The following is a 144,179-nucleotide window of genomic DNA, read 5'->3' as shown; positions in this document are numbered from 1 at the left end:
GATGACTCACAGTCAACCAAACAACCGAGACTGACTTAGAGTTGCCCCTCACGACACTCATCCCTTAATGGGAACCGGTTCTAACCAGGAACCCTCATCCGATCAAGGAAATACATTAATGTTAATGATGACAGGGCATGGGATAACATATGTAGTTATCTATTATTGATTTAAAAAATCAATCAATCTAATTTCATGTCTTGTGTACTTTGCTATCTTTTCTAAACATTACAATTATTTTAAATCTATTTTAGACATGCCAGGTTTATATGAAGATTGCCGGCATACAAAGTCAATAAGCTGTCATGAAGGCTTCAGTAATTTTACCAGTTATTCCATGCTAAACAAGAAGGTGACTTTGTAATTAAAAATATAGTAAGCTTACCCTTAACATTATTTGTGCTAATTTTATCCTTGAAAATTGAGAAAAACGAGGATGGTGATGATTCAGAGGTACTTTAAAAACATGCTTCTGTCCTCTCGGGTCATGTGTTTCTTGTATTTTTCTTGTAGTTAGCCTCCTGAGATGAGGAACAAATTCTCCCACATATTTCATTCTAAATTAAGAGGGAGATTACTGTTACACATACTCCACCTTATGCCATTTCGAATGATTCAGATTATATATTTGTTGCTTCTCCCATAACAGGGCATGATCTTCAATCGCTAGCAGTGGTTTATTCGCAGTGGTTTATTTTTTTCATCCAATCTGATTAGCTGGCTGAGAGTGGAGAGTTGTGTCATCGCGTTTTGATTGGCTGGCTAAAAATAATTGACGGCACTATTTTCGGGTCGGGGATACCCGAGGTCGTCTAGTACAGGAAATCCCCAGCTGTCAAAATATTACCGTAGTGACGATGTTTCTATCTCCGAAAGTTGGTGACTGACAGAAAATTTGTGGGGGAAGAAGGGATGTGATATGTGGAGATATATCAGAGAATTTCGGGTTCCCAATGTACCAGATTCAGTTGCAGAATGAGAAGACGGTAACCGAAGCGAGATACCGCATCGAAATTACGGGACCAGGTGAGCAACTCCGGTACATTCTTTACTGGGCGTTTTCAAGGCTGATAACAAAGCTAATGAAACAGTTAATTAATTCATGTAAAAATACCGATGAAATAGTAAAACAAAACCATATTGTTTGGTATTTTAAAAAACAACAACTATCAACCACATAAGAAATGTCACGTTATAACGAAGTGTTGATCTAGAGCCGATCGATCAAAAACATATTTTAAAGTTATATTAAAATAATCGAGACTTAAATTTCATATTTTAAGAAAATAAACACTCAGATAATTTGGATCTAAAGCAATACTCAATTTTAATGCAGGAAACGATCAATCTTTGCCGGACGGACCGTACATCTCACGACCAAGATGTTTTGCTACCACAGCTGTTGTTTCCCCTTTCAACGGGTGGAGTTTGTCCAGATCAATATATAATGTATTTTGGCCTATAATTATATGGTGTTTTTTAAACATGAAGACTATCAAGACTGAACAAACTATCTCAGGACAATTAAGAAACTCATTATTAAAAAACAACACTATACCGTTTAAACTTGAATGTATTAAGTCATACCTAAATCTATATAAACTCAAGAAAGTAATATATGTATTTATATTTTTTATTAACTATTTTGATTTCTTATAGGGAGCAGACAAAATGATGAAGATAAACATGTTGGGCACCAATCAACCTTATTAGGTATGTTTTTAAAAACAATAAAAAAAAATTCCAACAATGATGTACGTTTATGCATCTAAAAATATATTTTATCGGATTTATTGTATTGTATTTATTGTATTTTAGATAGGATGAAATAATCTCAAAATTAATTTCATATTATTAGTTTTAGGTAGAAACTCAATATGACAGTTAATTATTTTGTAGAATCATGTTTGTCTCAAGTATATTCTTTAAACTAAAGATTTATTATTTACCATGTTTACTGAAAAAAACCACTTCTTTAATAATGCAATTGTTATATTACCATAGCAGATAAAGAGCCCCAATATGCATAGCTAGCTTAGTTTTAATGATAATTATTTAGCATTTCTTGGGATGATAAACTGGACATATGACAAAATAAGAAATGTATTATTATTTATTATTCTCCCATTACAAGGTTTACAGTGGTTTATGTTTCTGACATAATCTAATTGGCTTGCCTGGGAGTATAAAGCTGTGTCGCTATTTTAATCAGAGACCTTAAATTATTCTGATGTGTAAATTTTCAGAACATGGTAAGTAAAGAAAAACTGAAATTTATGGGTGATGAAGAAATGACCAACTAGAGGTCCTCTTATAACATTTTACCATAAACCTCATTTCTTTACATTAGCAATGTCTAATTTTAATTTTAATACTTTTTACCAAAAAAAATCACATATGAACAGGTCACCAAAATACATATTTATTATTATGTCTTGTTTTCATGAAGATAAAAAGGAGCAAATATTAATTTTAAATTACCTATTATCAGTAAGTCTTAACTTCTAATCTGACAAAATAATAAAAGAATAAAGTTTGGAGGTAACTGTTGCAGTAAAATAACAATGTAAAATTACAAGGGTATTAAAATGCAAATATTTGTAGAACTACTGAAATAATAATTAATTGTTTACATATATCCTATGTATTTATGTTTCACACACAATAAATTATTGTGCTTGTCAAATTCACATTGTTTCTTGTCATTCACAAATATGGGAAAATTAGATGACTCATTTAGTAACATTTTTGGTGTCATGATGTTAAATATAATGTTCAAAAGAAAAATTGTCCATTGAATAAGTTTAAAAAAATATTTTTAATAAAAACACATGTGCTCACCATGTTCAGGAACAAAACAATATATAAAAAAATAACATGAAATAATCATCATTTTACATATTAAATTATTCACTGTAAAATTAGTTTAAAAGTGTAAAATTCGTCCAAAAATATTACAATCCACTGATGGATTTGAGAAGATTTAATCAGCTGATCAGTTGCCTGAGTGGGTATTTATAGAATCTTGCCTGATCAGCCCTGCTGACAGTTCCTTGGGCCCTTGTTTTTCGTTAACAATATTTCACAATATTTAAGACAATATTTAATTTCCTCTTAATTGGGTTAATAAAATTTGTTTCAAGCGAACAAATAAACGAATAACGTATTAACCCCCTAAAAGGGTGGGCCTATTTGGTGTTGCGCATTTCAAATTTCTCACTTCCCGGGTTGACATCGTACATTCAAAATGCATTGATAGGCCAAATCAACCCGGCTTAGGGTGTAATACGGGTCTGGTTATAACACCCCCTGTCATATGACCGTCTCGATCACTGCAAACACGAAAACGTCGTTTTTTTTCCATATATGGTCATTGGACGGAAAAACGACTCAAAATTCATTAAAATTGATTAATTGGTTAGCGTCTAGAAAGTGTCCGGAAAATCGTCGAGTTTTTCAAGCGTAAAATGGACGGAAAAACGATGCTTTTTGCTCCCCCTTGTACAACTGTTAACGGCCAACCAGATGGCGCTGGTCCCCCGACGCACGTGATGCCCAAGGGTTCCTTTCGGAAGCATTAGGTTTCGTATTTCTGGCATGCCTTGCTCTAGTATCTGTCGCGCGCAGTTCAGCGAGATTTGCTGATTAGTCAGTTTTAGGATGTGTAACATGTTAATGGAATTCAGACACGCGGCTAGAAGTCAAACCAAACCATGTTACCAAGTTTATTGAGATAACATATCTCTCCGCTACGCACATTTACCTCTATCGGATAATGGGTTGTTTCATTTGGTTATAACAGTAACTAATTTTGCAATGTGAAGTTTACACGTTATACGGCTTTTCCATAGGACGAGAGGTCGGTCACAGGACGTGTTTCACGTGACTGTATTCTTGAAATGACGTAAACACTGACTACTTCCACATTCCTGGGGAAAGCCCTGGGAATTCCATAGTACGAATTCATACAGAAGCGTTGTGTCTCATCATTTAGAGCCTTTAATTTTGAACGTAGCGTCATAGCATACTCTGGGAGTCATAGTTTGGTTGCATGCCCGTTCAAGGATACCCTCGCAACAACCCATCCTAGAGAAAAGAAAAACCCCAAAATCCAAACTATCGTAGTGACAATCTACAGCAATCTATGAATTTACCTTAGTATCTAGTTGACACTTTACTATCACCTGTCAATGATCGGCCAATTGATCAGTGATGAAAAAGGCTTGAAATCGTCACAGGTTAATTAACAACTTCGAAAATATCTCCCGTCATGTCTATCGTGTTGGCCATTTTGACGTCTTGTACTTGATGTTAATGTATAACGACGATCTGTCATTGTGATTGACTTACTTAGGTAGTTCTTAACAGACTTTCTCATCTTAGGAGGTTATTTTTTGGAAAACATTTCTTGTAAACAAACTAAAACAGATGTTCCTCGCTTTTGGAGGAACTATTTTATTCCGAAATGGCCTATTAAAGCTAATAATAAGTCAAGGCACCATGCGTTTATATGATCTGTTATTATATGTGTTTAACAAATACGGTTTTTGGCGTTAATAAAATACACTGACGCAAGTATATTCTAATCAAATCAATTGGATAATTGAATATGCTATATTTTACATTTTACATAACATCACTACCCAAAATTTGGACAGTTGCAGTAACACACTACAGGATCGCATTAAACACCACTTTGAACAGTATTTCAGTTGTATGACGGTGTATCAGACTGATGTGGGATAAAAACCCGAAGTGGTTCAGGCCATCCAACCGGTGTTCGCGAAAAGGTGAGCGTATCCTTCCACACAGGTGGCACCCGTCACAAACACATGCAAGGACAAGTCAACTGTTCACCTGAACAAAGCACGGAAACACACAATGATGCCCGTCCTCACTATTACCGAGCATGTAAATTATATTGTCCGTCAAAAACATGGACGAGTATAAACACTATGTTCCTACAGGGAATACATGTCATACATTTGACAGCGTATAGACTCGGTATGCAGATGATCAACCATCCCATTATTGATAATCCTTCTTGAAGAGCTATGAAATCAGAAGCTGCTATAGCGCATTTTAACACTTTATCTTTTAATTTGCATGTTAGACTTCTATTTCATAACTCAGTTTTATTTGCACGGATCACTATGGAATCTTGGAAGGGACATTGTCGCGTTGACGTATTGTCGCATTGACGCCCTTACAAAAACAAGCAAAACGTGTCAAAATTAACCAAAGCGCGACAATTCGACAACGCGACATTTTGGCCATTTGTCGCATTGTCGCGTTGTCGCTCTTTGACTAATCTTTTTCTATATTTTACAAAAGGCCGACAATGCCGTAACGCGACATTTTCAATGTCAAAGTATGTCTCGTTGTCGCATTGTCGCCCAACAAATGCACATTGCCTAAAAGTCGGGCCGGGCCGGGCCAAGACGGGCCAAAGTGTTACTGGCTAATTACTTCATTATCGGCGATCATACCTACATATAATTGATGCAACATACACACATGACATTAATGAACAATCACCAAACAAAAAAGTGCACCATAAATAATTAATTCGGAGTAAATCGCTCGACAACCAGAAAGTGGAGCAGTATGTAAGCGTCGCTGATCTTGGTAACATGTAAAAGAGCAATCGTTAAACGAAGTAAGATTTGAAACGTATCAAATACTTCTAGCTATCGTGATACAAATTTCCATCTGTGAGCATAGTGTTTATATTTATAGGAACGTTCAATATATAAGTAAATACCATTTTATAATGTCACTGATCGTCGTATTTAAAGCAGACACGTTGGTTAAAGTAGACCTCTTCTCCCTATACCCTCAACAGTCACACAGGTGTTCGGTCCGACTTGGCCCGGGCTGTCAAAATCAACTTTAAACTCACATATGTATCATCAAATGGATTCACATCTATAAACTAGTATATTATCTACCTAAATACCACTTTATAGTGTCTCAGATCACTGTACTTAAAGAAAACAAGGTGCTCAAAGTGAAGCCCTTTTCCCCCTACATTCTCAACATAGTCTCTTTCAGAAGTGTTTTGCTTGTGTTGGGTCCGACTTGGCCCGGGCGGTCAAAATCAACTTTAAACATACAGATATATCTTCAATGTGTTTACATCTATAAACTAGTATAATATCTACCTATATACCACTTTATAGTGTCTCAGATCACTGTACTTAAAGAAAACAAGGTATTCAAAGTGAAGCATTTTTACTGTATTTTCTTAAGAAAATCTCTGTCAGAAGTGTTGGGTCCGACTTGGCCCGGGCGGTCAAAATCAACTTAAACCTCACAGATGTATCATCAAATGGATTCACAACTTCAGATTAGTATTATATCTACCTATATACCACTTTATAGTGTCTCAGATCGCTGTACTTAAAGAAAACAAGGGGCTCAAAGTTAAGCTTTTCCTTTAATATTCTCAACATAGTCTCTATCAGAAGTGTTTTGCTTGTGTTGGGTCCGACTTGGCCCGGGGGGTCAAAATCAACTTTAAACACACAGATGTATCTTCAAATGAGTTTACATCTATAGATTAGTGTTATATCTACCTATATACCACTTTATAATGTCACGGTACATCGTATTTAAAGAAAACAAGGTGCTCAAAGTGAAGCATTTTTACTGTATTTTCTTAAGAAATTCTATGTCAGAAGTGTTCGGTCCGACTTGGCCCGGGCTGTCAAAATCAACTTAAACCTCACAGATGTATCATCAAATGGTTTCACATCTTTAGATTTGTATTATATCTACCTAACTACCACTTTATTATGTCACGGTACATCGTATTTAAAGAAAACAAGGTGCTCAAAGTGAAGCATTTTTACTGTATTTTCTTAAGAAAATCTATGTCGGAAGTGTTCGGTCCGACTTGGCCCGGGCTGTCAAGATCAACTTAAACTCCACAGATGTATCATCAAATGAAGTCACATCTTTAGATTAGTATTATATCTACCTAAATACCACTTTATAGTGTCTCAGATCGCTGTACTTAAAGAAAACAAGGGGCTCAAAGTGAAGCCCTTTTCCCTCTACATTCTCAACATAGTCTCTATCAGAAGTGTTTGTCTTGTGTTGGGTCCGACTTGGCCCGGGCTGTCAAAATCAACTTAAACCTCACAGATGTATCATCAAATAGATTCATATGTTTAGATTAGTATTATATCTACCTGAATACCGCTTTATTATGTCACGGTACATCGTATTTTAAGAAAACAAGGTGCTCAAAGTGAAGCATTTTTACTGTATTTTCTTAAGAAATTCTATGTCAGAAGTGTTCTCGTATTTTTGTGCTTTAGTCACTTGGACATTGTTTAGCTTCATGAACTCTTCATAAGAAACATGTCAGACAGCTTTGACATCATTGATGACTTAGTCTTATGAGATGTGTAAACCTTAGGGGAAATGAGCTCAAGTAAATACAGAAACAGGGGGTCTAAAATTGCCACAGTGTTAGGCCCGAAAGTCTATTTAGGATTTAAATTGTGATTAAGGAAGTAGAGGGTAGAGAGAGAACAAGATAACAAATCTTAACAAAACCTACCTGCCAAACAAGTGCTAGTTCGTTCGTATCCGCAATCCGTCACAAACTGTGATGAACGCATAGTGTGTTCGATGAAGGAAATGCAGCCCTTCAGATCTTTGTTTACTGAATACACCTTGACCTATGTTCAGTGATATAATTTATAAGATGTTGAAGCTACATGGCCGCCCTTAGTTTCTTGGAAATGTCCTGGCTACACTTCAAGGTTTCGTGCTCAACAAATATATATGAATGTATATGATGTCTCATCTTGATGTACTTTAATAATGCAATTCGACAAAGAAGATGTACAGATGCCTCGACAACATTTTTCACACATGAATGACTTCAACCTTGGCTCTCAACTAGTACAGGTAAACATGGCTATTAATGCTCATGTGTGTCAGGTTGCCCCAACCTCGCCGTCGTATCTGTACACAAAACAAGTGCATAGTCTAAACTAGGCTACATATGCATTTCTTCAGCCGTTTCAATAATGCAGTGCGCTGTCACAGCATGCTGCGTAGGACTGTACAGCACAATGTATTTTATTAGTAATTGGTCGATCCTTCATAAATCATATTTTTGCCATTCATTTCACATATGCCTCGGTAGAATTGAGGTAGGGGAAGGACTTCTGGTCAGATAACAAGGTATTCAGATATCCAGAAACTCGTTTATCCGGACAACATTTTAGAAAAAGCAATTGTCCGGATAAGCGAGGTTCGACTGTATAGCGCGTGATACATGACAAAACAGATGTGTTAGGACCAGATTCGCACTTGCTGAAGGGATACCAATGGACCCTGATCATAATACATTGGTTGCTTATTATTATTATTATTATTAAACATATTGTATTGTCCAAAAAGACAAAGGGATTGTGCACAAGTGCAGCACTTATTACCACCGTCTCCATATATACAGTTATACATAATATTGCATAATGAAAATTAACAATTTACAGTTGAAGCATCACATTGTGGAAACATAGTGCGCAATATAAATTTATATACAGTGCTCATATGAAGGATATGTACAATGTGCTGGAAAGTGAAGACCGTGTGCATCTCATACATATGCTCATATTATACATGTTAGTGTTGTATATAGATTTAACAATATTAATGATTAACAGTTTGGAAACAATAATATGCTAGCTACTGAATCTGTTAGTCGTTTCTATAAATTTGTGTACAGACAAGAATATTTTTGTATTCAGGAAAACATCTAAGTTTGGATCACAAAAAAAAATACTATTTAGAGTTTTTTGTTTTTAAGCAAGTCTATGCTTATCATTCCCTCTACTCCTACCAAAGGCTCTAATTGTGGCTAATTGTTACATATTCTTCACGAATACTGTAAATCATGAAACGTGTAACCAAATTAATGCGAGTTTAGACCGCTGGCTAGACTAACATCTAGTTTCTGAAATGAACATATTTTACAAAAATAAAAACAATTGTTTGATTATATTGATAAAATATATAACTGCAGTAATCTAGTCTTGCCAAATATGATTGACTTGCATCGGCTGTATTGGATATATTTGTTTCAGGAACTGTATGACAGGCCTAAAATGCGTCACGAAAGTAATGCGATTAACTTTGCTTTTGACCTGTAAAAGCTAACCAGCGAACGAAAACACGGCGTTGTTTACAATGAACGCATGTCTAAACAAACATCCTTTTTTATATACTTAAGTAGAAGTATCACGATGGACAGTGCATAAAACTGTTTGGCAAACAATATCAAGCAATATTTTAGATTCAGAATAAACATACCATGACATAACAGAAACATACATATTAAATTGTATCTATTCATATTTGCCGCTATTCACGATAAATTTATTTTACCGTCACTGTTTAAAACTACTCTGAACTACTTGTATGTATAGATCATCTTATTTGTAAACAGTAGGCGGACGTATTATATATCTAACAGTTACAAATCTTCTATTACTTTATTATGTAAAATGCTGTCAACATGAATAATGCCAATTATTTCATAACACTCCAAATATAGTTGTCATAATGAACATAGTTTTAAAGTATATTTGTCACATGCAATAATACTGTCCGGTATTATTAGTAATATTTTCAATATCAACCACATATTGTGAGAATCCAGTAAAAAGGAACTGAGTAAAGCAGTGGTAAAATCTATCCATATATACAAAATTTTATATTTTTGGATATACCATATATACAAATTGTATATTTTGTATATATTGGAATTTTCCCTTGTGATACTTTCACTGGCCACTGACAAAGATTAGCAGTATTAGAATAAGAAACTAAATTAAATCCAGTATGACGTGATGATGTGTAAGCATACAGAAAACTAAGAGAGCCCAACTTACTTCAGTTTCTGTACCGTACTTGCGCTTACCTCCTTTTGCATCCTGCGTATCATTCACCCTGTCGGATCGACTTGTCCCGGGTGGTTAATAATCTTAAACATCACGACTGTAAAACAAAGTTACTTACTTACTTACTTACTTACTTACTTACTTTGGACATTTAACGTGCGCTTTCCGACTGATGCGTATTTCGCACACGGGCCCGGCCAGGCCATTTAATGTGTTTCCGAAAGGTGCGAAAGTGGTGTGTGCAACCCAAGAGGCAGCTTTAGTGGTTGCTTATATAAAAAAGGTTGCTAGATATATAGAGAACTTTAATTTATGGCGTCTTTTAACCATCACGACGATAATACTGAGTGGTCCAAGTCAGGTTCAGGCGAAGTGTGTTTTCACAGAACGAGCTGCTCGGAGATGCAGCACGTATTCTCGCCGTATGGCAGATTATGTCTCAGATAATCCTGTTTTCCTAAACACACTCATAGATAATAGAAGCATTAAGCAGGGTTGAGGGGGAGGTTTATCCTGAAATGCAAAGTGTCTCACCTTACCTTCTCCAAGTGTTACCCTGTGAGTATGATCATTGAAAAAACCCACGACGGATTAGGTAAAAGCAAAGGATTTTCCGACCAGACACATACCATGAAAAAAAGGCTTCACTTTAAAGAGTATACTTCACTCCAACACATTTGGTGAATTCTTTTTGAGAAGATACAGGGAAAGTGCTCGACTTTAACAGACCAGTTTTCTTTGAGTTATCGTGCAACATTATTAAGTGTTATATAGGTAGATATAATACTAGTCATGTTGAGAATGTAGAGGAAAAAGGGCTTCACTTTGAACTCATGGTTTTCTTTAAATGCGATGAACTGTGACATTATAAAGTGCTACATAGGTAGATATAACACTAATTTATGGATGTAAACACATTTGAAGATAGATATGTGTGTTTAAAGTTGATTTTGACAGCCCGGGCCAAGTCGGACCCAAGACTTCTGACAAAGATTTTCTTAAGAAAATACAGTAAAAATGCTTCACTTTGAGCCCCTTGTTTTCTTTAAATACGATGTACCGTGACATTATAAAGTGGTATATAGGTAGATATAACACTAATACAAAGATGTAAACACATTTGAAGATACATCTGGTGTGTTTAAAGTTGATTTTGACCGCCCGGGCCAAGTCGGACCCAACACAAGACAAACACTTCTGATAGAGACTATGTTGAGAATGTAGAGGGAAAAGGGCTTCACTTTGAGCACCTTGTTTTCTTTGATTACAGCGATCTGAGACACTATAAAGTGGTATATAGGTGGATATAATACTAATCTATAGATGTGAATCCATTAATGATACATCTGTGAGGTTTAAGTTGATTTTGACCGCCCGGGCCAAGTCGGACCCAACACTTCTGACATAGATTTTCTTAAGAAAATACAGTAAAAATGCTTCACTTTGAGCCCCTTGTTTTCTTTAAATACGATGTACCGTAACATTATAAAGTGGTATATAGGTAGATATGACACTAATCTATAGATGTAAACACATTTGAAGATACATCTGTGTGTTTAAACACATTTGAAGATACGTATGTGTGTTTAAGTTGATTTTGACCTCCCGGGCCAAGTCGGACCGAACACTAGCCAAACACTTCTGATAGAGACTATGTTGAGAATGTAAAGGGAAAAGGGCTTCACTTTGAGCCCCTTGTTTTCTTTAAATACGATGTACCGTGACATTATAAAGTGGTATATAGGTAGATATAACACTAATCTATAGATGTAAACACATTTGAAGATACATCTGTGTGTTTAAAGTTGATTTTGACCGCCCGGGCCAAGTCGGACCCAACACAAGCCAAACACTTCTGATAGAGAGAATGTAAAGGGAAAAGGGCTTCACTTTTGAGCACCGTGTTTGCTACTGCAATATGAGACACTAAAGTGTTATATAGGTAGATATGATATTATAATTAGTCTATAGATGTAAAGTATGTGTTGTAATTTTAGAAGCGCTTTGACAGTTATTAACACGTGTCGTGTCAGTCCTATGACATTCGCGAATATCCACTTGCAGAAAACATCTTGTGTTGGTTTAACATGAATTGTAAAGGTAAATTAGGTATGCCAAACACGTTAATTAATGAAAGAAGAGTAGTCAAAACACTGTCATTTCGAATTCCTGCCCAGGACATCACACCCCTGTACGCTAAGGTCGGTGAGAAACCTTCTCATCAAAGTAAAGACACAGTCAAGACACTGACTTTTCGGTATGTAGCTATAATTATCAGTTTATTACATTGCTGAAGATACATTTTGATTCAAACTCAATTAAATGAGCAAAACTATCCGTTTCTGGACATTTGAGATCTGCCTAGATATGCACGTTTCGTTTTATTATTATACAATCCATTTTTAGTATTACCCGCTGGCCCGGCCCGGCCCGACTTTTCTTGGCCCGACTTTTAGGCAACCCCCCACAAATGTGTATAAAAGGCGTAAAGTTCAGTTAATGTTACAGTTAGGGAGCGGTAAACAAGTTATATCTGTCGTAGAAGTTCAACCTTATATATGTACGTCTGGAATTGAAAAAAACAAGTCCGTTCGCGAGTCCATAACGTTTTATTGTGAGCTCTTCTCTAAAAGTGCTTAGTGTTCAACTCCCAGTTCCAAACACGCTGTAAACATCAACAATCCATATTCTTCCAGTGCAGTGATCGTCCGGAAGATCTTACTCTTACCGTATAAGACAACTGACGAGTGCACGCCTGACCTGCGACCTCGTTACACACCCCCCCCCCCCCCCCCCCCCCCCCCCCCTCCATGAGGTGTTTGCCGAAGGGAGAGGGGTAGGAAATGTGTGCTCCAGCCCAGCAGGGAGCTCTCGACACACTGTATACTGCATGTTGTATACAGTATAATGCAGTTGATATACTGTATACTGCATGTCATACTGATTTGAGGAAAAGTAACAACTTTCAAGATTCAAGATTCAATTTGCATTTATTTCATATACAACAGACCGACGTCATATATCACTGAAATACTGCTGAGAGCGGCGTTAAAACAATTTGTTTTCATAATGGAGCGCTGCAGTCATTTAAAATAGAACCGTATACATGTGTAGTACCAACCTAATCACTCTGTTTCGAATATTCAGCAGCAAAAATATATATTAACCAGCTGTGAGGAGAGATAAAAGATTTTTATAAGCAGTCAAATAGGGATGATAAAGGACCCCTCATTGATTATGTTCCTGTTTACTTAAGAGCAAAGTTGGCCATATTAGATGATATAACCAAAATCCAGGAGCTCCGGCGGGGGGCAAACTGGTCTTGTTATTGTGTGGTATGAGCTGTGGCGTGAGAATAAAGTGAAACAGGAGACCAACGCAAGGCTACAATGATTGGGAAAGTCTAGATTTCCACAGCTCTAGCCTGAAATTTAGAATTGTTCTGTCCTCCTTTTTAATTTTATTATTTTGATTTTGTAGACATGGATAAACCAACCAGGAAAGAAATTGATGGAATATTAATATCACATGTCACCAATGATCCAGTTAAATTCATCACACAATAACATATTAGTATTTGATATTACCAGAGACCATATAATAGATCTGTTATATGGTCTCTGATATTACGAAGGGCATGATCAGGTACATGATCACTGTAGTAATGTACATACTAGTCAACCTGATTATAAGTTTTATTATAGTGTAGCACGGCATCAACGATTATTATATGATATCCTCACTTGTCATCGATGTATTGACATCGAACAATGGACGATAATTCGAAATTCTTATTCGAGCTATAAATAGCTTCAACGGGGACAGTACCAGTGTCAGTAAAATTTTCGTAGTTAAAAATATGTATCTACAAAATATAATCTAAAGGAGCCAAGAATAATATTGTTTTATTAATGTTTACTTCCATGGATAGAATTGAGGCGATCTGGGCTTGCCAAATCGTTCTATACTTGAGCTGGATTCCTTTTAAATGTATTCTCTATGGTCTGGGAGACGTACAAGGGTGTCAGTATCGCATGGAGAACTGACGTTTGAGAGAATCCTGCTGGGGCCAGTGTGGGTCAGTGTAATCGGATATATTGTGGAGTTTCAGGTTTGGGCTGTTTGCTGAATAGAACAAGGACTCACGAACAAGGGCACAATGCAGATATTGAAGCATCATCACCTCTTTTTATATCAGATATGTAATTGTGATTTTTGAACAATTGTGAGTTATTGTATACTCTGTATTCTTTCGTCATGGTAGAATATATGTATTTTCTATGTTGCTTTTTGAATTATCCACAAATAATGAGAACTAAAATGTAAACATCTATCTGGAGATATACAATACTACTACTGAAGGGCATATCTGAAAAATGGGACTAATCGACTAATATTTCTTTCTTAAAAACTGTCCGTTACAGGCATTCTAATTATTATATTATACTTTGTATAGTTTAAAAGTTAAGAAACATTGCATTTCAAATAATGGCAAATTGTGTATCTTTCTACATTTTGAATTTCATTATAATTTCTGCAATAAAACCTTAACATCAGACAGTGATATAAACGAATATGATCTATACTGTGATAAATGAATTATTAATTTCGTATTATGAATTAAATAAATTGAAATATGATAGTACAAACAAGTTATTTTAATCTGTTCGTGTGAGTAGGTAACGAAAGATCGAGGCAACTCACTAACGTAACCATTTGTGAAAAATCAAATATTAAAAGTTTAGGGGTTTGAACATGTGCATTGAATAACCGATAAGAAAGCAACGCAATGATTAAATTATGAATCAAATTATTTTATAAATAAAACTAAATATATAGAAAATAAAAGTTTAATTTCGTATTGTTGGAAGGTGTTTAATAATAGTTTTTGTTTGATTGATGTTAAACGCCGCACTCAACAATATACCAGCTATATGACGGCGGTTTGTAAATAATCCAGTCTGGGCCAGACAATCCAGTTATTGACATCAAGAGCACCGATCTACGCATTTTGGATACGATGACATGCATCAACCAAGTCAGCGAGTCTGACAACCCGATTATGTTAGTCGCCTTCGTACAAGCATGGGTTGTTGAAGGCCTATTCTAACCCGTATCTTCACGGTTATTCTTTTTAATAATAAGGTACAATGAATGTCCATAATAAGTGTGTATAAGTAAATGGATAATATATCCATACAAGCCAATTAAATGGGTTAGATTGCATATTGTTCAATGATGAACTCTTTTACAAGTCCATATTTCAAGACATGTATTGATATTCATAATAACTCCACAAAAGCTACACAATGGCGACAAAACGGTACCAGCATCACAGATACCTATAATACATTTTTGAACATGAGATACATCTAATTACTTTAAAGTTAAATCATGTATCTAAATAGTAAATAAGAAGGATTAAATATATACACTTCCGACATTTATCGTATTTCTGTTCGTTTGAGAAGTAGTGACAGTAGTGACTGGTATCTGATGGGTGCAAACAGGTGTCGAGTCGCTCTCTCAGATGGCTCTTATTTCGTAGCTCTAAAGATCACGACGGCGATACAGACCGTGAAGTAGTTTGTCTCACAGTCCCTGAACCATATTATTTTCCCTTCCGCCTAGGCTCACTGCAATGCAAGCCTAGATGTTCAACAGGTTCAGGCTGAAATTTCCATCTCACTGGGGCTCCTTTTAAATTTAAATATAGTTTCTCGTTTTAACCAAAATAATATATTTTCAGAGACTTAGCGTTAGTCTAACCGTGAAGTACAACTATCCAAAAGATCCCAAGCATGTCTATATTTCTTCAGACAGACTCTCCATGTTCCTATCGATATGTATCAAAAGACAAATGAATTAAATATTACAGCACTGGTGAATAGGTTATATGCGCATGTCAGCGTCGATCCTACAATATCCTTTTGCGCAAAATACATATATACTGATGAATTAACGTAGTAATGCTACGCAAATATATGTCCAGATGTATACATCAGTATCATCTCGTGATCTTTATTCGTGCTTTTAGCTCTTTTTCTACAGGAGATTATGGGGTGTTACATCACACCAGAAAGCCAGGTCCAAATTCAAGTCATAATTTCATGGTCCGTCTTGTATGTTGGAAACCAATATCGTAATATGGCTGAATATTGCTAAACGCGGTATTTACCCGATTACTCACATAATTATTCCGTTTTCTTCATGCACGTTCTACAATCATCTACGATCACTATCTATAAGGAGGTATATCTATTTCATCCAAATGTCCATACATATATGTCCACATACATATGTATTAAGCAAGTCCCACATTCTTCCTTGAAAGATAAATGCTAAGCATTTCTTCTGTATGTATTTATATATGTAAATATCGTTTTTAAGCCAACGCTGATGCACTGAACGTACCACAGACCTGATGCTAGAATAACATCTAATCTCTGAAATGAACATATTTGACAGAAAAAACACAGCTGTTAAACAATAGTTATAAAATATAATTAAAAGGAGCCAAGAGACTTTCTTCACTTTGCCAAATTTTGGGCTGTATTGGACATATTTGTTTCGGGGTCTTTATGACAGACAAACCTAATGCTTTTAAGTATAAAGATAAGTAAGTATAGCTGTTGTATATATACAAATATGTTTGTGATTAACCCGACCTTGAAAAACAATGAAGGATGAGTGGTAACTATTTATGTCATTATTTCAAATTAGAATGATAGCACATCAAGAAAGCATGGCACTTTAATATCTTGTTAGCCCCTATAGTGTTTTAAGTAAGAGCAACATGTATATCGAGAGTATAGGTTTGGTGCGTGACTTATCACACATTACTGTCAGAAAGTGTGCATATTCTGTTTATCGGCAATAAATGACATAAGGCGATTCATGCGGGTAAACACGATTTACTTCAGAACTAGTATAGATGACTTTAGGTTAGGGGATAATGTATGTAATTAACAGAACTTTGAATTTCGGCAAGCTTCGTGCTCAGGGGGTTGTTAGGGCGGGTTTAAAGGATTCGGGTCCTGGCTTGGGCTTTGTGTTTGACGTGTAGACGGCATTTCCGGTTTGACGTATCAATGACCAAAATGATGTCTGATGCAATTCTCTATTTTGACTTGTACCGTGTGTTTCCGTGCCTTTTCAGGTGAACATTTGGCTTGTCTTTGCATGTGTTTGTGGCGGGTGCCACTAGTTGATCGGGATGAGCTCGCCTTTTTGCGAGCACCCAGTGTCATCATTTTTTATGGTGAATAATGACACATGCTCCCGGTGTTGTCGGAATCGTGCAGTTGGCGCTACTTTTGGCAAGGGTTTCTTATGATGATGGAACGGCCTATGTCGTTTTTGTCAACTGATAAACATGAGATATAATGTCAGTGTATATGGTCACAAACAGTGAGTGGGTGTTGTTTTTTGTACGATAAACAACGACCACGAATCGTTTATTTCTTATATGAGATATCAACATTGCGTACAGCCTATTTAAGGGTGACTGTTAAATTAGGAAAAAGTACACCCTTTAAAAATATTTACCTGTACTCCCTGAATAGAATCCGACCGCGGCAATGCCCGATAAATCCATTTTATGAACAGGAGGGTTTGAATTGGGTCCTTCCCGCAAATTCTCACAATTTTCTCGTCGATTATCTGTACTTTTCTCCCAATACCGATTGTCATTTCGCTCTCACTTTCGGATGCGATTGTTCGGGCATTGCATTTATCTACCTTCTCCAGCTACATCTATTGGGAACAACTCACTAGACACTAACCTTCTCACAAACAACGTCAAATTAACGACGTCCTCAAGTTGTCAAGTGCATGTTCGAATCTCCATAAATGACGTCATGATCGAACAATGTTTTATCGTGAAATTAAAATCGCTTCCTTCTTCTTTGTTCTTTTCGATTTATCGCGTAGCTGTCTTATATCATTAAATGTCAATTTCTCATTGCTTTATCATGACGTATCCGTGTCATAACCAATCATGTAGCAATAGCATACACAAATATAGTTGATTTCGACATAGAATAGTGTCATGATATATAATTATCCTTTGGTGTGCAATATTTCTGATTGATAAATCTAACATATGCTTTGTTACGACGTAAATTGTAATAAAAAGGTAAATTGTAATACTTGCAGCAAATTGCAATAACTTTGACGTAAATTGTAATAACAACGTAAATTGTAATAAAATTTGACGTAAATTGTAATACGCAAATTTTAATACAAATTTACGTTAATTGTAATAATCTCAACTTGCGGTAAAACGTAGTAACTTTTTACGTAAATTGTAATAACCTTATAAGTTTAGTGTCAAAGGCGTTAAATGACTAGAACCTATCCTTGTCAGGGTTGGTACAGGGTTTATCGTACGATCGTCATTAAAGTATGGGTGTGGGGGAGGATTGAGGTCGTTATCGTACGTTGTTGTATAATTATATGTATATATAAACGCATTATTTATTTGAGAAATACTCTGTGTGTTTTGTACTTAATTGTAATATATCCTATTGACGATTTTCATCATAATTGTTCATATTTAACCTAATGGAATCATATTTCAATTGGTAAAGTAGGTAGTAATACACACAATGGAATAATTATAACGTAACAAACTTACACAAATATATTGATGTGTAAATGTGGAAAGTCTGACTTTTACTGACTGAAGCAAATGTATTTATTTTGCAACTGTATATTTGTACATATTTTATGCGGAAAGGGGTTTACTAAGTTGCAAGAACTTGTCCCCAATACAATTCTCATTTTGTTCTGTGAATAAAATATGTTTAAACTTAACTAAACTAGCAAATGGATGACATGTCATTCTGCAGTAGTCTGTGTGCCAGCTGATTTATACATGTTCATATACATAATATCAATTTATTATTATTCAAGTTTCAATTGTTTTAACGTTGCTCGGAGGATGTAAAGCAAATAATGACAATGTCCTGGGCGATGTACATGTAGGTATGTGAACCCACAAGGACTACCTTTATCAATTATTTTACGTGCAGCTTATGTCATGTCTGTATTGTTAGAATGATACTCTAACAACTGTACACGTCGAAATTTATGACTGAAAGATCCATCCTCGGGTTAAAAATGATGGATTACATTAGGTACGTCTATTCGATAAATAGGTTAATTGATTTATCATCCAATAGTAGCTTAGCTAGGAGTCCATTGCAATAACATTGAGTTACGAGTGACCGAAGAGAGCTCTGTGCAACCGGACCCTGAAATTATGTCGATTTGCATTGGAGGTTTACTTAATTTGATAAGGAGCACATGACCGTTTCCTTGAAACAAACGAGACAATTCAATCGTATTTATACATTATATTTTGACGAAGAATTCAAATACAACAAATAAGTGACAGATCTCCTGTGCAATGTCATAGGAAAAAAACCAGTCGTCAGCAAATGCAGCATAGATTTCCCATGCATGGGAAAGGAGAATACTTACAATTTATACAATGTTTTTATTAATATCAAAGAGGGGCGTGGATATTCTTTACCTACATTGCATATACTATTAGATATTAGATCTCTGTGAACTTCTCACAGATAAAGAAATAATAATAATTAAATGCAAATTAAATGTTAACTTATGCAATATTTGTAGCAATGTATGATTAACATATGGATAATTAATATAACATAAAATATTTCCTTTCATAGGAAGAAGTATATTTAATGAAATAAATGAATAAATGTAACTGTCTAGATTCCTTTCATATGTCAAGATGAACTAACAACAACTTACTGACAACTTTTGCTTGGATAATAACTCCTTGCCCCAACAACAAAATCCATAATGATAACAGCACGAAATCATAATTCAAAGCATATACAAATAATATCCGGTATCTTCGGGCATGTCTTGTTGAGTTTCAAAGAGCATCAGAATGTATAATAAATTTGTTGCAATCAAGTATTGCTGAAATATATCTGTTTTGATCAAAATTGAAAGGATGGAAAATCTATAATGAAAAGGGTTTAGTCACTAACGTAAATATTCTCTTTGACCTTATACGAAGAGTATTCTAAGATCATTAAACTCGGCAATCGTTGGTGGATTGCGCCAAGCAGCCTTGATACCAAATTTGGTACCTCACGAATAATGCGGTACATAATTTTCGACACAGATAATTACGTTTTTCATAAGTTATCACTAATTTGTGACATATATACGGCCAAAAATTACCTTAGAGGATAATCTTCTTTGGGGGTTTAAGAGGATTAAAATAATTCCAGCTAACATCGAGCATTGTAATAAAATATTGAAATTATAGCATACCTTCTTAACATTCCAATGAAAAGAATAGTGACTAACTTAGAAACCAAATTATATTTATCTCCGATACTATGCCCTCATCAGTATACACACACACACATACACACAAACACACATATACACACCAACACACACACATACATACAAACACATACACACATAGGTATGTATGTATGTGTGTGTTTGTGTGTGTGTTTATGTATGTATGTATGTATGTATGTATGTATGTATGTATGTATGTATGTATGTATGTATGTATGTGTGTGTGTGTGTGCGCGCGCATGTAGGTGTGTATGTAATGACAGTAAATGTGAGCTCAATGTCATTGGTATCACATATATGACTGCACTTCTACATACTCTAGATGACAGTATCATGTAATGTCATGTTTTCAGGGGATTTTTGTGCGTATATATTTCGTATCACGGTTTCTTGGCGCAATCCACCAACGATTGTCGAGTTAAATGATCTTCAAGTACGTTTCAGGTCAAAGAGAAAATTTACTTTAGTGACAAACATATTTTCATTATAAATTTTCAATTCCTTTCTATTTGGATACAAGCAGATATATTTCAGCAATTGATTACAAGAAATTTATGATAATTCGTATACTCTTTGAAACTGTACAAGAGTTATACGAAGATACCGGATGTTATTTGTGTATGCACGGGATCTGTCAACTCATTTGTTGTATTTGAATTCTTCGTCAAAATAAAATGAATTGTATTAAATATGATTAAATTGCCTCGTTTGTTTCAAGAAAAGGATCATGTACTCCTTATCAACGCGTATAGAGTTTCCACTGCAAATCGACACACTGCTTGACCAGCCTGTGTTTGTACCCTTTGTCATCACTCGTTCAGTCGTGTCGAACTGGTCAACGTACTGTTGAAGCAAGTCATGCAAAAAACATCTTGAATAGCCTTATAAGATTATTGAACAATATGTCACAATTAAGTTATTTGTCGAATATACGGTCGTGTAACCCATCATTTTGAACCCGAGGATGGATCTTTCAGTAATTTAAATTTATCGATGTTGACACCACCCTTTAATGACGATTGTACGATAAAGCCTATACCAACTATCCCTAACTTAACAGTTTTGTACGTTTGTCATCATACACAGTATTTCTAGAATTGTACATGTGAAACGCAAGCTCAACTGACAAAGATCATGTCTAGTCAATTGGCGTCTTGGACACTACGGTAGTAAGGTTATTACAATTTACGTAAAAAGTTATTACATTTTACCGCAAGTAGAGATTATTACAATTTACGTCAATTTTTATTACAATTTGCGTATTACAATTTACGTCAAATTTTATTACAATTTACGTTGTTATTACAATTTACGTCAAAATTATTACAATTTGCTGCAAGTATTACAATTTACCTTTTTATTACAATTTACGTCGTAACATGCTTACTTTTAAGAATAGCGACTATACATTTTTATATCACTTTATCAGGTCTCTGTAACATTTGCAAAATAAAACAAATTTAATAATACAACTGAACCTAAATGTATGTATGTTGTAATATCCTTAAGTTGCTGAGTGCGGCATTAGACAATAAACAAAACATAATATCTTTAATAATTATATTAACAATGCCGAAGCTAAAAAATAATCTCAACAATATACATACCTCTTTCTCTATGTTTAATATGAAAACATAATAACTCTTTTTAATAATCTGAAGGAATACTAATGACAATAATATCATAATAATATCATCATTATTTATGTTACTTATCCTCAACTGAAGTAGTCCTCAACACTATACGTTCAGTGAAGAAACCCATGAACATATTATCTGTGTAACATACATCAATAGAAATTAGATGAACAGTTGAAGTAAGCAAATGATATTATTCGGTCGAACGTCTATCAGCCAATACTACATTATTAAATTGTGAGTCTACAATGATTTTTGCAAGGCTACTCTCATAAATGCCATGACGCATTTTAGGCCAGGGTTCTATACTCGCATTATTGCGTTAATTTCATGATTTACAGTATTCATGAAGAACATTTCACGTGGGACCAACAGCGGGAGTTATGACTATCGACTATATTTTATATTTAGTTAGCTCAAATGATCTATTGGTTTGATTTATTGATATGGTATCCACAAAATAAGTAGGATCAGTTTTTTTCCCGTTTTCCTTGTTCTTTGTTTAACGCCGCACGCAGCAATATTCCAGCTATATGACGGTTGTCTGTAAATAATCGAGTCTGGACCAGACAATCAAGTGATTGATATCACGAGCATCGATCCACGCAATTGATATACAATGACATGCATCAACCAAGTCAGCGAGCCTGACCACCCGATCCCTTTAGTCGTCTCTTACGACAAGCATAGTCGCCTATGACGGCAAGCATGGGTTGCTGAAGACCTACGCTACCCTGGATCTTCAACGATCAAGTGGGATTCAACTGATATATTAAGATGAAATAAAACTGAATTATATGTGATGTTTACATATCTAAATTTGCCAAATTGTTACAAAATGTTTGGCCACAGCAAGGCTACGTATTCACAACATATTGTGCTAGGCACAGTATAACTCATGATTCTGGACTGAGGGAGGGCCGTATTCCTCCCTGTGGGTCACCTGCTTGGCAATATGGGACGGGAAAACTGCAGGGGGTGAGGGCAGTTAAGTTGATGGTACAGACAGATAACAGAGATCATTTTACAAATGTGAAACCTCGTTCAACAAAGGAAGAGGCGAAAGCTGAAACTTGGTGAGATTTACAGAACAAAGGCAGTTATTTCTAGTTTCTTATTGACTCTCGGGGATACATTTAATATAACAAATAATGTGTGTGTGTGTGTGTGTGTGTGTGTGTGTGTGTGTGTGTGTGTGTGTGTGTGTGTGTGTGTGTGTGTGTGTGTGTGTGTGTGTGTGTGTGTGTAAATGTAGCTCTGTTGGATATTACATAAAACATTCATCTTGAGCGGGATGGTAGTTCGAGTTGTGTGTGTGTGTTGGCGAATGATGAAAACCAACACGGCCACCAGTCACTAAATTTACGTCACAATCATTCTGTCTTCTTTCTTTTGTCATCTGAAATAACATCCCCTCGTGCACTTGTGCTTCCTACTCAAGTTACCAAACACACCCTGTTTACACACGTACAAGATATATGTTACGCTGGGGATAATTTATGAATATACGTTGATACGTCTAACTGCTGGGCTGGTATGCAATGCCATATTTCTTATCGCCAGGGATCACAGATGTGATACCAATCTCCCTCAAGGAGACGTCTGATTAAACTCTTTGCTTCGTCAATGCTTCGTCTTGCCCAAACTGGTAACTGGTACCACTAGCAACGATACAATGGCGTACAAAGACTTACAATGAGTCAAGCATTCGTCACTCGATTTCCATTTTCTTGCATTTCGAAAGCACGATTGATTGTTTGTGTTAATAGATTGGTTGATTGATTGAGTTGTTTTATTAAATTGTTTTATTAAATTGTTTGATTGAGTTGTTTTATTGATTGATTAACTTATTATATTGATTTATATGTATTGTTTCATGAAGTTGATTGATTGTTTTATTGATTGTTATTATTGGTGAGTGAGTGAGTGAGTGAGTGAGTGAGTGAGTGCCGCTCGTATGTCCGGATCTGGGTACGGGTCACCGGCTCAGCGTCACAGATCTAGATATATCTATGCAGGAATAGGTCATCCATACGGATAGCGTAATCTCGATTAATGTATCCAGGAACCTTCTCAGGTGGAATCATTATAATATAACGTACTTCTTGAATGTTGTCACGCCATTCATTCAGACAGATCTCGAAGATATGTTAATATTTATGCGAGAACAACGGATTGGACATCGCGAGGCCGGTTCACAATCCGTATGAATAGCCCATTGCATCTCCTGTACAAAAACTTTCTTTTGTACGTGTTGTCACAGAGCCACAAACTAAGGTCAATGGATCAGATAAAAGCAGGACTGCTGGAATCGGTTGAGGTCAACTTCCCATGACATAAACCCCTACTTGACAACCACTTTAAGAAAGTGCCGCAATTCATGTACACAGCCCTGTGGATGAATGAACGACCTAGCGAGGCCAGTAGCGCCACCTAGTGAGATATAATGGAAGAAGACAAACCGAGAGTTGAATCTTGACATACTCCGGTGCCATCTGCAGAACCTTGGTGAGCAATGGCACAGTGATTTATGAGAGTTTGTGAGTGAGTCGGATTTTACGCCGCCTTAGCAATATTCCGGCAATATCACGGCGGGGGATTCCCACATTGTGCCTATGATATGCAGAGAATCGAACCTGGACTTTCGGCACGAGGAGCGTGTTTTCAAATGTTAAAGTTTGCAATCACAGATAATGTTTATCACCACTGTAAAATGCAAGGATATCAGCATATCATCACCATCACCACTACCATCAGCTTCAGCATCGCCACCGGTATGGTTATCACAGGTATATACGGTACTCCACACAGAGATTAACGAAGGGCATCTATTTGATCAGGGGTTATTTAAATATCCACAATAGCTGTGTGTCAGTATATCCAGTTTCTGTCAGTGCAGAAAAATATCAAGTCGGTCAGCTGTGAACACGGTTCTTCAGCATCGGGCATCAGCTGATTTTCTTACGTCCTTGACACACAAAGACTTCTTGACATGACTTCTTACAGGGAGAGGGGATAGTCGGATTGCAGACACGAGGTGGATGTCGTCCGAGGAGTGCTACGAACTACCAGAAACCGTTTAATAGATCATGCTTTCTGTCTAGGAAACTATTCATTACTGCTGTACAGTATCAAATATATTAGAACAGTAAAAGAAAATAACGACAACAATTCTCAAACTGTTTAAAATTATATTCTCAGGATATATATACACAACCGGGCAAAAGAAAATGCCTGCCCTTCTAATGTCACTCCTGTGTACTGTGAAATTGCGACCCCCGTGTTCCTTAAGACGTCATGTGCACGTCACCTGTTGTGAGACACTCATTGATATGATGCATGTAGTATCGCCTAAGATAGCCGAAGCAAATATATCTCCATCGAATAACAGTTTCTTGTTTGTTTCATTTTTAACCACCATCAAACATGGGTGTATACTTACTTTTGCCCGGCAGTTTATACAAGTTACAATTACTTCCCAATCGTTCGATCACTGAGACGATTGGAACATGGTGGCCGCAATTACAGATTGCACAGTGAGGTGAAATGGGGTTTAACGTCGCGTCCACGATTATTGCACTTTTATAGCGATGTGCATGCACGTGTGTGTGTGTGTGTGTGTGTGTGTGTGTGTGTGTGTGTGTGTGTGTGTGTGTGTGTGTGTGTGTGTGTGTGTGTGTGTGTGTGTAAATGTAGGTCTGTTGGATATTACATAAAACATTCATCTTGAGCGGGATGGTGGTTCGAGTTGGATAAACATGTTAACTATGATATTCTGAAGGTAGAGAATGCCGCGCATGAATGTATTAATGGAATTCCCAGGTATATGGGGCCTTTTCGGCAGGAATATCCACATAGTGGAGACTTAAATGGGGATCGGGTGAACATAATGTGGTACCTGGTAGTGTGTGTGTCATCAAACCGGACAACTTTGGTCTTTGACTGATTGTGGCGCAAAACACACTTATTCATTTACTTGTATCGGAAATTGAATGTTCATCTTAATTGTTATTGATGAACACGTAATATATTTTTAAAGAAATAAAACAGTGACGTAATAACTACAACTTTATGTGAGTGCGAGTAGCTCTATTGGAGATGGAGATGAATAAGTGTTATAAAGTTGTAAGATTCTTCACAACCGTGTAACTATAAATTGACTTTATTGGGTAATCCAAAAAGAGATAGTGACCTAAAATAGCCAAATGTCCTACGATTTCACTTGTCCACCATCTTGGATGCAAGGCGAAAACATTTCAGCGTGTTTGAAGCTACTGAGAATGCCCCCTGCAGAATTGGACGAACATTCTGCGGTAGCGCGGCGGTGTTGACCAGAGGCTGTCAGCATTATTTCCTATCCAGGTTAATTAGGTCTTTGTGTGTGTGTGTATGTGTGCGTGCGTGCGTGCGTGTGTTCGTGCGTGCGTGCGTGCGTGCATGTGCATGTGTGTGTGTGTGTGTGGAGGGGGGGGGGGGGGGGGGGGGGGTGAGAGTGGGGGGATAGGTGATGGATTTAACAACAAGTAAGGTCATCTTGAGCGGGATGGTTTTCGTAGATGGATTAGCATATGAACTATGATTCTCTTTAGGTAGAAAAAAAAGATCCACGATATTCGACCTGGTAGAATGTGTGTAATCAAACCGCACAGCATTGGTTTTTGATTGACTGTGACGCCAAACAAACTCATTCATGTACTTGATCTGAATGTTCATCTTAATTGTTATGGATAGTCACGGAGCCGTGATCCGGAGAACAGGGTGTCATTAGATAAAAATGAAGTAATAATAGGATTACAAGAAAAACGGGGTATAACACCCAAGCCAATAGGCTTCGCTCAGGAACATCAGAGTAAGTCAGTACACGATTGAAACTGCCCCATAAGTATGTATGACAGGCTAGTCGGGTATTGCTAACTGTATATGTGAAAACAAAGTTATTAAAATGAATAGCAAAACTGATGAAAGTCACCAATAAACGTGTATAAGTGTTATATCGTCACTGCAAAAAAAATGAGTGTTTGTATTTTGTATTTACATTCAAATACGTGATATCTGTATTAGCGATATTGTCTACGTTCCACCGGTGAGTAAGCGTTAGGCTTACTATCTCGTAGTATCAATGTTGCAAGAACTTGTATTTCTGAAGACATCACGATACAGTTTTTACGATGCATCACGTCTGCACTAGCGCTTGATAAGAACCTTGTGTTTGGGTATTTCAGTAGTTTAAATTGCTGCTCTTGATATTGTTGATTAAACTTTGATACTATGAACAATATAACGGTAACATGCGTTAATGTATATCTGGTATATATATAGGATGACATAAATAGAACAATGTGTAGTACGTCCAGATTAGTGTATAGGCAACATTTGATAATTAAATTCAACACCTCTCCTTTTAAGAATACAATGTATAATTCTGGTGCACTTCCATTTGACAATATAGCATACAATGTGCTTTCGGGTCCCGTTTGGATCGGTTTGGGTGGCAGCTTAGATATCCATAGAATAGGTTTATCTCGGAATCTCCTATATAACTGGGTCTCCTTTTCAATTTAAAATGAGTTTCTTGTTTCTTTCAAAACTATACAGTTTTAGAGACTCATCATTAGTCTGAATGGACATCACCAGTTTGGAATTTGAAACTAATCTGCTTACAGTAACAGGACACTGCTTAAGTGCCATGTACAAATGAGAAAGTGGAATCCCGTCAATTAGGCGGACGAACCTTAAAACTATTAATAAGCATTAAAATAAGCAATATCGGAAAAATGTATATGCATATAATATCTGGCAATATACACCAAGATCACCTTCTGCAAAAATAAGTTTTAAAAGCCAGTTGATATTCGTTTGCGTATTTGACGATTATATAACTTTCGAAAGCATAAATCCCTTTCCTATACTCAGACGTTCCTGAGCCTTGCGCTTTCCTAATTATTTTGACTAAAATTATTACCGTTATCATTGTATTAGTTAATGGGAAATGCGTGCCGATCAAGTACGTGCAATAAATTAAAGCGACATTATATGATTCCGAACTTATCATGAGACTGCGTTTATGAATCATTGTCAAATAGTGGTGACATAGTGGAAACAATACGCGAAGTCGCGCATCCACAGAACGGACAATTTGGACAAGGCATTAGGCAATCCGCATGCGCAGAACGATTGATTTCAGTACTTCCGCTAAGCGCTTAGAGTATAGCGTCAAACTCGGGCCTGTAATCTAACACGCGAGAACTGACCAATGCAATCTGAGAAGTAGGAATACCGGTAGACGCTGTTGCTTGATTGACAATGTCGATCAAGAAAGGGAGGAGCTTGATGATATCGTTCACTCCCAGTAAATTCCGATGTTATTTTGACGGAAAAACGATGGTTTGAAAGCGTCCAAATAACGTCGTTTTTCCGTCCAATGACCATATACGGAAAAAACGACGTTTTTGTGTTTGCAGTGAATGTTGGCTCTATTACACATGCAAAATGCCTCATGTCATTGATGGGTATATGATAATTTACTTTATATACCCTCCTACGTTTATATCTTGGAAATATCATATTGTACCTTACAGGAAATATCATATTGTACCTTACAGGGTCAAAAGTGCATACTCATAAATATCTGCCTCCTGCGTATCTGAACAAATTACCCTCTGTAATGAACGAACATGCTCACTGCACGTCTAACCTATATCTCTCTCAAATAACATAACACAAACATCCTAGGAGTTCTATATCCTCCATACCAACCTTTTACAAGTGGCATAACATATTTAAACACTATGAATTAAAAAATAATTTTCCTTTGGCTCTTCTTATTTTGAGTAGAATATTGACTATTATTATTACACAAATCACTGTGTACAAGAGTGTCATGATGCCTTTGTAATATACAACAAATAGTCATTTAAGATGTCCTTTTGACTGAATCAGACGTGATTCACAGTGATTCAGAATTAAAATGCAAATTTTAAAGGTTAATATTGCCATTTTACGATAGCATTCACTATATTATTAAACATATCATCCCATCATGAAGTGAACAATAAATAAACCACAAAACAAATTTCCTTTATGTTGCTGTATTCAGTATATCATATACATTTTCTGATACTGTTTCATGTTTTGTGACTTTGGGGCAACTTATGTTATCAATAGACTGATTAACATCGTCTATACATGTCACCGGATAGGGCTAGACTGTTAGCGTAAATGATAGACCAAAAGCAGGGGTGATATGGTCCTTATTAAATCAAACTTCACCATGAGAAGGGATAGTAGTTACGGGGAATAAGCTACATCACAGTTTTGATACGAATGTGCACTTACTCATTAGCCCACTGGAAATTACATTGCGTCTTACTTTCGCATTACTACTTTTTATACGTTGCCATATTTAGTTGACTCAGTGGCGGTGGAGCAGTTTGTTAAAATAAACAACAGAGCTAATGCAGGTGATTTTGATCACATTAACTGTTTGAGGATTGAGTACACAGTTGAGTTTCCTATGGTGTTTTTACCACTTCTGGTGGCTACAAACGCAGTTTCACTATAAGCATAAAAGGTCGCGATGGCCTGGATGAACAGGAAACATACCCTGATTCTCGTTGTCACATTAAACAGTTCATGTGTTCCTTCTATAACGCAGGTCATTAACGTACAGATACATATGCTCACAGAGAAAGAGATCTTACCACGAAGAGACATCCTGTCGCGTGGGACGGTTTAACAGCTAGCACCCCACACAACTTTCTATGAAACGCATAGCGCTTCCTGGAATTGAGGATACTATTGACAGCTTTCGCCACGCCACCTGAGCAAAGGGAGGCAACCTGTCATTACTTCATTTAGAGCCACTGACTCGACTTTGTTGTAACACAGCCTGATCTATTCGGCGTTCAAATACGCCCTTAATTCGAGCGGCATATGTCATACTCACGAGTATTACGGTGAGGGGATTTTGTGTATTGTATATTGTGACAGACATGTGGAAGGCTATAAGACATATGGCAACATTTAGATGGACAACGGTATGCGTCCAGTGCTGAATACGTACCCAGAATGTATGGTTTAAGAAGCGGCAAAAATGGAATTTTGTGGTTACAATGTTTAACCCTAGGACACTTGTTTCATCGAACGCAGACAGTGTGGATCTCTTGTCTTTCATTTCTACCACCAGTGGAATGTATTGTCCCAACTCGATCAATATAGAGGCCTTGTTGTACTGCAGAGAAGCGCTACAATATTAACTATAATGGCAGTCATATCTTACAAAATATGTTGCTACATGTACTTGTAAGGTAAAGTATCTGTACTCCGTAATTGTGGGTATACAATTATAGAAAAAGTCAACGCCAGAGAATAACTAGTCTCGCTTATCAGCCGAAGCAGTTTCCACTGGAGAAAATAGACAAAACAGCGATGAAAATGATATGAATGGGTCACAGAAAATATGTGATGACACCAGGTGTTCGGATTTGATTTTCAAAGGTGTCATTTCGTTTTCCATTTAATATCCGAAGATATGTACATATATGTGTAAATCTCGCATTCGTGAGATAAATTAAGTTCTGCATTATAGTTGTGAAAGTGAATGAAATCTCGTGATGTTTTAATAAATGCAAAAAGAAGTTCCGGTGTCACAGTGGTCACGGATATCCAATCAAAACGAATACAACTGGGTCAACCTTTTCAGCCAACTTGTGTTATCAGTTAAGACAAGATAAGGTCGTTTTGCGACGATGTCGTATTGGCCACAGTCGGTTTACCCACGAATATAACCGCTTAAAACAGATGAGGACGAATCTCATAATTTATCCGTTGTGATGAAAGCTTCACCGTCAAGCATATATTGCATGGCTGTGTGGACGTTGCAATTGCTAGGGATCCACATTATCAGATTGATGACGTAACACACGATGTAACGTGACGTTGTTCTAACGATGCACCAAGTCAGCTGACGACTCCACGTGAGATCAGTAAACGAACATTGTTCATGCAGGCGTCACACTGTCCCGAAATTGACACCAGATGGACACACGATAAAGGAAATGTTCAAATTCGGCTCTGATCGTAAAAACATCGGGCCATTCGTGAGGGCATCTTAAGCCATCGTATTACCGCCGGTGGAGTGTCTCAGGCTCCGGCAGCAACTTCGTAAGCGGTGGCAAAATCTTTGGCATTGCCGAAAGACCTTTCGAGGATTCATTTTCGTTTTGAATTCGTGTGTCCATTTTGCCCTTCGTAAGGACATCGTGAGAGCATCTTGTCAAATCGTGTCATCTTCGTCTTTACTTCGTGTGATCATCCGTGCTATCGGGCATTTTTCGCCCAAGAAGACAATACGAAGGAAACAAGAAGCTGCCCGATTGACTTAGGAAGGCAACAAGACTACGTGAAGCCCTCGCAATGCCGTCGTGTAGCCATCGTATTATAGTACGATGACATCGAGATGGGACCAGGGTGTCGGCAAAGACAGCCGAATTTGAGTATCTCAAGCGTTTCCCATGTGTCATGGTAACGTGGACATGTAAAAGGCCAGCCTCAGAGCATCTTACTCAGTCAGTCCTGAGCAACTCTACAGAGCAGAGACGTGTGTAACTCCCAAAGCTTCAATCACAATTAATTACAATTCAGTTCCTGCAGAATGGCATACTTTGATGATGTGACAACCAGGAAAAAGAAGGCAGCAGCATTTCTTCTTTTGATGCACCTCAGAGAACGTTATAAGCAACTCTTACAGGCCCAGCAGCTCCATTTACAGGTAAAAATTGTCTTATTTCACTTGTCATTTCTTGCTATTTGCCCCGACTCCGTGGTCTAGTGGTAGAGCGTCCGGCCGCGTCATACCAAAAGACGTTAAAATATGGTACTTGTTGTTTCCCTGTCTGGCGCTCGGCATTAAGGGGCTAAAACAAGGACTGGTCGGCTCGGAGTCAGTATACTGTGTCTGAGTGGGGTATTCATGTTAAACTGCGACATGGTATCTCAGTGAGCTAGCACTATAAATCGGCATCAGTCCAGACTAGTACAAGCAACCACACAAACACACACACGTACATGCACGTCGCTATATAAGTGCAATAATCTTGTACACGACGTTAAACCCCAAAACACCTCAATTCTTGCTATTTGCCTTTCTAGCATTCGGCAATGTACTTATCTTTTTTTGCTTTTTATTTTCCAGGGCAGGGGCAAACCGAGGCGAAGGAGGAAACCAAGGTCTATGTGGGTCAGGAAATGGCTGTCTGACAAAAGAAGAGAACGCTATGGTCATTACAACTCTCTACTAAATGAGCTGAAGACAGAAGATGAGAAGGCCTCTACAACTACACAACACTTCCCATAGGCCTCTACGATGAGGTGCTGCGAAGGGTAGAAGGCAGAATAGAGAAGAAGCACACATGGTACAGAAAGTCTCTCCCTCCTGGTCTCAAGCTGTCCATCACTCTGTGACACTTGGCCTGTGGGGACAATTATCCAAGCCTGTCCTACAACTTCAGAGTTGCTCCAAACACCATCTCCCTCATCATTAATGAAGTCTGCGATACCATCAAAGCCGAGTTTGCTGCTGAGGTGATCCAGTGTCCTACTCCAACTGAAGAGTGGATCGCCATTGCTGAGCAGTTTGAGAAGAGATGGCAATTTCCACACTGCAGTGGTGCTCTGGGTGGCAAGCATGTGGCGGTCACCTGTCCTTGGAATACTGGCTCTGTGTACAGAATTTACAAGGGCCTCTTCTCCATTGTCCTCATGGCCCTGGTCGACGCAGACTATAAGTTTCTATGGATTGATGTCGGCTCTGATGGTTCCAGCAACGATGCCAGAATCTACAATGGGTCAGAACTGAAGGAAGGCCTGGAGAGTCCGAACAACATATTCAATCTCCCTGAAGAGAAGTCTCTACCTGGTGATGACGTTCCTGTCCCATGCTACATAGTTGAGGACAATGCTTTTTGGATCAACAAGCGCCTGATGAACCCGTTTTCAATCAGAAACATGGAGCACCATGAGAGAATATTGAACTACAGACTCTCCCGAGCCAGGCGTGTAGTGGAGAATGCCTTTGGCATTCTGGCACACAAGTTCCAAGTTTTGCTGAGGACCATGAACCAGAGGCCAGAGACATGCAGAAAAATCACAACTTGTGTGATCCTTCAAAATCTCATCAGACTGAGATTTCCAGCCACCCACAACAACCTGATGGACTTGGAGGACCAGAACCAGAATGTCATCCCAGGGGCATGGAGAAATGACAAAGTACTTCTGGATGTTTACCATGAGAGAGCAAGGAACACTGGAACCCAGGAGGTGAGGCAAATTAGAAGATACCTGGGCCACTACTTTACCCCAAAGGCTGGTTCGGTGCCATGGCAGGACAAGATGATCATGTAATTATTCCCACAAGGCAGTGACAGTAAAATGAATACAGAGACACTAACATTGGGATGATGAACAAATTATTTTCACATATTGCATTGTAGTTTAAAGCAAAATGTGTATGAAGTAATAAATTTTGTTTTTGAAATTTTGATTGAAAATACTTGTTCTTTTTTCGACTTATTAATAAAATAAATGCCCAACATTTAGATAGTTTAAAAATCTCAAGTTTCCAAAATGTAAAGTCCCATACTACCTTAACATAGAAATTAAAATAAGTAAAGCATAAGTAAAGTAAGGATAATGGACCAAAAAAAGAACAAAGTGACAATTTTTATTATATACAATCTCAAGTTTCTGTGTGATATTTGCCGCTGAGGAGGCTGAGAAGGAAGTTGGACGAATGCAGCCTGGCGAGGAGTAGGTACGTAGCCCTGAGTAGAAGTGCTGGCTGGCCTTACTTGGACAAGGACTGACATCTTTCTTGGATTTCCCCCTCCTCTCTCTGGTTGGAGACTCAGAGGTGTCTTCTCGGACATCTAAATCATCAGTTTCCTCTGCTTTCCTCTTCTGAGTTCTGTATTTAACAGCCCGCTTCTTCCCTTTGCCTCTCCCTGCCTTGGGTGGCATGTTAAAGTTGAATCAGCAATTGAATTTCCCACGGTCGCGATCGGCCGAAGGTTTTATACCATTGGGAGGTCACGTGACGCCTTCGTGACCTAGTTCGAACGCATCGTACTCTCAATACGACGTCGTGTAGCCATCGCGTGGCCTTCGTGTGTCCTGCGGTTATAAACTACTATAAAAAATCTCATCTTCGTGTTGCCTTCGTGTGTGGTTCGGGTGCCATCGTGTGACCTTCTGTGGGCATCGTTCTTGCTTCGCCTGTTGATTGGTTGTTGACCAAGTTCGGGGCCATCTTCGCGCGAAATTCAAAATCCCATATTCGTATGACCATCTCGTGTTAATTTCGGGACAGTGTGACGCCTGCATCAACATTTTCACAGAAAAAGACTGAAAATAAGATAACAAATAACCTACCAACCTGCTACGGATTATATGTCAACTTACATGTTGTAATTAAGCCGCGTGTACATATACTACATGATTCCCTTTGTTTTCGTTATACCAAATGTATTTACAACATGATTCCCTTGTTGCCGTTATAGCGAATGTATTTACAACATGATTCCCTTGTTGTCGTTATACCGAATGTATTTACTACATGATTCCCTTTGTTTTCGTTATACCGAATGTATTTACCACATGATTCCCTTGTTGTCGTTATAGCGAAAGTATTTACAACATGATCCCCTTGTTGTCGTTATACCGAATGAATTTACAAGGTGAATCCCATGTTGTCTTTATACCGAAACTATTTACAACATGATTCCCTTGTTGTCGTTATACCAAATGTATTTACAACATGATTCCCTTGTCGTCGTTATACCGAATGTATTTACAACATGATTCCCTTGTTGTCGTTATACCGAATGTATTTACAACATGATTCCCTTGTTGTTATACCGAATGTATTTACAACATAATTCCCTTGTTGTCTTTATACCGAAAGTATTTACAACATGATCCCCTTGTTGTCGTTATAGCGAATGTATTTACAACATGATTCCCTTGTCGTCGTTATACCGAATGTATTTACAACATGATTCCCTTGTTGTTATACCGAATGTACTTACAACATGATTCCCTTGTTGCCGGTATACCGAATGTATTTACAACATGATTCCCTTGCTGTCGTTATAGCGAAAGTATTTACAACATGATTCCCTTGTTGTCGTTATACCGAAATTATTTACAACATGATACCCTTGTTGCCGTTATAGCGAATGTATTTACAACATGATTCCCTTGTTGTCGTTATACCGAATGTACTTACAACGTGAGTCCCATGTTGTCGTTATACCGAATGTATTTACAACATGAGTCCCATGTTGTCGTTATACCGAATGTATTACAACGTGAGTCCCATGTTGTCGTTATACCGAGTGTATTACAACGTGAGTCCCATGTTGTCGTTATACCGAGTGTATTACAACGTGAGTCCCCGCTAGTGTTTCATGCTATAGAACATGCCACTTGCCAACGTCGTCAACACTTACTCGGACAGTTCCAGATGCATCATACATGTAATACCAGCAATTAACAAAAGTTCCACAGGCACTGCCACGTCGGCAAACTGAAACTAAAAAGAACAGATCGTAATTCAATCTACATTTATAACATAGATACTGTTCAAAAGAAGTAAAGGACCACACGATTCTTTCACACAGCTGTAGATAATCTGTCTCGGTTATGTTGCTGCCATGGCGTGGTAGTAATAGTAAATATAATGATATGTAAGAATCGGTTGGCCCTTAACTTCTTGTGAGTAGTATATGTATAGTATTATATAATAACATGGATTGGTAGCATGAAGAGTGCTCCGAGATTCTTGGGAGCGGTCGGGTAGCCTAGTGGTTAAAACGTTCGCTCGTCACGCCAAAGACCCGGGTTCGATTCCCGACATGGGTACAATTTGTGAAGCCCATTTCTGGTGTCCCCCGCCGTGATATTGCTTGAGCCTTGTGAAAAGACATGATAGAGAAAGGCATAAAAAGTTACTGAATTCCGTGGTAATTTCATATATACTACTTACAGCTCTATCAATGCTGCCTATAAATATACATTTAATGGATATTGTGAATACAAACAACTAAACCTAGCCATATTCGTTAGAGAAGTCTGCTAAAATCAGACCATTGCACGTTTCAGACTGCATCCTAAAGATTGTGGGCGCGTTGCAAGCCACGAACCGCTAAGAGAAAGCAAATTAATCGCTCATCCTGGTGTCTGCAACAGTTCGAAGCGCTTGCGCACTCTTCCAAAATGGCGGCGCAACTACCGCTTGGTTGCCTTGACGTAATGAAGAACGTAATAGAAGAGGCTCGATGACGAGCTGATGGAATTTATGAATACTTTGAAGATGTAGAGCAGGCTGAGGTTGATGGGGTGTTGGCTGCCTTTGCTCATTTCCTCGTTGATCCAGTCAAGAATTTCTTGTTCCGCTGTCAAAGTAAGCCGCCATTTTGGTTTGAGAACGAAGCGACCTCTGCCAGCGATTGTTTCGCTTTCAAGCGGCTGAAAGTTAGCGCACTGTTGTAAGGCGAATCGCTGTACATCGCTTGCAAGCGATTGGCGCTTTGCAACGCACCCCTAGTTTATGTGTTGATGTTCGTGAATAATTTAATGACGTCGTTCACGATGACACTCAATCAACCAAGCCACCAAGGCCGACCACTCAAGGCAATTTGATAGCCCTTTATCACAAGGAATATGAGTGACGGGATGCATTCGAACCAGGGTGTCCTTTGTCTAAGCGAGCAGACCGATTCAAATGCTTTCCACAATTCTTATGTATATCAGTATGTTCAACCATTTCGCCGTCAGATTACACTCATGATAACCCTTTTTGTTACAAGAAACAGGGGTAGGCTTTAGTTTTACTAGTTGGAAAGAATTATGAGTGAACGTGTGTTTGGGTTAACGCCGCTTTGAACAAAAGTAGTTCAGTTATTTCACGTCGTGTCAGCTTGATGTGTGAGGAGAGCCCAAATACTGGTCTTAGACGTTTACCAGTTTCGTGAAACTCACGTGCATAGTTAGAGTGCTGATAAACCTAGAAACATAGTCAAGACGTAGCGGGATTCGAACCAAAGATCAGAGAATGCTGGCATGCCCTAAGAACGCAAATGTGGACAGAGACTTGCGACGCCCTAGGCCACTTGGTCACCTATCGCCCTAAAAGTATTCTGAAAGTGTCAGTATAGGACTAAATACGGTACATGAAATTCGAGACCTTGTCAGTCGAATAGTAACTGCATTCATGCTACACTGTCTTGTTTATTTAAACCTTTCCAATGCGCCATTGTGAACATCTGTGATTTATATGCCACCTATTGACATGTAGACACCGTTTGAAATTTGAAATGTAATATAATACCAACCGCCAATCAGATTTTGTATTAAATACCGTTATATATTTCTCTGTTGTACAATGTCGAACATTTCATTAAAGACAGAAATACATTATGTTGAACATTATTGGCGTTCGTAAGTTGTCGAACTTTATTTTAGGATGAAACACGACCATGCCTGGTATTGTAAAACTTGAGTGAAGTGAGGCGAGGGAAAGTAAAACGTGAGGCAATATAGGAGAGAGAAAGTAAGACCTGAGTGAAGTGAGGCGAGGGGAAGTAAAACGTAAGGCAATATAGGAGAGAGAAAGTAAGACCCGAGTGAAATAAGGCGAGGGAAAGTAAAACGTGAGGCAATATAGGAGAGAGAAAGTAAGACCCGAGTGAAGTGAGGCAAGGGAAAGTAAAACGTGAGGGAATGGAGGAGAGAGAAAGTAAAACGTGAGGCAATATAGGAGAGAGAAAGTAAGACCCGAGTGAAGTGAGGCAAGGGAAAGTAAAACGTGAGGCAATATAGGAGAGAGAAAGTAAAAGCCACGGGAAGGGAGGCGAGGGAACATAAAACTCGAGAGAAGAGAGACGAGAGAGAAAGCAGGACAAGAAGAAAAGGAGTCGAATGGAAGAAAGACCTGAAGGAAGAGAGGCGAGGAAAAGTAAGATCAGAGGGAAGAGCGTCGGGGGAAGTAGGACCCCAGAGAAGATAGTCGAAAGGAAGGAAGACCCGAGGGAAGAGACGTGATGGAAAGTAAGATCCAAGGAAAGAGACGTGATGGAAAGTAAGATCCAAGGAAAGAGACGCGATGGAAAGTAAGATCCAAGGAAAGAGACGCGATGGAAAGTAAGATCCAAGGAAAGAGACGTGATGGAAAATAAGATCCAAGGAAAGAGACGCGATGGAAAGTAAGATCCAAGGAAAGAGACGTAATGGAAAGTAAGATCCAAGGAAAGAGACGCGATGGAAAGTAAGATCCAAGGAAAGAGACGTGATGGAAAGTAAGATCCAATGAAAGAGACGTGATGGAAAGTAAGATCCAAGGAAAGAGACGTGATGGAAAGAAAAGATCCAAGGAAAGAGACGCGATGGAAAGTAAGATCCAAGGAAAGAGACGTGATGGAAAGTAAGATCCAAGGAAAGAGACGTGATGGAAAGTAAGATCCAAGGAAAGAGACGTGATGGAAAGTAAGATCCAAGGAAAGAGACGCGATGGAAAGTAAGATCCAAGGAAAGAGACGTGATGGAAAGTAAGATCCAAGGAAAGAGACGCGATAGAAAGTAAGATCGCGGTATGTGAAGCGCAGGAGAGACCAGAGAATAGAGAGGCGAGGGAATGTCAACCCGAGGCAAGTGAATTAAAAGAAAGTAGAACAAGAGGGAAGAGAGTCGAGGGTAAGTAAAACCCGAGTGAAAAGAGGTGAAGAAAAGTAAAACGCGAGAGAAGAGCTTTGCGGGAAAGTAGGACACAAAGGGGGAGAGTTGAGGGACGATAAGACTCGAATGAAGATAGCCGACGGAAAGTGAGAATGTGAAACTATTGGAAGTTGTACTCGAGGAGAGAGAGGTGAGGGAAAGTTGTACCCGAGGAACGAGAGGTGAGGGAAAGTAAGACCTGTTGTCACGCTCCCGCGGCTGTCTTCTCGACGGTTACGTCCCCAAGCAAAAACCAAGAAGACTGTTTTATCTGATTAAGTAACAACAAATAACGATCAAATATGTCCGAATGAATTGAGACTGAATTTTGCCAGACACGTTTCTAATCTCCTCGAGTAAGCAGCTATTTCATTAAACAATATTTAGAATACTTAGGCATCCTCACTGGTACCATTTGTGCTCCCCTTCCTGTTGATCTGGTCTTTATTGCTATGTATTTGAATCGGAATTCCAGCTCGGATTGGCAAAATGAACACAAGGGGGATTTAAGCCAAGAGGCTTCAGATAAAGAACTGAGTCCGCCTTATTTGTTTCATATTCAGAGTGATATAAACCTCTCCACAAGACTATGGTAAGAGCTCGAGGGATTGCTTTCCAGTAGTCAACTTGCAATATTCCAGAAGCCCCAGCCTTTGGTATCGAACACCTTTGGGTGCAATCGAGCATACTCTTTCTACGAAGATATCAAAGGGAGTCATACAACTTGCGCTATCGTGTGAGTTATAGTCCATCACGTGATTGTCCAGTTCGTTAACAGACCGACTGCTGTACAGCTGTGTGGCATCAGGCAACAAACAATTACTGTTCCATGCAAAATTGTATGAGTGGCGGGTAGTCCTGGAAGGGAAGGACTGGTGTCATCACTGATTTTCAGTGATCCATTCATATAATATTCACCGCTATTTTGCCCTTTACACCCAATAGAATTTGGATAATCGAGACTGGTAACTCTCTGGCGTTGATTTTTCATTATTTGTGACGGTGCAACATTGGGCAGGATACGCTCACCTTTTCGCAAACACCTGGTATCATCACTATTTGATGTTGATTCATAAACGCATGCTTATGATGCAGTCGAAAACCTACAATGGACTCATGGTTATGGAAATGGTTTTGTCTCTTTTCTGTATACTGATTCCGAAAAAAAATAATACCATCAGTGTGGAAATGTGTAAAATACTACAAATATACGATATTCTCTGAAAAGACGGTTCACCATGTTAGTCACCATATTCTTCTGTAAAGCAGTTTCTGCTTGTTAGAACGATACCGCCTCCGTTGTCTTGCGGAAGCTTGGTGTTTCGATCCCCTTCCCACGTTATAATATGGTACTTGTTGTCACCCTGCCTGGCATCGGCATTAAAAGGATAAACAAGGACTAGTCTGCTCGGAAATCAATGTCCTACGCAAGGAAGTAATATCCTGTTGGTGTTGTTTTCTGCCCCAGCACACAATGTTCTACTTGGAACCAATGTACTCGCATAGCATAAATTAACGGGAAACTGTGCGTCTGAAGTTAGACCTCAGATGATTGAAATGTTGTGTTAAAATTAGAACATAGTGCACGATAGATTATTGAGCACTTACATTTTGCACTCTATGTTTGTACGACTATAGCCTGGATGATTGGTGGGCGGAGAAACAGTACAATATAACATTTTCAGTTCGGCACCAGGATTGATTACTCACAAGCTGTTTATCCGTCGGCACCCGTTAATCACTAAAGTAACAGCAGTTTAAGCATATTAACATAGACATGGTATCGAAATTATATTAGAAAATGAAATATCTGATATTCGTATGAACATCCCAATATTGTTGTAAACAGGCGTCACAGTTATCATGGAGTTTAATCAATACCGACTAAACACCACGAGCACGTGTCTATGAATTAGAACCAAACAGCGATGATACCAGGTGTTCGCGTAAAAGGTGAGCATATCCTTCCCCACTTTTGGCATCCGTCAAACACATGGATAGGCATGTCAATTGTTCACCTGAAAAAGTCAGAATAGGGAATTGCATCGGACGCCATTGTCACCGATGCGTCAAACGTGGAAATGTCCTCCACATGTCTTCCATATAACTTTTTGAATGATTTACTGAAGCATTGAATGTTGTAATCTCGATCAAACAACTTTTGAGCAAGAGTCGTATGATACTCTTTGAAATCTTCGTAGATTGAGCATGGAATTTGGATATTAATGTGAATAAAACTATAAACAATATATCTGGACCGAGGAAGAAGTGAAAATTTTTTAATACCATAATTCTATAAGAGGAAATTTGTAATTAGGTTGAATGAGCACAACGAATGTTGTTATAAGGTGATATAAAATGAAGGGCAAAAGAAAGTATACCGACTTTTTTATTTGTACTTGAAAATTGAAAGAACTGTTGATATATGTGATCATCACTCATTCGTGCCACAGTTTGTAAAAAGTAATCGGTTGCTTGGCAATTCTGTGTAAAAGTAAATTGGTTCAAATGAAGGCTGGGTTAAGGAAAACAATTTGCAACTGCATGTCCCGTCCATGTTTCAGATGTTATAAATTTGTGCTACAACTGTTGTGTTCCTTTGGCACGCCAGATAGACATGATCGTGTGTTCGAATCCAGGTTCGCCCAGACTATGTTTCTAGGTTTGTCAACAGCATACCCGTGTTCGTGGGTTTCACCACGTGATGACATCTGTGTCTGCACCTCTTCGGGCTTTTCTCCCACATTAAAATTCTGTTCAAAGCAGCGTTAAAGCCAACGCATGACTCACACACTACTGCAACTCCTGCTTCTAATATATTACGTTAATATCAAACTTTTAGCTGTTCAGTGGCTCTTCTTTTTATTTGTGTTTTAATAAAATACAGACACGTAGACATACAGTTATTGACACACAAAAAATAAAATAATTTCATTTAATTCAGACACAGGTAAAAAAAAAGGTATAAATTAAAAATCAGCCAAGTTTCTGAACCCTGCATGAACCCGAATCAGTTGATAAATACCCACCTAACTGGGACACATTTGGTTTGCTTCACCGAAGGCAGGAGGACCATTTTATCAGTTGCCCTGGATGGACGACGGTGGGCCTGTATGGTTCTAGTTTGGTGTGTGTTATAAGGAGCAAGGTGACTGTTCATTCTGCACACCAACATGGACATGATGGGGATATTAGACGTCCCTTTGTATGTTCCTCTTGCTGTAGCAGCAGCTCTGTTCTTATATATGTAAGTATACACTTTGTGTAGTCACTATTGTGCATTTGGTCGTACATATGTTGACATGCACGTAAAGAGAATGAAGCCCTTGTGCGCATACAAATCGCAGAAAAGATAACTGCGCGTCTCGCAGTTTACCTTACCATTTCAATAATAAGAAAACAGATCCCAAAGAACATTTACTTTGCTCGAGGCCGATTTTGTCTTGGTACTCTATTTAACAACAAATACTTTCCTATAGCGATGGGTTTCACGAAAAGTCAATTCAGAAAATAAATAGCGTCGAAATAATAGCGATTTTATATAATCAATGCCCTGTTGGGACCCGGGACAGAATGCGTCCCCAGCATACCAGGTCGTAAGGAGCGACCACTCCTCAAATGATGACATAGTTGGTCGCGTGTGTTATTCAGAGAAAGACACTTGGCTCAAGTTCACTGTGCTTGAGGCCACTGAAGGACGTAGATTAACAACGTATACGCCCTCCTTGCTACTATTGCTACTAGAAAAAAGCAATACAGGGTGAAGCAGGGGATGTCTCTGATATGAAAAGCTCAAGTTTGGCCCTCTTTGGTGGAATGCAAAACTCGTAAAGAAGCTGCTACCCTTCTTGAATCAACTGAACCGAATGCATCAAGAACAATATTATGCTTATAAATCACTCAACTTCAGCAAAGTTATCATCCGTGACCGTGATCGTAGAGTGAATGTTGATGAAATTGTTTCCAGGCTCAGAGACTGAAGTGTTCTCGAAGCTAAACGTTTCACGTTAATGAAAGATGCCTTCAAACACTTACCTATTGACGTTTGACAAACCTAAGCGTCCAGCACGTTTACAGATGAGTTGCGTTGCAATGAGGATTGATTTGTTTATACCATACACAATCCGCTGCTTCAAATGTCAAAAGTTTGGTTATGGTCACAAGTCATGTTGTCTGTTCTCGATGTGGAGATCATGAGTGTTCTGCTTGTGATGCTGACATACAATGTTCTAACTGCACTGACTCACACATGGCATCATCGCCTGGCTGTCTTGTGTTTGAATTTGTGTCGGCTGTGCAACGATCAAGTCAGAGCAAAATGTTCTACATGACCAAATAAACGAACTTATGCAAGAGTTCTCAAACCCACCACGAGTTCTGTTTTGTGTCAAACAGAATGTAAATGGGTGAAAGAATACAGCCCTGTGTACCTGCGTATCACAGTGCGTCCTCTGTTTACATTAAACATGCCTACAAACGTCTAAGTACAATAGCAACCAGAAACAAATAGAAGCAACAACACCACCAGAAGTAGCACGACCAGATGTAGTACGCCCATACTAAAACAAAGGGTTCAAGAGAAATCAGAAACTGACAGATGTGCAAAAGGACTACATGATCCTGTCCAAGTTTAGAATCGAGTATGATAATGACATGAGTATGACCCATGAGCCAGTACAAGTGGCCTCATGGCCACTATTGTAAAAAGAAAGGGGGAAGAGGTAGATTACCTGTTCACCCTCCATGAATCATAATATCATACAATGGCACTGACGAGGTCCTCGGTGTAATGTTTTGATACTTCGGTGTCACAGCAATACGACCCCATACCGGTCTGTCTTCAAGAAACATTCTCACCCGAAACTTACAATATTGATTTCAGGCGTTATTTTATGTACAATAAATGTTCAGGGGATCATGAAAGGGTATCAGGTGGATCTTCCATTCTTGTCAGACTAGGAATAATTCACAGTCCTAAACTGACTACGAATTTGCAGGCAGTGGCTGTTGTGTTTACACTGTAAACACCATAAACTCTTTCTTCAATTTACATCCCGTCATCTTCTGTTCCCAATTGATACATCTAGAAACCTTGGTTAATACAAATGATAAAGAGAGAAACGTTAAAGAGCTACTACAAAATGTAATCTATGATGGCCCTGAGACATATCTACACCAAACTTCTTGTACGTTATCACTAGCAGACATTTCTATGGCAGATCCTAACCTTTCCGATGTATTTCCTTGGTCCGTCCATGATGGTCGGTGTGAAAGTGATCACTTTCCGACTTCCCTTCCCTGACGACCCTACTTCCGGTTGGATTTTCAATAAAGCTGATTGGTATAGATTTGATATTCCGTGGAGAGACTTAGAATACTTCCAAACTGATATGGATCCAATCTGAACGATTACAGGCCATCTGACTGACATCGACAAAACCACAATACCTAAAACCTCGACGGTTCCACGTTCACACAGACCTTTCTTTAACAATGGGTGCTAAAAAGCTAGGAAATCCAGAAAAAGGCCGAAAGAACCTGTAAACATCATCCCACTCATGCAAATTTGTAATATCTTAGGATATTTAGAGCCAAGGCACTATGTACTAAAAAACAAGAGAAAAGAGAGAGAGTGCTGGAGGAAATATGTTTCTAAATTTCAACACTCGCACCCGTTTGAGTTATAAGTTATTGTGGGGGAACGGGTGGCCCAGTCGTCTAAGGCGCCGCAATTCGCTTTGCAGAGTTGCGTCCCTTGGGCACACCAGAAACCTATGATTATTGGTTCGAATCCCGGTTCGCCCCGATTATGTTTCTAGGTTTGTCAGCACCATACCCGTGTTCGTGGGTTTCACCGAAGTGGGAAACGTCTGAGACCTGCATCACTTCGGGCTTTCTCCCACATTAAGCTGACACGCCGTGATATAACTGGAATACTGTTAAAAGCGGCGTTAAATATGATACAAAAGATAAAAGTGAAAGATTACAAGAAAACTGTTAACCATCTCAAAGATGGGAACACCTGAGAGGGAGATATCAAATAAAAGTGTCTGCAACAATGGCATAATAGTCATCCTCAGACAATTATGTTCCACCATTTCAACATGAAAAAACGAAGAAGAAAAGAAAATATATATAGAAAGTTTTGGAGGCCATTTTCTTTAGAAGTAATAGTGTCATTAAATAAATTTCCACGACACTGCCCCTTGGTCAGATTCAATTCATTACCAGTTACATAAGCACTTACCAGAATCATGTTTTCGGGTTTTAGACATTTTAAATATAATATGGGAATATTGTGACTTTTCCCACTTCCTCACTATATGCTAGTCTGGTAAGGATAATTGTGACCCAACCAATTATCGCCCGTATACAGTTGTCCCTTTGTCCCGTGTCCAAGGCGTGTTGGTCGAAATATTGTCTTTCAGGATGAAAACGCCCGTCGTCAATGTTCACCTCCAGCAGCACAACATCCCTAGAATGCCATGGCCAGCAGTGAGCCCAGTCCCTTCCCTCGTTGACCACGTCCGGGACATGATAGAGAGACGTATGCGTCAGGGCCGTCGATAACGTTGGCTAAACTTGGCTGGCTGGGACAGACTCCCTTAAATCCTCACTGGAAGACTCATACGCAAGTATGCCTCGTTGAGTGAGTGAATGTTTGACAAATCGTGGCCGTTTTACGCACTACTGGTCAACTTTGGAATTCCCCATTGTACCCCTGTCGTCTTTCAAGATCATTAGGCCGCAACTGTGGTATAGTGTGGTATAGTGGAAGAGAGCGGAAGGTCGGGGGTTCGATCCCCGACCCCGTCATACCAATAGACGTTAAAAGATGTTACTTGTTGTGACCCTGTCTGGCGCTTGGCATTAAGGGGCTAAAACAAGGACTGGTCGGCTCGGAGAGTATACTGTGGCTGCGTGGGATTTTCATGTTAAACTGCGGCATCTCGGCATCACCGGCAAGCACCATAAAACGACATTAGTCCGGACTAGCTAGCACACACACACACACACACACACACACACACACACACACACACACACACACACACTCTCTCTCTCTCTCTCTCTCTCCCCCTCTCTCTCTCTCACACACACATACACACAAACACACACACACACACAAACACACACTAATCTTGGACGTTAAACCCCATTTTACCTCAGTGGACATAACGACACCATGAACATTCATTTCGTGTAAAAACCCACTGAAACTTTTTTCATCTTGTTCACTTTCAGGCTGCAGCAGTTGGTATAGTCACATCCCGTCCGTGCATAATAATTGACATGATACTCATAACTCATTGTACAGTTATCTCGGGCGACTCCAAGAGAGAGATCGGAATGTTCACATTCACTTCATTGTCACTTAAATCCAACCCTCATCAACAAGTCACCAGTGTGACAGATGACGCTGACATGGCATACCGAGGGGTTAGGCCATAACTAACTCAGAAACATTTCATGAGACTCATTTCTTGGTCGTTATTGTCGTTTTGTTGTCTTTGAGAATTATCTAATATTCATAAATTAACTTTCCAATGACTCCATTGTCTTAGTTTAGCTTATCAAATGTAAGCTTGAAATCAAAATAAGGCAGTATGTTTAAAACATAATGTATATAATTGATTCAGGGGACAGGTGAGCAATGCTATGATGTTCACTGGGTCGTGCGTATTTACTGGGTTAATTTGATGTTAGTTTGGTGTTTACACCGCGGTCAGAAATATCCTAGCTGTGCTACGACTACCCGTAGCTAATCGAATCTGGACAAGCCAAACCAGTGGTGACATTATAGGCAACGACAAACGCTTTCAGGATGCAATGACACACAAACACAAAGTTTCCGAGCCTGATCACCGATCCATTTAACTGCCTTTAGGGACGTTTTCTGTACTTACGGGGCAAGGTAGCATGACATGACGGTGTGCCTATCATCGATTTCTATCCGGTTCCGAACACTAATCGTGTCTAGTGAACGCAGCGGATCATCATTAACGCCTGTGAACGGACCGCCTACGTGGTCGAGTGGTAGAGCGTCCGCCAGGAGAGCGGAAGGTCCGGGGTTCGATCCCCGGCCGCGTCATATCAAAAGATGGTACTTGTTGTTACCCTGTCTGGCGCTCGGCATTAAGGGGCTAAAACAAGGACTGGTCGGCTCGGAGTCAGTATACTGTGTCTGAGTGGGAAACTGCGGCATGGTATCGCATTGAGCTAGCACTATAAATCGGCATCAGTCCGGACGAGTACAAACAGCCACACACACACACACACGTACATGCACGTCGCTATATAGGTGCAATAATCTTGGACGCGACGTTAAACCCCTTTTCACCTCACCCTTATGAACGACAGGCAAGAAAATAGTTCGACAGTCGGCTCGTGTCAGGTGTCAGGTAAATATCGGCGATCTTACAACCCAGTAACGCAGCACAGCTCACAACAACTTTAATACTTTGGTTCTGTTCACAAGGATGTAATTACCAATGTCAAGTGCGCCTCACCTGCTTCATCAATGCCCTTCTTGGTTTCAGGCTTAATGTTACGCCCATGTTGTAAAGTTATACATAAACTATAGGAAAGGACACCCAGGTAATATCATAAATGTCAAGATACAACTACGCCCCTGTCCCATCTGCCGGTATGATTAGGAGGGAAAAAGGTTTCCACTCCATTAGTGGCGGAAGCAAGCTGACGTATTACCCCAATCCCCCCCATCGGCGTCTTGAAGATGTTCAGTGAGTGAGTGAGTGAGATTGGTTTTACGCCGCTTTTAGCAATATTCCAGCAATATCACGGCGGGGGACACCAGAAATGGGTTTCACACATTGTACCCATGTCGGGATTCGAACCCGGGTCTTCGGCGTGACGAGCGAACGCTTTAACCACTTGGCTACCCGGCCGCCCCAGAAGATGTTCAGAGCAGTAAGAGCATGTTAAAACATTTTATTTATATTTACCAGCTGCACGACCCATGGGTTTGTTTTGCAGATACGGAACAAGAAACCACACATACTTCAAGACGCGGGGCATCCCTGGACCACCGCCCTACCCTCTCATTGGGAACATCACTGGAATTGTAGGTTCACTTATAAATATTGACGCACTTTGCAACCCTTTTATATTTTCATAAATTCAGAAACGCCATGTCTTTTGGAAGAATCCGCATATGACATTGTTCTCATTTTAACAGATCCTCACGATATTACTCATCCCCCTTGTCCATTTATCAAGATAGGGAATTGTATCGGCCACCATTTTGGTCACTGATGCGTCAAATGTGGAAATGGCCTCCACATGTCTACCATTTAGCCTTTTGAAAAAACTTTACTAAGGCCTTTAAATTATATGACCCTGATCAAACAACCATTCAACATCAGTCATTTGCGTCAAATGTACCTAAACAGTTATGAAAAGTAGACACCAAGGGCTGGAGATGCTTGGATACATCAATGAAATTGTTATGTTTTCATTCTCACAGAGGTTCTTCCATGATCTGACAACCTGGAAACGACAGTTTGGAAATGTATTTGGGTAGGTACATGTGATATTATGTATACAGGAGAGGCTGATCATGGACACCTGGTGCTCAGACCTCACAATAGGTATCGTAGACAACCGAGGGGTTCTAGTAATCCAGACTTGATTTTGACCTCGACATATCTATGCAGGCATTTTCTGCTTTGAAGATTGTCACTACCATCGACATCATGCATGTAAGGAGTGAGGGAGTATCGTTTGACGCCGCCTTTTAGAAATATCCCAGCAATATCACGGCGGGAGAAACCAGAAATGGGCTTCACACATTGTACCCATGTGGGGAATCGAATCCGGGTCCTCGGCGTGACAAGAGAATGCTTTTACCACTAGGCTACCCCACCGTCCGCATGTAAGGAGGACTGATCGTTGTGAGAATATTCAGTTCGGTTAACCATTAACCCAGCGTGTGCAAATGGGAGTGACTGGTTTTATTCTGCTTTAGCAATATTCCAGCCCCAAATGGGCTTCACACATTCAACCCACGAGGGAAGTAAATGGGAGGTTAGAATGCTGATCGACATAAAGAAATGGTGCCATAATCGTTACATCATAACTTAACATTTTTTAGTGACGAAATCTGTCTGGTAGTTTTTGCTGATGACGTTATAATGTTTGGTGAAACATTTGTTAATCTTCAAAGAAAACTATATAATTTGTTATTACTGGTATATTGCGAACAGTGTGGTTTAACCGTAAATTTAGAAAAGACAAAAATAATTGTTTTTGAAGAGGTAAATTAACTAAAAATGAAATCGCGGGTCCTAACAGGTAAACCAAATAGGTTGTCTCCTATTGTAAATACTTAGGCATTATATTTCCATGTAGAAATATGTTTTTGTTGCATGTAACACTTTGGCAGAACAATTTTAGTGTCAGTTAAAAAAACTGATTCGTATTTATGAAATATGGATTTAACGCTTGTTTTGTTATTTTCAATAGAAAATGTCAGCCTAATTTAATGTACGACTCAGAAGTAATTGGCATCCAAGAATGAAAGGATATTGAAATTGTTCACACTAAATTCTGTAAATATATATTGTGAGTAGGTTATTGCACTAACAACATTGGGAGAATGAGGATGCCATTTTGTTTATTCATCAACAATTGAGAGCTATTAATTATTGTTCAAAATATTAAATATGAATTGTAATAGAATGTAAACATTGTCGTTTTCCTATGAAAGAACATGATCACATGGGTTACGTAAACGGGACATCTGCAGTGAGCATATTTTTGTTTTCCCATGGTTTTGCTTTGATTGGAAATAGAAAATTATTTATGTCCGCATTAAAACAAAGTTTGTTAGATATATACCGCAACAATGGCATTATGATCTTGACAATACCACACTTTTATTCACATATTTTACATTCAAAACCTTGTTAAATACTGAAAAGATATTATAATGCATTAGATCTGTACAGACAAGAAGGGCTTTAACCAAGGTTACATTTTGTTCCAACTAACTTTAAAATTAGCAAATATACATGTCCAAAATTATAAGCCCTTAGGCCTATTATGTCCATGATGTGGAGAAGGAGACGAAGACGAATACCATGTATTATTCTTTTATGCTCCCTTCGAGAACAGTATTACTTATGTATACTGAACCGCATAGATAGATACTAGTATATGAGAAACCTTATTTGTCCAAACACTGTAAACATACTTTGAGACATATTAAACAGATGGAACTTGGCAAAACTGATCATCAAGGTTGAAATCAAAGTGTCAAATGTTCTTAAAGTGAAACACAACACTAGTCATTGGCATTACAAGTCAGTATCTCGAGTGTCCGCCATGTGCATTGATGACTGCCGTGCAACGTCGATACATGGAATGGATGAGGCGGTTGATGAAGGCCATAGGCACTTGAGCCCACACTCTGAGGAACACCTGACGCAGATCAGCTGCAGTTGTCGGCCTTTGTCGGACGTCATTCAGCCGTCTTTGAATCTCGTCCCACAGGTGCTCAATGGGATTTAAATCGGGACTGAGGGCAGGCCACTGCATGGTTCCGATGCCATTCTGCTGGAGGAAGTCTCTTGTTGCTCTCGCAGTGTGGGCACAGGCATTATAATGCTGAAACTCGTCTCTCTCTACAACACAAACATCCGAATAACGTACCCCACGGCGTCGCCAGACTCTCTCTCTCTTTCTCTCTCTCTCTCTCTCTCTCTCTGCCATCTGCTGTTGAGATAAATTAACGGCTCTAACCTGAGAAGAGGACTCTTCTCCACTACTGGTGGCATCAATGCTGGTGCTGTGTTGCCCACTGAAGATGGTCCCGGCGATGACGTGGTGTCAGAATGGGTCCTCGGTGTGGCCTGTCACAGTGGAGGTGTCTGCTTGTCAATCGTCGACGCACGGTGTCCGCACTCATGTGCCGCTGGTGTGTAATGGTCCCCATGGTCTGTCGAGCAGTTTCCGCAGCAGTTAAAAAGCGATCTTGAAGATGCTGTCGCACAATCTGACCATCCTGATGCCGGGTGGTGACCCTTGGTCTTCCACTACGTGGTCGGTAATCTGTAGTGTTGGTGGTCTGGTACCGTTGCTGGAGCCTGTATATGGTCCTTACGTGGACTTGAAATGCATTGGCTACTTGCCGGGTGGTTTGTCCAGCTTGCAATCGTCCAAGGGCTTGGTGTCACTGATTTCTTGTCAATCTTGGCATGTGGTAGCAATTCAATAACGAATGAATGTTATCCGATATGGGTGGATTTTTATAGAACAAGAAATGGCGGAATGCATGTGCATTTCAATTTGCACGGAACTCACGTGCATCAGGTTACCATGGCCGTTACCGTGATGGGTTTGGACGATCGGTTATATTGTCATCTGCTTTGTTTTTTATCATCAAATTTCATTTTTCCGGACAAGGTAATGTTAAATTTTAGAAACCTTGACAAAAATTACCCAGATATTTAAATGACAACTTTTCATGCAATGTTTCTTAGGGTGACGTTTCTTTTGCGGTTCAGTTCATTATTATATATTTCCATGTCGACAAAATTTTGTCACTATATTAACAAACACCAATGTTTCACTCCGTTTAGCCAAATATCTGTATAAAGTATTTAAATTACAATGGCGCTCAGACATACATATACATACACAGAAAATTTGAAAACTGTACTGCAAGCCTGCTGGCCCTAAAACATAATAAACTTCTGTTATCCTGTTAATTAAGCATTTATGACTACATGTTTAACGATTGAGAAGAAGAAATCAGACACATTAGCAATACTTGTGCTTTAATGGTTTAAGCAGAAAGTAGAAAAGTAAAAGTGTAAGAAATGGTATGCCGCTGTATACTGCTGTAGTGACTTGAGATTGTTCTGTCGTACAGCGTCTTCCAGGGGGCAGAGCCATGCTTTGTGATATCCGATCTGGACATTCTGAAGGAGGTCTTTGTCAAGAGTTTCAGCGTTTTCGAAAACCGGAAGGTAAAACCTAGGAAGCTTCACGCCTTAACCTTTACAGATATAACATTAAGAACTTACAAGTGTGAATTTGTTTTCAATTCTAAGCTCTGTTTTTGTTTGGTTTACGTAGGGTAAAACGTGCAATACATGACCAGTGTGTGACATGACCGGTCAGTTTGTTTGCTTGAAAGTGACCGGAAACCTGTCTTAAACCAGTAGGGTACTTAACAGTTGTAGATTTTCTTACATATGTATACCAATAGGAAACCCAATGTAAACCAATCATACACTAATCTGAAAGTTTCTACGTTTGTAACGGAAACCATCGGATCACCAGTAGTAAACGAGACGATTGTAGGTTTTCTTTCATATAGAAACCAACAGAAACCTTATGTTAACCTGACGTAAACTGGCCTCAAAGAGGCGACGTTGTCCAGATCACAGAAAGGTTGAGTAATCTCAACGGAAACCATCAGGAAACGAAGTTTCCATTTGGTGTCCTATGGGTTTCATTTGTCCTGAGACTAATTGTTTTTGCTTTCTTCCACATGGATCTGACACGCCTTATGATAACTGAAACACTGTTCAAAGCGGCGATTGTTTGTGACGAGTGTCACCGATGGGGCAGGATACACTCACCTTTTCGTGAACACCTGGTATCATTACTATTTGACAGTGAGTCATAAACACATGCTTATGATAAAGTCGGAATCGTACAATCGGCTCTGCTTTAGACAGATATTTCTATTGGATATGGAAAGGATTTTGGCGCTTTATTTTAAGCAACATATTTGGGAGCTATTGCATCCATCGTAGTCAAGGGTAACACTTATGACACGAATACTAATGTTAAGTTTCGCTTCTTTCAGAAAATGCCACTTGTTCCCTATCCGCTCAACTTGGGCTTGTTTTTCTTGGAAGGTGCTCCCTGGAAGAGAGTGAGACGCATAATCACCCCCACCTTTAGTAGCGGCAAACTAAGACGGGTGAGTGACTTTCAATGTCTGAAGAGGGACATAGGTGGCCCAGTGGCTGGGACAGTGGCAGGGACCGCAATTGGTGTGTAGAGTTCCACGCTCAGTTCGATTCCCAAATCCACCCATTGAATATTCGTTGGACTGTCAGCACCTATGCCCACAAGCTTAACCAAAGCTTCATCCCATATTAAGGATGATATAACTTACATTATGTTCAATGCATCTTTAAATAACAGATCACTGTTGGGGATGCATTGATTCCCAACGGTTATTGATCATAAAACATATTTAAATTATACACAATAAGGTTGAATATGCAGAAATATATATGTCAGCACATTTCAAATGTCGTTGCTGCAGTTATTACAATCCAGAGACAGTGTGAGCTGAGGTGAGGTGAAATGGGGTTTAACGTCGCGTCCAAGATTATTGCACTTATATAGCGACGTGCATGTGTGTGTATGTGTGTGTGTGTGTGTGTGTGTGTGTGTGTGTGTGTGTGTGTGTGTGTGTGTGTGTGTGTGTGTGTGTGTGTGTGTGTGTGTGTGTGTGTGTGTGTGTGAGAGAGTGAGTGTGTGTGTGTGTGTGTGTGTGTGGCTGCTTGTACTAGTTCGGACTGGTGCCGATTTATAGTGCTAGCTCACTGAGATACCATGCCGCAGTTTAACATGAATACCCCACTCAGGCACAGTATACTGACTCCGAGCAGACCAGTCATTGTTTTAGCCCCTTAATGCCAAGCGCCAGACAGGGTAACAACAAGTACCATCTTTTAACGTCTTTTGGTATGACGCGGTCGGGGATCGAACCCCGGACCTTCCGCTCTCCGGGCGGACGCAGAGAGTGTGCAATGCCAGGCACCAAAAATACAGAAAATAACTCACCCTCTGAAATGATGTCTAAACTGGATGTTTGCCTACAATTGTCGCGGGGAACACTTCCTTGATGCATAGTTTATTTCTTGTAGGGAAGATAAGTGTTAAGAGTTTAATCTTCCAGTTGAAGGTTCACTTGCAAGCCTGTAAATATAAAACTTTCATCAAACCATATTGATGTATTTGATACGTATACGCACAGGTTAGATTCTGTATTTACTAAAAGTTGCCTGTGCTATATACACGCTACGTATTGTACGTGTTTTTGATTAACGACGCTGTGTAGATTGCTTTTTGTCATATAGCAGAATATACTCAACAACAAAAGTTCCTGTGACACCAATATTTTAGTGTATTTTTCAAACAAGTAAAGTTTGGGTTTCAATATTGTAGTACATGTATGGAATCAAGTCACAAAAACGCAACTGCTACAGAAAAGCATGCATTCCATGCAAAAATTGACTTTTATGCAAGCAACATGCATTTCACTACCCAAAAATGGGTATAAAAACATATGCGTTAACGGGATCCCATATGCATTGCTTAGCATCTTGCTGATAACAACCAGTCAGAAAAACAACAAAACTACGTAATTATTCAACATTACGAAATGCCACGCCTGTCCGAAAATGAGCGTCTGCGAGCCATTGGTATGCTTGAAGCAGGATCGAGTCAACGTGATGTTGCAAGACAATTTAACGTCCACAGAAACACCATTTGGTTTTTTATAGCAACGTTGGCAACAGACGAATGCAGTCAGAGACCATCCACGGAGTGGCAGGCCACGCGTAACCAATAATCGGCAAGACAACTGGATTCGAACAACACACCTACGAAATCGATTCCAGCCAGCAACAGTGACTGCAAGAAGCATCCCTGGCCTTCGACGAATATCTTCACAAACCGTCCGTCGTCGCTTCAGATGTGCAGGGATTGTCGCCAGAAGACCAGCCAGACGTCCCATTTTGACAGGACACCACCGTCAAGCATGTCTACAGTGGGGACAAGTTCTATTCACTGACGAGTCTCGTTTTCACCTCAGCCACAGCGATGGACAGATTCGAGAGTACCGACGTCGAGATGAACGTTACGTCAACCATTGTGTCATGGAAGAAGATCGGTTCGGGGGCGGCTGCGTTATGGTATGGGGTGGGATTACAGCAAGACAGAGGACCCGTTTGATAGTGGTAGTGGGAAATCTCAATGGACAGCGCTACCGCGACGAGATCATCGGCCCTGTTGTTCTACCGTTTTTGCTTCGTCACGACAACGCCCCGGCCTCATATTGCTCGACTTGTCCAGGATTCTCTTCAACAAAACAACGTGAATGTCATCCCCTGGCCGGCTCGCTCCCCTGATCTTTCACCAATCGAGCACATATTGGATGAGATGGATCGGCGTCTTCGACGTCAACCACGTGTTCCACAGACACTCCAGGAACTTCGAATCATGCTTCAGCAGATATGGACAGATATCCCACAGGACTTTGTGCGACGCCTGGTCCATTCCATGAGACGAAGATGTGCTGCTTACATCGAAACCAGAGGTGGACACACACGCTATTGATATGTAAATTTACATTTTGGCATGTTCATGTTTTATTTTATGAAATCACGCATTTTCTGAAGTCAGTATGGCAAATTAAACCATTTGAACATTTACAGGAGTCTTTTATCTGTTCCAAACCGAAATTCTTTCAGATTTGGTAAAAAACATAACTTTGCATTAAATCTTATTCAAGGTCACAGGAACTTGTGTTGTTCAGTATATTTCCAGTGATATTTTGCCATTATTTTATGCCCAATGGAATCTGTATCGTTGGATAATCGAAACTAGTTTTTCTCTGACGTTAGCAATTTATATTAATGTTTTCCTCTACTTAATAACAAATCCATTATGAGTTGATACAACACCTTGGTAACATATGTATGAAATGAACGTAACTGTACTTCTGCAAAAGTGAGTGAGTGAGGTTTTAAGCCGCTTTTAGCAATATTCCAGCAATATCACAAATGGGCTTAACACATTGTACCCATGTGTGGAATCGAACCCGGATCTTCGGCGTGACGAGCGAACGCTTTAACCACTAAGCTACCCGACCGCCTCTACTTCTGCAAAATATCAAGTGACTGATCATGCATGCAATCAACACAGGGACTATTCTATTACTCAGAGGGACACAGCTTCTTTTGAGCATTAAAATACTTGATTCTGATTTTAACTACAATTGTTTCAGCTGAAGCTCAACATAGTGAGTGAATGTTCACATGGCAGTTAGCAATATTATATGTACATCCAGTCATCCTATTAATGGCGCAGGTGCTCTAGACAAACCAGTATTGACCACACCATTGTGAATATTAGTATTATGTTTGTTTGTTATTGAACGCCACCCTCAGCAATATTCAAGCTATATGACGGTGGTCTATAAATAATCGAGAATGGTCAGACAATCCAGTGATCGATCATCGATCTACAGACCTGGGATACGATGACATGCATCAACAAAGTCTGACGACCCGATCCCGTTATAGTCGCCTCTTACGACAAGCATAGTCGCTCTTTCCGGTAAGCATGGGTTGCTGAAGACCTATTCTATCCCGGATCTTCACGGGTCCATGATTATTATGAGCATGATCAGTCTGTCAGTTTGAGTCTTGTGTGTAGAGATGAGCAAAAATTGATTTATTTCGTAGGGAAATAAAGCGACCAAACACTTTCGATATCCAGTAGAAATCTCTGCATTAAGCAGAATCACCTTGAAACAGCACACTAATCAGAAAGGATGTAATTGTTTGCTTGAAAGTGACCGGAAACCTGTCTTAAACCAGTAGGGAACTTAACAGTTGTAGATTTTCTTACATATGTATACCAATAGGAAACCCAATGTAAACCAATCACAAACTAATCTGAAAGTTTCTACGTTTGTAACGGAAACCATCGGATCACCAGTAGTAAACTCGGCAATTGTAGGTTTCCTTTCATATAGAATCCAACAGAAACCTTATGTTAACCTGACGTAAACTGGTCTCAAAGTGGCGACGTTTTCCAGATCACAGAAAGGTTGAGTAATCTAAACGGAAACCATCAGGAAACCATTTGGTGTCCTATGGGTTTCATTTGTCCTGAGACTGATTGTTTTTGCTTTCTTTCACATGGATCTGACACGCCTTATGATAACTGAAACACTGTTCAAAGCGGCGACTGTTTGTGACGAGTGCCATCGGTGGGGAAGGATACACTCACCTTTTCGAGAACACCTGGAACCATCACTATTTGATAGTGTTTCCTAACCTCATTCTCATGATATAATCAGAATCCTACATTTGACAGTGCTTTTAGCAGAGATTTTACAAGCTCTTTGTTCTAAATATTTGTGCAAAACCAGAGGTAGCTTTCATTGTGTATTTATTGATTTTTTAAAAAAGCTTTTGTTAATAGGAAAAAAATAATGTATTTACTAATTACTAAAGGATATCTTGGTAAAATGTCTGTACTTTTAAAAAATATGTATGCATCAGTCAGCGTATGTATAAAGGTCAATAATGAACGTGCGGACTGCTTTACATCATCCTCCGGTGTACGACAAGGTTGTGTTTTAAGTCCGCAGTTTATATTTTTTATAAATGAACTTGCTATAGAGCTGCAAAATAGTTGCCAGCATGGGATATTTGTAACACAAGAAATAATGGACATTGTGCTCCTTCTCTTTGCCAATGATGTTGTCATTTTTTCCTTTTCTGTAAATGACTTGCAAAACAGTTACCGTATTCAACGTAATAAGCGCCCAGAGCGCTCTCAAAATTAGAAATAGGGGGCTCTTATTAGAATATTATTTTGCTGGAAAAAACAGGGTTGAAAAATATATTTTGTGGTTTATGCTGACTGTCTGAACTGTTTATATACGACAGATATATTTTTCAAGAATTTAATTGCCCATAAATAAGGGTGCATATAACACATGTGCGTATTATACACGAATATATAAGTCTTGTGTACATTGATCAATCGGAAGGGGTGCTAATTGGGATTGTTCACTTGCCAATATATTAGCAAATATCACCGTGGGCGCTTATTATAGCGGGGCGCTTATTACGTCGAATACGGTAAATGTGTTACAGAGTTACTGTTCAAAGTGGAGTCTTGAAGTAAATCTGAATAAAACCAATGCTGTATTTTTAGAAAAGGTGGTATTGTTGCAAAACATGAAAAGTGGTTTCTTGGTTCGTCTGACTCTAGTGTAGTCACTTATAAATATTTAGGTCTTATGTTCTCCTCCAGATTGTCATGGTCAATGGCGTGTAAGCAATTAGCTGTTCAGGCGTCTAAAGCCATTATGCCTCTTTATGATTTATTCAGGAAAAATAGTTGTGCGTCTTTTTTCACATCAAGTACCATTATTTGAAGGCAAAATTATGCCTATACTTTTGTATGGTTCTGAAATATGGGGCGCTAAGTATTACGCTGTAATTGAAAAAGTTCACACTTCATATTTCAAATGTTTTCTAGGTGTTGGTAAGTTTGCCTCAAACAAGGCAATCCTTGGTGAAACAGGCCGCAGTACAATTTTTGTGGCCAGCCAATTAAGGGTAATTAAGTATTGGATTAAATTACTTAGAATGATGTCTGATAGATACCCATATCAGTGTTACAAAATGTTAAAAGTACTTGATGAAAATGGTAAAAATAATTGGGTTTCAGGTGTGAGAAATCTATGTATGGATTTCCTAAGATGTGGGCGATCCACAGTTATTTTCATATTAATTTAAGCAAAGACTAAAGAATATATTTTGTCAACAGTTGTACCAAAGTATTTCTGAATCACTTTATCTTAGTAATTACAGCAAGTAAAATCATTGTTACAAAATAAAAGATATTTGAGTTTAGTTTAATCAGAGCTTATTGTAAACTTAGAATTTCATTGCACAATTTTAATGTAAATGTATGTCGCAGGTCCAAAGACGGTGATATTGTGAACTCTAATTGTACAAACTGTTCATCCGGAGAAGTAGAGGATGAATACCATGTCTTACTTATATGTGAAACGTATTCGCATTTAAGATATAAATTTCTTCCCATGTTGCAAGGTATTTCTAAAGACCGTCAGTTAATGATAAATCTGCCAAACTCTGAAAATCCTGATATGATCCATATTGTTTCTGTATTCTTAAAACATGTCTTTACAATGAGGAATGTGTAACTTGATTTAAAATCTAATCATGTGCATCACGCGACAAATGTTAATATCTGCATTCTACTATGGGCGTTGGTGCCTAAATTACTGAATAAACTGTCTGTCTGTCTTAAACACTCTTTTCGTTACAGATGTGTATTGCAATCAACGACTGTGCAGGAACGCTCACAAGGAACTTCTCCAAAGTCATCGGGAAGCAGGATGGGGTAAATATGAAAGAGTAAGTATCATACTTACAGGTTACCCAATCATGTGACTATCGTGATAATGTCAATTTAGAGGAAGCCATTTAGCGACAGAAAAGGCTGTTACCTAAAGGATCATGTGATCGAAATACACTCGACGCTCGTGGAAGACATTTCCAAATGACCGATGTAGTTTCCCCGAAATTGACTTGGAAAATACCTTCCCCTTGTTTTATCAGGTGAACATTTGACTTCCCGTTGCATGTGTTTGTGACCGGTGCCATTTGCTGACGCTCCCCTTTTTGTATCATCACTATTTGAACGAACATGCTTATGATATTCTCGGCCCTCGGATCCTCTGCATGATCGGTGACCACATGTTGCAGCACGGTTAACAAATCGACACATTGTATCCAGACGCTGATGGAGTATAGAACGTAAAACGTGAGGAATCTACGATGGTCTTGTGTAATGTGTCCAGATTCACACAGGACTTTCTGTACGTATCTGGAAGCGCCCTTGCCACCGTCAACGTGAGGCAACATGACATTTTTGGTGCTGGGTCTGCAATGATATGGGGCGGGGGCCACTGTATTTTGTACATGAAAAGGGTCACTGGTCAGTATTACAGGGAAAATATACTGACACTATGCTGGTTCACGTTTCGTCTTTCAATATGATAACGCTCGTGGCCACCATGCACGTATCGTCACTGACTATCCTCCAACAGCAAAACATCACCAGAATGCAATGGCCAGCCATGAGTTCTGGTTTAAACCCCAAAGAGCACATATGGGACAAGAGAGTGGGAAAGAATTAATCAAATTATCATTTGGACATTGGTTCGGACCATGCCATCCCGTTTGAACGAATGTTTGACCAATCGTGGAGCATCACCCAATACTGAATACATTATTTTATTTCATATCCCTATCGTCTTCCACCGCCAACATGTTCTGTCGATTGTCATGATTAGGCTAATCCTTCCTTTATCTTGTCAATCTATTGCCATCGCTTGCTATTTTTGAATATCCCCTAGTCTTTTCGGAGCGTAAAGTACAATGATGCAAGCTTCGTTTTGGCATTAGGCATCGTTTGGAATGAGCTCTAGCGGTTACCTTTAATGAAATAACTATTCACATTGTATGCATGATTTCTTCTCATTTAAGCTGATGATCAACAATCCATCAAATTCAATCTCATGCGATCTCCAAACGTATCATTTTAATTTGCACAGAAGTTTCCTTCTTGTGACAGTGTTTCAGTGTTGTTTTCTCAAATGGCTTCCTCGATTGCCGACATACTGAGTTCCTTTTTACATTGGAATAACTCGCATGAGCCAAACGTATGTGTACTATACTTTTAACAGGCATTGGTTCTATGTAAATATGTAGGTTCAAATCTACAGGTAAGACAGCTATACACTGAAAACACAGTGAGACTATTTCATAAATAAATCTGCGTCACTTTGGCTTTATCCGCCACATCTAGCCTGATAGAACTGAAATAAGGTTCAAAGGCGTTAAACCAAACTCACTTAAGTAAATGATTCCTACTTGCATGTGGCAACTTTGTAGACGGCACAGTCAGGCTTGTGTTTTGAAAATAGTTTGTTGTCATCTTATTCAGGTACTTTGGAGCTTTTACTATGGACGTCATATCCCGAACTGCCTTCGGTATAAAGGTCGATTCTCAAAATGACTTCAACAACCCTCTTGTGGATCATGCTAAACAAATGTTTCAGCCCCCCAAGTTTATCGAACCAATGATATTACTCAACAGTGAGTATAATATCAACTGTCTCCATCCTACACTTCAGAACAGGGTGGGTACGGGTTGTCCAGTTTTCTCAGGCGCTGTATTTCGCTGTGAGTCGCAGCTCTAAGGCGTGCCAGAGACTTATGATCGTGGGTTTGAATCCTATATTTGCCATGATTATATTTCTAGATTTCTAGACCAGAAACCCTCGAAGATGATCCAAGATCTCAAAAGGCCATCAACTGCCACCACCAAGTTTAAGTGTTGATAAAATACATGGTATGATTATGGATGAGTGACAAAACACCACACGAATAGGCACCGCTTATGAGAGAGTTAAGAACATTCTGAGGAATGAACTGGAAATGACGGAATTTTATGCATGCTGGGTCCAAAGCTTCTGACTCCTGTCCCGAAACACTCAAAGTTAATCATCCATATTCATAACAAATCTCTGCCGAAAACAGTCCGTTATTACTAGATTTGGCACAGTCAATTTTACTCCTCTTCCCAAGTTTGAAGAAAGACCTGCCTGTCTGGTCTGCAACGATAATGACGTTTCTGCTGAGAAACCCTTTTTACACCAACAGGAGGAAACATTGCATAAAGGTGGGATCCAGGTACTCCGGCATCGTGGGAAGAAGTGTGTTGACCTCATAGGGAATTATGTTTAAAAAACTTTTAGCAACCATCTTCATCAACGCAGTCCATCCTAGTTAGGGTCAGAACATTTCAGCCAACCCACGTAATCTTGTTTGTGGCATTTTATGAAGAAACGATATGGCTAAACATTTTGAAATGTTGGCAGAAGTTTTACCAAGACTTAAGTAAGAAGCATTCGATTTCTAAAAGTTATTACTGCTCACAACATTGCAACACAAACATTTTCTCATTAGGGTACCTGATAACACACACACACACACACACACACACACACACACACACACACACACACACACACACACACACACACACACACACATGCATACATATATACATAGTTACTATTGATGCATAACTTGGCTCTCCGTGATGTACACAGATATGCTACCAGAACTTGCAGCGTTGCTGACGAAACTTGGCCTTGGACTTTTTTCTCAAAGTATCACCAGCTTCTTCGATGAGGCCATCGTGGAAATGATCAAGCAGCGACAGAATGACTCAAAAGAAAAGCGAGAAGTAAGTTACAAAATGACATTTTCATGACATTGCTTCCGATGTGTGCAAGTATGTTGCCTGTATCTGTCATCTCATCTGTCATCATGTGAAGTGTCTGTGATACAGACTTGTAAATGTGAGTGACTGAATGCTTTGAAACGCGTCATGCCCAGTTCATTACTCATAATGGTCTCAACTCTCTCATGAAAGATGCCTTCTTCGTTTGCAATTATTTCCGCTTACCAGTAATCATAGTAAACCAGTGACAGAACACAACAACACTCCAAAGTACCCGAATATCAATAACCAAAAATGCATTCAAGCTATCTCTTAGTCCCATTGCTTTCACTTTAAATGTCAATAGTTAAGCATGATGTTTTACTAATGGACCCCCCTGCATGCCTTTAGATATAACTATTATTTACAGATTTAAAATAAATAAATCCTGGCACAGTCAAGGTGGTTAGGCTCATCATCAGATCAGCAAATGGGACTTCTCCCAGGAAGCGATGCCTAGTCGAACCCACCCAGAACCTTTTGGAGAATGTGAAGACTCCTCAACACTGCATCCTTCCGAATAACACAGATTGTCAGAAGGGCTGTATTCCTGACAGCACACGCAGGTATTCTCCCAATGTCAGACAACAGATTGGGAGGTGCCAAACCTAAGGTACCGAGAACAATGGGGAGTCGGACAACTTGTACTTGGGACATAAGCGTGACATTTCGGAAGCAAAGTCTGGATATTTGCCATGTTTTTTCTGGAATCTTGTCAATCACATTAGTGTCAAATGGACAGAAAAATCAATGATATTAATTATTTCATTGGATTTCTCAACAAGGACAAAACAGGTTTGCTTGCCTGGAAAGGTCTAAGGCTGTAGACGGACCTATTCCACAGAATTTTTCATTTTTCATTCTCCATGACGCCCTCTACATATTTTGGGTCGTACCATGGATGGACCTCTGTGTGAAAACCATAAGCATGGCGAAAACGGTAATAAAAGGGATTGAGCCACTCCATCATCTTTAGATACTGTGTTTATGCCAAAGCTGGGCATCCGATGACAATGTGTTGCACAGTCTCATTATATTCATTGCATATTCTACATTTCATATTTACATTTTAATGCAAAATCACATATTGACGGTTTCGAGTGAAAAGTTACAGGTCCGGTGCAGCAAACAGAAAGCCTTCTGTTTCACTTTTCAGGCCAGCCGACTTCATCCAAGCAAAGGACTCTACAGGGTTACTGAACTTCTCAACCCACCGCACATAAACTCGAGTCTGTGCCGATTTGATATGGCACTTTGCTTGATTGACGCTCATTTCTGTAACGTCCAGTAGTACAGAACCATAAAAAATCAACAATGACATTGAGATTAGGTCCCACATCTTTGGTTCGTTTAAGAAAACTGTGGAATGCTTGTTCATCAGTATCAGACAAATAAATTCATGCAAAGGTGCACAATACAATTCCATCACGAAGAGCCTCAACGTTAATCAAACCACGCCCTCCAATTAAAATTGGTAAATATACTGAACAACAAAAGTTCCTGTGACATTGAATAAGATTTACCGTATTCGAATTGATAAGCGCCCCGCTCTAATAAGCGCCCACGGCGATATTTGCTAAAATATTGGCTAGTGAACAATCCAAATTAGCACCTGGAGCGCCCTTGAGCGAGCCGGCCAGGGGATGACATTCACGTTGTTTTGTTTAAGAGAATCGTGAACAAGTCGAGCAATATGTGGCCGGGCGTTGTCATGTTGAAAGGTAATGCCTGGGCCATGACGAAGCAAAGACGATAGATCTCGTCGCGGTAGCGCTGTCCATTGAGATTTCCCTCTACCACTATCAAATGGGTCCTGTCTTGCTGTAATCCCATCCCATACTATAACGCCGCCGCCCCCAAACCGATCTTCTTCCATGACACAATGATTGACATAACGGTCACATCGACGTCGGTACACTCGAATCCGTCCATCGCTGTGGCTGAGGTGAAAGGAGACTCGTCAGTGAATAGAACTTGTCCCCACTGCATGGCCGTCCAGCGTAGACGCTGTCTGCACCACTGTAGACGTGCTTGACGTTAGTTTCCTGTCAAAATGGGACGTCTGACGGGTCTTCTGGCGACAATCCCTGCACATCTGAAGCGACGACGTACGGTTTATGAAGATATTCGTCGAAGGCAAGGGATGCTTCTTGCAGTCACTGTTGCTGGCTGGAATCGATTTCGTAGGTGTGTTGTTCGACTCCAGTTGTCTTGTCGATTATTGGTTACGCGTGGCCTGTCCAAGGTCTCTGACTGCATTCGTCCATCGTTGCCATGAACACCAAATGGTGTTTCTGTGGACGTTAAATTGTCTTGCAAATCCATCCTCGATCCTGCTTCAAGCATACCTCAAGCATGGCTCGCAGACGCAATGTTGAATAATTACGTATTTTTGTTGTTTTTCTGAGTGGTTGTTGTCAGCACGATGCTAAACAATGCATATGGAATCCCGTTAACGCACATGTTTTTATACCCATTCTTGGGTAGTGAAATGCATGGGGCTTGCATAAAAGACAACTTATGCATGGAATGCATGCTTTTCTGTAGCAGTTGCGTTTTTGTGATTTGATTCCATACATATACTACAATATCAAAAACCAAACTTTACTTGTTTGAAAAATACTGTTTGTTTGAACACTAAAATATTGGTGTCATAGGAACTTTTGTTGTTGAGTATATAAGCGATTGAGGGAAGAACGAGGGTGATGGGATCTGATGTCTTACATGATTCTTCGCGTGAGGGTGTCAATACCCTGAATTTCTTGTTTCGTCCAATCAACGACACCAAAAAGAATGCGAAAGGGTTGGTTCATCATAAGTATTTGTGGCTTTGACTTCATTGTGAACGTTCAGCTTTGAACTCCGGATGTTCTTTTGACATTGTTGGTCTCACGTTGCCTCAATAATCATGCAGAAGCATCCTTATCTACAGCGAGCCTGCACTACCTGTATTCGACTCGGGAATAAAGTAAAACGCACTTGTCCAGGACTGAATAGAAAATACAGCTGCATGAAACAACTTCACTAAACATGATAAGTGGCTGAGTGTCATGACTGGTTTGTGAGGCGCTTCTAGTATCATGGAAGGGATGATAGTTGAACGATTAGAGCGCAACCACATTGTTAATTGCATTTGCACACTGCTGGTATGAAATACCTTTCTGGATTGTATCTAATGTGCAGTTCGTTATAGCTTATTGTTCGTTGCCATTGCAGCAGAGAACTGACTTCCTACAACTCCTGATGGACGCTGAGATAGGGGAGGCACAGGGAGAGAATGGTCACGTGGCGAATGGAAAACATTCAGTCTGGGGTATGTAGCTATGCACTGACAACATTGTTTCAAAAGTGACAAACTGTATGCTTTATGTACCAATGTGGGGCCCAGTGCCTAAGGTGCTGCCATTCTCTGTGCAAAGTTGTGTCCTTAGGTGTGAAAGAACCTATGACACAACAGTTACCGAAGTACATGTACTGTCCAAAACAGCGTTAACTAAACTTACTCACTCAGTTTACACCAAGGACTACCAGAAGGTCATTTTGCTTCATTTACAGGTCTATCTACAGATGAAATAGTTGGCCAAGGAACACTGTTCTTCAATGCTGGATACGAAACAACTGCTTCTACTCTGAACTTTGCCTCCCACCACCTGGCCACAAACCCGGATGTACAAGAGAAGGCATACACTGAAATGAAAGACTTACTTGGAGATGTCAGTTTCATTCATACAAACATCCTTAGCTTGGGGAATCGGGATTGAAAAGACTGCTATAGAGCGAGTTTGGGGCATTTTCAGTATGTCTGCATGTTAAAATGGGATTTGAATTCTGTTAGCACTGAACTGAGACATCCAATTGCAATAAAACTTTAGCTACACATGCTTTGTTCTTTCAGAGGACATGGAAAATGCAGCACAAGAATAAGTGGGTTACGTGAAGTAAAAAGTGGCTAGATAAAAAAAGCATAGTGTATCTTTACCACACAGCACCTACTGTCTCCACATCAAATTTCATAACCATTCATGCAGATACAGCTTAGTAATGGACAAACATGAAACCTTTGATAGATGATGCAATGCTTCAGCTTCATTGGAATTGAGCTTCAGAGGGGATCCTGAAGTCTAACAGTTAACGACTGACAGACAGTAGGCCTCTCTTTACATTCTGTCATGGGTCAGACGTCTTTAAAAAATACAGAATTGCGTATCTAAATGCGTTAGAGAATCCCTTTGATGTTGGGTTCGAATCGAAGATTAATATTCACTGTGATTATGTTGCTTAGTTTGTCAGCGCCACATGCTCGTGTGTTGCACCAAAGTGGTAAGCGTCAAACGCTACACTGTGCATCACTTCCACACATATGAAGCTGACACGCTGGTATAACTGACAAACTGTTCAGAAGCGTTGACGCAAACTTACTCTCACAGTTGTCGGTTTAGATAAAAAAACAAACAAACATGGGTTTCGTATTTTTATTGTTTTGTTTGTCCCCAGGAGGAACCCAACTTCGACAACATAGGGAAACTGAAGTATCTGGACAACATCATCACCGAGACGCTCAGAATATGTCCACCGGTTTTTGTGTAAGTTCCCAAATGTTTAATGTTTATCAGATTGTTAGAATAACTTGTGATACGTATATTCAAATTCAGGAACAAAACATATGAAATTCGATTCATTAAAGGGGGATTTCAGCCACTGACTTGAACTAAATATGGTAACCTTTCATGAATAGCTTAATCAAAATAATACCATTTGCGTTTAAGCGACAAGATGTATACTTGCTATGCCTCCTCTTTCTCGAGTTGTACCTCTCCAAATAGAGTTTCATCTGAACGAAATGTGACATTCCATTCACGTCTTTATTTAGCTACATTGATCCTTTAAACATTACGCTTGGGTGGCACAAGCATTGTATCATATGTATATATGAAGCATGGGAAATTGACATCAGTCAATTCTAAAAAAACTGAGTGAGTGAGTGAGTGAGTGAGATGGTTTTACGCCGCTTAAAGCAAATTCGAGGAATATCACGGCGGGGGACACCAGAAATGGGCTTCAAACATTGTTGCCATGTCGGGAATCGAACTCTGGTCTTCGGCGTGACGAGCGAACGATTTAACCACTAGGCTACCCGAACACCCCTATAAAACTGTGAGAACACGGAGAAAGAAATCCGCTATAAACATTGCTTATAAGAATAACAGTATCGTCGTCTTCTGATGTATGTAATATTTGGGGAGAATATTATCGTGATGTATTTGATCCGTTTGATAAACCTGAATTTGACAGTTATTTTGCCAGACAAACGACTGAACGTGTGATGAGGATATCCAAGATTCCTCTACCAAATTCAGATCCAATACTGGCTATTCCAGTCTCTGTTTCAGAAGTAAAAATGTTGATTTAGTAACAAACATGGAGCTACGACTGCTACTCACATACTGAAAGGGGTGATCCAATTCTATGTAGAGTGGGAAATGAGAGCATGTGCTGTATTCCCAGACAATGAGAAAACGTTTGGCAGCATCTGGCATGACGGACTTCTACTAAAACTCTTAGAATACTGAAAACATGGTCGTGCCTGGCATCTGATACATCACTCATTTCACTCTCTAAGTATGCAACAAGGAACACAATCTTTGCATCCAAGAATACAGTGGCTATAACCTTTTTCACTGATTTTGAAGACTTGAATTTCTTTGGTGCCAGAGAAGTGGTATGGTGCCATTCCATTGACGTTTTGACTTGGGATCACAGTGGTAGACCCATGTTTCATCACCTGTTACTAATCTTTTTGCGAACTTCTCAATTAGCTCTAAATTTTCTCTGGCCCTGTTAGTTCTTTTTTCCTTAAGATCAGAATTTAGAACTTTTTGCACCCACAATCGGATATCTTATTCATCTGTAAATGTTCATGAATAATAGTTTCAATGGACCCATGGCTTAGACCTGTGTCTTCCTAAAGTTTTAATTAGCAACGGTAATACGTCTGTCTAACCATATAAGTTTTTCTATCTCCTTGATTTAATCTTCATTGATAGACGTTGTGAACGTCCAGATCTAGGCTTGTTCTCCCAGCCTTTAACATAGCTGCCCAATGTTTAACAGTGGAATAGCTAGGGCACTTATCCCAATACACGTGTGACGTGCGGTTGTTTGGGAGTTCTTTTCTCTAAAGTCGAAAACGTCATGACTGCTCAGTACTCGTTCTTTTCCATTCCTGTATCCATGTTTCCCAATCACGTTCGCCTGTCTGTCACTGATATACAAACGGCCTCAACAGACAAAATACACTTGCGATGAACTACTCAAACAATGTACTACATTGACTAGTTCACTAGCCCATAACAGAAACTTGACCAGCCCTTGTAATATGGTAGCTCAACTTTTAAGACAGAAATGGATAGAAAAAATGTCTACTCGCCAAGATCTTAAACGTTTTCGTGATACATGAAATACTAGCTCCAGACAGATTGTGGAATATGTGTGATCTTTACACAAATGGTATATGTATGATGTGTGAAGAAGAATATAACAACGTTGTACTTCACCAGTTTGTAAACTGTGACAGTCTTGAGCCAGAAGGAAATAACCTCTAAGAGTGTTTTGTTATTTACTTACTATGCCTTAACCAATATCTGAAAATAGAAGATTGAACAGACAACAAAGTCAGAGTTGTGACACTACTTGATGGTACTGCGCATGTTGTAGAGGAGATTAGAAGGAATTAAACCCAAGGTCTCAATTCCTAATCATAATAAGCAACGTTGTAAGCTACAGTAATGGAGCTGACGTCTACCCTGTAACCTGTTATCATGCACTTAAATACTGATCAATTAATTTCCATCTTGTATCCATTCGATACTAACGACCCCCCCACCACTTCCCACCCACACACGTACGAACGTACGTACATACATCTGACAGACAATACTCACTCCTGTTAACCCTTGATTACAAATTTCAGGATTCATCGCAGAGCGTCTGAGACCATCCAAATCAAGGGTTTGACAATCCATCAAGGCCAACCTGTCTTTATCCCAGTGCTCGCTCTACAAAGAGACCCTCAGCTTTTCAAGGATCCGAATTCCTTTAAACCAGAAAGGTACTGCTGTGCCATGTTTGGTCAAATACAGTTGTATGGTGGTGGTTTCAGTACCATCCACTTTTCTCGTTCACTGTTTTTTTTACACCGATTGCTTGAAGTCGCCTGCACACGTTTTTCATTTGGATTCAAATCAATATGATTGCTTTAAAAAGCCTTGAACGAGATGGGTGTTCACTTCTGAGACATGAGTTTGAACGTCTATTCATGTGTAATGTCAGGCTAAAGGTTGATTTACTCTTCGAAATATTATGAATTGTGTACATTTCATTTGTACAGATGCCTCTCCCTTAAAAATATGGAAACGTTCTTAAGTGGCGTTATGTATGGTTGATTAATAAGCTGCTGGTATGGAAATCACAGTATCAAAATATATTGTTTTCAGGCACGATGAAAAGTCAAACCCACTCTCCTTCCTTGCGTTTGGTTATGGCCCCCGAATCTGCATAGGGATGCGGTTAGCCTTAGTCGAGATGAAAATAGCCCTGGTACACGTCCTCAGGAGAGTGAAGTTTGAACGTATGCCTAACACAAAGGTACATTCATCTTGTAAGGGTCCGACCACGTAATACTTGAGGGGAAGGAAGGAGGGGACTCAGGTATTCGTTATTTCGATATTTGTTTGGTCATTGTCACGAAGATGAAGCCGAAAAAAATAAGCTTTTAACAACACATTGTTTCAGCATATAAATTATGTCCATAGATGACTTTTATACATAGTCTGGGCAAAAGTACTTTTCCAGTACATGATGGAGTCTGTCCCTCAACCACACCTGCATTTCTTTAGTAGAAATAAGGCAAATCCTGTGCTTGTCAAAAGAGCTGAACAAAAAAGTGAGTTTTCAGACTCTTGACGATATCTTCACACATATTTGAAAAATCTTATTTTACACTGGTTCTTGGATCCGTAAAGTGCGTACTTTGCAATTGTTTGTTTCAGACAGAAAGAATTCAGTTTTACAAGGTGTTATTTTTGTTTGAGAGTAAAGATATCGAATCTTTTTTGAAGATTTGGAAGTCGTTTTCATCATCCTCATCAATGTATTGGGACTGTAAGTCAATGGTGATATCGAATGATTTGCGGTTTTGAGGAAGTAACGGGCTGCTCCATTTTATGCAAATTTGTGCAAACACCTCCAGGTCAGCTACACGTGAATGTGTGCACATCTACTGTATACCATGTGCTTTGTTCACAGGATGAATTGACATTCAAGCATAGCGTCGTCCTGACACCAGCTGAGGATATTGTGCTGAAGATATCCCCAAGATTCTAAAGAAGCCAACGGAGAGTAAACATTAATTCATCATTGTGCAGGACAGACAGACCAAGAATGTAACATGAACCATGGTTTATCCAGAATACCAAATGACCTAAGTCATAGTATACATTAGTATACATTGGTGCTTGTGAAAGATTATTGTCTGTACAATTCTTCCTTCTTGTGAATATTTATTTGTTAAAGCAGAATAGTTTGTAGAGGAAAGTGGAATTCATCTTATGTTTTATTCAAGTTACTCATTTGACAAGAATGTTTCTACGTGGATAGAGGGTTTAAATTAAAGATAACACTTACGTTATTGCGAAAAAGACGAAGATCACTAATGACATGGATAACTTTCTTAGTTTGTGAAACAGGACAAAGATGGCTTTATTGATGACGACACGTTGATTGTTCCAGATACAAACATAAACTCTGAAAACGTTGCTTGAATCAAATGCCCAATTATATTACCTTGTTTTTTCGTACACAACCGTCACATTTTACCTTTTATTATTTTCTAAACCTTCAACCAATACTTGATAGCTCTTATATTACTACCAAAATACAGTGTTTATTGTCCATATTCTCCATACACCATAATAGTAGATGTATTTGTCTTCTAATGAAAACCGTGTGCCTTCTGATGACACAACTTTATACTATTCTGCACATGTATTCAGCACATATCAGATCCACACAGGAGGAACAGGACTTATTGTGCTCTTCCGTCTTGTTACAAATGTTAAGTGATGTCACGAAAGTCAAATGCCTCAGCGAAGACAGCCAATATTGCATGTTACACATAGGTCTAAATATGAAACAGATAAGGCGGTTTCACTGGAGCTTTTTATTTCATGTTCAAGAGTGCTAATCAGTGAACTGAAGTGGCCATTATTGAACAATGTCAGATTATCGATATTCCTGAAGGATAAGTTAAACTCCTTGTCCAAATTCCCATGTTTTGATTTTTGCCAATCCTAGCGGAAATTTCGACTGATATGCATAGAGAAATAGATTAGCAAGTCGGCTAGCACAGTTGGTGCTCATGCCCTATCCCCTAAGTTGATGTTTTCTTTAAGGATGTCCAACATATTGTTTTCTCAGTTAAAAACATGATATAAGAGTTGGTTATGATACGCCATAAGTCATGTTCGAAAGCCTCACAATGGATAAATCCTGCTTGATACGTCTCGAGAAAATGTCACGTTTGATCTACAATTCAAGAATAAAACATCAAGCTATAATAGAATAGGTCTTCAGCAACCCATGCTTGCAGTAAAAGGTGACTATGCTTGTCGTAAAAGGCGACTAACGGGATCGGCTGGTCAGGTTCGCTGACTTGGTTGATGTATGTCATCGATCCCAATTGCGTGGATCGATGCTCATGATATTAATCATTGGATTGTCTGGTCCAGACTCGATTATTTACAGACCACCGTCATATAGCTGGAATATTGCTGAGTGCGGCGTTAAACAACCAACCAACCAACCAACCTTCTACTTCCAAAAGAATCTTCTTTGGCGAATAGTTGAGACTTTTTCATTCTCTCTATATCTTGTGGCCTCGAGATAATATCTTCAGGCAACGGCTAAATATATAGTGACCAGAATATAAAATTTATAATGAACATTCTTCAAGTGATGATTGGACAAGCACTGGTGGTACAAGGGAGAACCATTGCAGATTATTAGCCGAGTGTGTTGCCTTATCGCAAATATCATATATCAGGAATAAAAAGGATATTATTCGAGCCTTTGGCGAGCATTATGCATATTCATTATATCTACAATATATGATACATCTTATACGCAAATTGATATTTCATGCGAATGATCACAATGATGAAATTTCACGCTGACCTTTTTGTTGAGTGAGTGAGTATGGTTTCACGCCGCTTGTAGCTGTATTCCAGCAATATCACGGCGGGGCACACCAGAAATGGGCTTCACACATTGTACCCATGTCGGGAATCGAACCCGGGTCTTTGGCGTGACGAGCGAACGCTTTAACCACTAGGCTACCCGACCGCCCCCCTTTTTGTTGAAATAATTGCTGCTTTAAATTAAAACAGAGAATAACCAGTTCGATTAATCGCCTAAACAGATTCCATTGGGCGTTAAAGGCAAAATAAGGGTGAAAATTATTTGAATGGATGACTGAAAATCAGTGATGACACCAGGTGTAACATCCGCCAATCACACAAAAGTTTGTTTTGTTTGTTTGTTGTTTAACGCCGCACTCAGCAATATTCCAGCTATATGACGACAGTCTGTAAATAATCAGGTCTGGACCAGACAATCCGGTGATTGATACCATGAGCATCGACCCAATTGCGTTGCGATGACATGCATCAAACAAGACAGTGAGCCTGACCACCCGGTCCCGTTATTCACCTTTTACGGCAAGCATGGGTTGTTGAAGACCTATTTCAACTCGGATCTTCACGTTAAAGAAAACTATGTTTAGTTAATGATATAAAGTAACACGTTATGAATACAAATACAGGAACCTTGACAGGACATTAGTACAATTACTGATATTTGATTAATTTTAAGTTTACTCGATATACGGCTTTTCCACTGGACGAGAGGTAGGTCACATGACTGCGAAATTAACTTTGATAAGTGTATGAACGACACAATTTGACGTTCAGACGTTTTTCACGAGACCGTGTTCTAGAAATGAAGTAAACACTGATGGACTACCACATTCCTGGGGGAACCCCTGGGAATTCCCTTGCACGAAACATGTGTATAAATTAGTTTTTCTTTAGATGTGACATGGAGTTTGATCATTATGTTTCTATCAAATAATGAAATAACTTTCCACATTCTTTTTGTGAAAGGAGAAAATATTTTCATGATCATGTGAAATCCTTATCTTCTAAACGGAAATTAAATATTATGAGAATATCGAAGATAATACTTGTTCTTTGGTCCAACATCTTGTTTCGAGGTCTTTAACATGTGAGGGGCGATAGGGTAGCCTAGTGGTTAAAGCGTTCGCTCGTCACGCCGAAGGCCCAGGTTCGATTCCCCACATGGATACAACGTGTGAAATCTGGTGTCCACCGCCGTAATATTGCTCAAAGTGCTCAGTGGTGAACAACTCGAACAAACGGTTCGCATCTCAATCTCCTTTCAAATTGTGTTCAACATAACTTACCCCCCGGAGAATACGGTTTGACTTACAATGTCGTCTCGGGTACACGGCAACACAGGGGATACAAATAACTCCATTGCCCAAGTGGGAGGCACACGGCTTATAATCCAGTGGATAGGCAATGGTGAACTCACAAAGGCAAAGAACGTGTATCAAGGTCAGACTAGGTCCCAAGTGTCATATCCTGGTCGTCAGAGGCACCTTAAATAGGCATCGAGAGAACATCCTCTGTGACTTCGATGATCGTATGTCACCGTAACCCGATGATTGTTCAACCAATGGTCTAGGCTTGAGTAAATACAGACATCCCAGTTGTAACTGTTATATTGCTGACTGCGGCGTAAAACAATAAACAAACAAGACGAACTTGCGGAACAACAGTGCAATCATGCTCATTGAATCACATGTCAATGACAACAGCACAAAGGCAAGATGTCAACTTTTTTGTTATTAAACCAACAATATTAAACAAAATCAATAAATTAGATGTCAAGAGTAACAACATAAAGGCAAGAAATCCATTCACTTTTTAGTTATTTTTTTATTTCTGCATTGGAGGCAATAGGCCCACGTACATTTGAAAGAAATAAGTACGTTTTACAAGAGGCAAGCGCATTTGTGACAATTATTGATTTGACAGTGACAATTTTGATAATCGTATACTCAGGTGTTTTTTTAAATATTTGGCGACATTCGTAAGTACAAAATGATAATTACAGTTAAATAGCCTTGTTGGCTTTTCTTTGTGACACCTCGAGCGCTGGAATCCACAGCAGCCTTGAGGTCGTCGCTGGTCAATACATATATATATTCTTACATGTTTGGGGAAATGTTCTTCAAGCAAATGAACAATCGGGTGTTCTGTAACTTCTTTTGAGTAGTATATATTATGCATAATATGTACAGACAATATTTAGGAAATGTATATCAACAAGATAACAAAGGACATATTAGCAGGTCTGATGTCAAGCATGAGTGTGAGTGAGTATGGTTTTTACGCCGCTTTTAGCAATATCCCAGCAATATCACGGCGGGGGACACCAGAAATGGGCTTCACACATTGTACCCAGATGTCAAGCATGTAAGCTGAAACACGATCGTATGTTCAGAAACGCAATAAGTCATGAGACATTATCATTGCGCACTGTCCTCGACGCAATGAAAACACATGCAAACATGGCACAGAACCAATGACATACCCCTAATATATAACATAATGATTAGTGCACCAGCAGTAATAACATTGCCATGGCGAAAAGAGACATGACAGGTTGGTATGCCGAGTTGCCGCCGACGGTGGTGCTCTGACCTGCTAGACACATCTTGGGCCGCTGTGAGGTGAGGACCTTGCTGTAGGAGGATTTGGTTGACGTCTTGCAGGTGTTCACGGACTGCACCAGACACGTGTTACGGTCAGCCGTGTCTCTAGAATGATTAAGTATTTTTGCTGAATAAACTATTTAAACCTGCTTTCTCATTGATATTTTATGAATCGGAGATATTTCTGTGTCGCTACAAAATTGTGATGGTCTATACACCTTAAAATACATAATGAATGTATTATGCATATTTTTAAAGAACTTAAAGGTCTTTCAGTCATGACTAGTGTTTAAACTTTATACACTTCCACAAAATTCGACTGACCAAAGTTCGGTATCAGTATACTAACCAGATAATAGTTCAGAAAGGGGAGAATAAATCAAATATTTTCAGTCCCGCTGACTGCGCCCATTTAAGAACATATCCTTCAAGGCAGCGTTTATTTATAATCGTTCATGTACTACACGGATTGAAGTGCGTGAGTTAGAAGGTAACAATGCACTTTGATACTCGAGATGTAATTCAACAGAATAGACAGTTAAGGATACATTAATAAACGGATACAAACAGACCTAGGGAATCTATTAAAACAAATCTGTTTGTTTTGATTAACGGAATAGCTCAATGATGATTTCATTCAGACTTATTTAGCCATGTTAGTACAGTTTATCTAATATAACTGCCAGCGATCCCGGGAACATATAGAGAATCTCACCCGAGTGTCTTTTGATGTCAAATATATCAACACGAGTTGATAAAAGTGGAAAAATTCCGAGGCTTGCCGAGGATTTTTGCCACTTTTATCAACGAGTGTTGATATATTTGATATCAAAAGACACGAGGGTGAGATTTTATTTATCATCCAACATCATTCTTCCAGCTTTTTCAATTTGTAGACAGTAATTAGCAGTGTTTTCAGTGTAAAAAGTACTGCTAACAGCTTCAGTAGCAGAGCCATTGGTGATGTCATTTGATTGTGACGTCATGGTAACCGGTGACGTCACAATGGTCTGCAAAGCATTGTGATGTAATTTCACTGCAGCGATATGTACAGTGTAGATATCGCTTGATCTCATCCAAGCCATATCTCCTGTGGAAGCCAGTTTTGGATGATAAGTAGCAAATAAAACAACAATTGTACTGAAGAGATTTCATGAAGGATGCATTATGCTGTGTACTCACTGACACAAATGCTTGAGAATACTCCGGTGAGACACTGAGCGACGTTTCCTGCCGGCATTACAGGCTGATTTCGTTGCTGCTACAACACAACCTGCTTCAAACTCTAAAACCAAACACACTTACTGTAATAGACGTCTGACATAGTACATCAACATGCTGATTTTATTATGATTAATAAAATACAATTATCGTTACATCTTGTGAATGTTTGGATCGTGCTCTTCTTGTTTCGTGAGCATAACGTTTTCCATGTTTTTATGCTAATCCAAACAACTATTGGTCACGCTTGTACAATTATGATTGTATATTTTTATAACGTATCAGACCGACTTACCTGTTATTGTTTTACAGAGATTCCCCAAACCAGCCTGCACTGTCTGTATGTCGGGTACAGTGGGCTTAAGGCTGTCTACGCTGCATTCACTCTGTACAGACAGCGTACAGTTGACCGCGTCCCGATGCATGGATAATTCACTGTATGTAAAGAAACAAATATATACTAGTACTCCATATAAAGATTACCCAAAGAAATCCTTAACCATGTTGATAATAAACCTAACTCTTTGATATTAATCAAAATGCATGTCCTCGATTTATAACGAAATTCAAGTTAACAAAACCCATCAGGGTCCCTGTAGTAACTCACACGTGGTAAAATTTGACTTTGCCGCTTCCGCTATTGTTGGCCTTTCCTAAAGGAGTGGCTAAGTATTACCTGCCCTTAGTATCAGGGTGAAATACCTTAGGATTTGGGTTTAAATATTCAACCCAGGTACTCGACGGAACGAACGAATGCTTTAATAACTAAGCTATTCCATCACCCTTACCTAACTCAGATTAAATTACAAATATCTCAGACATCAATCTTTATACCTGCATGTAACTGCCAATATCACCCATGAGTAATGACTTTACGATATTTGCATTTCAGCACTGTAGCTATTCTCTATGTCTGTTTTCGGTCTAACCCTAATACTAAATCCCCTTGCATGGCCATGAACAGAAACACTTCTATTTCTCGTTTAGACCTTGAGTTGACCCTTGGTCATTTAAATTTGTCATTCCTCTCGTCGTGATATTGCTGGAATATTGCTAAAAGAAGCGCAAAATCGTACTCACACACTTACCATCTTAACCATGAACGTGTAACACTTATTTATGACCACAAACATATTACAAAAAGTAAGTGAGGATGGTTTTACGCCGCTTTTAGCAATATTCATGCAACATCACGGCGAGGGACACCGGAAATGGGCTCTACACATCGTGCCCATGTGGGGAATCAAACCCGGGTCTTCGGCATGATGGGTTAACACTTTTACCATTAGGCTCACAAATAGCATGTGCTGTTCCAGATCAGGTCCAGCTATATATTTCCCATGCAGTATAAAGACTTTCACTGGTTCAAATTGAAACGTTCAAGTTGTAAGTGAAAAAATCCAAGTCGCAATAGCTTTTCCCTTTGAGCATGTATGGTGTCACTGAAATGTCGTTATTGGTTTCAATGAAAATGGTTCCTCGGATTTAGCCCTGATGAAATACAAAATCTTTATGGAACGTATATACCTGTTTGCGGCTAAGGACTATTATGTTTGAATAAGTGATCAGTACCTGCACATTTGTTGACTGTGATCGAGGGTGATTGTTCTAAGAATGTACTCGCTGTACTGCTCGCTAGTGTCGAAATCTGGAATGGTCAGCGTGATGCCAGCGTCTCCAAGACAGTTAAGGTAGCCCCTTCTCACTCCCCACTTGCTGGAACAATCTACTGGCAGGTTCCTATCTATTCCCAGACTTCCATCTGGCGAAGAGAGCATTCATAAATATCTGCAGCGGAGACAAAAGATCATACGGGGAGACCACCATCGTCAATACTTCAAGGGTTTTTTATACACTACCTATCCATCACTCGTGAATACATACGGCCGCTTTGTGGTGTAGTCACTCCGTTTAACCAACGAATCATGTCACGGCCTGGTTCCAGCGAGAGGGACACTGGTGAGTGTACGGACCAATGAGCTCTCAGCTTACACTCCGCACGTGGCAATATTTCACGTGCAACGTGTGCTACAGTATTGCTGTCGTACTCACTACATAATGTTCAAGCACAGTCGTCACCGCTCGCCCCTTTCCGTAACCTGCAAGAAGACTCGTCCCCCTCTCGATGAATGTTATGTGCGAAAATACGACAAACCAATCAGAATGCGCGTTTATGATTTCGAGTTCTTTGTCAAATAGTCCCTCAGAAATAATTTTTGATTTTACATATGTCTTGCATCTAAATATATACCCAAGACACAGTTAAATGTGTTCAATCATACTGTATAATTCCGCACGTCCCGATGCCCTTTAAATTGCATCTGAAATATATATAATATATGGGGAAATGGCCATGAGAGGGGCACGAGTCGCTATTCGGCTTGTCCCGGAATAACACGAGTTGGTCACGAATGATGAAAGGGGCACGAGTCGCTATTCGGCTTGTCCCGGAATAACACGAGTTGGTCACGAATGATTCAGGCACTTGCGCTCTTTTGACGTCCATGAGTTACTGATGGCTTCTTCCATTGTTTGACTGGATGTACACACGCGGCACTATTACACCGCATTTCGACCGTATGTATACACGGGTGCTGGAGGAACGTGTGTACGAACATATGAGTGAGTGAGTTTGGTTTTACGCCGCTTTTAGCAATATTCCAGCAATATCACGGTGGGGACACCAGAAATGGGCTTCACACATTGTACCCATGTCAGGAATCGAACCCGGGTCTTCGGCGTGACGAGCGAACGCTTTAACCACTAGGCTACCCGATCTCCCCACAAATGTATGAAGACTGGAAAACCCGAAAGACGAATACACACGTAGGAGTCTGTTCTGTGGAAATTTCAGCAATCTCATTAAAATCAGACCTTAGTTCTCGCTACCGCTAAACAAAGATCTGAAGACATCCCATTAGGGCTCACGTCAGAACGACCTTTCATCCGACCAATCCGTGCGTCGCTTACCAGATTATGAAAGTGACAGTCGCAATGTGATTTCTAATCATGCAATCTCGAAAACTTTAACATGGGGTATTCCGAACGATAGTTACGGGTTTAACGACTGAATTCTTACAATCTAGACCATCTATTAGCCATTCCAGAATGTTTTTTTGTTCAGGTTTCAAATTTGTAATCGAGAATTTGTCAAAATAGGTTTCGAAGCGTAGTCGCCAATTTGAAATTAGTGTCGTAAAGCACGAGAAAGCTGCCTTCTGATTGGTCATTCCATTGGTCGGTCAAAGTTCGCGCAAGGTCGGTCTGACGTGACCCGTAATGGGATGTCCTCAGATCTTTGTTTAGCGGTAGCGAGAACTAAGATCTGATTTTAATGAGATTGAAATTTCAGTCATGTATAAACGTGCCTGAGTCGTATGTCCATAAAAATGCGCAGTATTCGTGGATGTGACAAGTATTTAGTCCAAGACACAATCATTATTCATTCATGAGTTACCCCAACACTATCCGACATGTATAGCGTTTTGTGGCAGTATATATTGTAAGTTTATTTCCAATGATTGTTTATTTCCGATGTAACTACAAAAAGGCGTCGAAATACCATTGCCATGCACTAATTCTTACCAGTAAAATTTCTACAAATTTCTGGGTCAGGGATTGACATTTCATGTTGCTGTACAGCTGCATCGCCACACGACTTCAGGTGCTTCTTGCCACACAGACGAGCCAGCACGTAGATCCTGCATTGACAAACAGATCATAGTCTTAGACTGTCATCACCCCATTTCACCAAGGGGTCAAAGTTTACTATCTAGCTCACTGTAGGTTTTTCCAGCAATAATAAGGTGACACGCCATGATAGATATATTGTTGGCGTTAAATCTGACTCCTCATACTTCCACTTCGATGTCCGGCATTTATATGATCTTACGTAGTAACAGCAACAGACGTTAAGGTTTTGATAGAAGTAATGGTATTAGCAGCAGAAGTTAATACAGTAGTTGTGGGAGTAGTTGTGGCAGTGGCAGTGGTAGTGGTAGTGGCAGAAGTAGTAGTAGTAGTAGTAGTAGTAGTAGTAGTGGTAGTAGTGGTGGTAGTAGTAGTAGTAGTAGTAGTAGTAGTAGCAGTAGTAGTAGTAGTAGTGGTAGTAGTAGTGGTGGTAGTAGTAGTAGTAGTAGTAGCAGCAGCAGTAGTAGTGGTAGTAGTAGTAGTGGTGGAAGTAGTAGTAATAGTAGTAGTAGTAGTAGTAGTAGTAGTAGTAGTGGTAGTGGTAGTAGTAGTAGTAGTGGTGGTAGTAGTGGTAGTAGTAGTAGTGGTAGTAGTGGTAGTAGTAGTAGTGGTAGTAGTAGTAGTGGTAGTAGTAGTGGTTGTGATCGTAGTTGTGGTAGTAGTATTAGTGGTAGTAGTAGCAGTGGTAATAGTTGTGGTAGTAGTCGTAGTGGTAGTAGTAGTGGTTGGTTGGTTTGTTGTTTGCACTAAGCAATATTCCAGCTATATGACGGCGGTCTGTAAATAATCGAGTCTGGACCAGACAATCCAGTGATTAATATCATGAGCATCGATCCACGCAATTGGGATCGATGACATGCATCAACCAAGTCAGCGAGCCTGACCACCCGATCCCGTTAGTCGCCTTTTACGACAAGCATAGTCACCTTTTACGGCAAGCATGGGTTGCTGAAGACCTATTCTACCCCGGAATCTTCACGGGTCAGTAGTAGTGGTAGTAGTAGTAGTAGTAGTAGTGGTAGTAGTAGCGGTAGTAGTAGCAGTGGTAGTAGTAGTGGTTGTGGTCGTAGTATTGGTAGTAGTAGTTGTAGCGGTGGTAGTAGTAGCAGTGGTAGTAGTTGTGGAAGTAGTCGCAGTGGTAGTAGTAGTGGCAGTAGTAGTGGTAGTGGTAGTAGTAGCAGTGGTAGTAGTAATGGTAGTAGTAGGAGTAGTGGTAGTAGTAGTAGTAGTAGTAGTAGTAGTAGTAGTAGTAGTAGTTGTTGTTGTGGTAGTAGTGGTAGTGGTAGTGGTAGTAGTAGTAGTAGTATTAGCAATGGTAGTAGTAGTAGTAGTAGTAGCTATTACTGCTCTCACGCCAGTTCCTATACACTCGGTGGTGATAGATGAAGCCTACATTTTTCAGGAAATTATCAGCTTGTAAAACATCTTTGCGACTACATATCATTCACCATTTGAATGGTCCTACTGTTTATCAATAGGAAAGTTATGTTTATCACATTACTTAAAAAATGCTTAATAAATAATTACTTAAATCAAAGGCAGGACGTAAGGGCCTGCTGAAATTTAAAACTATCAGCCCGAGAACATATCTTTCGTCCTCGGGCCTACGGGCCGATGTCTATTTCGAACACTGAGTAGTAGTAGTAGTAGTAGTAGTAGTAGTAGTAGCAGTAGTAGTAGTAGTAGTAGAAGTAGTAGTAGTAGTACTAATAGAGGTGGTGGTGGTGGTAGTAGTAGTGGTAGAAGTTGTACTAGTAGTAGTAGTAGAAGTACTGATGATAGAGGTGGTAGTGGTGGTGGTAGTAGTAGTAGTAGTAGTAGTAGTAGTGGTTGTGATCGTAGTAGTGGTAGTAGTATTAGTGGTAGTAGTAGCAGTGGTAATAATTGTGGTAGTAGTGGTAGTGGTAGTAGTAGGAGTAGTGGTAGTAGTAGTAGTGCTAGTAGTAGTGGTAGTAGTAGTGTTAGTAGTAATAGTTGTGGTCGTAGTAGTGGTAGTAGTAGTTGTAGTGGTGGTAGTAGTAGCAGTGGTAGTAGTTGTGGAAGTAGTCGTAGTGGTAGTAGTAGTGGCAGTAGTGGTAGTGGTAGTAGTAGCAGTGGTAGTAGTGGTAGTAGTAGTGGTAGTAGTAATGGTAGTAGCAGTAGTAGTAGTAGCAGCAGTAGAGCTATGGCCACTTACGCGCATGTACTCCGAGTGGCCCATTCAACGTCAATGGTGTTGTTACCAGTTGGCACAGGGGGCCTTCTGGTGAAGTTCATGCAATCTTGTATTTCCGTCATCTTAGATATCATACAGTCTCGTATCAAACCTGAAATACAACAATGTGACATAACGGTGAGGTTAATATTGATTGATTGATTGAACATTTCTTCGCGTGTACTTGAGACCTCCATACATTCCCATATAAAACAAGGTCCATGTAAACAGACGAGCACGGCTTGGGCCAACTGGCAGTGCCAGCGATCAAACACCAATTTGTTTGTCTGTTAAATATGAAGATGTATATTTAGCAGTCAATCATTGCCCAAACGGCAATATATTTCCAACATTAATATATACTAATTCTAAACTTATAGATCATGAAACAAAATCCCCTTTTCCAGGTAGCCATTGAGGTCTCATCCCAAACGCCGTTTTTTCCCAAATTTATCTTATGCATCTGTATTATCTTTTCCGCAACCGTTTTTTTTCTTAAACATGTCTCTTAACTAGTAGTTATAGCGATGGTTCTTGGTGCAGAAAGGGAATTTCAAAGTGACGGATAATAGTCACGTGTTCAGTTTGGTCTTCCAGTCATCTGGTATTGCTCGATGGCTTCCTCTAACAAAGGTGTACCTTCTACGTCACTGCACTGGAACTCGAGCTGTTGCCTGATCTTGTCTTCTGAAGGTATCGCAGCCTGGAGTACAGGGTTGGACTTCGTGCACTCCTTCATGATGAAGCCAGTACATAGCGAGGCGCTCACATAGTTCTCCCTGTTCTCGGGTCTAAAACAGATGATCGTTCAGAATGTTATGCCTCAAATTTATAAATGTCCACCATAGAACTTTGTGAAAGTTTGAGGACTTAGGCCTTGAATTGTGTAACCCTGGCCAAACCCTTTTAAGAAAATCGTATGATGCCCCTTGAAATCTTCGTAGAAGGAGTACACTCGGTTTAACCTAATAATTTGTGAAATATATACACCAAAGGCTGGAGCTGCTGTTATAATGTTATAATTGCATATTTCTAAACTAAGTCCTCCAACCTCTCGGACTCCCAATGTTCTCAAATCTCCGCATTGACACTTTTTAAATATCTTCCTTCCCCCCTATTGCCTCGAGTTTTACAAACCCAAACATTAAAAACACGAAATAATTATTCTTCACATCCTATTCTGACACATCCTTCAGCATCGATAAACCGTCTATTTGTGCTCTTCTTTCATTCCACGGGCGACACGAAACAAACTGGACGCCACGTAGTATCCATGTTGAGATTCGAACATATCTCACATTGTTAAACTTGACCTCGATAACATTCATGGAGCCTAGCTATAAAACGGAGCTACCTACTGGCAAAGCATTCTTGTAGTGTTACTGTCCAACTGCGCGACAATGGATTGTATTGCCATTGAAGAGGTCGACGTGTTGGCCAGCAACTCTGGGTCGGGGAGGGTCAGCGGGATGTTGAAGAGATTAAGGCATTTCTGAGACGCCGAGGTGACTGATGCTGTATCGGAGCAGACCACGAGAGCTGAGAAGTTAGGAATGTCTTTTCTGTCGGAATGGATACCTGGAAGAGTAAGAGTGGATGAGTGAGATAGGTTTTACGCAATTTTTACTTACATCCCGGTGTGACAGCTTGGTGTGGGAGCAAAGGCGGAGGTCAGACATTTATCACTTTGTGAAAGCCACAGTACGGTGCTGACAAACCTAGAAACATAATAAGTGGGAACTGGGATTCGAACCCACGATGGTAAGTTTCTGGTACGCATAATTGACGCACTTCTACACGGGGCCACCATGACCCCTCTGTAACAATAGGAAAGGGAGGAAACAACATTTTTTTTTATCAGGCAACAGTTATTTTTCTCAACCCGCGAGTGTTGTCACGATACATCTGACACTCATGCACGTGGCACATTTTTCTATGACCCAACTGGAGAGAGCGTCGCTTTTGAACAGTTTTCAGTTATACCACGGCCTGTCTGTATATTGTGAGAGGAACACTCGACGTTTCTCGCTTTGGTAAAACCCGTGAGCATGGGTGTGGTTATGGGAATCCAAGAATCATAAACAGGGCATTTCTGGAAGTCGAACTAAAAAGACTTCAGTGAGATCTCCATGAAGATGATTGAGTGAGTGGGGCAGGGTTTTCGCCGCGTTTAGCAATATTCCAGCAATAGCACGTCGGGGCTCCATTGCTCCAAGAGAAATCCGCTCCACACATTGTAGTCATGTGGGGAATGGAACTCAGGCCTTCGGCGTTACGAGTGAACGCTTTAACCACTAGGCTACCCAACTTTATCGGAAAGGCGTGTCAGTTCCATAAGATCGAAAAGGGGTGTTGGGTCGAAAGGTGTGTCAGTTCCCTAATATCGATCGAAAAGGGGTATTGGATCGCCAAGGCGTGTCAGTTCCTAAGGTCGAAAAGGGGTGTAGCTCACCAAGGTCGATCGAAAAGGGGTTTCGGATCGCCAAGTCGTGTCATTTCCTAAGATCGAATAAGGGTGTTAGATCAACAAGGCATGTAAGCTCCCTAAGATCGAATAAGGGTGTTAGATCAACAAGGCATGTCAGCTCCCTAAGATCGAATAAGGGTGTTAGATCAACAAGGCATGTCAGCTCCCTAAGATCGAATAAGGGTGTTAGATCAACAAGGCATGTCAACTCCCTAAGATCGAAAAATGGGTCTTGGGTCGCCAAGGCGTGTCAATTCCTAAGATCGAAAAGGGTGAGTGGATTCGAGCGTGAGCCACGGTAACGCGGTATAGCGAGACAGCGGTAGCGCTATAGCGTGGTATTTGCGCTGTTGGTAGCGCGAGAAGCTACGCCCGATAAACTGCATTGTTGCCTTGATGAATTATCTGTGTCAGGTGTATGCAAGCTATGTGCCCTCTATCACTGTTGTTGTGCCTGTAGTCTCACGTAATGTGACGAGGCAAAAGGAGTGGACGTCTAACCGGATGTTTACAAGATACATGCGGGATATCCTGAAACGCACAACGTGCGCACCAAATTCTTATACAACCCATCGCGTTGACGTGAACATATAACGTTGGTATGGAATGAATGCATGTCAAGTAAGGGTTACATGGTGGGACAGTCCTGTATTTATTACGTTGCGTTCTCCCACAGCACACATGTATACATTGTAGTGAGGGAGTGAGTATGGTTTTACTCCGCTTTTAGCAATATTCCAGCAATATCACGGCGGGGGACACCAGAAATGGGCTTCACACATTGTACCCATGTCGGGAATCGAACCTGGGTCTTCGACGTGACGAGCGAACGCTTTAACCACTAGGCTACCCGACCGCCCCTGCACACACTGTAAGTTAATAAGATGAATTGATAGACGTTATTTATATGAGGCCAATTACTTTTGTTTCTTTGAAAGGCATTCAGAAGTGACACACAGATGGAAGAGAATTTATGGATGTCAACTTCTTTATTATGAGGAACACAACGTTTCGGAGTATATACTTACTCCTTCATCAGGTGATTTAATTCTATGAGACAGAGAACAAATGTATGTACCTGCAAGAACAACAAAAGTAATAGATACTATGAATATGTAAAGAAGTTGATATTGTGTTTTAAACCATGTTTTTGTATCTATTAATCACACAGACAGGGTGCATTGTTAACAGGCTACGCTCAAATGATGTGAGATGTATTCTGAATGTCAGATGTCAGATGTCAGATGCTAGTATGTAGCACGGTATAGAGTGAGAGCTGACTACAGCCAACAGTACACTTCCCAATCAAATTTTGATTTCTAAATTTCAGTGTATGCAATTTAATCACCCCAACAGTAACCGTCCGGAATGTGGAGGTTCCGATATGCGGGGTTTCTCTTTTCTTTCACTTTACTTACCTGATGTTGTCACGGTACGTACCTGCCACTAGGCATAACAATGGCACCAGTCGTCCCCACATTACTGTAAGATGGGATCCGTAAACAGTAGTGCTGTCTCGTGGACCCTTGCTTGTTGCTGTAGTCCTGCGATGTGACGGATGTGAGTAAAGCCTGTCCTTATAGACTCCCCATGACACACCATGCAGACATGTGGGATTGCCTGTACTCTCTGCGTCTTACTTGAAATATATAACAGTGAATCGAAACGATAAAAGGGGAGGGTTACTTTATCACAATTAGATCAAGCTATTGTTTAAACGATCAATTATTTTTTTCAGAAAAGGACAGGTGATTGTCAATTGATCATGCCTACACTATCATCAACACAATTTTTTTTTAGTTAATGTATACATGGAATTGATAGTACTATTGTTGTTTTGACGCTCAAATGAATGATTTCATATTTTGTAAGGCATGCAGGTGTCGCCAGCGGGGTCCGAACCCGCATTGTATATGAGGACGTGACATGGGACAAGACCATATAAAATAGCGTGAAATTTACTATTTAATACATTTTATATTTGTATGATCCTTAAAGGCTAAACAAATATGTAACGTGTTGTGTTTCGTTTTGTTACGATATTCATGTAAAGTGATTAGAAAAAGACAAAGAGAAGAGGATATTTCCTTGTTCAGGTCCCTCTATTCACAAAGTCACCATCAACTTGATCATAAATTGGCCAGCGATTGATGCAATACTCGTGTAGGGCCCTACTGACTTGTGAAGAACCTTCCATCAAAGATTGTAAAGACAAATTCGCGACGGATCAGAGAACACAGTCCACGTGCATCACACGTAAGCGACACACGTGTAGTATTAATACTATGGAGAGTTTGTTCTGGTTTATGCTTCAACTATTTTAAAGTGTGTTTTGTCAAAATCTCAAAGGACGGGTGTCTCGAGTTCTTCTCCTTAACCGAAATATTGTTTCTCTTTCCAAGTCGGAGTTTCCAAGTTTTTAGGTAGTGAATTTAATTGTTACACCTTATATTGAGTAATGCCGCATGGCACTGTTGATTAATTAGTTCAGAAAGTAGGCGGATGAGTCTTAAGCTTGACTGCTGAGAACATCCGTCCTGTCCCACACTTAACTACATGTGATGATTGATTGGGATGAGAAGGGCACGGGCATCTTCCTGAGGCAAGGGCGTTAATTGACTATAAAAGTCCAGTTTCCACCCTTGCCGAACTAGGCTGGATTTTCGTGTCTCGATCGAGTTATGTCCCTTCTATGTCCTCCTATTGACCAATCAGATTTCATCTCTCATATCACTAGCATTTGCTTCAAAGCAAAATGGCGGAGCCCAGTCAAGAGGATCTGATCGATAATCAAGATCTCTATGGTAATAAAACGGGTCTTACCCCGCTAAGTGCAACAGATCACTTGAGCACCTTAATTGAAAAGATTAAAAGATTTGCAAAATATCTGTCGAAGCCCAGGTGACGGTACGCATGTTTTGCAAATCCTGCAGTCGGCCGAAATCTGCTCATTGAAATCCATGTTGTTTACGAACCAGGCTGTCAAAATGGATTCCTGTTGACACCCGTGAGATGAATGGGATTTTTTCACTTGCGATACCCAAGGGTTTAATACATATGAAAAAAATTGCATGATTATGACACAGACCCCTTTCTTTTGGAAACAAATGGCCAGGGATACATTGCAACTGCGACTTTAAGTCATTTGCAGGTGGTGGATAACAACAAAGAAGTCCTCGGGGTCAGGATGGATATGATTGTTGAAAGTACGAGGATCCCTGATCAAGATCTGTGTGTGGATTGTTCTTGCAAAACTGGGCCCCGATTCATAGTTTTCAACCCAGTCAAACCGATTTGGTTTCAAATTGTAGAAGGTTTATGAGGCATCAAGTGGGTAGTGTCCTCTTTCGTCAGTTAGTTGAGTGAGATGAACCAACCAAGCTTGTTGATGGATTCTTGTCCCGATGTGGTCTTTTGAATCAGGGAAACAGTGTCTTTCTCGACAATTCTTATACATCACGCGAACATGTCAAAGAACAAGAACTGTCCATACAAATGCCTGTGTCGGGAAGCCTAGTGGTTAAAGCGTTCGCTCGTCACGCCAAAGACCCGGGTTCGATTCCCGACATAGGTAAAATGTGTGTCCCCCGCCGTGATATTGCTGGAATATTGCTAAAAGCAGCGTAAAACCATACTCACTCACTCACTCACTCACACTTCGTGTTGGTCGCGGTGATGTACCCGAGGCCATAAAGGAGTCGTGGTGATGTGCCCGAGGCAATAAAGGAGTCGTGGTGATGTGCCCGAGGTAATAAAGGAGTCGCGGTGATGTGCCCGAGGCCATAAAGGAGTCGTGGTTATGTGCCCGGGGCAATAAAGAAGTCGTGGTGATGTGCCCGAGGTAATAAAGGAGTCGTGGTGATGTGCCCGAGGTAATAAAGGAGTCGTGGTGATGTACCTGAGGCAATAAAGGAGTCTAGGTGATGTGCCCGAGGCAATAAAGGAGTCGTGGTGATGTGCCCAAAAGGTAATAAGGAGTCGCGGTGATGTGCCCGAGGTAATAAAGGAGTCGTGGTGATGTGCCCGAGGCAATAAAGGAGTCGTGGTGATGTGCCCGAGGTAATAAGGAGTCGTGGTGATGTACCTGAGGCAATAAAGGAGTCGTGGTGATGTGCCCGAGGTAATAAGGAGTCGCGGTGATGTACCTGAGGCAATAAAGGAGTCGCGGTGATGTGCCCGAGGCAATAAAGGAGTCGTGGTGATGTGCCCGAGGTTATAAAAGAGTCGTGGTGATGTGCCCCAGGTAATAAAGGAGTCGCGGTGATGTGCCCGAGGTAATAAAGGAGTCGTGGTGATGTGCCTGAGGCAATAAAGGAGTCGTGGTGATGTGCCCGAGGCAATAAAGGAGTCGTGGTGATGTGCCCGAGGCAATAAAGGAGTCGTGGTGATGTGCCCGAGGCAATGAAGGAGTTGTGGTGATGTACCTGAGGCAATAAAGGAGTCTGGGTGATGTGCCCGAGGCAATAAAGGAGCCGTGGTGATGTGCCCGAGGCAATAAAGGAGTCGTTGTGATGTGCCCGAGGCAATAAAGGAGTTGTGGTGATGTACCTGAGGCAATAAAGGAGTCGTGGTGATGTGCCCGACGCAATAAAGGAGTCGTGGTGATGTGCCCGAGGTAATAAAGGAGTCGTGGTGATGTACCTGAGGCAATAAAGGAGTCGCGGTGATGTGCCCGAGGCAATAAAGGAGTCGTGGTGATGTGCCCGAGGTAATAAGGAGTCGCGGTGATGTGCCCGAGGTAATAAGGAGTCGCGGTGATGTGCCCGAGGTAATAAAGGAGTCGTGGTGATGTGCCCGAGGTAATAAAGGAGTCGCGGTGATGTGCCACAGGCAATAAAGGAGTCGGGGTGATGTGCCTGGGGTAATGAAGGAGTCGTGGTGATGTGCCCGAGGTAATAAAGGAGTCGCTGTGATGTGCCCGAGGTTATAAAAGAGTCGTGGTGATGTGCCCGAGGTAATAAAGGAGTCTGGGTGATGTGCCCGAGGCAATAAAGGAGTCGTGGTGATATGCCCCAGGTAATAAAGGAGTCGCGGTGATGTGCCCGAGGCAATAAAGGAGTCGCGGTGATGTGTCCGGGGTAATAAAGGAGTCATGGTGATATGCCCCAGGTAATAAAGGAGTCGCGGTGATGTGCCCGAGGTAATAAAGGAGTCGCGGTGATGTTCGTGCAAACCTAGCTGCCACCTGTCAGTGTTTCTGAGAAGCAGTCAACCTCCTGTCTGGAGGACAAAACAATTTTCACTGCATCAGTCAAAAGTTTATGTGGTTAATAAACAGGATCGTCGCAACAATTACAATGTCAGTCACCTCAAGCGTTACCAAGCCAATACGTGTTGTTGACATAAAAATAAGATGATTGGAGTTAACTGTAGCTAATTTATTATGTATACTCAGGAAGTCACTCTGATGGAACAAGAAAACGTTATGTTACCTTGTCAATGTCTTACACTGCAAGTTCACACTGCCACAGGCCTGGATAAATATTCCTTTTACAACCAATACATCTTTTAATAATATTGAAGAAATAGACAGTACAAAACGGTTTCAAAATTTCACGGTTTTGTTTTGCCAACATGTTGCCAATAGCTTTCATCCCCAAATTACTTCAGCAGTGGGGGTAACAAGGCTTGAATATGCACGTCAGTCTCAGCAGACCATATGGTCTCTGGGCTAAGGTTTCACCTGCTTAAGGTAAGTGTAGTCCGAATCATCATGGAAAGACATGTTTCGATTTTTGGACTGTTCAAAACATTTTTCAACATCAAAATTATTCTCAAGTCTTTCATGGGCATTTAGTAGTTGGTAGAACATCGACTATGATGAAGTTGTTATGGTGAACCTCATTCATCTGATGAAGTGGCAAGGAGTTGCCAGAAATGTCGTTACAAACAATAAAGAAGTGATTATTCATAAACGTTTCTTCATATCTTCATAATTATACTTATGCCAAGATGCGGCTAGATGTAAATGCTCTTTGTCATGTTTTGGTCGTTAGTATGGCTAATGGGTAGTTGCTGAGTTCGTGTTTATACAGAAACTACTTTTGTATTCGACCAATCCTAGTTTTATAAGAAACCGCAAAATAGCTACTTCCGGTTAAGAAAGATTACGCACTTGTTTTAAAATTACAGCCTATTTTCTCGTTATTTTTCACAACGATGAAAATGGCCATCGTTATATATACATGATATGATGCGCATATTAAGTGTGCATTTTTTTAGGCCTACGTATCGCTTCGGTTGCACCTTTTGTTGATATATACGCGGGCCTGTCTGCTAACTTAGCTTTGTTTCCACTTTTTACCAGGCAGAGAATTGATACAATGGAAGAACCTGCATCGTTGCCACAATCGGGTAATATTATATATTCATATATCATTGAAACTGATTTTTAAATTCTCTCAAGATCGCTGCGGAACATGTATTATTTACCGTTATTACGCTAATGTGAGGACCATATATGGCAGGTTTCAGTCTGGTTTTACTTACTGGTGTTTTGGCTGCCACTGTAGTGTCAGTTATTTTTAAATTCCGATTCATGGATTAAGATTGGAGGTAATTTCCAATATATAGTAAATACAGTCTCCAAATCATTTTGACGGGAGCTGAATGTTAGGGTATCCCTCTGAGTTTCATGTGTCACTAAAAGTATATTTTACAAGCTGAATAGGCTTGAACACCGCAAGACCAAGTCATCACCACAAATGACAAACTCATTGCTGGCTGTACATACATTTATTTCATCACAATGCAATATTCCAGTCCCTTATCTATTCCGCAGCCACAAAAAATTGAAAAATTCTGTCATTTTCATACCAATTCTGCTATCAAATTTTCATGGGCCCTAATTCTGCACACAATTCTGTTAACTTTTAAGTTTAGTTTTCGTGAATTTCATGGTTTTGCACCTGTTTGACTTGTAGCAGACGTTGTTAGGTAGAAAAGCTTATTGAAGTGAATCTCGAGATCACTGGTGTAAACATACAGACATGCATTTTCAGTAAGCATTAATACAACTCCAAAATGAAATAAATATCCGTTTTCACATTTAATACCAGCTTTCGACTCACATGTTAAAATTCTGTGTATTTGATGATTTCAGCCGAAAATGCGATTTTCTGCATTATAGGTACATGTCTGCACCAAGTGAGCATTGCTGCTAAATATTCTGATCACGGAATACAGCAGGGATTGATATCCATATTATTCATGGCACAGACTGAGGGTATCAAAATGCACTGATACTTTGATGAATTGTTACAGCCTTCATTGTTGTGCAGGCTTGTTTGGTCTGAAGTTTGTCATGTATTTTGTTGTTAAAGTTCATCATTTTTTCAGGTTCATCAACCCCAGTGACCCCCCAGCCCTCTGCTACACCATCACCTGCCCAAACACCAACCCAAACTCCACTGTCATCAGTAACCAACACACCAAGCCCAGCAGTGAAGTCTGGGAGAAGGATGCCTATCCTTGACCCGAGGAATTTGATACCAATTCGGAGGAGCTCGACCAGATCAATCAAGAGGAAAAAGTTTGATGATGAGGTTGTTGAGAGTAGTCTGGTCAAATCAGATCGCGGGCGAATCAAGATAACCCCACCACAGCCAGAGAAGCAGGAACCAGTTGTGCCGGAAGAGAAAGCACCAGCTCCTCCGCAACCTGAGAAGAAAAAGGAGCCACCGAAGAGACCTGTTGGAACAAAAACTATGGTATATACATGTAATCAGGTTTAATTTTTATGTCATGATTATGAATGCACTGCCATTAGTCACTTTAGTGTTGATTAGTCATGGAATTGTCATGACTTTTAAGATCTTGAACAGTGGGGATTATAGTGTAGAACTGGTCCCTGTTAACTTATGCCTTTTGACTCTGATGGATATGGTGGTCTGATGGACTTTGCTGATTGCATGTCCTTATGCCTTCATCATAACATGGTGTGGATCATTTCATCATGCTTTCAGTCACTTGTCCAGACTTTAATTATTTTACACATTGCTGCTATATTCTGTGAATTGGAATATTGCAGACTGTTGAGTGAAGCAACATTCACTCTCACACTGAAAACCTTGTATAGATATGAATATATTGGCAACCCTAATTCTCATTGTAAGACAGTACACCTGGTTGGAAGAGGTCTTCTACAACCCATGCTTGCCGTAAAAGGCGACTATGCTTTTCGTAAGAGGTGACTAAAGGTGGTCAGGCTCGCTGACTTGGTTGAAGCATGTCATCGTACCCAATTGTGTGGATTGATGCTCATGATGTCAATCACTGGATTGTCTGGTCCAGACTCGATTATTTGCAGACCACCGTCATATAGCTTAGCTGGATTATTGCTGATGATGGTAGAGAGGTAGAAAAGATCCCAGTATATTAACCCCTGATCAAGTACTGGATCGCTGCCTTGCATGTTCAGTATGACAAGGTGCATTCCTCATGATATGTATCTGAATTTGACCAATGTGCATGCAAGTGTCACCCACTACATGAGTTATGAATGATGATACTGAATATTCTGTTTCAGCCAACCAAGTCATCCTCCTCTAAACGAAACAAAAAACAAAAGGTAAGGAAGGTATATTGTATGTGTTTGAGTTTGTGGTGTACGTAGAGGTTATCACATGAGTGTGTTTTGTGATGGTAGATATCCTTTATTAGGAATAAACATTTATTCACACTATGCATATCTTCCTTCTTCTTTTTATGAGAAAGAGAATGATGTGACAGAGGCAATGATGCGATTGTACTGTGTTGGTCGCAATGCATGGGATCATAATTCGTGACCCATTTGTTTGGATGGTAACCAAGGTGATGCTGGGAGACTTTGTTCAAGCACGTTTTTACATAAGGATGGAAAGAAGAAATGCAGAGTGTGAGATAGGATAAGTATATAAATATACAATTTAATGTAAAATTTACAATTATCTGAATGTCACGTTGCTGTCCCATTACCATGTTTACTAGGTTTTTACATGTGACTTGGTATTAAAATCTACTACACAATCTAAAGCAGAATATTGCAACTGAGATAAACAATTTGATTGAGTTTATTTTTGAGGGCTGCTTATTTTGTTTTTCATTCATACTCAGTGTTTGGAGTGAAGGGGTCCAGGGGTACGTGAGGCTTTCTCCCATGTTACCATGGTTACTTGAATCTGGGAACCCCAAAATCCTTTTCTTTTAATATTTGGGCTATGACAAGGACCCCTTGACTTCCATGTTCAATTTGGAACACTGGTCTTTCTCCTGATCCTAGTTCATTGAGAAAGGGTAAAAATCATGAACTATGCTTGTTTAACCCTCACAGAACACGGACACTCAAACCAGTCATTTTGGACGCATAGATTGGTATTATCCTATGCGAGTAAGAACTTGTGACAAACAGTATTTCTCTCTGTATTACAGACACAAGCTCCAGCTTCGACCAAAGACCTCGGGCGATGGAAGGCTCAGGATGACCTGGCCTTAATAACTGCAGTTCAGCAGGTATGTACATCAGAACTAACCAATTTGACATCATATACAGTGATCTTCATCTCTGCATATAAAACTCTGTCTAGCATAACAGGAAACACTATTTAAATGGTAAATCATCGTTCACCCGAAGAGATTTGATGTACTGTGCAGAATACTCGAATGATGTGGTTTTCTACTGCTCATAATACTTGAAAAATCTTTATGCTCCAAAATACTCGTAAACAGTCAATTTTTAGACATAAGTGTGCAGTTGAATTGATGCGATGAAAGACCATTCACATTAATTTCACTGTTGCATTGATTGCAAGATTTACAGTGCCGATTGAAACATGATATTGAAAGAAATAACAGCAGTTGCTATTCAGTACTGTTTTTCGCCAATACAAAAGCTGCTGGGTGCCACGTAAAAAGATGCTGTAATGGATAAATGTTATTCTCAAAAACTGAACTATGATCTTGATGATGACTGAAGTTTTTGTCACGGGTTCGCAAAATATTTTATCAATGTTCTTGAGATATCAATGTAACCATATATTCTCGGCCACTATTTATTCAACTTAGTGTTACAAGACCTATTTCGTTTCAGACCAATGACCTGACTGGTGTTTACCAGGGAGTGAAGTTCTCCTGTAGATTTACTCTGAAGGAAATCCAGGAGAGGTGGTACGCCTTGCTGTATGACCCAGTCATTTCAAAGTAAGTGCATGAGTGAAGCATTTGGACAGGCATATCTGATTTCTGTATCTTGAAATAACACAAAAGAGGGGAGATCTGAATGCAAAGAAATAAAGCTATGCTGTTATGTTCTTGAGGATTTTTTTTTACATCTATGGCACCTGCACCCAAATGATGTACTGTGAAGGGCATATTGTTTTTCTGTGGCAGTTTCCTTTTCCAAGATAACAATTTTTGAATCAAGGTGGTAAAAAATGAAGATAAATCGTGTATGAAGCTGACATCTGATTGGTTAAAGAACCCATTCATTATTCACTGAGTGCACCTGATGCCATCTTGTATTATGTCTCTGAAGGTATCCACATGGCTTTATGCAAAGGGTTATTTTTATAGGATTGCAGTCACCTGATTACAAAAATTTCAAGGTAATAATTAGTCTGTTGCATCTCTGTGTTCATATTACTGCAAAATTATAACAATCTTGCACTTCAAACAGTATTAGGAAGGGTTTTTTTCTCTCAAAACTTAACAACACAAAGAACAGCTCAGAGCTACTTCCCTTTGTTGACAGGACTTGCTGATCATTCAGTTTGAAAAACGATTTATTTCATATTCTACTTTGAATTTGGAAAATACATGATTTTGATTGGTCAATCAGAGGTATCAAATCACAATGAAGCCCGTCTAATTGAAACAGCCGATTTGATGGCCACATCACCATGTTCAACCCGGAAGCTAATATTTTTAGAATAGTACTTCTTTTACAGTCATTGTAGGTAGGCATGTTTAAGTAATCTTATGTATCTGGTACTATAATAAGCGACAAAGTGCAAAGTTGCGGGTACTACAATATTCAAAGGATGTGTAGCAATACATTTCATGCAGATAGATAGAAATCTGCAAAGAGAATTTTTTTTAAGATTTGAGGACGACAGAGAGCTTGCTGTTCAGTACTTTTCTATATGCGACTGTGATGTATATCTTTTGTGTCACAATGAGCAATATGACATCATAATAGTGACGTCCAGTGTGGAACGAAATCTTTGTTTACATAAGGGGTGCCCACCTCATGTTAGCTTACAAAGTTACCGTGCTACATGCTTTCAGTGCCTGTCATAAGTTTTTGTGAAATAGTACGGTGCAAACCAACTGCTTGAGCATTCAGATCGCCGTAGTTTGTTCAAAGGCCGTTGTCAGTGATTCCGGAAATTTTAATCGACAACCCTCTCAAAATACTTGACTCAACCCACACCACTTCACTCAATATATTTACAAACACCAAAGAGTTTGTGTTTTATTTAGTCATTTTAGAATGGAAATAAACAAAATGTGTTTCAATTTAGAACTTGGTTACCTCTAGATTTTATCTGTTGCGCATTCGGGTTCCAAATTCTTATTCAAATGGTTAAATCTACAGGAAACCTAGCTCTACACTGAAAACACAGTATGTTTCTCTCCTAAATAATCATTCAGATTATGATCATTCATATCTCATCAGGGTGGTCGGGTAGCCTAGTGGTTAAAGCGTTCGGTCGTCGTGCTGAAGACCCGGGTTGGATTCCCGACATGGGTACAATGTATGAAGCCCATTTCTGGTGTCTCCCGCCGTGATATTGCTGGAATATTGCTAAAAGCGGCGTAAAACCATACTCACTCACTAATATCTCATCACCATTCACTTGCTTGGTATGGCAAATACTGATGCAAGTGGCATTAGACCAGTTTACCTGACTCACATTGGATATGTCAGTTATTTTGGTTATTCAAAAACACTATCTGAATATTTGGCCATGTGTCCAGCATGGTTAAGCAGGTCCTGAATAAATGTATGGTGGTGAACAGATATAGAGGTTATCACGCGAGTGTGTTTGGGGATGGTAAATATCCTGCATTAGGAATAAACATTGTATTTAGCGAGCCTTGGCGAGCTAAATACATAGTGTTTATTCCTAATACAGGATATTTACCATCCCCAAACACACAAGCGTGATAACCTCTTTATCATATAATTCTTTAATTCTGTGCTTCAAAAGCGCTTTCCCTCTCTCACAAATATTACCGAAACATTGTGAGTTTTCCTGGAATGCGCGCATTAATATTTATTACGTCATAGGGTAAGTGATGTGTCAGTCGGAGAGTGACAGTAGCCAATATAGTTCCAACTGAAATCTGTTTCTTATCCAGTGGCGAAGCAACATATACGCAAAACAACAATTGTTTTTGATTGCCTTTCGCGGCAATCAATCGGTCTGTCTGCTAGACTAACTATCCTTTGTCAAAGGGAAGCTACTCTAACCCTAGTCTATGAGACGTCACGGCCACGGTCAGACGTTGTTGATAGTCGGTCTGTCCTGTCATAACGTTAAGAAGTGTAGTCAGATGTACACATAGCAACAAAACGAAACAAGGTAACAATTCAAATATATTTCGGCCAAATCCAACTATTTTTATTTGGGTAGAAGGTTTCAAGCCGCAGAGGTCTACAAGCACAGATCTATATGGCTACTGATCCCGCTTGGCTAGGCCTCGTGCCCTCACAAAATTGTTTCAAAATTTATGTCTCCAAAGTTGCCAAAACTTATAAAATGCCTTAGCTACGTCACAGTTAGACAAGGATTTTCAGTATATTAGATTGTTTTTTTGATAATGATAGCAATTATCCCTGTAGTTTATCCAGATTCCCGATGGTTAATTCTGACAACAGAGCGCTTGGACTGGATCGCGAATGACGAGGGCGACGCCATGTTTGTTTATAAACAGTGAAAGTAGTCCCTACTTGACCTTTGATATTTGCATCTCTATCCGCATATGACCCCAACGGATATCGTTTTTAACCGTTGGCTTTATCCTGCTGAGAAACCTACACATTATATGATAAATGTATGTATCCAGCAGAAATCAGTGCTGTTTCTTGTTTCTAACGTTCAATTTTAGTTGGTCTGCAGATCTGTAAACAGATTTTGGGGAAAAGTCTAAGTTGGACAGTAACAATCTTAATGTTCATGAATCACATTGATGTTGTACAGACTTGCCATTCAAGCCATGAAGACATTACACCCAGACGTGGCCGGAGCAGTTCAAGCTCAAGCCCTCTACAGCACCGACGAGGAGAAACTGCTGGGAAAAATATCATCGGTTAGTTTCATCCTTCATAAGGACGGTGGGGGAACTTTGGAAAATTGAGCTCTAATTTGAAAAACCAATTGGCACTGAAGCCTTTATCAAATGCTACTGTGATTTTATGCATGTTACACACAAGTCACAGAAATAAGAAAAAACATATTTTGTCCTGTTGTTGCTAACTTGGAGCTCATTCATTATTATGTTCCTGAACTATCATTTCAATAACAATACATCGACCTGGGGAGTGAGTGAGTGAGTTGGGTTTAATGCCACTTTTAACAGTATTCCATTTATATCACTGCGTGTCAGCTTAGTGTGGGAGGAAAGCCCAAAGTGATGCAGGTCTCAGACGTTTACCACTTTGGTGAAACCCACGGGTATGGTGCTGACAAACCTAGAAACATAATCAGGGCATACCCGGATTCGAACCCACAATCCTAGGTTTCTTGCGTGCCCAAGGGATGTAACTCTGCACAGTGAATAGCGGCACCTTAGACAACTGGGCCACCTGCCTAAACCAAGTTTTTTATAGGCATTACTTAGAAATTCACGGATGACGAAGAAGACACAATTTATGGCTAACAACTTCTTTATTAACTGTAAAGGTGATGTTTCAGTATAGTCCTAAAAGTATGCCGTTGTCAAGCAAACCAGATATAAAGGACTTCAATTTCAGGATTGAAACTGCTACCAACCAACTGAAACTATAGTTGCATGTGATTTTGACTCCTCTCTTGCCTGTTTGAAGAACACTCAGCCCCAGCCGACGGTGGATGTGTTCGAGGACCTGCTTGACAAAACCCCAGACATCTTTCATCCTGCAAGAACAGCAAAGTCCCTGCACAGCCATTGGTTGCTCATGAAACAGTACCACCTCCTTCCTGACCAATCAGGTGAGAGCTTTATCACTTGTCCTTGAATGTACTCACATTACATTCAAACAATAATTTCATCATACCATTTTAGGGATGATTTGTTCACCTATTTATTCCTCTTTAAGCAGTGGTAGCATTGTTGAGTGAATAGTTTGCTTATTGTACCTCTCTTGTCCAGGACCTGGAAACAGCCAGAAAAAAAGCAATATTTACAGATTTACCCAAAATAAAATACTGGAGCCCATTCTCAAATATATTTTCTCTTGATCATATATTCAAAATAACTGAAAATACAGTGTTTCAATTTATGATAAACTGGTGCAGCCAATTATTTGGTGGTGCAACGTGATTAATTTACTTGGTTGCACCTGGTGCAGGTGGTAAAACAGAATAAAATCATATCCTGATTACATGAACTTCAACATGTTATTGTCTGGCACTGCGTTCATGCACACACAACAATGTGGTCCAACGGTGTATGTTCACAGTTCAACCCATGCCGAGAGGCGACCATGTCCTCAACCTGTCTGATGCAGAGGACATGCTCAATGATGATGATTTGAGGTGAGTTTGTTTTTACCTTATCTATATAAAGTGAAACCTTGTTAGTCTCTACCCCCTTAATCTGGAAACCCCACCTGCTCCATGGTGACTGCTGGGAAAGTACATACACAGAGGCATTTTTCAATTGCTTGGATTCATTCATTTCGAGCCTGTTAGTCCGGATAAGTTCCGGATTGTTTGGTCCTTCCCCGCATGACTGAGAAATGTGAACTCATCCGTGTAGAGAACACCTTCCCACCGTCCAAGGATCCAACACCGATATGTCCTGCACCACAGTATACGTTGTTGTCAGTGTCTATGCATCTTCCCGAGGCAAGTGAGTTAATAAAAGTCCAGTTTCCACCCTTGCCGATCTAGGCTGGTATTATGGAGTTACATTTTGGCTGGACTAACAAGTCTATGCATGGTCCAATCAAAATCGCGCACCGAAATCAAAATTCGGTTCGTAAAGTGTCATGCAGATTTCGGTCGACTGCAGGATTTGCAAAGCATGTGCACCGCTAACTAGTTGTCAACAGATATTTTCTATATCTTTTCATGTTTTTAATCAAGGTGCTCACGTTATTTGATGGACTTCGCAATGTAAGACTCGTTTTATCACAATACAGATCTTAATTATCGATCAGATCGTCTTGACTGGGGGCCACCGTTTTGTTTGAAGCAAATGCAAGTGATACGAGAAGTTGAACCTGATTGGTCAACAGGAGAGGCATAGAAAGGACATAACTCATAATAGCCACTGGTGGCGCTACGATAGAGCCCAGGAATTCCAGCCTAGTTCGGCAAGGGTGGAAACTGGACTTTTAAAGTCAGTTAACTCTCTTGCCTCGGGAAGATGGTGTCTGTGAGTCAGTAGTGGACTGGCCCGTGAAGATCCGGGGTAGATTAGGTCGTCAGCAACCCATTCTTGTCGTAAGAGACGACTATGCTTGTCGCAAGAGGCGACTATGCTTGTCGTAAGAGGCGACTAACGGGATCAGGTGGTCAGGCTCGCTGACTTGGTTGATGCATGTCATCGATCCCAATTGTGTGGATCAATGCTCATGTTGTCAATCACTGGATTGTCTGGTCCAGACTCTATTATCTACAGACTGCCGTCATATAGCTGGAATTTTGCTGAGTGCGACGTTAAACAACAAACAAACAAACCAAACAGTAGTGGACCAGTATGGGGACTATGCACACACAGTCCTAGCTGACGTATTACCCGTTGTACCGTCTGGGGACTGACGATTCCTGTCGTCCATGGATGGTAGTGGCTGTTCTTGACGCTGGCTTCAACCTGTTTCTTAAATGAGTGGGAAAGATGTGGCGATCTTGGGGTCCTGACCCGTGGTTGCCCTGGGTGTGTGGTTGATCACATGTTGTGCCAGTTTGTCGTAGGTGCGGTGATAACCAGATGGCTGTTGAATAGCGACAGTTAAACCTTCTGGCTACTTGACGTGTAGACAAACCAGCCTCGAGAAACCCAACAGCTCTTTCTCTGTCAACAGTTCATAAAAACGTGGCATCATGTAAAGTCAACAATTTTGTCCTGTTCAAAATTAAGGTCTGATCTGGAATGCAGTTGAATGATGTGTCAATTCGTTTTGTGTATTCCATGATCATTGATAATAGGGTGATGCGTTTCTAATGGATTTCAGTATAGGTCCCTGGTGATGCTCATTAACTTGATTAAAGTGATTATCGTTTTTATCATGTAGCATATTTGCTATTTGTCACGATTATTATGCATGTACAGTAACATGTATTTGTCCCATGGTGACCAGACCGCCTCCGTGGTCTAGTGGAAAGAATGTCTGCCCGGAGATCGGAAGGTTGGGGCTTTGATCCCTGATCACGTCATATCAAGACAGTGTTAGAAATTGGCACTAGTCCTATAGTCCTTGCCAAACTGCCCAATGGTAAAGGTATCATAAGGACTAGTAGAAATTTGCCATTATTAAGGGTTTTGCTATATATTATCATTATAAGGACTAGTGGACGAAAACTGTTAGTTTCAAACCCTGCAAGAGAGGGGCGGTCGGGTAGCCTAGTGGTTAAAGCATTCGCTCGTCACGCCGAAGACCCGGGTTCGATTCCCGACTTGGGTACAATGTCTAAAGCCCATTTCTGGTGTCCCCCGCCATCATAATGCTGGAATATTGCTAAAAGCGGCGTAAAACCATAACACTTACTCACTCACTCACTCACTCATATCAAGAGACGTTAAAAGATGGTACTTGTTGTTACCCTGCCTGGCGCTCGGCCAAAACAATGACTGGTCAGCACGAAGTCAGTATGCTGTGTCTGAGTGAAGTATTTATGTTTATTTTAAAGTGTTTTGGTATCGAACCACTCACCTGCAGTGCTCTCTGCACAGACACTCTATCCACTAGAACACAGAGGCGGTCTCAACTGGAAGAAGAACACAATTCAGTACATTTTTTAAAACTTCATTTAATTTTTGTTTGAAAAGATTCAAAAGCACTTGCTTTTTGTGATGCGTAGTTGCTGTGTCACTGTTCAGTAAGATGTCATGTCATCTAGAGTTCTCTAAATTAGTTTGTGACCTTTGACTCGTGCAAAATCTATGGTGGAAAACCTTTTGTTTCTCATATCAGGGCTCAGTTTACTGTTGGAAAGTTTGCACTCTCAGACAAGGTTAAGCTGTATGAACTATTCAGTTCAATAAATAGTATTGTTTTATGGAAATCGTCACTTTTCTGAGTCACCCTGTCACTGTCAGCAAGTGCCATGTCTGGAGAATTACTTGTGTGACTTGAGTAGGTGTAGTGAAATATGTCAAGGATACTGAGGTTTCAGTTGCCTCCCTTTACCTTCTTCGTCTGCATGTCCATGGTGGTCTATGCTGTTACATGTTAATCATATTGTCATTTCAGGGATGGTAGAGATGAAATACTCGAGCATGGTATGTGTCTTAAGTCTCTTTTAAAGTAAAAAAATTACTTGGTAACTGAAGGAAACAAATGATCTGCCTGTCTGTGACATGATCTTTTAATGGGATTGTTTAAATGTGTAGATTATGAGACATGATTGGATATAATACATGAACTCATTTCATTTATGATCCCCCTGGTTTGGGATTTTTGTTGTTATATTTTTTTTACGTTTTCATGACGACAAGTTGGACTTTACTGAAAATGAGGGTAGTGCTCGTTATTGGGGCAGAACTTCAAAACATTGAATATTTCTAGATGAAACTTGCTATACAGATCAGTCTAGTAGTGATCTGGTGCCTTTTGATGATTTGAGATTTTGAAAACTACTGAACAGCATTATTTTTCCTTCACTGAACTGAAGATGGGGTATAAGTGGGGTACAAGAAGCCAAACCCCATTTCTTAATTGCACCAGACCAGGGGGATATTTCATCTCCTGATGTTTCTTGTTTGAATTGCCAAGTTTATTGTACAGTGTATGAATATGTATACATGTCATATAATAAGGAAATCTGATATTATCCCCAGAACTTGCCATAGCTGACAAAAGAAATAAACGTGAAATTCGTCACCTTGAACAGGAACTGCCAAAATGGCAGGTGCAAGTTGACAGCATCACAGGTGAGAAATACACATTTGTCTTTGATATCGTGGTTATTCCTTGGTTTACTTAATTGTTTTTCAGAATACTTTTATCTTCTAAAAGATAATATATGTGAAATTTGTTGCTAATTGTAATCTATTGTCTTGCAGTTTGACTTATTGCATGCATGTATTTTGTGGTTAACACATAATTTTGCATTTGGCATAATCATGTTTATTGCTTTTTTCCACTTTTCATCATTTACCCTCTTGAATTTGCACAATTGATAACAAACAGTTTTGACTTACTTGCACAATGACAGTGATTTGTATTATTGTAGACATACATGCTGAGATTATTTCAATACTTTTCCCGTATCACATGTCAAATCGACCTGTGAAAATCTGGGGTAGAATAGGTCTTCAGCAACCCATGCCTGCCGTAAAAGGCGACTACTTGTCGTGAGAGGCGACTAACAGGATTGGGTGGTGAGGCTCGCTGACTTGGTTGATGCATGTCATCGTATCCCAATTGTATGGATCGATGCTCATGATGTCAATCACTGGATTGTTTGGTCCAGACTCGATTATTTTCAGACTGCCATCACATAGCTGGAATATTGCTGAGTGTTGCGTTAAACAACACACAAACAAACGAGCAATCATGTCAAATCATGACTCGGTGTTCTGACTTGTGGACTATTCTGTCCTTGCTATTGCAGTAGTGGGTTACAATATCAGCAGTGCTCCATGTCCTCCACTGTTTCAGGCATCAACCCCCAGGACTTTGATAACCAGACTCTGGCAGTGCTGAAGGGGAGACTGGTGCGCTATCTCATGAGATCGAGAGAGGTGAATATCTCTACACAATGTACTAAAGTCCTTGCTTAAGAAATTCCCAGGCACGTTGGGGTAGCCTAGTTGTTAAAGTGTTCGCTCGTCACACTGAAGATCTGGATTCGAATGCCCACATGGGCACAATGTGTGAAGCCCATTTCTGGTGTCCCCAGCCACAATATTGCTGAAATATTGTTTAAAGCAGTGTAAAACCATACTCAATCAAGCAATTCTCATGCTGTTGACCTATTGTATGCATAAGTTGACATTCTTTGAATTAATACCTGTGTTTTTATTTATATATAGAATCTCACCTGAATGTCTTTTGAACATTAAATATATACACAAGTCGATACAAGTGTTAAACTCCAAGCCTTGCCAAGCAATTTTAGACTTTGTCGTCGAGTATGGATATATTTGATGTCATTTGATCAATAGACATGACAGTGAGATTCTATATACCATCCAATATCATTCCTGCAACATTTTAAATTTGTAAACAGAAAATAACCGATATGTTGAGTTACTGATAACATTTGTGTATAACAGTTTTACAATTTCAAATATTAAGAGGGTTTGCAGGTGTTTTTGAGCATTTGATGCTCGCAATCTAGCTCCGACATTAGCTGGAGAATATGACTTGTTGTTGAGGGAGGGTTGTGGCTTGTGAATCCTCCATCCTTACCTTGTTGCAGATCACACTGGGCCGAGCCACCAAAGACAACCAGATTGATGTGGACTTGTCATTAGAAGGCCCTGCAGCTAAAATATCTCGGCGACAGGGCGTCATTAAGCTACGAAACAATGGGGATTTCTTCATTGCTAATGAAGGAAAAAGGCCAATCTACATTGATGGCAAACCGGTGTTAGCTGGTAACAAACAGAAGCTGTTTAATAATTCTGTGTTAGAGGTAAATATGTTTCTTTACTCAAGGGTTTGAAAAAAGCCTTGAACTTTCCTTACCTACCCCCCAAAATATTACCTAGAAATATTAAAATCAGGGGTCCAGAAACGGTCATATGAGGCTGACATGTCCGATTGGGAATCTCAAATGTCTGGTTTAAAATATTGCTTACCAGACATTTAAATTTTTTTGTCCTGACATTTTAAACAAACGGGGTCCAAATAATTGATGAGCGTTTACGTATCCCTTCAGTGAACTCAGGTGAATAAACAGGTATAACAAACTTGGTCAATAAAAGTATGAAATTTGATATAAAACATCACTAGACATGATGATTTACCATTTAAAATGTATTTCCTGCTCTCCAAGGCATTGTTTATATGCAGAGATTAAGATTACCGTGTGTATTTTCTCGTAAACTAAGCCGGAAATAGCAATCAGCTGTGCACACGTTTCCTCCCAATCTACCGGTGATTCAGTTAAAACGTATAAGAACCATAAGCGTAGCACTTTGGTACAGATGGTATGCAGGATATTTTTTGACGTGTGGAATGATTTTTTACCAGTCACCGTAGGGATTTCCCGCGCTACATGTGTTTCGATTGCGAAAACGTTATGTTGACATTTAGTAGTCAAATAGCCTCAAATATGACTTTTAGCGAGTCGCGGTACGGCATTTATGATATGTGTATCCATTCTCTTGCAACTAAAGTTCGTTGCAAGGCGTCAATAGCGGTAATCTGACTGTGGTTGCTGTAAATAACGGTGAGTTGTGCGATCCACTGATCACTTCGCATATGATTTCGCCGAAATTATTGTAAACATTATTATAATTATTGAATGAAATTTTGAATATAATTAATAAAATATACTGCAAACATTATTCCAGGTAAACAATGAACAAAATATTATAATAATAGGATTAAATTGCGTACTTCAGTTCGAAATTGTTGACTGGTATTTCCAGTGTTACGTGATCGCTGTGATCAGCTGATAATGTTTTCTGAGATGGGGGAAAACATTGTGTCATTGGAAAACTTGAGTTTATTAAATTAATGTTAGTAACTTTTGGGAGCCATGCTTTACCGCACGCTATAACCGAGTTAGCGCTATATTGAAGCGCGCAATAATGAGGGAACACTGAACGTAACAACTTGTAATGTGTGTGAAAAGTTGTACTAAAATACGCTATTTGAAGGGGGCGTGGCCTAAATGCAAATGTCCGATTGGGATTTTAAATTTTCTGGACCCCTGATTAAAATATCTCTTTCTTTGATAAAAACTGTTGAAGTCTATTAAAAACTGACAATGGAGTTATGTCCCTTCCGCTGATGCACTGCTTCTGTTATAGGGGAAAAGGCCCAAAGTATAATTATGTGTTTTGTATATATGGTGGGATGGTGTGCTTGGTCAAATCCATGGCCTTGAATAAAGGGGAAGGAACCTTGGAAAGGTCTAGAATTTTGTGACTGAAATTCTGTACTAACCCAGTAAGTATATTTTTGATGTGAGACAAAAACTGTACAGACAGTCTGCCCCCATTTTAAGAGGACCGCTGGTTATGAACACCATCATATAGGAGTTGTGAGGTCGTTGATGAGAAAGAACTTCCCAAGAAAGAACTTCCCAAGAAATTAGAAAGTTACCTCCCCTGGGTTGACCAGAGCAAGAAGACAGAACTGGGGGGTCTCGGGAATGAACCTGGAAAAAAAGAAGCATGCAGACTGTTTGATTAAAGGCATCACAGGGTTTCACTGAGACTAAGAAAACTGAGTGTCATGACTGCAATTGTTTTGTCATTAGCACAATTTAGAGATATTGATTTGCACAAAATGGATATTAACAAAACAAAACATTGTGGACATTGTGCTAGATTAGAAATGATTAGAAATATACAATTGTGTAGGAACTAGTTACCGGTAGTACTGACTGATATAAATAATAACTTTGAAAATCGGATAAGCAGTATTTTTTATGGAAAGCACTTCAAATATGCAGGATAACTATGTCATGGTGAAATAAAATATGAGTTTGCAGATTTGAATCAAACTTGCCAGGACTATCAGTTGGCCCGAACCTAGCTTCCTCAATAAATTTGATAATGGTGATGTTTATATTGTAACTGACCATTAACATTTTCCTTATCTTTCTTTCAGATCTCATGTTTGCGTTTTACATTTCTGATGAACCAAGACCTGATAAACGTCATACGAGCTGAAGCTCAGAAGATCACACCACCAACATCATGACCATCTTGAACATTAGCTTCATCATTGTCTTCTTCATAATCATCCACCATATTCATACAAAATGTGCAGCTCTTCCTTACCTTAAAGTCACGATCACAATATTAGTGGAGCAGTCTGATTATAAGAAGCTTCAGAATACAAATATCACTAAAACATTTCCACATGCTGTTGAGGAGCATTGAGATTGACAGCAGTCATGGAGTCACGGCAACAATCTGTTCTGTGGAGGAAAGTGATGAGAAGACTGAGACAGCTATGCTGATATTGTCTCAGTGGCGGCCCCGTGGCCTCCCTGTGAATTGAGTTCCTTGTCCGTATTCTGATCAGTCTTAGGTCCGAATCCCAGATTTACCCTGATAGTGTTCCTTGGTCTACTAGAACTTGACCTGCAATCTTAAACCCTTCTAATTCATTTTTGCTAACTAATACATCACACATTTGATTACCATGATGTAATACAAATAGGTCATTGTCCGGTGATCATTTGACATTCATTCTAACTCATCGTCAAAGTGACCTAGACAGGCATTAGTACCCACAGTTCCTAATGTCATGGTCACATCTATGTAAGAATACGAAGTCTATCTCTTCTGATTACCAAGTGGTTACTGACAAAGAATGGGAGTCATGTCTTCTGTTGCATGATAAAGTTCATGGGATTTCATGGGACTGTTGAGACAATCTGAGGTGGACTGCTGCCCTTTTAGGTAGCTAGGGTTTGCTGTACACTGCAATTTAGTTCTGTTTCACTCATGATGGACAGATGCAGTAGGAATGAACTCTGAAACATGTTCATGAGATGTGATTTGCCTAGTATGGTAGAAAACATGTCCATGCTGATGATGTGTCTTTGGTGGGACATACCCTGATGCATTGATGGAGGAACTACCGGTGCACATGTATTAGAATGATGGAAGATGAGGAAAAGCTGAATTTCTCTGCCTTTGTTGACGCATTTGTTATCTGTTATTTGTTGACATTATTGTATATGGTGTATGAAAGACTTCCATACCAATCATGACAAAAGAGTTTTGTATGATCATGATTGAAAGCCGCCTTTAGCCTGCCTAGGACATGATGTAGTGAACAATGACATGCATCTTAAGGGGAATGTTTGTTAATTTGTTGTATCAATGTCATTTTATGGTAATGATACGTTTTGAACTGCCTTCAAAGTTAGCTTATTTCCTGAAGATTTAGAATCGGTAACCTAATGGAACGAAGTGCTGAGTGAATCATGGCGGTGTTCTCTGTACAGTTAAGTGGTTAGACCACTCACCCTCATGTGTGAAGGAGACTTTGTCAGCATCAGTACGATTGTGTAAGGAATTCTAAACAACTAAAATGTTCAATCTTCATTCAGGCAGAGACTGGGTCCTCTGATAGAAGTATTATAAGGGTACCAGTTTAAGGTGTTTATGGGTGGTGGGGTTAGTGGTTAAGCATTCGCTCGTCACCTCGAAAACACAGGGTCAATTCCCCACATGGGAGCAATGTGTGAAGCCCATTTGTGGTTTCTCTGCTGTCATATTGCTGGAACATTGCTAAAAGCGGCGTCAAACCATACTCACTCACTCGCCCAAGATGTTAAATGAATTTTTTATTTTTATTTTTTGGTCCATTTTCCAAAGGTCACATACCCCTGCTTATTTTTCTGACTACCCACAGTTAAACAATTTGCTCAATTGATTCAAGTTTCTTGGGCAACACCTCTATGACATCATGTAGTGACCACAACAAAAGATTTCACTGTTACACAATTCCTTCTATGTGAGGCTTACAACTTATCAATCAACCCTGTTGAAATTATTCCTCCTTAAAGCTATTAAAGTGTTTTTGCTGGAATATTGCCGAGAGCAGCATAAAACATGTCTCAAACAGAATCAGGAAACTTGACTCTGTTTATGTCTGTGTCTTAGCATGTCAACTACACAGAAAATACTGTGGTTCACAATTATCTGAAGATTAGTTAAAGTCACATGGTGTGATAATGCTGACCTGAACACTTGGAGTGGAAGACTATTGAATGTGTAGGAAAGATACACTGCCTTATGAAATATTGTGAAATCATTTTGTAATAAATGTCTTAATGATAAACAGTGTTGTTGTTATGTTGATGGCAAGATGTGACTCGTGTTCCTTGGATGTGTGGCCCAGCTGTCCACATTTCGCTTTACAGTGATGGGTAACAATGATGGAGGGCTGAATCCCAGATTTGACATCAGTTTGTTTCTAGGTTTGCCTACATCACACCCCTGCTTGTGGGTTGTTGTCACACGTCCTGGATAACTGCAGACTTTCCTCCCACACCAAGCTTACAGGCAATGATATGACCGTGTTACTGTCACTCTGAAATATGTCGTTAAACTGTCCCTCCCTCACTCACTCACTCTGAGATTTTGTGTGGAGATTTGATATTTTTCCAGCTACAGCTACAAAACTAGATATTCTCTCTTAAAACTATGAGCCTGAATTCTTTTTTGTGTGGAAAAACGGCTTGCAGCAATGTAATTTTTGTGGCAGGCATAATTTTATTTAACAGTCTGAAATATTTTGGGGACATTTTTTTTTATATTATAAAATCCCAGCCCACCTGAATATCAAATATATTTGAAATCTCAAATAATGTTGTTATCTTAAGTTCCCAACACCCTTACAACCATGCACTTGTTGACAGTTACATGCTGTGGGGATATGAGACATGCACTTAAATTATTAAATGTTCAAATCACATAACTTCTGTTTTCCAATTGATTATTTACAGACCGCCATCACAAAGCTGAAATACTGAGTGCAGCGTTTAACACCAAACAAACAAAACCCATATTTAACATTTCTAACATCACCCTGTCCGTTTGGTTAAAATTCCATTTTAGCGCAGTTAAATCTACAGGGTACTTATCTCTACATTGAAAACATAGTATGTTTATCTCCCAAGTACACACGTGCGACTCACGGGATCTGGTGGTCGGGCTCACTGACTTGGTTGATGCATGACATGGTATCCTAATTACATAGATTGATGCTCATGATGTCAACCACTAAAGGGGCGGTCGGGTAGCCTAGTGGTTAAAGCGATCGCTTGTCACGCCGAAGACCCGGGTTCTATTCCCGACATGGGTACAATGTGTGAAGCCCATTTCTGGTGTCCCCCGCCATGATATTGCTGGAATATTGCTAAAAGCGGCGTAAAACCATATTCACTCACTCACTCAACAACTAGATTGTCTGGTCCAGACTCGATTATTTACAGACCGCAGTTGTATAGGTGGAATATTGCTGAATGCGGTGTTAAACAACAAGCATGATGGTGATGACGATGTATGGATTTTTAACTCGCTATTAATCTAAACCACGAAATCTGGTTTTTTTTAAAAAACAAAAAACGTTGGATCTAACTGTATATGAAATGCTTCAACAACAAAATATTTTCATTAACCATGATATATGAATGGAATATTGGGAAAACATAAGAATCGCAAATTAAGAATCTTACAAATTGATGAGTCTGAATTCTTAGGAACATATATATATACATTTAAATAAGTTCAATTTCAATAGAAATGAATTTATACATATCAATTGGGGTGTCGCGTCTGTAGAGTATTTTTAGCAAAATGTAAAACATATATATAACTGACGGCATTAAAATGAACCCAAATAAGCAATAGATGCTTCTAAAACTTTTGGTACTACCCCTTGTGTGCCCCTTGACCTATAACATTTCTATATATAGGTCAAAACAAGGCTTTTTAAAGAAATGACGAACGAAAAGCAGTTGTCATTCAGCCTGTTTGAAACTGGCGGGTTGGACCATTGACTGTACACATTTCGCCTCTTTCTACGTGGACCTTGTGCTGTCAGGGGTGTTGAAATCGGCAACACTGGCCACAAACACAGCGACGGTGACACTGGCAACAGGAACTGTACTATACGTAGTAAATATTCGCTCTGGCAACCATCAACAATGGAGTTGCTTGGTTTGATAGATATCCCGCTCACATGGATGCTCGTCGCAGGCTGTTTGCTGCTGATCTACTTGTGAGTACATATGTGTCAGTTTGACACCAACTGTCTTATTTACTTTGGATAAGGATCACGAATGCAATCCGACATCTTGAATGAATGCAGGGGGGTGCTGATCGATTTATTACCGTATTTCCTTTAACAAGCGCTTCGTAGTTTACTCATTGAACAAGCGTCCAAACCTGTCGGGGAAAATGGAAGCCCGACTTGAAATACGGTAGTGACCCAGTGCTTAATATTTTAGCTAAGGTGTTGCCTACGCTGCGGTCACAAATAAATGGATTTTACGTTCTTGATACAGAATTTAGAAGTAATTTAAATCTAACATACCTGGCGCTTATGTCGCCGGTTGGGAACCGGCGTTTTTTAGAGGAAATACGGCGTATCTGTACCTCCGTCATTGTGTCAAATGCATGACACACGTGTTAGCCCTACACCATGACCGGGGAATATATGTAGTTGACTTTATCAAAATCAGTCTAGATAATATAAAAGAGACAAGTCAATATATTTCACATGTGAAATCAGCATTAGAAAGAGGAAAATCAGAACAGAGTCATGTATTGCCCTATACTTTTTACAAACACTAATCTCTCTCTATTTTTACAGGTACGGCAAGAAACGGAACCGTTTCCTCAGTGACTATGGTATCCCCGGCCCAACTCCAGACATATATTTAGGAAATCTTCGTCAAGTTGTGAAAATGGTAACATACCCGTGTAGTGTACCTGTCAAGTAAAAATTAAAATTTGTAGAATAGGAGTCATCATTTATTTGTGACAACATTCTGATATTTCTTATTGATATATATTTTTAGGGCGTTGACCTCGACAATAAATGGGGACAGGAATTCGGCGACGTGTACAGGTGAGGTTCAATAATATTTACGACATCGCGGACAGTGACAAGTGCAATTTATAGAGGCCACATATCATACTATTTCGCTTGTCATGATTACTATTCCTTCTTGTGATATTGTGACATCGGCGTTTTAGAAACCACTTCTAAACATGCTTGTTCCGCACAATGACATCTGAATTTGTTCAAGAGATTCGAATCCGATTTTCAATATCGTCGCCACATCAGCAACAATGAAAAACCTTTTTATGGCCATCATTCAGTAATTTTATATCACAATTACATGAAATTTGTTATATATCTATGCATTTTTTTGTGATATTTTAATTTTTTTATTTGATTTGACCTTTCCACTTTGAAAATGCTCTTAAATTCTCACAAAATGCACGTCCTTGCACTGTAAACACAATCTCCTCAGAAACCAAAAGACAATGAAGTATTTCCGACAGTCATGACACCTAAAATTGTTTAAAAGTTTGAAATCAGATTTTCAATGTGGCCTATATTTCTGCTCAAAATATAATGTAATCAAACTTTTAAATTCTGTAAAAATGTCGTTTCGTTCCCTAAAGATCACGGCTGAAGTTGCAAGACTGAGGGAGGTGAATTTTGGCATGTGTTTTGCCCCTAAATGTAATTGTTGTAAATTGCAACAATATTGTAACGCGCACATCCATTCCTGGCTGCAGATTTAGAAATATGTGGAAATGTAGTATTGTTTCAAGTACTAACAAATTGGAAACAAGAAACTAATTTTCCACATATTTTTAAATGTATTCAGAATTTACGCAGAAACTGTTGCAATAACAATTTATTAAGATGTTGTCTAAGTTTACATTTGCTTTTGACTACACACCTAGGGGCGCTACAGTGCCGTGGCACAATATTCGTTTTCTAGATATTTAATAAAAAAAACCCCGATGGAATAATAGATCGAAATGGTGATAGCACATCATGAATAAGGGATATCACAAGTTCCATTTTCATATCACTAAAACATTTTTAGATATGATGGTATTAATATATTTTCATTCTCAATTCATTTATCGATATGAAAAAAAGCGACTTTGCGATATCAAGAATTAATGCATATGCGATATTATAAAAAAGGGAATATGTTCCAACGTGTACGATGTGTGTAGCCTTATCATGGTGACATGTCCGGAATATTTCTAAAGCCACACCTCCTCACTACATACACTACATAACCCCCGTCACTGCCATTTTCTAAGTTGACATGATGATTCGTTGATGTGGTAGCTTTATGGTTAAAGAATTCGCTCGTCCAGCTGAAGCACATGGTTCGATTCTCCACATGACTCGAGTCCACCGCCGTAATATTACTGTATTATTTCTAAAGACGTCACTCATAAGTTGAAACCTGGTAATAAAGGATGTTTTATTCGCGCCTTTCCTTTTCCAGTGTCTACTTAGGCGGTTTCCCCCTTATCAACGTGCACGACCCTGAAATCATCAAAGAAATATTTATAAGAGACTTCAATAATTTTTCAGATAGATTAGTAAGTATGCAACAATGTGGCTGGGATTTTTGTTTGTTTGTTTGTTTATTTGTTTATTTGTTGTTTAACGCCGCACTCAGCAATATTCCAGCTATATGAAGGCGGTTTGTAAATTATCGAATCTGGACCAGACAATCCAGTGATTGACATCATGAGCATCGATCCATGCAATTGGGATACGATGACATGCATCAACCAAGTCAGCAAGCCTGACCACCCGATCCCGCTAGTCGCCTCTTACGGCAAGCATTGTCGCCTTTTACGGCAAGCATGGGTTGCTGAAGACCTATTTTACCCCGGATCTTCACGGGTCTGGAATTTTTTATAGAGGGGATATGACATCGGTCACTTCGTTAAAACAATGTTTTTTTCTTCCTCTAAAAGGAGAAGCCAAACTTGTTTGTTTATGTTATTACACAACAATTACTTTTCGGGGCGTCCAGCATGTCTAGTAAACAATGTACATGTATTACGAGCTGGGGTGCCCTTTTACCGGTAAGGTTTGTTATAAAAGCTATAGTGAAACTCACGAAAAATAAGAGTTATTGTTCGGTATTCCATTTGAGGGTCGGTCGGGGTTTCACAGTCACACGCTTGTGTTGGCCTAAGCCCTTACATTGCATATCGTTGTTTATATCCATTGTCCACTTTCAGATTTTTGACCTCAATGACTTCCCTCTGAGCACCGGCATCTTCTTTGAGACAGGAGCAACATGGAAGAGGCTAAGGAATATTATCAGTCCGACATTCAGCGGAAACAAGCTCAGAAGTGTTAGTATCATAGTCAACCCCATGAGTGAGGGAGTGCGATGTGTTTTGCCCTTTGTAGCAATATTCCAGAAACAGATTGCTGGTCGAAGCTTCAGGGCCATTCGTCACCGCTCGCCCCTTTCCGTAACCTGCAAGAAGACTCGTCCCCCTCTCGATGAATGTTATGTGCGAGATACGACAAACCAATCAGAATGCGCGTATGATTTCGAGTTCTTTGTCAAATAATCCCTCAGAAATAATTTTTGATTTTACATATGTCTTGCATCTAAAAATATACCCAAGACACAGTTAAATGTGTTCAATCATACTGTATAATTCCGCAGGTCCCCATGTCCTTTAAATTGCATCTGAAATATATATATAATATATGGGGAAATATATGTGAAACATTACGCAACGAGTTGACAATTGTTTTAGGTATGCCCGTTTGCGCTAAGACGGAACCTAGTCGCAAAAATGGCCATGAGAGGGGCACGAGTCGCTAATCGGCTTGTCCCGGAATAACACGAGTTGGTCACGAATGCTTCAGGGCCAGTCGGGCTGTTTTTGGTAGATCTCAGAGAGCTGTTAAATGATTCGATATCGAAGACAAAACTAAATTTAAGAAATTGGGAAATTATTCCCCCATACTTACACGTACGGTAATCATTTATCATCCCAAACTGGCTCCCACAGGAGATATCGCTTGGGTGAGATCAAGCGATATCTATATTGTAGATATCACTGCAATGAAATAGCATCACAATGCTTTGCAGCCCATTGTGACGTCATTGGTGACCATGACATCACAATCAAATGACATCACCTATAGCACTGCTACTGAAGCTGTTAGCAGTCCCTTTACACCGAAGACACTGCTTATTACTGTCTACAAACTGAAAAAGTTGGAAGAATGATGTTTGATGATAAATAAAATCCCACCCGAGTGTCTTTTGATATCAAATATATCAACACTTTTCTCAACGAGTGTTGATATATTTGATATCAAAAGACACTCGGGTGGGATTCTCTTTATCATAGTCAAAAATGACGATTAACGCTGTTCTTTGCGACTTCTTATGCAGGGTGTCAGATCGTCACATTCAAGGATTTTAATGATTTCAACTCTAAGATGACCATATATTTTGTAAATGATAGTGTTTTGGTGTTCTAGATGTGTGCCAAGATCGACGAGTGCGCCGTGACTCTAACAAAGAATCTCGCACACGCTGCTGAGAACGAAGAAATCATCACCACGAAAGAGTATGCACATATCTTTGTTTAAGTGTGATTGAACGTCGTTTACGTCGCAATATGGCATGCTATGTCGCACCAACCGGTGAATGATCGAAATTAAAACCAGGTCTGATAGTTTGAGTAACGGTTTTGGGGATGCGGTGAGTAACGGTATAGAGGATGCGATGATTAACGGCATTGGGTGTGCAATGAGTAACCGTATGTGGGATGCGGTGAGTAACGGTATAGGGGATGGACGAGCAATGGTATAGTGATTGTGGTGTGCTAAGGTATATGGGTACGGTGAGTAACGCTATAGGGGATGCTGAGAGTAACGGTACAGGGGGGTGCATAGAGTAACGCTACAGGGGATGCATAGAATAACAGCACAGGGGATGCAGAGATTAACGGTACAGGGGATGCATAGAGTAACGCTACAGGGGATGCAGAGAGTAACGGTACAGGGGATGCAGAGAATAACGGTACAGGGGATGCAGAGAGTAACGGTACAGGGGATGCAGAGAGTAACGGTACAGGGGATGCAGAGTAACGCAGAATAACGGTACAGGGGATGCAGAGAGTAACGGTTCACGGGATGCGGGGTGTTTATCCGTCTATGAACGGTGAAATATGTGTTTCATGCTGGACGTTTTATGTTGTTCTATGCATCGTACGTACGTCTGATTTGGTAGAAACGAACAGTTAGAAAAGAACTTACTCTTATCTTGACCAGCACTGTGTTTGCTCATAATAAACCCATCGACATGAGCAAGTAATACTTAGGTGATTGATAAATGAGCTCAAGTTGGTCCTGTATGAATTGTATACTTGCCCCGGCGTATGCATTTCATAACCCGAGTCTTCAAAGAGCGAGGCGCACGTGCGAAAATCTCGGGGAACACATCTCACGTGCAACACGCAGGGCCGACCCACACATTTGAGCATGGAGTTTTTGAGTGGTGATGCTTCTGGGCGGAGTTGCTTTGATTTTGTGTTTCATGTCCCCATTAAGATACCCGCAGACACTTAACTCCATGATATAACTGTACTACTCAAAATAACATTACATCCATGTTTGATCCACGAACCTTTGAAACGCCTACCTTTCGCATTGTTCAAAATACACAGAATGACATCGCAACGATAATATAATGAACTGTTGCGACGGAACTATTCCGACCAGAATGTTTATTATAGATATGTTATTCTTCATGTGATGCAGTTATTTTGGTGCCTTCACTATGGATGTGATTGCCAGCACAGCTTTCGGCATTGACATCGACTCCCAAAACAACTTCCACAACGTCTTCATCACCCAGGCCAAGAAGGTCTTTGACAACAACGTGCTCCAGAGCCCGGTCATGTCTCTCATAAGTATGTATCATCCCGGGGGTTACCATGCCTTCCGATGTCCATCCCGGGGGTTACTAGCCTTCCAATGTCCACCCCGGGGGTTACCATGCCTTTCAATGTCCATCCCGGGGGTCACCATGCCTTCCAATGTCCATCCCGGGGGTCACCATGCCTTCCAATGTCCATCCCGGGGGTCACCATGCCTTCCAATGTCCATCCCGGGGGTCACCATGCCTTCCAATGTCCATCCCGGGGGTTACCATGCCTTTCAATGTCCATGTCCAACCCCGGGGTCACCATGCCTTCCAATGTCCATCCCGGGGGTCACCATGCCTTCCGATGTCCATCCCGGGGGTCACCATGCCTTCCGATGTCCATCCTAGGGGTTCACATTCCCGCTAATGTCCATTCTAGGGGTTCACCATGTCCGCTAATGTCCATCCTAGGTGTTCACCATGTCCGCTAATGTCCATCCTGAGGGGTCACCATGTCCGCTAATGTCCATCCTGAGGGGTCACCATGTCCGCTAATGTCCATCCTAGGTGTTCACCATGTCTGCTAATGTCCATCCTGAGGGGTCACCATGCGCTCCCATGTCCGTCCTCCGTGTTGCTGTATCTTATCTAGGCCCCCAGGTGTCAAGCTTCCATCCTCGAGATCTCCATGCCTATTCAGATCCTTCCTGGGGGGTTGCCACGGCTTTAAGAGAACACATCACAAATTTCCATGTAAAAATTGCACTAATGACCTCTCTGAGTAGCAATCAATCACTCAATCACGATATTTCTCAATGTCTCACGTGCCCAAACTAAGCTGCCACGAATTTGATCTTGTCACAATCACTGTCTATCTCTGGGCAGATAGAACTCAATTCTTTTTGCACCAGCAGTCACCAATCTGAAGGACCCATGTTTGCTGTAATTTGTAGAAGTTTCTATGTTCCCTGTTGATACCCTGACACCGTCTTTTACAGTTCTTTTCCCAAGTCTACAAAGGGTCGCCAAGGCTCTAGGTTTCAGCTCGTTTCCAAAGTCAACCAGGAAATTTTTTGTGTCCTCTCTTAAAGAAATGATAACAATGAGAAAAAGCGAACCAAAGGAAGAGCAAAAGGTAACACTGTTTCCTTGTTTGTGCCTTTGTTGACGTTTCTTAATAAGAGTCTCAATGGGCTACAGGACTTTTCAACAGCAATAGTTAATGCCCCCGACTTAAATGCTCCTATCTAGCATGTGTTTGTTTGTTTATTTGTTGTTTAACGCCACACTCAGCAGTATTTCAGCTATATGACGGCGGTCTGTAAATGGCAAGACAATCCAGTGATTGATATCAGGAGCACCGATCTACGCATTGGGATACTAGTTACTAGCGAGTCCCCCGTTTGGTTTCAATAGTATGTCGGTTAAAACAGGGCGTATAATCAGAAAATATGTTATTAAAACGACACACCATATAATATTCCTGCGTATGAGAAAAAAAGAACTTGTGATAGTGTATGAAGATTTCAATTCGGGTATAATATTGTAGATTGCGGCGTAAACCAATAACATTCCCACTCTCATCATTCCTGAAATATTATGTTGAGACTTTGGCAAGGCAAAGTGACTTGGCTGACATGTCCAGACTCGATTAATTACAGGTCACGCGAATGGCTTGGATATTGGTGTTTGCGGCTTTTAACATTCACTTTCTCACTTGTTATCATTTCCTAACTGGTCATTCTTTCCAGAGAAGAATAGACTTTCTTCAGTTGATGCTGGATGCTGGGGATAACTTGAGCCATCAAGATAGCGAGGATGACAAGAGCCAATCACAACCTCCAGGTTCCCAAAATGGCAACAAAGGTATGTACTTGAAGGTCGCAAGCCCACGATGTCTGATGATCATGTGACACACTATCGCCCACGACTTTTACAAATGGCATTGTCTATTGCTACGATGTATTGTTCTACTAATCGCCTCTCACTAGACCGGTGAGGATCCGGGGTAGAATAGGTGCTCAGCAACCCATGCTTGCCATAAAGAGCGACTATACTTGTAAGAGGCGACTAATGTGATCGGGTAGTCAGGCTCGCTGATCCAATTGCGTGGTCATGTTGTCAATCACTTGATTGTCTGGTCAAGACTCGATTATATACAGAACGCCGTCATATAGCTGGAATATTGCTGAATCCGACATTAAACAACAAACAAACAAAACATCTCACTGCCATGAGCGTATGGGTGTGCAAATAATATCAATTTGTATCGGATATGTTTTCGGTATCCAGGTTTGAATTGACTGACCAAGCTTAAAATGGGCCTTGAAGACCAGTTCGGCATATCCGAAATTCATGTTAATCATGATCATTTTACTACCACTCATTCTATTTAATATGTGAATCTTATTAATCGTTCTAACTCTAGGGAGTTGAAAAGTTCAATGGAGGATAAACACAACTATATTCTTTGAAAGACACCCCTCATACCCACTGTTTGGGTATCACATCTACATCCTATATAAATACCTGGGCTCATCCGCTATTATACATTTGTAACTTTCCTTTGGAAGTGACTCTTTCTCAGGGGGGTAATTTAAAGGGAGGCTGGTTGAGCGTCATGTCATTCGATTCGGGTTTAAAAAGAAGCAGATGAGATTGGATCCAGCATATTTATCATTCCAGAATTGGGTGACAAACATTGGATAAACGATGTTCAACGGAAACATTTTTTTAGTTAGGTTCTACTGTATACACCTTGAGCATTAAGTTACTTTGCCTGTGTGAAGATTCCGGGGTAGAATACGTCTTCAGCAACCCATGCTTGCTGACTCTTATCATGCTATTTATGGCGGAATATTCATTTTATGATGACCAGCAATGACGACCGACGAGGTGCTGGGGCAGGCGTTCTTGTTCTTTATCGCCGGATACGAAACTACGGCCAGCACCTTGAACTTCGCTGCATATTCACTGGCAACTAACCCGGATGTTCAAGAAAGGTTGACAAAGGAGGTGGACACTGTATTAGGAAAGGTAACTTTGTCCTCTCGAACTTCGCGTTGCTAAATGGCGACCTTCTCAAATGTAATTTACAACCGATGATAGACTAATTTCTACTTTAAAGGTGTCTCTCAGCAATCCCATTCTCTCTCCCTCGCTTTCTTTCTGTCTTTCTTTATCTTTCTCTCTCTCTTGCTTTCTCTGTCTCTCTGTCTGTCTGTCTCTCTCTCTCTCTCTCTCTCTCTCTCTCTCTCTCTCTCTCTCTCTCTCTTCTTTCTTTCTTTCTTTCTCAACCATACTCTCTTGCTCTCACTCTATATGTAAGTCAATGCAACTTTGACATCATTCACAGGAACCGGCAGACTACGACAACATTGGCCAGTTGACGTATATGGACCACGTGATTTCAGAGACGCTTAGGCTGTACCCAGTTGTACCCGGGTGAGTACCGGAAACATTCAGCTCAGAGGTTCAGAGGTTTTTCATGCACACATGTACAGAATTTAATGACCATCGAGTTATGATTGTGACATTTTCAGATGACCCCCTCTATGTCCTTGCAATTTCTTTCACCCCTCTCCCTGAAAAGACCAAATGCAAAAGCACTTTATGTTTTATTATAAAAATGTCCATTATATCATGAACCTCTCCTAATATGTGTATTATTTTTTATAGCCTTCCCCTGGAGACTGACATTCGTTTTGGTGACATTCCACTGATTCCCTCTGGCCCACAGACACCCTATAACAAATGACCGGACCCAAATGATGTTAAACGTGAATTACCCCTGATTCTCTCGACCATTCAGTTGTTATTATCCAAGTGTTCCATTCTCATCAAGAGCCTATTCTAATGCGAATCGGGATGTTAGATATATGTGAGTGAGTGAGTTTGGTTTTTCGCCGCTTTTAGCAATATTCCAGCAATATCACGGCGGGGGACACTAGAAATGGGCTTCACACATTGTACCCATGTCGGGAATCGAACCCGGGTCTTCAGCGTGACGTGCGAACGCTTTAACCACTAGGCTACCCGACCGCCCCGTCAGATATATGTGACCAACCTTGAAAAATTGGACCTTATGGGTGAAAAAGTCACATTTTGACTTTTTAATATATTTCAAATCTACGGTATCTTAGGACCATAAAAATGCCTAATTCCTAAGCTTCAATTCATATTTATTACAGAGATGCATGGTTTCAAACATTTGGACTCATTTTCTGCAAAGGCCCATTTTCAGATTTATAACTGTCTGTGTAATGGCTGCCGTTTTTAAATATGTCTGCTTTAATGAAAGAAGACATGTATGCTGAATGTTTTGACGTGGTTTTATTACATTACGAACTAACGAGACAAAAAAAGGATATATTGTACAGTCTGCACACATGACAATTTTTACGGAAGTAAGTTGACATCAAACGTCTTGCTTCATGACGTCACAGCACTATTGTATCCTAGCACCCATTAGGTCCCTTTATTCTTGGTGGGTCACATATGTGATATCTGATATTATATGATATATATTTGTATACTGACTGTTCTTTAACAGGTTAAACCGTGCTGTCTCCAAGACAACTGTCATCAAAGGTTGGACATTCCCCAAGGGCAGCTTCATCAACATCCCCCTTGTGTCCCTTCAGAGAAATGCGGATATATTCCCAGAGCCTAACAAATTCAATCCAGATAGGTAAGCCTAACAACTTGCCATATTCAGGGAAAACGTTTCAACTTTGAGCGCCAGTTGGCTCTGTGCATCATTTACTGAAGGCGTTCAGAAGACTCAGCTCGTCTTCAGTGAAAACGTTAAACAGTATTTTAATCTTAACAAACGTTCATAAGCATTTAGCGAATGCGAAATTCGTACACCTTCAGTGAAAATGTTTAACGTTAAACTTTATAACACATCTGCTAATTCGGTTATCATTTAATGCAAATGTTCTGAGTATAAAAGTTCATTTTCTATTTAAGATGGGAGAATGCAGATCTACATCAAATGGGTTATCTCCCCTTCGGCCAAGGCCCCCGGATGTGTATCGGAATGAGGCTTGCCCAAGTTGAGATGAAGATTGGTCTGGCTCGCATCCTGCAGAAGGTCCAGTTTGACAGACTTCCAGACACACCGGTTCGTTGACTTGTGTACATGTTTTAGTTGTCATCTTGTAGCGCCTTTCTGCCGTAGTAATGTTCACTTAAAAAGTAGTGTGTTGAGGGTACACGAAAACAACGTAAATAAGTAATGATACATATGATAGAAAAGTTACGTATGTTTGTCACAGTAGTTATATCGAAAGACGATCGGGTAGGTACAATGTGGTTCCACTGTATGCAACACTGTGGGGGCCCGAGTTTAGAATAGGCCCCTCTTATCCAAATGCTTGTAAGAGACGACTAAAGAGGAACCGTTGATCAGACTGACTTGCTGATCGCTCAACGTCGTGGACCATGCAGAACATCACCGGTCTGTTGGGTTTAAATTGGCCGTAGTTGAGTTGGTGGTCGACATGGCATTGCTGAAATATTGCCGCCGAGGCACAAAAACGACATATTACTTTCCAGTGAACCAAAATGTCCATATTGTTTTTTCAGGATGAGTTGAGGAACTTCACCGCGTTGGGAACCCTCAGCAACAAGTGTCCAATAAACCTGAAAGTCGTGCTCCGATAAGCTCCCTGGCTCCAGACCCCAGGCTCCGTACCTAAGAGGAATCGATGCATTGAAACTGGATGTATTTCTGTCACCCGTTCACGTAACAACCACAAGACTAAACACATCTGGTGGCACTCATGACCTTTATAATAATGTTGATCGATATCATATTGTATTCCAATTTTCTATAAATCATAAGAAAGGCTTGTCTAAACACCTGCCGTCACTGCATGCGGAGGGATGAGTCGGTGCACGGCTTACAGTGACATGAATGTCACTACATCACTGGTAAAGTTATGGGATAATCTGAGTGGACCCGGACCAAGCGAGGATGGCAAACTCAGGGATGACATGTATAGCGTCTTAGATTATTGCTTAATTCCCACTTTCTTTTCCCACTTTGTGTTTGTTGTATGTAATACCTGTACTAATCACTTGACATTGTATATACATATTATGTTGAAGGCACAGAGTATGTTGTCCAAATCCAGATGTACATAGTCTGGAGTTCATTCAGTGTATGTAGTCTATGTATACTAACGGAATAAAAGTAACTGTGCTTCATATAAAGTGGTGTAAATGTTATGTTATTGAAAATAACAACATAATATTTGGTTATTCGTCTGATCAATATTTTATCATTAGGAAATCATTGACAAAAGCCATACTTGGTAACAGGAGACAGATAAACACTACCTAAAAGAGGGGTGGTGTATTGAAGACACCAGATGATTGAAAACAGCCAGGGGGATGTTGTTAAAAAAATGTCAACCAAAGATTGTCCCAACGGAGCTTGCGTCACCGGCTGGTTCTGGTGGTGTTGTAGGCGTCGCTTCATCTCATCCAAATGGGGCGGTCGGGTAGCCTAGTGGTTAAAGCGTTCGCTCGTCACGCTGAAGACCCGGGTTCGATTCCCGACATGAGTACAATGTGTGAAGCCCATTTCTGGTGTCCCCCGCCGGGATATTGCTGGAATATTGCTAAAAGCGGCGTTAAACCATACTCACTCACTCACTCATCTCATCCAAGACATGTTCTACACAGCAATGTCATGCTGCCTCAAAAGTCTGTTACAACACGTGCAATGTGTTGGCAGGCATTATCCTGCAGCAACGTGACGTTGCACAAAGGGTAGAACATGATCTCGAACGATGTCGTCCCGGTAGCGTACGCCGTTTAAATTTCCATTAACAATGATGAGTTGTGATGCCACCCCGTACCATTACACAGCGGTAAAAACTAACAGTTTCAGTCCACTAGTCCTTATAATGATAGCATATAGCAAAACCTTTAAAAATGTCAAAATTCTACTAGTCCTTAGAATACCTTTACTATTGGGCAGTTTGGCAAGGACTATAGGACTAGTGCCAATTTCTAACCCTGTTACACTTCAACCCCCTCACTGACGACGTTGAGTAACGCAAGCGTCGCTTAAAAGTGGGCGCTTGTAGACCCTTGCGCGATCATCACAGCATCTGGGAATAGTATACTGTCTCAGTCTCCTGAGCCTCAGATGGTGTCTACACGAAGGTAGGCGACCCAGACGGGGACGTGAAAGCAAGACTGGGCGTATCGCTGAACGTCGGGCGGATGTTGTGCTCCCTCAACTGGTTGTGTACGGTTCTGCCACTAATTGGTCTCAACTCAGGAATTGTCCGAGCTTTTAATGTGACAGTTTGGTATCGATTCCTTAGATGCACCACTCCGACCGAATGTGGTAGTCTTGTAGTACATGGACCACCGGCCCGTCACATATCCTTTATTTGAGAGAAAATATTGCTCACCAGCTTGTCTTTTACGTGGTTGGGACCCGTGAAGATCCGGGGTAGGCTAGGTCTTCAGCAACCCATGCTTGCCGTAAAAGGCGTCTATTCTTGTCGTAAGAGGACTAACGGGATCGGGTGGTCAAGCTCGCTGACTTGGTTGATGTATGTCATCGTATCCCAATTGCATGGGTCGATGCTCATGATGTCAATCACTGGATTGTCAGGTCCAGACTCGATTATTTACAGACCGCCGCCATATAGCTGGAATATTGCTGAGTGGGGCTTTAAACAACAAAGAAAGAAAGAAAGAAACAATTTACGTGGTTGAGTAGTCTTCTTCACGGTTTGTTCCCACGTGGGTACAATGAGTAAACTGCTGTTTTGTGTGTGCTTTTTGCATTTTTGAGTGCGCTGTGTAATCACTGGAATTTTGCTAACAGCAGCATAAAACATGTCTCAGGAAACTTGACTTTGTTTATGTCTATGTCTTAGTTTGTCAACAAAACAGAATACTGTGGTCCACAATTATCTGAAGATTAGGTAAAGTTACATAGTGTGATAATATCACTGTGCTAGTACTGACATGAACACTTTGAGTGGAAGACTATTGAATGTGTATAAAGAAACACTGCCTTATTGCGAAATATTGTGAAACCATTTTGTAATAAATGTCTTAATGATAAACATTGTTGTTGTTATGTTGATGGCAAGATGTGACTCGTGTCCCTTGGATGTGTGGCCCAGCTGTCCACATTTCGCTTTACAGTGATGGGTAACAATGATGGAGGGCCGAATCCCAGATTTGACATCAGTTTGTTTCTAGGTTTGCCTACATCACACCCCTGCTTGTGGGTTGTTGTCACACGTCCTGCATCACTGCAGACTTTCATCCCCCACCAAGCTGACACACAGTGAGATATTATTACCGTTCTGAAACACTGAAAAATTCAGTGTTGAACCAAACTCACTCACTCCCTCAGAGGATGTAGACTGGTGTTTATGTAGACAGATGAGGCTCATGGAGTCCACGACATTCGATTGGATTGGATTGGATTGATGTTTAACGCCACACTCAGCAATATTCCAGCTATATGACGGCGGTCTGTAAATAATCGAGTCTGGACCAGACAATCCAGTGATTAATATCATGAGCATCGATCCACGCAATTTGGATCGATGACATGCATCAACCAAGTCAGCGAGCCTGCCCACCCGATCCCGTTAGTCGCCTTTTACGACAAGCATAGTCGCCTCTTACGGCAAGCATGGGTTGCTGAAGACCTATTCTACCCCGGATCTTCACGGGTCTCACGACATTCGAGCTGCTGTTGACCGAGGTCACCAGGACCCCACTTACATGAGGATTTGGTGGATGTGAAGTTGCTGATTACCCGTCATTTCCTCCATGTTGAACCCTTGCTCAGTTGCTGGTTTGTCTGCTCCAGACACAACTGTTTAAAGACTGGAATAATGCGGCATTAAATAATTTTCACTCACTCACTTACTTGTGAAACACTTCCTTACAAACTGTGATTGTTCTCAAGTAAATGGGTTAATTGTTGTTTGTTGTTTAACCCCGTATTGAGCAATGTGGCGGCGATCTGTAAATAATCGACCAGACAATCCGGTGAGTGAATTGCCAGGGTATGAGTCTATGCCTACTCATTGGAAAACTACAAGGTTATGTATTGTCACCTCAAACAATCTTTCCAAGATCTTATTTATATCTCAAATAATGTCTTCATTGTAAGTTCCCAACACTGCAATTAACACGCCGTGAGGTTTTCTTAAATTATACAATGTTCAAGTTACATAACCTGTTTTTTGCAATTGTTTTTCAGGACTTCGAGTTGTGAAACATGTAGACACATATAAACAACAAATCACTTCTATCCTCAACCAAAGACAGTTTTTAAGAGACGAAACGGGAATGAAATGGATTGAACGCATTCAATGATATGCTCCACTGAGTTATGACACTGTCCCCGACATGAATGACAGTCGACATTACAAAGAAATAAAATTAGATCTGCCGCGTCATCACGAAATTACATGTATAAGGTTTTCAGCTGATATGAATCTTTGGTCGATCATGTTCACCATCCATTGTAAGGGCCACAAACGGCTTTGATCGCTTGGCAGAACATGAATAAAGAAACCTGATTCAACACTATCCTTGGAAAAACGTAAACATCTCACGGTACCAACAGAGCATTAATTCACGAAATGTGTGGTGAGTTATTTAACAGACATGATAGAACTATGTAAATAAATTATGTGCATCTTCATCTTTAGGTACCCCAGTTAGGTACTGTTTCTGACAGATATTTCACATAAAATATTGACCCCTTGCGATTCCTGGCTACAGGCGCCTTGTGGTTAAAGCGTTCGCTCGTCACGCCAAAGACCCGGGTACGATTCCGCCGTGATATTGCTGGAATATTGCTAAAAGCGGCGTGAAACCATGCTCAATCACCCAATGTATATAAGAAGGAACACATTCAGTATATTTTATTTCTGTTTAATGTTTCAACGTGGAATTCGCAAGCTCGAAAAGTCCTTTCACCAATCGTTGACATATTTATGAATGTGCGGTCGAAGGTGAGTGTGATTGCGATTGTGTGAGTGTCCGTGGTTGTGTGTACAGGTGTTGGAGGTTGAGAGCGTGCGTGCTTGTGTTTGTACATGAGTGCGAGGTTGAGAGTGTGTGCGTGTGCATGCCTGCCTGTTTGTGTGTACTAATCGACGTTTGATAGGTATACTGGTATATTTCAGTCTATTTACATAATAGTAATTTGTCCTTTGTCATGAAATATTATGCAATGTGTCAGTCTAGTTTAATGTCTTGCATTTTTTACGTCTCACACCCTATATAATAAAATCTGAATTAAGCAAAATGGAGGTAAATGGTATAACATAATAGAATAAGAATACAGCGATAAGAACATATATCAAGCAAATAAACACGTCATTAGTCGGGGATTAAATAACAAGTCAAAGTTTAGTCCCTGTATACAGCTTTATGTGTTCATCAAGGGCCAACGTCAACAAGTCATTGGCCTGAGATTAAAGGAGCCAGTCAATGTGTAGTCTCTATTTCAAGCAATGTCTTTTTATCCAGGATCAACGTTATACAACCATGTCTGGCCGAGCATCAAAGAAGCCAGAAATGCATACACGTCATTGGCCGGGCATTAAAGGAGCCAGAAAGCCATACACGTCATTGGCCGGGCATTAAAGGAGCCAGAAAGCAATACACGTCATTGGCCGGGCATGAAAGGTGCCGGATAGCCAAACACGTCATTGGTCGGGCATGAAAGGAGCCAGAAAGCCATACACGTCATTGGTCGGGCATTAAAGGAGCCGGAAAGCCATACACGTCATTTTCGTCAAAAGACTACTCACCAGAGTTAAAGTAATGTGTTTGAAATTCATAAGTCTGAAATTGCCTCAACAAATAAAGTTTAGTCAAGTGGTCATAATGAAGAACATGGGATTACATCATTGGTCACTTGCGGGACCTTTATGGAGTCGGAAGTAGTTAGAGAGGTTAATGTTAATAACCGTTAAACCACAATCAGTTCCCTATTTTGTTCCTCGGAATGGTTGTTATCGGAATTTATTTAGCATAGCTACATGAACTGTGGCAGTATTTTCACTTGGCAGACACCTAAACAGTAGTTAATATTTTCTCTAGGTTAAAAACCGCAACTCCTTCCTCCCTCACTGCATGTGGAACAAGATCAAGGGATAAGCACAGCCATTATTTAAAATGTACACCGGTTGCTTCAGGAAGGCCGGTCTTGTCTAGGAAATGCAGCTTTAACATCATGTCAACGAAAACATCTTTAGAAATGTACATACATAATGAAAACAGTAGTGTAAAAGTACATATTTCTCTATCCCCATTCTTTCACTTTAGTCATTTAACGTGTTAATTGTAAATAAGCATACAAGAAAGTGGCGACTAAAAGCAGGAAGGGCATGTCATCGTATCCCATTTGCGTGGATCGGTATATACTTTCATGGGAATACGATATGTTTAAACTTAACTAAAAACGGCCACAAAATCCATCTTTACATTCGCGCATTGGGTTACTGTCTTCTACAGATCTTGGTCTCCAATTGCTTTTCGATCAGCGGAATTTCACTTTCAGCTCGATCGGCTTCTTTGGTGCCAAAACATCAAATGGCTTGAAATCCGTCAACACGTCCTGTAACAGAGTGATTCACAGTTACTACAAATCATCCTTACAAAATTGATGTCAACTGGAAAATTATATAAAATTGTTTTTTAAACTTTAAATCTTTAAAAATCCAACACGTGTCCATCTTCAGCCCATTTAAAAACACCCATACGCATTAAATCTTCAGACAGAAATAGAGGAATCATGAAATGTGTTCATCTAAAAAATGATTAATAAATAAATGATCAGATGTATTTTGCGTTATTGTAACGCTGCGTGCATTGAGCCTGGTAACCCTTTATATGTAAATCTGTCTCAGTCCGTTGTGACGTGATGTTCTTCGGACCGGTGGTCAGTGATAGTTTGCATTGAGCGTTTTCCGAACATCAAAATGTTTTTCCTATATTAACGTTTCTAGTTAAACACCTCCAGTAACGGTTTGGTGATTATACCATGCATGTGTTATAAGCTCATCACGTGTAATCCTACCGGGGTATCAGCCAGTCGGACAAAGTGGAGTTTCTTGAGCAGGTGAGCCAGTGCGACCTTGATCTCCACCAGGGCAAGCCTCATTCCCACACACTGACGTGGACCATGGCCGAACGGCAAATAATACATCGGGTTGATTTCCGATTTCTTCTCCCATCTGTAAATATACACCATATCACATATTGTTTTTAACAACGTGCCGTTTGGATTCCGATGTACAAATGATACATTTCAGTAACGAATGCAACGAAATTGGGGAAACATTTTGAAACTAGAGGAGATGGTATCATTGACGGGACCATACCTGATTTTATATAATGTACACAACTAAATGGGCAAAACGTAAGATTGTAAGCTTCATGTTAAGCCATAGGTAAAATCGTGATCCAGTAAGTTGTGTCTCACCGTCCTGGAATCGTGTTGACGGTTGGTTTGATTACCTTTTTGCCTCGCGCTCGAAGGGAAGTTTGTTTTGACGACGAGCGCAAGTTTTGAATGCACTTGGCATTACTTTGAAACTCTGCACCTATCATGGTCATACCAACCAACTTTTAACAAAATGTAAAAGATCGCGAGATGTAGATATTATTTGCTGTTTATAATTTCCTGTAGAGCTAATAAAGGTGAAACCTTTCAGGTTTGAACTTTAAGGGTTCTGGATAAATGTCAGGGTTCCTGTGCATTTGGACAACGGGGATGTTGATGTAGACACCCTTTGGAAACGTCCATCCTTTGATCGTTGTTGTTTCAGACACGTAGCGATCCACACTGCAAACACAATAGACATATCAGAAATTGGTGATTCTGGCGAGAATGGTTTGAGATGGAGCACTGAACATAGTAAAGGCGAGCATGGTTTGAAATGGGGCACTGAACATAGTAAAGGCGAGCATGGTTTGAGATGGGACACTGAACATAGTAAAGGCGGCCATGGTTTGAGATGGAACACTGAACATAGTAAAGGCGAGCATGGTTTGAGATGGGGCACTGAACATAGTAAAGGCGAGAATGGTTTGAGATGGAGCACTGAACATAGTAAAGGCGAGCATGGTTTGAGATGGGGCACTGAACATAGTAAAGGCGAGCATGGTGTCATATGGGGCACTGAACATAGTAAAGGCGAGCATGGTTTGAGATGGGGCACTGAGCATAGTAAAGGCGAGCATGGTTTGAGATGGAGCACTGAACATAGTAAAGGCGAGCATGGTTTGAGATGTGGCACTGAACATAGTAAAAGATCAACATCACATATTTTTGATTCACAACTGAAAACTTTCTTAAAGAACGCAAGCATTACTACAAGACACGAGTTACAAGTTATTATATTTCACTCTGGATGTATCATATTTTGTCGGAAGAAACTGTGGTTTTAGCGAATTCGAACGGCAAAGCAGAGAACAACTTACTCCGGAACAATCGGGTACAGTCTCAGCGTCTCTGTGACCACGAGATCCATGTACACCAATTCATGGATGCTGTCATAGTCCGGATCTTTCTGAAAAATATAGAGTAAGCATTGAAGTATCTGGGTAATATCAGTCTATTAAGTTCATCTGTTTGGAGCCCTTGTCAGTTTGTGATGCTCATGACCTTTCTACCAGGTCGTTTCAAACCTTCATTACTTACAGGCCATATTGAACATTCTACTTCCAAATTTCATTTGGATATTTTATCTTGACGGTTAACTGATGATAACATAAAGGCAAGAAATGATGACATAACACACCTAAGCGAGACTTACATCCCCAAGGACTGAATCTATCTCTTCAGACAGCTTCTGCTGAATGTCGGGGTGAGTTGCCAGGACATATGCAAGGAACTGGAGGGTGCTCGCCGTAGTTTCGTATCCGGCCAGAAAGAAGACGAATGCTTGGCCAATAACTTCATCGGTTGACATTTCTAGAAAAAGGTGTAAGAAATAAAAGCAGTAAGGACATAAATATCATTCTGAACAGACGGCAGCACATATTGAAACTACCTAAAACATGCACTTTCAATTCTGCAGATTAACAATAAGTAAATGCCAATAGTTCATATATGAGGTACACATTAAATGCACCAACGACTATGTAAACAGGCATACGAGGGTTGATTTTTAAGTTCTGAACTAAGCGTAGAAAGAATTGTGTAATAGTGACATCTTTTGTTGTAGACATCATATGATGTCATGGAGGTTTTTCCACAAACGCTTGAGTAAAATGAGGAACTGGTTTCCCTGTGGCACGTCAGCGAAATACGTAGGGGTTTGTGACCTTGGAACATGGACAGTCTTGCGTAACGTGCATCGATCAAGTACTTGCAGATTGTTGTTTAGACTCCGACTGGAAGTGGTGAGCCATGTTCATAAGGTATTATCAGGTAAAAAACAACACATCTCAGCAAAGGTAAGAAATAGACCAAAAGGAATTGGCGTGTCTCTATCCACACAACTTAGCCCCCCACAGGGCACTTGAAAAAGACTACATGACCCGGATTCCATTCCAGAGTTTTTTCACAGCATTCATATAATTTCCTTCGAATTTAACATATTAGTTAATACATATGACGATACTTGGATCTGAACTAGCTATCACTAACCCTGCAATGTATTCACCATTCTGTATTGTTCACAAAACATTTTTAACAATAACTGGACACTTGGTGCATTCAATATGCGATGTCCTAGTTGTTAGTTAACCCTACACTTTAACACGCAAAAAATATACAGATTGCGACGGTCAAGGCCATGTACATACTCTTATGTGATTGGTCAGTGTTTCCGTCTTGCGTGACGTCATTCTCAGCGTTCAGCAGCAGCTGGAGGAAGTCCCCCCTCCGCTGCAAGGGATGAAGAAGGAAAGTCAGCAACTGCGTTGCCATGGTAAGTAGCGTATGAAGGACGACCAGTACGTTAGATGGACATAAGGCCACAGTCGCACGAAAATGGTACTGTCTATGACAACATTTAAATGCGAATCCGAGCGTTATTTGATAACGGCAGTATCTTTATGTGTAAGAAGTCCCAATTTCCAAATGTAAAAAACCCAAAATATCTTAATTATATTTTCACCCTCGTCTCAAGTCGCCGTTTTGAACACGAGTTTCCCCTTACTTACAGCTAAGCAAAATGTTTATTTTTTCCGTAGTTCATACACATGTAAACAATACAATGCTAATTTTACATGAGTTTTCTGCATGGTATAGGTCACGTGTTCCAAAGTTGGGAAATATTAAAGCTGACTGTTCGTTTCCTGACAAATAGGATAAAATTGCAACAAGTCTTCAGAATGTGTAATGTATCTTCTCAGAATTGCTCAAGAATAGATGATTAGGATGTCTCAGCATGAGTAGTGTATCATATTCACCTCGGAGTTCCGGAAGTAGATGGATTCATGTCTACCTACCCGTCGATCAGCCTCTGGTTCTTCCCTTCTTTGTTTGATGATATCTTTCACACTGTTCTCAAAAAACGCCTTGGATGAGCGCGGTAAAGTTGAAAACCCGAGTTTTGCAAGTAGCGGTTGTAAACCAGGGAAAACCACTGAAATTGAGTGAAAAATGTGTGACTACGAATACTATGTCAGTTACAGCATTGGTTTTCAGCTAAATAGCCGAACATGGTCGTAGACATTGTAGAACTATACAATGCCAGGCAAACTACAATTCTAGTACTTGAAATTAAATTGGGATTTTCTTGAACGTTAAATCAAGGGGCTGTCGTGTAGCCTAGTGGCTGAAGCGTTCGCTCGTCACGCCGACGATCCGGTTTCGAATCCCGACATGGGTACAATGTTTGAAGCCAATTTTTGGTGTCCCCCACCGTGATATTGCTGGAATATTGCTAAAAGCAGCGTAAAACCATACTCACTCACTTACTTGTAAAATCAATTAGGCAAAATATGTCTTCAGTGCGATTATTTTCGAAAACTCACATGCGATGAGCAGGATGGGGTTTCCGATAACATTATTATCAAATATGTTCTTGGCTGCTTTCAGAAAACCGCTCTCAGTGCCATTTTGGGAGTCGGTGTCGATGCCAAAAGCAGTGCTGGCGATGGAGTCCATGGTGAAAGCACCAAAGTATCTGTAACAGCAATGTACACAATGACATACGTGTAACTGAAGTGGTTGAAAAAGTGACCCTTAGCCAAACGGCTGCGTGAGGCGAGTCGACAAGTTCTCGAAAGTCAGGGTTGCGAAATTGGTTGTTCTATTATTTGTGGAAGACATGGAAGACGAATGCAAATCTTCCTCAATTGTTCAACACAAATAATAGTACAATACTTGCTGAGCATTATCGACTATTAAATATATGTGGAGTGTGTGTGTGTGTGTGTGTGTGTGTGTGTGTGTGTGTGTGTGTGTGTGTGTGTGTGTGCGTGTGCGTGTGTGTTTTACTCATATGGAGGTTGAACCATACTTATTGGGTCCAACAAAACACTAATTTTAAGAAAATCCATCAAATCATGCGAACAATTTATGTTTGTGTCTAAACCCGAGAAAAGGCTTTAACCACTGCATAACGTACTTATATGTGAATGTTTCATTCAGTGTTTGAAGGCTTCGGTCATGTACAAATAAGTACATAATATCATGATATGAAAGAGACAGTTGTATAATAATAGGAACAGTGCAAAGAATTACAAAGTATTGAACAGTAATGTGCTACATCTTCAAGTGAGTCCTTGTGTCTTATTTCAGTGTTTACATCAGGGGCACGTGGCCCAGTCGTCTAAGGCACCGTGATTCGCTGTGCAGAGTTGCGTGCCTTGGGCACGCCAGAAACCTATGAGTGTGGGTTCGAATCCCGGTTCGCCACGATTATGTTTCTAGGTTTGTCAGCACCATACCCGTGCTCGTGGGTTTCACCGAAGTGGTAAACGTCAGAGACCTGCATCACTTCGGGCGTTCCTCCAACATTAAGCTGGTACGCTGCGATATAACTGGAATACTGTTAAAAGCGGCGTTAAACCAAACTCACTCACTCACTCAATGTTTACATCAGTTATCCCTATACAGCACTTGCCAAATATGGCCGATGCTTGCAACCGGTAGGGCAGGACATGCTTACCCTTTTCGCGAATACCTGGTGCCATCAATGATTTTCAGTGGTCCATTAATATAATTTTCACAGCTATTTTCCTTTTGCGTCAAACGCAAACGCAAAACGCGTACAGTTGGCTGAATCTGTAGTCACACAAACTGATTATAATATTTTACTCGCATGTACTTTACGTGCGATTATCTTCGCGGATGTTGATTACTCAGCATCCGGATCCTTGTCTTTCTTGTAGCTTGATGATTTTGTTCGGTATCGCTATTCAGTTTTACATTTGGTATTGTAAGTCTAGATACATTATTATACATGTTGTTAATAGTATTAAGGGGACAAGTTGGTAGAGACGGTGTATTATGGTGCATTGCAAAGTAAAACCATTATAAAAGTTATTAATGAAATCAGTTTGTTAAGACTTTGGTTTATTAGAAATTAGAGGTTTTCAGGAAACGAGTAAGTCTTTGACCCATGCTGGTTTTCTAGACAGATGTAGACAAAAATTGTATAAACATATGTATTTTATCGTGTCAGAAGTAAATTGTTAATGTAAGACAGCAAAATAGAGCAATACGGCTCTGCAGCTCACCTGAATTATGAGGAAATATATTAGGTCATGTTTAAAATCGGATGGAAATTATACGAGCGTGTCAGGCAAGAAACAAACACCTGTTTTACCTGTGGTGCACCACACGCTTTACCTTTTCACCAACACCTGGTGTCGTGATTTTCAGTGATCCATTCATATATTTGGCCTCATTGAAATGTGCTTCGGCAGATAATGAAGACTAATATTCTCTGACGTTAACGTTTTATGCTTGAGACACCGCAGCTGGGATCATTGATGCAAAGTTTCAGCTTTAAAGGCCTCGTAGTTCAGAGAGATATGAAACAATGAGGCCACATGGGTACTCGAAGGTCAAAGGTCGTTTCTTGATAAATGATCAAACATTTCTTAACATTTCTGATACATTTCATGCCAGTGTTTTAAATCTGACATTTCCATTGGGTCGAATATGGCCATTGTACCACCTTGTCCTTTGTCGTTTTTTTAAGGACATGGCTACCCGACCGCCCCTACGAATTTAAGAAGCATGGCATTATGTCACGCTTGTGCCTGCATTCTTACCTTAACAATTGTAGCTTTGTGTGTATATATTTGAACATGACTATTGATAAAAGCAGATAGCCACTAGCAGTCGTGTCAAACTGACCCTGTATACATCGGACTCGATCACTGTCTAGAGTTCTGAATATCTTCTGTTCGATGAAAGATATCATAACTGAGATATCATTCCCTTACTTATACCGTTCTTAACTGAATGGGCTTACAATAGAATCTGCATTTAGCAGACATTCCGATTCATATGCTTTAAGAAACAGATCCAGAAGAAGGGGAGCACAATTGGTGTCCATGGAATGTCTTTCCCCAAAACTTCAGATAGGCTTGATCATTCCACGTAGTGTTTCTCAGTACACAGATGACACTTGCTTTCAGTTTGGGTTCAGTTTAGTCACGTGACACTAAACATTCCACGAGCGCACTGTGGGACTGAGCATTGTGGAACACATGTGTAGACCCTAAGTCTTTTTTTTATTGACTGGCGTGGGACTTTCGTTGTAAAAATTGAAACTAATGCAAGGGCGGATCCAGCATTTGTAAAAGGGAGGGGTCCATAATATCAAAATCCTCTCTCAGATAATTTTACTGCCTACAACATAACGGTCCCCCCACCTAAGTAATGTTATCACCGATAATGTCAGCAGACTACAGCAACAGCAAGCCCGGAAATGGAGGACTCATCGAGTTGGATTCTCTGCGGGATATTAACGTGAATCGACGGTTTGTGGTGACGTGACGTGAGATGAAATGGCACCGACGTGGGAAGAATAATTCGTTTCCGGATTCGAAAGGGGGCGCGGAAGGAAAGCATCAATTTCTTGGATTTCGGTTAACAAGGTAGAGTTTTAACTAATAACGGGGCAATTGTCACTTTTAAATTTTGTTTGATACATCCGTGGCGGTTTTTCCTTCTCACAATCCTTAACACCATGATGTGTTTTATCAGATTCATTGTAAGCAACAATTTTACCGATAGATAAATTTTGATTGACAGCAATGACAGAACAAGTACGGACGGCGTCTTAGAATTCTCTTTCGTGAAGATGTTAGTGTGTACAGCTGTCCGTGTAAACGAGTTGATTATAACCGAATAAGATACAGTGGACGTTATCACTTTCTGTTTGTCGTAAAACATTCATTTACAAGTTTACGCCAATGCGATGTTTACAAAGTAAAAAATTCTGTCAATGTCGTAAAAAGACACATCGAATGGTATTTATGAGGCAACTAAACTTTTAATTAAAAGGCAGAATGTGTTGATTGAGACATTAACTCTTTAATATGTTTCACAGATCGTAGTAAAACACAGAAGTGGGGATGTCGTTAATTAATGAATTCAAATCATGTTGCGTAGATGCTTAAAACATTGCGTAGGATCTGTACTTGCGACGCACAGATTAATGTCTTACTTTTTCACGACTACAGCCTCTCCTGACTCAGCAACGGCAGCAAGGTTCTCCGTTAGTTTTCCAGCACATGTGTTAAGTCCCGCACACATCTGAAACAAAATAGATTTAAACTATAAACCCAACGCAAAAGTCCATCCTATTACGCATACAGCCTTACACAGTCAGACTATAAAGACGAAATTTACGCACTATCGAATTTAGCTTCACACATAACAATGGCACAGACACAGCTGTAGTGCAAGCTGAAGGATTCCAAACAGACTTAGTTACAGAGACATCCTATAGGCTAAGGTAAGTTCGGGATTTGGAACTTAAGCCATTGCATGGTGAATGAGTTTAGGATATGTTTTGATAGGCAACGGGTAGTTTTGTCGTCTGCAACGTTGCATCGTTTGGGCGTGCCGGAAACTTATGATGGTGGGCCGGGTTATGTGTTTAGGCTTAGCACCAGACCCAGCATCAGTTCTTGGGTGGTAATACCTGTGGTAAATCATATGTTTCCACAAATACAGAATCCTTGCAGCTGTTGTAATAATATATAAGTGCTCTTTAATTGTTTTCTTGAATTCCACAGTTCAACACACTGACATAAAATTATGATGTGCAGTAGAAGTGTATGGACGCTATAAAACACACATGCTTTGAAACATCAGTCAAACGATATCAACATTTTTCTTGAATACTTTAAAATCAAGAAAAAAAACAGTAAGTACCCGGACACTGGGATCTGTGTACCGCTGCGATAAATGTGTCCCTGTTCGTGCACTTACTTAAGGGTTGGTTCACGGGACAAAGTATAGCACCGTTGACTGTTGTCTAATTAAAGATGGACGGCGCATTTCATCTCGCCTCAACCGTGACAAAACTGGATCAAGTTTCACTCGCCTTGCACATCCCTATTCAGAAATCAGTCGTTACCGAAAGCGGTCGTTGAAATTTCTCGCCAGTAAGAGTGTGACACTTTTGACAGTTCTTGACCTCGTGTCATCAACTGATACATGAACTAGTGACTCGTTGTGACGTACCCGTCGGAGCTTGACACCGCTGAAGGTTGGGCTTATGATGTTTCGTAGTCTCCTCCATGTTTCCCCCCTCGAATTGAAAAGATTGGTGGAGAAGGGGAAGTCATTCAGTTCAAAAACCTGGAAATACAAAAATATATATAATTTATTTATAGACTACAGGTAGCTACAACCTGGCACATGAACAATTATCACCTTGTTGCCTGTAGCACGGGTGGAAAGAAACCTATCATTGTGAGTTCGAATCCCGGTACACACTGATCATGATTCTAGGTCAGCGCCAGACCCTTGGGTTTCACCAAAGAGGTAAACGTCTGCACCACTCTGGTCTTTTCTCCCCATCAATCTGACACACCCTGATGTGACTGACATACTGTTAAAAACGGCGTTAAACCAGCTCACTCACTTACCCTTACCCGAGGATCATCCATCAAATAGAAAAAAACCCAGGAATTTGGAAGTCCGCGTAAAGTCTTTAACACATTGCATACTTATTCCTTTCTTGTCGTTTTTTTTAAGCTGATGCTCTTCTTGAACAGCCAAAGTTAGTTGCTGTATATGCCCAACAAGTCATTATCTGTTATGAAAAATCTTCTATATTTAAATTGGTCGTATACAAAGTTGCCCTTGGACCCCTTCAATTTGTTTTGGAATTTGGCACCGAATGTCTGCCACTTACCAGTCTGTCAGTGAAGTTCTTGAAGTCTTTTATCAGAACTTCCTTAATGATGTCGACGTCAAACACATTCACCATGGGAAAGCCTCCCAACCACACTCTGAAAGAATCATCAGTGCCATGTCTTTTGACTTAGTATCTACAAATTCAAACCTCTTTTAGGGAAGTTTATAACGAGAAGAACCAGTCTGATTATCTACCGAAACAGATTCATTTTGGCGTCATGGTCAAAATGGCTGCGAAAATGATGTGAATGGACTACAGAACCCTCATTATATATTAAAACCTGTGGCAATGATCAATAGCTAGAATGAAAGAAGAAGTATTGATTACCATTACATTTTTATGTCCCATTGACTATACAGTTGACTGCCCACCACTACAATATCAATGCCACCTCTATACACAATGGAAAAACAAAGAGAAACTTTAGATTCTAGTTGACGAATTTATATACAGTCTGTTCATATACAGTGTTAGTCAAACAAATGATTTAATACCCAAATACGTCTCCATACTTCTTGCCAAGCTTGTTCTCAAGATCTATACCCTGAAACATATGTTTAGATGACAATATAACAATGGCTTTGTACAAGAATGTACATCACTGTAGACGCAAAGTATGGACAACATTTCTGTACTTTACTGTAAATTACTGTAATATTGACGTTTCAAGTTTGACAACGGTGATCTGTACCGAAAGGTCGCTATTACAGTAACATAATGAAGTTGTTATCCATAAATTGTGTCTACTTTGTCATCCGTCAACTTATTATATGCATAATAAAACTAAACACGTTAATTTTCAATCAATTGACCAAGGCTTTTATACTAATAGGTGAGGTGAAGTGAAATGGGGTTTAACGTCGCGTGCAAGATTATTGCACTTATATAGCGACGTGCATGCACGCGTATGTGTGTGTGTGGCTGCTTGTACTAGTCCGGACTGATGCCGATTTATAGTGCTAGCACACTGAGATACCATGCCGCAGTTTAACATGAGTACCCCACTCAGACACAGTATACTGACTCCGAGCCGACCAGTCCTTGTTTTAGCCCTTAATGCCGAGCGCCAGACAGGGTAACAACAAGTACCATCTTTTAACGTCTTTTTGTATGACGCGGCTGGGGATCAAACCCCGGACCTTCCGCTCTCCGGGCGGACGCTCTACCATAAGACCACGGAGGCGGTCTTTTACACTAATAAACAATAATTTGCTATCAACGTTAATGGACCAATCTACTAAATGGCTAAGTGCAGTGAATGCTTGTGAACAATGTACACACACACACTAATGAACGTCTTATGCAAATGTTCAAATATCAGAGTATATAAGTTTAACAATCTGGTTTATGTTTACTCATTCGTAGGAAATGACATCTAGAAGCTGCACTGATCAATACGTATTCAGTCTGTAACGGCATTAGGCATATTGAAGTACATTCAGTATGAAGAGTATGATTTTCTGCTTGTGATCTGGTTGTAAAACCGTCAAGTTAGACGGACATTGTCACGAGTTTGGAATTGAGTGTGCTGATGATAACCTGTTTGTGACACTCTCTTGGGATATTAAGGTTTGCAGGTCGTATGTTGTCTGGCTGTGTCTTTTCGTACCCTCCACATGAAATTCCATGTGGACGGACTATCTACAGCTGCCTCAAGACAAATGTTTATATTGAAACCGGTGAAATGGACGACACGTTGATGACCTATTATAAAAGTCCGAATTACACACATAAAATGTCTCACTTTCACACATGGCATTAGTTTTTACAACGACTAGACCTGGACTTGAAATGGTCACTAGACCGAAGAGCAGTGTCAGCGTCTAATTGCCTACATCTCTCATAACGCGCCGAAGATCCCCGAGGTAGATATCTGGTTCCGGACCGGGAAAACCAGCGTCTTTCAGCAAGCGGAACCGCCATTTTCCATATCTGGGGAAAACACGAATGATCAGCATCAGACTTTTGAAATCATTAATGTTCTGATTGGAATGGGGAACACATCACAGGCTTCCAATCAACTCCGGATAAAATGGAGCTGGCTATAGAGAAACTCGACTACAACACTTACTAAGTGAGTTTGTTGTTTTGGATTCGAACGCATTATCAGAGGTTTAAAAGAGGTCTATTAAATCGAAACTTCTTAAAACATGTTGAATAGTCTTACAAGGTACATATTTAAACCAATAAATGTCATGTGTGATTGTTATGCAGGAAAAGTCCCTCTTTGTTTATTATTATTGTTCATGTTCACTGGCGTGTGCCGGCGTGTCCCATTTCCGACCTCGTCAATATTCGAATCCTCAAATGGTTTGCTTGTACCAACGCCGTTAAAAGTTAGGTATCGCTCGCAGGACATCGCCGCTACGAAATTTGCATGTGCAGGAGCGTCCTTGCGTGGTCTTAACCCATTTCAGACCTCGTCCATATTCGAATCCTCCAATGGTTTGCTTGTACCAAAGCCGTCAAAACATAGGCACCTCTTGCAGGACATCGCCGCTACGAAATTGGCATGTGCAGGAGCGTCCTTGGGTCTTCTTAACACATTTCAGACCTCGTCCATATTCGAATCCTCAAATAGTTTGCTTGTGCCAACGCCGTCAAAAGATAGTCACCGCTTGTGGACATCGCTGCTACGAAATTGGCGTGTGCCAGGGTATCCCGGGGTATTTTAAAACCATTTCCGATCTCTACCGTGTTCGAATCCTCAAAGGGTTGGCTTGTGCCAACGCCGTCAAAAGATAGTCACCGCTTGTGGACATCGCTGCTACGAAATTGGCGTGTGCCACGGTGTCCCGGGGTATTTTAAACCCATTTCCGATTTCGACCATGTTCGAATCATCAAAGGTTTTTGCTTGTGCCAACGCCGTAAAGATCATCAACGCTTTCAGGACATCGCCGCTACGAAAGTGGCGTGCGCCGGAGTGTCCTTCCCAAGCCCTGCGAACGCTTTAACCACTAAGCCACCCCGCCGTCCACATAATAATATAGATGTCACAAATGCAATAATCTTAGTTCACATAAAGTTATTTGGTTATAGTTGCAAGGCTTGCAATCTAAATACTATGAAAAAACAAGTTAATATACACACTTGCCGGCACCATTGGCAGATGTGTAGCTGACAGTGGACTCAATGTGAGAGTAAAGTTTCAATATCACACACACACGCACGCACGCATGCACGCTGGATGAAGAAGAGGGGAATGTCCGAGTAACTCCCCATTCCTTAAAAAAAATGGAGCGGAGGCCCCGCAGGAGCTGAGGCCCATTACTCTTTAGGAATGGAGATTTACGAGGATATTCCCCGACTTAAAACACATCCCTACTTTTACACTTTGACAAAATATTATGTTGTTGAAAATATTTGAAAACTAAATATTTGAAAAGTAAACCAGAACTCTTTGTTGTCTGTATTTATGCTGCGTGAGTCACGAGGAATGCTTTCTCTGCCGCTGTTGCACGTGCGCCAAGCTCCGTCGCGAGCTGACATTTACAATGCATGGTTCACGGCTCTTCATAATTTTGTTGGGTCCTAAACTATTATTCATCAATCGCTTGGACATTGTCAACACATGCTGACATGAATAATATGAAATAAAGAGCCCCGAACAAAGATTTATATATGACCTGATTTGTTTTTTCTCGTCAAAGGTTTATCAAATTGCTGTAAATATGAACATTGTTGTATGTAACCCGCTCTAACACAAACGTTTTTCATATTTTGAGCTTTAGAGCATTATGCAAAATTATGAAAATATTTAATAGTTTATTTTACAATCCCGCTTGCGACACATGTTTTTGGAAAAAATATATGAAATTATTCACTTGTCAATAAATGTAAAACATAGTTGCGTCTATTCAAAGTGGAAATTAATCAAATGCTGGTTCAAGATAATGCATAGTTGACAAACAACTCCCCATTCCTGAAAAATAATGTAGCGTTCAAACAATAGGATGACGTCACAGATGTGTTTTAACTTGCGATTCAAGCTACATAACCAAAGTCCCGTCACCCTACGTGAACCCCGCTTGTTACGCACACAGTCTTGGTATTATTACAATATGATCTCATGTATATTGAGGACGACATGAAAAACTGTGTCGTGGGTCCTAGGGTTATCTCGCTATACGACTGCATGACTCATGAACACTTATAACCTGGCGTCTAGTGTACACTGTATCCGGGCCAACCTGGACACTTCGGCCTATCACCTGGGTGACGTTGTACAAAAAACCTCAGCCGTACGACTGTCGTACTGTCTGGGTTAAGGTGTGTGAGTTACGATAACCTTAGCGCTTAGAACCACAGCACTGTAATGAATACGTGTTACTTTAACCTTGCCTCCAGTGCACATGTACCCGGGCCAACCTGGACACTCCGGCCTATCACCCGGGTGGCGTTGTACAAACAACCTTAGCGGTACGACTGTCGTACTGTCTGTGTTAAGATGGGTAAGTTACGATAACCTTAGCGCTTAGATCGCTTTGTACCACAGCACTCTAATGAATACATGTTACTACAACCTTGCCTCCAGTGCACATGTACCCGGGCCAACCTGGACACTCCGGCCTATCACCCGGGCGGCGTTGTACAAACAACCTTAGCGGTACGACTGTCGTACTGTCTGGGTTAAGGTGTGTGAGTTACGATAACCTTAGTGCTAAGATCGCTTTGTACCACAGCACTGTAATGAATACATGTTACTTTAACCTTGCCTCCAGTACACATGTACCCGCTATGCGCTACACTCACCAAGCCAATATCGCAAAAGTAAACAGAGCGAACAAGATTTCTATAAACAGAAACGTCCATACATTGTTTCCCTATCCCTTGCCACACTGATCGCATATGTTATACACTACTGAGTACAGACTTTAATAACAGCTTCATACTTGTTTGTTAAACATCTTTCCTTACTTCAAATGTCAAAGAACCACTACCAACATACAAGGGAAATCAATAACAACATAAACAAATCATACTGTAAGTGCTGTTCTCGATAGATGAGTCCAGACTGAGAATGGCTTCACTTACATGTAGACCAAGACCAGGAATCCTGCGAGTAGAGTCAGGGGCAGTGTTAGATCAACACCCAGAAGCTCCATTGCGGTGAATGTGTGGTGTCTAGCAGGTTGACAACTGTCCTCACGGCTGAGTAAATCCGAAGTCAGACCGACCGACCTTCCCCTGGCTGTGAAGCCGTCCTGGCTCTGTCGACCGACCTTTAAGGGGTCGTCTCAAAACTTTAACTATGTATGTTATGAAAACAGTGTAAAGTCTGTGTACAAGTTCATGTGAGGTGAGATGGGATTTAGGTTGCGTTCAAGATGGATCCACCTCTATGCAGCGACGCGCATGCGTGTATGTGTATGCTTGTACTAGTCCATATTCATGCCGGTTTCATAGTACTAGCACACTGTCATGCCATGCCGCAGTGTAAGACGGAGGTTCAAATCAGGTACATTATAATCATGACTCCACTCCACTCCTCTCCACGGGAACTACACAACGGAGGCGGCCCATATATCATCTGACTTTGGGAGGTGAGGTGAGGTGAAATGGGGTTTAACGTCGCGTCCAAGATTATTGCACTTATATAGCGACGTGCATGCACGTGTATGTGTGTGTGTGGCTGCTTGTACTAGTCTGGACTGATGCCGATTTATAGTGCTAGCTCACTGAGATACCATGCCGCAGTTTAACATGAATACCCCACTCAGACACAGTATACTGACTCCGAGCCGACCAGTCCTTGTTTTAGCCCCTTAATGCCGAGCGCCAGACAGGGTAACAACAAGTACCATATTTTAACGTCTTTTTGTATGACGCGGCCCGGGATCAAACCCTGGACCTTCCGCTCTCCGGGCTGACGCTCTACCACAAGACCACGGAGGCGGTGACTGTGGGAGGAAAGCCCGTAGCCGCGTGTATCATTGTATGCCGATGACAAGGTTTAAGATCTCATTTACCATTTGTTTGACGGGTCCAGGCTCGATCGTATACACACCGTTTTGACACCTCCATTTGGGACATTGGTTACCACTGCAATATGTTATGAAGAGTTGCGTTCCTTACCTCTGATAGGTTCGAGAGTTCAAATGCCTGATTCGCCCAGGTTCTGATCTTTGGTCTGTTGGCACCACGCCCGTCCAAACAATGACGAATGCTACAATATTTCTGCCAGCACATAATAAACTATGTAATCACTTTAACCATTCAACTATCATAAATAACACACAATGATTGGACATTTTTGGCAGGTTATTATTTATGCACAAGTAGTGGTCATGATGGTGCATGTATTGCAGGGTAAAAAAAGAAAAGAAGGGAACACACACACTCAAGAAAACGTGCCTGCAAATGGGTATACCCATTTAGCTGCCTTCGTAATGTCCAAAGATTAGGGGGGGGGGGGGGGGGGGGGGGGGGCACGACTTGCAAACCTTAATATCCCAAGAGAGTGTCACAAAACAGGTTATTATCAGCACACTCAATTCCAAACTCGTGACAATGTCCGCCTAACTTGACGGTTTTACAGCCAGATCGCACACAAGCAGAAATTCATACTCTTCATACTGAATTTA

The 144,179-nt window shown here is 40.2% G+C and overlaps 6 protein-coding genes across 10 annotated transcripts in view; 3 read left to right on the top strand and 3 right to left on the bottom strand.

The window, feature by feature from the left end:
* LOC124143029 overlaps positions 1 to 29,728 on the bottom strand; it is a 46,621-nt gene extending 16,893 nt beyond the window's left edge. For 2 of the 5 annotated variants that reach the window (XM_048381820.1, XM_048381819.1), the window contains exon 1: positions 7,571 to 8,098. In XM_048381820.1, the coding sequence (XP_048237777.1) occupies positions 7,571 to 7,631 (61 nt within the window). In that variant the 5' untranslated portion in view covers positions 7,632 to 8,098. Of the gene's footprint in view, positions 1 to 7,570; positions 8,099 to 29,619 lie in introns of those variants that run through there. The other 3 variants (XM_048381818.1, XM_048381821.1, XM_048381817.1) reach the window with 3 other exon arrangements.
* Positions 29,729 to 65,236: 35,508 nt separating this feature from the next.
* On the top strand, positions 65,237 to 70,243 carry LOC124143074 (cytochrome P450 3A29-like). The gene is made up of 6 exons (XM_048382448.1): positions 65,237 to 65,279; positions 65,417 to 65,574; positions 66,356 to 66,444; positions 68,832 to 68,969; positions 69,355 to 69,505; positions 70,166 to 70,243. The coding sequence occupies exons 1-6, from the start codon at positions 65,237 to 65,239 to the stop codon at positions 70,241 to 70,243; spliced, it is 657 nt and encodes a 218-aa protein (XP_048238405.1).
* A 3,829-nt stretch (positions 70,244 to 74,072) lies between these two features.
* Positions 74,073 to 85,879, bottom strand: LOC124143025. Its single transcript, XM_046511807.2, has 9 exons — positions 85,727 to 85,879; positions 83,178 to 83,397; positions 82,459 to 82,610; positions 81,802 to 81,931; positions 79,521 to 79,636; positions 77,508 to 77,697; positions 76,231 to 76,370; positions 75,897 to 75,999; positions 74,073 to 74,819 (listed from the first exon to the last, which is right to left on the bottom strand). Exons 1-9 carry the CDS (start codon positions 85,764 to 85,766, stop codon positions 74,615 to 74,617), a joined length of 1,296 nt encoding a protein of 431 aa, XP_046367763.2. The 5' UTR covers positions 85,767 to 85,879; the 3' UTR covers positions 74,073 to 74,614.
* A 4,450-nt stretch (positions 85,880 to 90,329) lies between these two features.
* Positions 90,330 to 108,614, top strand: LOC124143024 (microspherule protein 1-like). The gene is made up of 13 exons (XM_046511806.2): positions 90,330 to 90,640; positions 91,625 to 91,995; positions 92,814 to 92,855; positions 93,695 to 93,775; positions 94,353 to 94,462; positions 97,468 to 97,576; positions 98,313 to 98,457; positions 98,928 to 99,003; positions 101,886 to 101,914; positions 102,473 to 102,565; positions 103,296 to 103,378; positions 104,059 to 104,274; positions 106,425 to 108,614. Exons 1-13 carry the CDS (start codon positions 90,610 to 90,612, stop codon positions 106,515 to 106,517), a joined length of 1,479 nt encoding a protein of 492 aa, XP_046367762.1. The 5' UTR covers positions 90,330 to 90,609; the 3' UTR covers positions 106,518 to 108,614.
* Positions 108,615 to 110,263: 1,649 nt separating this feature from the next.
* Positions 110,264 to 122,454, top strand: LOC124143073 (cytochrome P450 3A24-like). The gene is made up of 14 exons (XM_048381814.1): positions 110,264 to 110,558; positions 111,153 to 111,249; positions 111,361 to 111,410; positions 112,825 to 112,921; positions 113,576 to 113,692; positions 114,846 to 114,934; positions 116,130 to 116,281; positions 117,234 to 117,370; positions 117,987 to 118,101; positions 119,114 to 119,271; positions 119,591 to 119,679; positions 120,788 to 120,925; positions 121,207 to 121,360; positions 121,825 to 122,454. The coding sequence occupies exons 1-14, from the start codon at positions 110,485 to 110,487 to the stop codon at positions 121,900 to 121,902; spliced, it is 1,545 nt and encodes a 514-aa protein (XP_048237771.1). The 5' UTR covers positions 110,264 to 110,484; the 3' UTR covers positions 121,903 to 122,454.
* A 3,701-nt stretch (positions 122,455 to 126,155) lies between these two features.
* Positions 126,156 to 143,809, bottom strand: LOC124143022 (cytochrome P450 3A24-like). The gene is made up of 15 exons (XM_046511804.2): positions 143,671 to 143,809; positions 142,630 to 142,817; positions 139,430 to 139,526; positions 138,089 to 138,138; positions 137,592 to 137,688; positions 136,916 to 137,032; positions 135,891 to 135,979; positions 132,238 to 132,389; positions 131,710 to 131,846; positions 131,062 to 131,143; positions 130,068 to 130,225; positions 129,733 to 129,821; positions 128,957 to 129,094; positions 128,327 to 128,483; positions 126,156 to 127,864 (listed from the first exon to the last, which is right to left on the bottom strand). Exons 1-15 carry the CDS (start codon positions 143,782 to 143,784, stop codon positions 127,787 to 127,789), a joined length of 1,743 nt encoding a protein of 580 aa, XP_046367760.2. The 5' UTR covers positions 143,785 to 143,809; the 3' UTR covers positions 126,156 to 127,786.
* Positions 143,810 to 144,179: the final 370 nt, after the last annotated feature.

Source organism: Haliotis rufescens, unplaced genomic scaffold (assembly GCF_023055435.1).
Source record: "Haliotis rufescens isolate VD_foot unplaced genomic scaffold, xgHalRufe1.0.p SCAF_4, whole genome shotgun sequence".
In the NCBI taxonomy this organism is placed as follows: domain Eukaryota; kingdom Metazoa; phylum Mollusca; class Gastropoda; order Lepetellida; family Haliotidae; genus Haliotis; species Haliotis rufescens.
This window is presented reverse-complemented; position numbering and strand designations above follow the sequence as displayed.

Bases quoted from the DNA above. Each gene is read 5' to 3' on its own strand.
- LOC124143073 (XM_048381814.1), top strand. From the start codon at position 110,485: ATGGAGTTGCTTGGTTTGATAGATATCCCGCTCACATGGATGCTCGTC. The intron at 119,272-119,590 runs GTAACTTTGTCC...CATCATTCACAG, and splicing joins TGGACACTGTATTAGGAAAG to GAACCGGCAGACTACGACAA. The intron at 120,926-121,206 runs GTAAGCCTAACA...TTTCTATTTAAG, and splicing joins AACAAATTCAATCCAGATAG to ATGGGAGAATGCAGATCTAC.
- LOC124143022 (XM_046511804.2), bottom strand. From the start codon at position 143,784: ATGTGCTGGCAGAAATATTGTAGCATTCGTCATTGTTTGGACGGGCGT. The intron at 142,818-143,670 runs GTAAGGAACGCA...GACCCCTTAAAG, and splicing joins AACTCTCGAACCTATCAGAG to GTCGGTCGACAGAGCCAGGA. The intron at 127,865-128,326 runs GTAGGATTACAC...ACTCTGTTACAG, and splicing joins TCCGACTGGCTGATACCCCG to GACGTGTTGACGGATTTCAA.
- LOC124143024 (XM_046511806.2), top strand. From the start codon at position 90,610: ATGGAAGAACCTGCATCGTTGCCACAATCGG. The intron at 90,641-91,624 runs GTAATATTATAT...TCATTTTTTCAG, and splicing joins TGCATCGTTGCCACAATCGG to GTTCATCAACCCCAGTGACC. The intron at 104,275-106,424 runs GTAAATATGTTT...TCTTTCTTTCAG, and splicing joins TTAATAATTCTGTGTTAGAG to ATCTCATGTTTGCGTTTTAC.
- LOC124143074 (XM_048382448.1), top strand. From the start codon at position 65,237: ATGTGGGGCCCAGTGCCTAAGGTGCTGCCATTCTCTGTGCAAA. The intron at 68,970-69,354 runs GTACTGCTGTGC...TATTGTTTTCAG, and splicing joins AATTCCTTTAAACCAGAAAG to GCACGATGAAAAGTCAAACC. The intron at 69,506-70,165 runs GTACATTCATCT...CTTTGTTCACAG, and splicing joins AACGTATGCCTAACACAAAG to GATGAATTGACATTCAAGCA.
- LOC124143025 (XM_046511807.2), bottom strand. From the start codon at position 85,766: ATGTGGGGACGACTGGTGCCATTGTTATGCCTAGTGGCAG. The intron at 77,698-79,520 runs GTAAGAATTAGT...TCTCTTCGCCAG, and splicing joins AATTTGTAGAAATTTTACTG to ATGGAAGTCTGGGAATAGAT. The intron at 74,820-75,896 runs GTGAGTACACAG...TAATCATTCTAG, and splicing joins ATTCTCAAGCATTTGTGTCA to AGACACGGCTGACCGTAACA.